This window comes from Durio zibethinus, chromosome 7 (assembly GCF_047325235.1).
Source record: "Durio zibethinus cultivar Kanyao isolate XHJ-2024 chromosome 7, ASM4732523v1, whole genome shotgun sequence".
In the NCBI taxonomy this organism is placed as follows: Eukaryota; Viridiplantae; Streptophyta; class Magnoliopsida; order Malvales; family Malvaceae; genus Durio; species Durio zibethinus.
This window is the reverse complement of record NC_143168.1, coordinates 22,938,474-23,064,514: the sequence shown is the minus strand read 5'-3', so window position 1 is coordinate 23,064,514 and position 126,041 is coordinate 22,938,474. Positions and strand designations below refer to the sequence as shown.

General features: G+C 32.7%; 9 protein-coding genes and 7 pseudogenes across 19 annotated transcripts; 7 read left to right on the top strand and 9 right to left on the bottom strand.

Annotated features, from left to right (window-relative positions):
• Nucleotides 1-1,207: 1,207 nt before the first annotated feature.
• LOC149518160 (putative disease resistance protein RGA1) lies at nt 1,208-8,614 on the bottom strand (annotated as a pseudogene). Its single transcript, XR_016343645.1, has 3 exons — nt 7,063-8,614; nt 1,386-2,000; nt 1,208-1,250 (listed from the first exon to the last, which is right to left on the bottom strand). The product of XR_016343645.1 is annotated as a putative disease resistance protein RGA1 (transcript).
• Nucleotides 8,615-16,517: 7,903 nt separating this feature from the next.
• LOC149518159 (putative disease resistance protein RGA1) lies at nt 16,518-27,458 on the bottom strand (annotated as a pseudogene). The gene is made up of 6 exons (XR_016343644.1): nt 24,911-27,458; nt 24,221-24,494; nt 23,601-23,603; nt 17,650-18,009; nt 17,178-17,222; nt 16,518-16,808 (listed from the first exon to the last, which is right to left on the bottom strand). The product of XR_016343644.1 is annotated as a putative disease resistance protein RGA1 (transcript).
• Nucleotides 27,459-29,026: 1,568 nt separating this feature from the next.
• Nucleotides 29,027-55,959, bottom strand: LOC149518157 (putative disease resistance protein RGA1; annotated as a pseudogene).
• Nucleotides 34,046-37,809, top strand: LOC111286833 (leucine--tRNA ligase, cytoplasmic pseudogene; annotated as a pseudogene). The gene is made up of 2 exons (XR_016343643.1): nt 34,046-34,241; nt 34,338-37,809. The product of XR_016343643.1 is annotated as a leucine--tRNA ligase, cytoplasmic pseudogene (transcript).
• LOC149518158 (uncharacterized) lies at nt 41,744-46,933 on the top strand. The gene is made up of 15 exons (XM_089764318.1): nt 41,744-41,785; nt 41,856-41,990; nt 42,588-42,653; nt 42,751-42,897; nt 43,088-43,246; nt 43,357-43,754; nt 44,306-44,384; nt 44,638-44,679; nt 45,028-45,090; nt 45,207-45,260; nt 45,346-45,369; nt 45,951-46,025; nt 46,143-46,253; nt 46,341-46,401; nt 46,655-46,933. Exons 1-15 carry the CDS (start codon nt 41,744-41,746, stop codon nt 46,843-46,845), a joined length of 1,647 nt encoding a protein of 548 aa, XP_089620444.1. The 3' UTR covers nt 46,846-46,933.
• A 476-nt stretch (nt 55,960-56,435) lies between the features above and the next one.
• Nucleotides 56,436-64,999, bottom strand: LOC111277509 (putative disease resistance protein RGA1; annotated as a pseudogene).
• A 7,703-nt stretch (nt 65,000-72,702) lies between these two features.
• Nucleotides 72,703-75,599, bottom strand: LOC111277068 (putative disease resistance protein RGA1). 3 transcript variants are annotated; one of them, XM_022863209.2, is made up of 4 exons: nt 74,831-75,586; nt 73,842-74,311; nt 73,371-73,415; nt 72,703-72,993 (listed from the first exon to the last, which is right to left on the bottom strand). In XM_022863209.2, the coding sequence occupies exons 1-2, from the start codon at nt 75,125-75,127 to the stop codon at nt 74,270-74,272; spliced, it is 339 nt and encodes a 112-aa protein (XP_022718944.1). In that variant the 5' UTR covers nt 75,128-75,586; the 3' UTR covers nt 72,703-72,993; nt 73,371-73,415; nt 73,842-74,269. The 3 variants fall into 3 exon arrangements, with proteins under 3 accessions (XP_022718944.1, XP_022718943.2, XP_089620057.1); XM_022863208.2 differs by having other exon boundaries at nt 73,842-75,599; XM_089763931.1 differs by lacking the exon at nt 73,842-74,311 and having other exon boundaries at nt 74,831-75,588.
• A 3,811-nt stretch (nt 75,600-79,410) lies between these two features.
• Nucleotides 79,411-82,419, bottom strand: LOC111277062 (protein CANDIDATE G PROTEIN-COUPLED RECEPTOR 2-like). The gene is made up of 6 exons (XM_022863203.2): nt 81,937-82,419; nt 80,828-81,019; nt 80,307-80,469; nt 80,113-80,215; nt 79,922-80,003; nt 79,411-79,818 (listed from the first exon to the last, which is right to left on the bottom strand). The coding sequence occupies exons 1-6, from the start codon at nt 82,216-82,218 to the stop codon at nt 79,741-79,743; spliced, it is 900 nt and encodes a 299-aa protein (XP_022718938.2). The 5' UTR covers nt 82,219-82,419; the 3' UTR covers nt 79,411-79,740.
• A 2,226-nt stretch (nt 82,420-84,645) lies between these two features.
• Nucleotides 84,646-86,893, bottom strand: LOC111277060 (beta-hexosaminidase 2-like). Its single transcript, XM_022863201.2, has 2 exons — nt 86,017-86,893; nt 84,646-85,760 (listed from the first exon to the last, which is right to left on the bottom strand). Exons 1-2 carry the CDS (start codon nt 86,834-86,836, stop codon nt 84,811-84,813), a joined length of 1,770 nt encoding a protein of 589 aa, XP_022718936.2. The 5' UTR covers nt 86,837-86,893; the 3' UTR covers nt 84,646-84,810.
• A 1,730-nt stretch (nt 86,894-88,623) lies between these two features.
• Nucleotides 88,624-92,339, top strand: LOC111277057 (leucine--tRNA ligase, cytoplasmic-like). Its single transcript, XM_022863197.2, has 2 exons — nt 88,624-88,789; nt 88,886-92,339. The coding sequence occupies exon 2, from the start codon at nt 88,905-88,907 to the stop codon at nt 92,166-92,168; it is 3,264 nt and encodes a 1,087-aa protein (XP_022718932.2). The 5' UTR covers nt 88,624-88,789; nt 88,886-88,904; the 3' UTR covers nt 92,169-92,339.
• A 1,041-nt stretch (nt 92,340-93,380) lies between these two features.
• LOC111277065 (fas-binding factor-like protein) lies at nt 93,381-102,875 on the top strand. 3 transcript variants are annotated; one of them, XM_089763930.1, is made up of 23 exons: nt 93,381-93,558; nt 93,660-93,985; nt 94,303-94,449; nt 94,719-94,853; nt 95,137-95,271; nt 96,032-96,178; nt 96,370-96,528; nt 96,639-97,036; nt 97,588-97,666; nt 97,919-97,960; nt 98,318-98,380; nt 98,497-98,546; nt 98,632-98,659; nt 99,241-99,315; nt 99,432-99,542; nt 99,630-99,690; nt 99,944-100,057; nt 100,289-100,410; nt 100,648-100,708; nt 100,911-100,952; nt 101,166-101,206; nt 102,062-102,188; nt 102,581-102,875. In XM_089763930.1, the coding sequence occupies exons 2-23, from the start codon at nt 93,665-93,667 to the stop codon at nt 102,697-102,699; spliced, it is 2,577 nt and encodes an 858-aa protein (XP_089620056.1). In that variant the 5' UTR covers nt 93,381-93,558; nt 93,660-93,664; the 3' UTR covers nt 102,700-102,875. The 3 variants fall into 3 exon arrangements, 1 of the variants encoding a protein (XP_089620056.1); XR_016343641.1 differs by having other exon boundaries at nt 93,390-93,558; nt 100,652-100,708; XR_016343642.1 differs by lacking the exon at nt 102,581-102,875 and having other exon boundaries at nt 93,390-93,558; nt 100,289-100,384; nt 102,062-102,116.
• Nucleotides 102,876-103,370: 495 nt separating this feature from the next.
• Nucleotides 103,371-106,049, top strand: LOC111277823 (superoxide dismutase [Cu-Zn] 2). Of its 2 annotated transcripts, none has more exons than XM_022864239.2 (8): nt 103,371-103,419; nt 104,217-104,305; nt 104,384-104,485; nt 104,653-104,748; nt 104,925-104,956; nt 105,076-105,151; nt 105,565-105,618; nt 105,828-106,049. In XM_022864239.2, exons 2-8 carry the CDS (start codon nt 104,230-104,232, stop codon nt 105,848-105,850), a joined length of 459 nt encoding a protein of 152 aa, XP_022719974.2. In that variant the 5' UTR covers nt 103,371-103,419; nt 104,217-104,229; the 3' UTR covers nt 105,851-106,049. The 2 variants fall into 2 exon arrangements, with proteins under 2 accessions (XP_022719974.2, XP_022719973.2); XM_022864238.2 differs by having other exon boundaries at nt 103,371-103,429.
• A 1,229-nt stretch (nt 106,050-107,278) lies between these two features.
• On the bottom strand, nt 107,279-108,797 carry LOC111277822 (limonoid 21-O-acetyltransferse pseudogene; annotated as a pseudogene).
• A 545-nt stretch (nt 108,798-109,342) lies between these two features.
• On the bottom strand, nt 109,343-111,172 carry LOC111277821 (epi-neemfruitin B synthase L1AT pseudogene; annotated as a pseudogene). The gene has a single exon (XR_016343824.1). The product of XR_016343824.1 is annotated as an epi-neemfruitin B synthase L1AT pseudogene (transcript).
• Nucleotides 111,173-114,142: 2,970 nt separating this feature from the next.
• LOC111277056 (Transport protein particle (TRAPP) component) lies at nt 114,143-116,686 on the top strand. The gene is made up of 4 exons (XM_022863195.2): nt 114,143-114,413; nt 115,318-115,435; nt 115,514-115,733; nt 116,430-116,686. Exons 1-4 carry the CDS (start codon nt 114,262-114,264, stop codon nt 116,456-116,458), a joined length of 519 nt encoding a protein of 172 aa, XP_022718930.1. The 5' UTR covers nt 114,143-114,261; the 3' UTR covers nt 116,459-116,686.
• A 1,942-nt stretch (nt 116,687-118,628) lies between these two features.
• LOC111277055 (uncharacterized) lies at nt 118,629-125,389 on the top strand. Of its 2 annotated transcripts, XR_002688647.2 has the most exons (5): nt 118,640-121,813; nt 122,150-122,325; nt 122,413-122,746; nt 123,792-124,147; nt 124,874-125,389. XR_002688647.2 is itself a non-coding variant. In XM_022863192.2 (4 exons), exons 1-4 carry the CDS (start codon nt 118,864-118,866, stop codon nt 125,236-125,238), a joined length of 3,825 nt encoding a protein of 1,274 aa, XP_022718927.2. In that variant the 5' UTR covers nt 118,629-118,863; the 3' UTR covers nt 125,239-125,389. The 2 variants fall into 2 exon arrangements, 1 of the variants encoding a protein (XP_022718927.2); XM_022863192.2 differs by lacking the exon at nt 123,792-124,147 and having other exon boundaries at nt 118,629-121,813.
• Nucleotides 125,390-126,041: the final 652 nt, after the last annotated feature.

Below are 126,041 nucleotides of genomic sequence, written 5' to 3'. Positions count from 1 at the left end.
CTTTTTGACAACCTATATCTGCTCGGTCAAAGTCTTGAAATTGCTTTATGGTTCGACCAGCCTATTATAAGGTAGGTAGGTCCAAGTGTTGGCTATTATGTGTCTCTATTCCGACTAGAAAGGTCATCCTTCCTTCTTCTAAAGTTCTTTTTCCAAGTGACATTGTTTTATACTTGGCTAATGAATGGAAAATCTCCTACATGGCGCACCAAATATTTATATCAAGCTCCGATATGAAAATGTTCCTAAAAGAATAAAAAGTAAGAAGAGAGGGGTCAAATACAAAGGTAGAGAGTGTTCTTCACGTTTGCAGTCTGACATACAAATTAAAAATCAAAATGAAGAAGGTTGAAAGGAGAGAAAGATAAATGATTTAAAACAAGATGAAACTTGTGATGACAATACTGGATGCTTATATTTAGAAATGAGTGGTATAGGGTCAATGAGGGATAATGATGATGTGATTGAATTGAATGTGTCATATCAGGTTAATGCAAATGTTCGAAATGTCCCTATCTATCCGCCAAGCCCCTGATGAAGAAAGTGGCCATTATGTCTTTTGAATCACTATATGCCCCCAACACCAACCATACATTTTATAGTATATTTTTAAGGGTTACAATTTTTTTTTGGCCAAATTAGAGTTACATGTTTTGACTATTACAAATATGACACATGCCTGTGCTTGGAAAGTGAGATTTTAAATTTGAATTAATTAAATATAATGGAATGCCTTTTCCGTGTATGACAAACAGAAGAAAATAATCACAAATATGTAGCAAGAGATATTTATATGTGAATGTGATGATGGTTTGATTTCAAATCAAGAGCAAATCTGACAGACTGGCAGTGCTAATTACATCAATTCTCATGCAAATTAAGATTACGTTAATTAAATTCTAAAAAAAATTACATTAACTAATTTCACCAATAATCTATAAAGTCCTTAATTGAAGCCAACAAAACATTGGCACAAAGACTCTAAATCAAACAAAGTAAAAACTAAAAAGCTTCCAGCTAGCGCTAGCCTCCATACCGACAGGCTTTGGTTCAATCATCCATCATGAGAGCTGCATGCAGTAGTTCAAAACTAAATGAAATGAGTTAAAAATACAACTCAAAGTAATTCCAAGCAATGTTCCAAAAAAAAAAAAAAAAGCTAAGTTCGAATGAATCTTGTGGAAATGGATGGATTGAAGTCTCACCTGCCGCTCCTGAATTCTCACTAAAGCATCCACTTCATAATTTACCTGTGACTAAAAATACGAATCATTAAAATTTGCAAATGTTGTATACATAATACATGCATAGAGAGGGACTTATATGGCCAATTTTAACTAGCAGAGGTAAAAGATAAAGAAATTAATAAGTACCACAAACCATACCTGCTAATCTTCTGATCTTCAATATGAACCTCTTGGATGTGTGCTATCTTGGACCAACCAGCACCCACTTCGGGTCGATATTTTTCACTCAATGTAGGACATTCTTGAATCTGTAGTTGTGTAAGCGAGGTGAGGCGATCCACGCCATCCGGAAGAGAGGATAATTTTGGGCAGTCAAGAATCTCAAGTCTTTGAAGTGATGACAGATTTTATAGCCATTCCGGTAGTACCTCAAACTTGGGACAATGGTGAATTTTTATGAGTTGCAAAGCGCTAGCAGATCTATCAAGAAGCAATCGCGGTAGGTCCTCCAACTGTGGTGCACCCCGTATTTCCAATTGCTTAAGGCACAAGTGAATGTCTCTGTCTTCTCTTTCTTCCAGTTCCATGCGTAAATTGATTATTGGGCATTCAATTATATCAATACACTCCAGCTTGGTTAGAAATTTCAGACTTCGTGGTAGTGAGACTAGCTTAGGGCAACATCTCATTGTCAATGTTCGAAGTGATGTCAGGTGTTGCATCCCTTCAAACAAATATTCCAGCGACTCGCATCTGTAGCAGTACAAGACCTGAAGAGAACTCCAACATCCTGGTCGAATCTCCCTTATATGCCTTCACTTATCATTTAAGTTATTGAGAAAAAATGAAAAACAATATACCTTTAAACCAACTTTTGTAAATTAAAAAAAAAATGATATAGCACATACTATTTATAAACTTAAAAGCATAAGATAATTCTTGGATGACAATTATGAAGAATAGATGATTTTTAAGTACTTAATTTTAAAGCTATTTGAATTTTAAATGTTATACATATTAGAAAAAGATGAGTTGAGAGATGAATTTTGTTTGATTTAAATAAAATAAAATAAAATATATATGGATTAAAAGATTTAGATAAAGTTAATCTTTGTAATTTTTAAAATTTAAAAAATGATTAGATAAGATTATTTGAAAAATAATGTAAATTTAAAAATTATTTATAAGATCCTATGTGTAAAAAATATAAATTATTCTCGTAAATGTTTACTTCATAAACATATGCATATATCCTATGATATAATATATATTAGATTAGATTAAAAATTTATTCATAAAATTTTGGATTAAACTCATCTCTATGTAAATTAATTAATATTAATTGGATTAAAATTAATAATTAATAATTAATAATTAATAAATTTTTAATATTGTTTTATTTTTTAACAAACTCCATATATCAATTTATAAATGTTGATTTGAAAATTAAATTATTATTTATTTGATCGTTTGAAAAAAAAAAAAAAAGAAGACTTTAACAACTTTACTTAAAGAATCATTACTTAAATCTTATCTACTCAAACTGGGACATCATTAGGGTTGTCCAAATTCAAGGAAGGAAACTTCTTTGTAACTTGCATATCTTGACAGCATAATAAATCTGTGCCCTTGTTCCTCGCTTTTTCCAACTTTGACTAATGCAATAGCCATGGAATTGGTAGTTCTCCCCTGTTTTCTCTGTACTTCAATACAAGCCCAAAAGTTCAATGCTATGTGATCCGATCATTATCTTTTACATCAAAAGTAATTGTTAATATTATTAGGGTCAATATGCAATTTAGTTTTTTAATTATATCGCTTTTAACTATATTGTACATATAAAAAAAATCACGATTAAGTAACTAAATTTTGATTTGTTAAGTATTTTGCAATAAACATTAACTTTATAAACAGTAAGTTAATTTGCTTAAAAAATAATTAATAATATTATGATATGTGATCAAAAAGTATCACATCATCTTTAATTTTTTTTTTATACTTTTTGAACTTAAAGAAAAAGAAAATAAGAAAATTTAAAAAAAAAAGAAAAAGAGAGAAAGGGATCACAGAGAAAGAGAAGGGTAGGAGGAGGGGGAAAGATGGTCCTTTTCTAAAAATTTATAATTTTATAATTTTTAATTTCTAAAAATGTTTTTATTCGTTTTCTTTAAAAAATTAGAAACTATTTTTTAAAATGACATATGAATCATTTTTTTTCTATATTTTAACTAACAATATTAATCAGTGGTGTAAAGTGTTTAACGAAAGCAAAATTGGGATACTTAATAGTAAATTTTTAAAATGTTAAATGATGAAAAGTGATATTATTCAAGATCAAATTGCATTTGAACTATTATTATTATTTTTAAATCTATATTGGTGCTTTTACTATTTGTCTTTTTCCTTTTTTTAAATTTTTAATGTTTTTGTTATATTAATTATTCTTTTGAAGCACAACATTTTGAAAATAACTAGGACCAATTATGGGTAAATTTTGTTTTGTTTTGTTATCACCATTTATCATATTTATTGGCAAAATTTATTTAATTTGAAAACTTCCAAAAAAACGAAAGATAAAAAAATAAAGGAGAATGACATATGGATTCCTTAATTGACCTTTTTTAAAAAAAAAAAAATTATCCAATTAAAAATAAATAGAAAAACAAAAAAGATTAAAAAAAGTAAAATATGAGAAAATAAAAAAATGGGAAAAATAAAAAAAGCTCATAGCTAATGTTACATTAACATCTCATATTGAGTTTAAAGTATTAATTTCTTAAATTAAAATTAAAAACAACTTTATTAATACAATAAATACATATATAAAATTAAATAAATAATAAATATATTTATATATCTTGAAATAGGTTAAGACAAAACAAATTAAATATGCTTCTGACCTAAATTTATTTTTATTTTTTTTAATTTTATCTGTTTCTTGTCAATCTTAATATAAAAAATTATCTTTCGTTAGATCAAGATTGATTGAAATTTATTGGATATAAATTATTTTATAATTTTTATTGACTGATATATTTTATTATAAAATTTATTTAATTAAAAAAATATTTAAAAAAGTGAAAAAAAAAAAGAGATGCCACGTCGACGCTTGTTGCATGTTGGCTAAAACAATAGACATCGATTTTGTTATTTCTTCATCAAGTCTAAGCTCTCTCCCACTCTACCCCTTTCTGTGTTGTACCTTCTATCAATTGGTTGTTTCTTTTACTTGAAGGTTATTGGCTGTAGTTCGTGTCATAATTGGAAGAATGCCCCTTCAGGTTGAGATTGTGATGGGACTTGAGGAAGAGTTTGGAATTACCATGGCAGAAGATAATGCCCAAAGCATCGCAACTGTTAAAGAAGAAGCAGATCTTATTGGGAAACTCTGCAACGTGAAAGGTGCCTAGAAACAAGGCCAAAGTTGGAGGTTCATATGCCATTGCCCATATTGATGTCACTTACCAGCCTGCTATATCTAAAATATTTTCCAATCTTCTTGTGAACTCTCGTCTATTTATTTGTTCATTCTAGAAAAACTCAAAATTGTTGGCTTTTTGGTTAAATTATGGATTTAACTTTTTGTGCTGTAAGTCAAGTTAAAACTATTTGATTTGATCGTGTGCTCTTTTAAATTGGTACTTGGTAGTGTTTAATTTTTTGTTTTGATAAGCCGTACATACAATTATAGGGAAATGGGCAATGTAGCTTTTAGTTTCGGGGGGCTTAGGCCCTGAAAAAGGTAACGCCCAAACAAAAGGCTCAACATCCAGTTGACACGACAGGACTGTTAAACCAAAAACTCAAATATCAGGTCAAGGTCTTGAATGACTTGGGGTGAATTTCATTGGGATGAGATAGTCTAAACTCTTACACTACACGACGGAGGTTGAAATCTCATTGGGTTGAATAAGAAATGGGTACTTCATGTTGAATGCCTGATGTTCCCTTTTCAAGCAAGAAGAGTTCTTTTGTCCCTAAGGAGTCACCCAACAGTTATGAGATGATGGTTTCATTCCAAAGGATCCAATCACAAACAGATAAAACACAAACAAATAGCTAAAACGTAAGTATTAGGGAAACAGATAAACAGGTCTGGTTCAAGACACATGATCGTCAAAGAAAGTAAAAGCTTTGAACAGACGGCGCCTTGCAGGGTTTGGCTGAATTTTCCCACACCATAAGAGCTACCCGCAGTGGTTTGATTTGAAGCCAAATGGTTCTGACCCTCCTGACCTCACGGTTTTGTCCTACAAAAGACGTTTCATAAGGCGGAGATGGTGTGAACCCTTTTATACCTCAGTGACCCTCCTATTATGTTCAATATGTGATTCATGACTCTTCCTTATGTAACATTCTCCCGCACCCAATCTCGTGATGCCCTTGTCACGGAGGCTGGCCACCCTGTCTACCTCCTTCGAGGTGCTTGGCGTGGATCGAACGGTTTAGGGCTGGCTTTGATACCACTTGTCACGGGTCGAGACTTAAGCTCCGAACCCGCACGGTTTCGAAACCCGAGCATTCACCCTTTCGGCGTCTCGAATCAGCCTGACCATCACGGTTCATATTTTTGTGAGGTATTGTTCGCTCTAGCCCCCTGGCCTCACGGTTTTATCTTGCAAAAGGCACCTCACAAGGCGAAAATGGTGTGAACCCTTTTATACCCCAGTGACCCTCCTATTATGTTCGATGTGAGATTCAAGACTCTTCCTTAGATCCGTGACACATGCACCTAAGTATCTCAATTTGACAGTAACTACAAAGAGAAACACAAGACAATATTGTAATTACATTCATCTTATAGAAAGCCCACAAGCTATGACTATTTCTATCACCTAGCTATAGTTAATTGTAACCTTTTAAAACGGATGATTATACTTTTATTTGCCTTTATCCATAAAAAAAAAAAGATAATTAGCAAAAAATCTCAATCAGACAGATCCTATAAGAGTAATAGTATATGAAAAAGTGTAGCAAAAATTGAAGGATTCTCATGAAATGTTTCTGATAACAAACAAGCTAAATAGATTGGATGAAATCGTCTCACCTGCTTGCACTTTTATTTTTTACCAAAGCATCCGGACTAATTTACCTATGATCATTTCAAAATCAATGCAAGTGTCAGATATTTCAGGAAGATGGATGAATTGACTAGCATATATCATTTAGAGCAATTTTCTTATAATTCTGTATTCTGGAAAATTTAATATGAAAAAAGAAATCTCATAAAGGAAGAAAAAAGAATGAGAGATTGGTAAACACCTTGAGCGGCGCTTGACGATCTACTAATCTTCAATATGAACCTCTTGAACGTGTGCAATCTTGGACCAATCAGCACCAACCCCAGGTTGTCAATTTTAGAGTAACGCAGGACATATTTGAATCTTTACTTGTCTAAGTGCAGTGAGGCGATTCAGTCCTTCGGGAACAGAGGATAATGCTGGACAACTTTCAAGCTCCATCCTGTTAAGTGATGTGAGCTTTTGCATCCATTCTGGTGGTACCTTGAAGTTGGGACATCTCCTTATTAGCATGGATTTAAAAAGGCTAGCTGATCCTTGAAGAAGCAATCGTGGCAAATCCTCCAACGCTTCTGCTTCCAATATTGTTAAAGTTTTGAAGGTCTTGGTCTTCTTCTCCTTGTTCCATTGACAAATTGATTTTTTGGCAGCCATTGATATTGATTTCCTCTAATTTGGTTAGAAATTTCAGACATCTTGGCAGTGAAATCAATCTAGAGCAGCTTTGGATATCCAATCTTCCAAGTGATGTGAGGTGTTGCATCCCATCAAATATAGATTCTATCATATCACAGTCGAACAAGAGCAACAACTGAAGCGAACTCTAACATCCTGGTTGAATATCCCTTAAAAACACAAAATCTGTGGCTATCTCTAGAAATCTGAGACTTAATCAAGCTTTGCAAACATTCAGGTACTTCAATCAGTGGAACGCCAGCTAACCGTAAAGTCAACAAGCTCTGAAGTTTATGGATAGAAGTAGGAAGTTTCCTCATTCTTCGACAGCTGGATAAGTCAAGATATCTTAAATGCTTCCAGGTGCCAACGGAATTGGGCAATACATCCAAAGATGAAGAGGAGAGATCAAGTAGCCGAAGGAACTCAAAATTCAAGATAGAAGCATTTACAAAATGTTCCTCAATTATCCTATTTCTTCCTGAAGAAGGTAGGATCACTAATGTCCGCACAACTTTTAAATTCTTCGAAAATGATTGTGGAGCTCCCAATGGATTATCATCCGAAAATAACAGATGTCGAGTATTTTTAGCAACATTTACTGTATGAGGATAAATTGTTAAGCAGTCATCTTGAGACTCATTTGACAAGAGATCATGCATTAGGCCATGGATTTTAAATGTGTAAAATGGATGTTTATCCTCGACATCTTGGACAGAACCCCTCAACCATAATTCTTTGAAATATCGTAACCCAACATCTTCTCACTCTTTATTTTGCTTAGGGCCTTCAATAAGTCCAATGGCCGTCCAGAATTGGACGATGTAATCAGTATCATAAATAGTGTCCTTTGGAAACAATGACAAATAAGTTAGACACCTTTGCAAATGAGATGGCGAATGACTATAACTCAATTTCAGCATAGGTAGGATGTCATTTTCATTTTGATTAAGTTTTCATATGTCATTATCTTTTATAAATTCCCATTCATGAAGCTCAGTTTTCATGTAGAGTAAGCTCCCTAAAGTTCTCACCGCCAATGGAACCCCTTTGAATTTTTTCACAATTTCGTCACCAATTCTCATAAGGTTTCGGTAAACTTTCTCATCCCCTTCCTGAAATGCCCGTTTTACAAAGACAGACAATCTTTATGGCTAAGACCATTCAAGTTGTACGGAGCAATAGTACCCACTGTCGAAGTAACTTTTGAACTTCGTGTAGTCACAATAATTTTACTTTGTTGAAAGTTACCCATTGTTATTAGTAAATCTCTCAGTTCCATCCATTTTACATGATCTTTGTTCCATACATCATCTAAAACAAGCAAAAAAGTTTTACCATTTAAAAGCATTCGCAAATGAGTTTGCAATGCATTAACTGGTAAGCCATTACATCTTTCCTCCGTAATGGAGTAAATAATATCACAAAGCAACCTAGCAAGATCAAACTCATCTGACACGTACACCCATATTTTCAAGGGAAAGACCTTAGTGATCGTTTCATCGTTGTACACAAGTTGAGCAAGTGTGGTTTTCCTTAAACCTCCGATTCCAACTATAGGGATGACGGGTATTTTTTAAAAAACGGTTGGCTTGACTAAAACATCTATGATGTTTTCTTTGGCTTGATTTCGACCCATCACATTAGAGGGTATAACGAAGGAGTGGGCATCTCTAAGACTAACATGTCGATTCTGAACTTTCTCTTCAAGTCCAAGATTAAATTTTTTGAAATCACTAGCAATCGTATCTAGCTTTTCATTGATTCTTTTGATTTTATGACTTATCCTTAAAGGGAATGCAAATGGAATAGAGAGGGCAGGGAATTGTACCAATTTGGTGGTGGTGCTTCGACGATTGATCAACTCTTTTTGCAGCGCTTCACACCTGAATTTATCAAGCACATCTTTAGCATCATATAAGACGTCTCTAAGCTTTCCCAAACTAAGGCGAAACGTCTTATTTGTTGGACCTAAAGCAACAAATACAACAACGCAGAAGTAATATATTATAATGTATCACAATAGATTTATAATAATAAACAATAATCAACATTCAACAACATAAGAAAAATAAAGCACATTAAAATTTATGTGAAAAACCTTTCAGTATAAAGGAAAAAATTCACGAACCATTAGAAAAATCTTTACTATTAAATAATGAATATACAAAATTCTCTTCTAGTTAAAATTAGAGCTAGTCAATAACTAGAAAGATAATTGAAGAAATCTCATCAAATCGGTGACTCAACAAATATTCTTTGAATTTGTTCCTAAAAAGCTTCAAACCTGATTTTCACTGTTTAGAATGTGAAACTCTAAATCGCAAACATGTTGACAAAGTTTTAACTCAATCAAACCATAGATTGATTATGTTTAACTAACTCTCCTTTCTCTCTTTTCTCTTTATTTTTTTGGCTTTTCTTTTTTGTATTTGACACTTAACCCTCTGTTTCTTACCAAAAAATACAACTTTTTTTTTCTTTTATTACCTAGAGCTCTCTTAGGGTAGCCTAAAACTTTGAATGGTTAAGACCAATATCATGGGGTTGGATCCCACATATTCCTAACAATATCTTTATTTAACCCCAATATAAGGAGATTCCTTACCATGGCAATTTCATTTGGAACTTACCTTACCCAAGACACCTATTCTGGCCAAGTTACTGCAGAGCTCAAGCTTTTTTCTAGGAAGTATCTTAGTCAACATATCTACCACATTCTCATAAATATGACTTTTCTCAATAGCATCTGCTGTTCTTCAATTATCAAAAGTAACCAATGACATCTAACAATCAATGTACTTCGATCTAGCATGGTACATAGCATTCTTACTTAAATTTGAAGCACCTGACTATCACAAAATATCACATACTCTTTTTTATTTAACCCCAATCCAAGAAAAAAAGTTTCATCCAAAGCATTTCTTTACTTGCTTCGGTTATTGTAATATACTTAGCCTTTGTAGTTGATAAGGTAACACACTTTTACAACTTAGAATATCAAGACATAGCTTTTTCTGTAAAAGTGAACAAATACCCTAAAGTAAATTTTCTACCATCAAGATCATCTGTTAAGTTAACATTAGTAAACCCTTCTAGAATTGATTGTGAAATTTCGTAACTCAAACATATTTTTGAGGTACCCTTTAAATATCTAAAAATTCATTTCACTACTTCTCAGTGAACCTTCCCTAAATTAGAAAGAAATCTACTCATTACACCAACTGCATAAGCAATGTTAGGTCATGTGCAAACTATAAGATACATCAAGAAATCGACTACAGAAGAATAAGAAATACTAGACATAGCTAGTTACTCTTCTTTAGTCATCAGATAAGATTTTTTACTCAAATTAAAATTTTTGACAAGTGGACTACTAACTGATTTAGCATGTTATATGTTGAATATACTAAACAATCGTTTGACATATTTTTTTGTGACAACTATAACTTTTTAGCTCTTCTATCTTGGATAATATTCATACCAAGAATTTGCCTTGTTGGACTTAAATCTTTCATGTTAAAAGACTTAGATAATTGTTCTTCCAACTTATGAACCATACTAACATTTTGTCCCATAATCAACATATCATCAATATATAATAAGATAATAATGAAGTTACCATCAAAATTTTTTTTGACATACTCATAAAAATTCGTTATTTTTTTTTTATAGCTTTGGCTCACCATAAAAGAATCAAATTTTTTATACCACTATCATGGAGCTTAGTTCAAGCTATACAATTTTTTTTTTCAATTTACAAACTAAGTACTTTTTCCCTTTCACTTCAAAATTCTGAGGCTAATCCATATAAATATTCTCTTGCAAGTCACTATGCAAGAATGCAGTCTTGACATCAAGTTGTTTAAGCTCAAGATTCAAACTAGCTACTAATCCTAGTACTACTTGAATAGAGCTCATCTTTTACAACTGGAGAGAAGATCTCATTAAAATCAATGTCAAATTTTTGATAAAAACCTTTTACCACCAATCGAGTTTTGTATCTCATTAGCTTATCACCTTCTTTTTTCAACTTAAACATCCATTTATTATTCAATGACTTCTTTCCTTTCTATAGTTTAACAAGATCATATGTATCATTTTTTTACAATGACTCTATCTTTTCTTTCATTGCTTTTAACCAGTACTATTTATCCGAAGTAATTTACGTATCTTGAAAGCTTTTGGGCTTTCTTTCATTGATAATTAAAATAAAATTTGAACTTGGATACCTAGTGAATGGTTTGTGCTATCTAGTAGATCTTCTAAGTTGAGACTCTGCACTACTTGATGTTGAAGGTAGCTCTTTCTACTTAACACTTTTTGATGGATAGGACTGTTCATCATGCTCAACACTCTCAGGTAAAGAAGATTACTCATTTTATTCAAAATTCATTGCATCTAACTCATCACTAACTGTGTCTAACTTATTCATATCCTCAAGTTTTTTTTATTGCTTATTTTCACTATCTATGACTCTTTTTGGTGAAACCTTTGTCGATGTTGAAACATCACATTCAACAGTAACTTGAGTAATCTTTTTTATTTTTTTCAAAGTCTACTATAATTTTTTTATGAGAGATCACATCTTTGCTTTTGGCCATCTTTATCTTCATTAGATCCATACTTTGTAGCTAAATTCTTTATCACCATATCTTACAAATACACACTGTGATTTTATTGTCAAACTTTGACCTCTATTTTTTTAGCACATGTATAAATGTTTTACACCTAAAAACTTTCAAGTAAGAGTATGAAGCATTTTTTCCTATCCACACTTTTTTTCTAAAATATCAAAACCCAAAGGAACTTATGGTGATCTATTAAGTAAATAATAAGTTGTATTGGTTGCTTCACCCCAAAACGGTTTTGATAATTTTGTTATTCTTAACATATATCTGACTTTTTCTATAATGGTGTGGTTTATCCTTTTAGCTATACCATTATGCTATGGTGTTTCAGGTTTTGTCATTTCATATTTGATCCCATACTTTGAACAATACTTTTCAAAGTTTTTGGATGTGTATTTTTCACCATTATCAGTTTAAATATACTTCAAGGGCATCTTTATCATCCTTTCACCATAGTATGAAATTTCTAAAAATACTACAATACCTAATTTTTGTTTTTTAACATATACATTTAAGTCTTACATGAAGTATCATAAATAAAAGTAACAAAATACCTACTATCATCCAATGAGTCAATCTCAATGGGACTATATATATCAGAATGAATCAATTCTAATATATTTTCTTTTCTTTGAGAACTCTTATGAAAGAAAAATTCTACAATACTTGTCAAACAAATAATGATCATATAAATCGAGAGACGTACTTTTGGTTAAGATAATAAAAGAATGCCTTGTTAACAGTTATAACCCCTTCTTGCTCATGTGTGCTAGCCTCTTATGCCACAAGTTTGTTGAAGCATCATTTTTAATGGCATTTATTTGGTTGCCTTTCAATTGCATCTATATCTTGTATATTATGTAGCATAATTTTTTTTTGCAACTACCATAGATCTTTTAAGAAGCTTCCACTGTCCATTCTTTTGTTAACTCTAATAACGTTCCTTATCAATGACATTAATAGCAAGCAAGTTTATTTTTATATCTAAAATGTGTCTGACATCCCTTAAAGTTAATATGTAGCTTGTACTAGTTTATATAATAATATCACTAATTATAATAATCTGTGATACACTCTTATTTTTCATCTTGGTGTAACCAAAGTTTTATACTTTGTAAGTTATAAATAATTTTTTCTTAGGAACACAATGATGTGTCATTCTTGTGTTAACTATTCACTTAATGTTAGGATTACCAACATGATTATAATTATTATGTGTACAAATTAAAGTAATTGAATGATTATTTGAATTCACTAATGCAATATTGTCATCATCTGAACTATTGTCTTTCTCATCTTTTCACTATTGCTTTAAGATTTTGTAGTATTACTTTATATGACCTATTTTATTATAATGAAAGCACTTCACTTTATTTCTGGACTTGAATTTATGTTTAGATTTACTATGACCTTTTAAGTTCTGACTTTTGTTAATATTTCTACCCTTGTTCTTTGTGACATGAGCTTGATTCCTAGGGTCTAAATCTTTTTACCTTACTTTTTCATTAAGCATACTGTCCCTTTACCATCTTTAATATTACATTGTAATCAAAAGCTAAATTAAGAACAGTCACAACTAGAGTATTTTAGCTATCTAGTAATAAACTTAAAAAAAATAACACATTCATTTCATTATTTATCTTAAGCTCCATATTAGTCATCCAATTAAATATATCTCGAAAATTACTCAAGTGTTTTGTAATTGATCATTCATCCATGTACTGTAAAGTTACTAGCTTTTTAATAAGTATAACTTTATTCATATTTATTTTTCTTTCATACAATGTCAATTTTTTTCAAATAGTGTAAGCATCTATTTCTTATGCTACATGATGGAACACGTTGATATCAATCCAATTTTTTATTGTAACCAGTATCTTTTTATCTGGCTTCTTTCAACTTTCATCTTTCATATCTGCTGGTTTAACCGAATCACCTAATATTGGCTCATATAAATCTTTGCAGTATAAATAATTTTTCATCATAGGCTTTCAAATTAAATAATTTAATGCTATTAATTTTATCATAGAATCTGTATCACCCTCTATGATCTCAAATAGAATTTACTTTTGTCCTGTGTTGCTTTTATATCGATGTTTCAAAATAATCTTTACTCTGATACCACTTGTTGGACCTAAAGCAACAAATACAATAATGCAAAAGCAATATATCATAATAAACTTATAGCAATAGACAACAATAAATAATTAACAATGTAAAAAAAATAAAGCATACCAAGATTTACGTGAAAAATCCTCCAATATAGAAAAAAAATCACGAACCACTAGAAAAGTTTTTACTATCAAATAATGGATATATAAAATTCTCTTATAGCTAGAAAGACAATTAGACAAATCTCACCAAATAGGTAACTCAACAAATACACTCTGAATTTATTTCTAGAGAGCTTTAAATTCGATCTTCACCATTCAAAATGTAAAACTCTGAATCATAAGTCTTCTGATAAAGTTTCAATTTAATCAGATCACAGATCAACTTTTATTCAACAACTCTCCTTTATCCCTTTTCTGTTTATTTTTTTGGCTTTTCTTCTTTCTATTTGGTGCCTCACCCTTTTTTTCTTACCAAAAAATGTAGCCCCTCTTTTCTTTATTACCTAGGGCTCTCTTTGAGTAGCCTAAAATACATAAAGCCCATGGCCTTTAAATGGTCAAAACTAATTACATAGGGCTGGTACCCCACATATTCCAAACATCATTATAGTGTTGTCATTTTTTAGCATCTAACAGCATAGCTTTGATGTAGGTCATGGTTTCTTTAAGCCTTCTCAAGTCACTACTGACATTCCAAAATGATAGAGTTTCTTTGGTAGCCAAGGAGACTATATTCTCTTAAAACTGTTCTTATTGATGGCCAAAACTAATTTTGCCATAATTAAATTCTAGAAAGGCAATCAAAGGTAAAGAAAAATTGAGTATAGCATTTATGATGAAATTTGTGTTAGGAAGATATGTCACACTTAGAGCTTATAGGAACATACTAGAAAGCTTGTACATATATATTAAACACCACTTGAGCCTAAAGCTTAAGCTATTAGGTTCTTGAGTTCTCATGTATCTATAAGATATTTCATTCAGATTTTTTAATGATGTAAGATTCTTTACTTACATGTGAATTTTATCCCAATAATATTTTTCGTTCACTTATGAGTTCTTATCAAGTCTCACTTCAACTCTTCTGTGCGAGTAATTTTATCAACACCTCATTTGGGCCAAGCAACCATACATCTTTAGTGCACTTTTTTAAGCTAGGCCATAGCACCTAACTTTACCACTTAGGTTATCTTAGTGCCCCATCAAACTTGCACTCCAGGTTGGCTTAATACATCGCTCACTTTGATGTTTGACTTCTGCATAATATCATATATTCCCTACATCTAAGTCTAACCATTTAACATTGGCATTCAAGTGCATGGAATTGATGGACGTGGCGAACCTCTGATCTGCCAACAATATCTCTTTAGCAACACTACTGAGACTCAAATCTGTGACTTTAGCTCTAATACCAATTGTTGGAGAGATAAGTCACATTTGAAGCCAATTAGAGTACACTAAAAAGTTCATATATATATTTTGGATATCACCTTAACTAAAAAACTTAATCTATTGAGTTATTAAGTACTATATATATATAAGACATTTAATTCAAAATTTTTTAGTGATATAAAATTTTTTACTAGTATATAAACCTTATCTCAACAGTTTATTTCAAAGAAATTAAACCAGTGAGTTTATAATAAATATTTTATTTTATCAGCCAGCAGTACTTTTATGCTTGTGGTTCGATTGAGATCAGCTACATCACCACCAAAAGAACAAAAAAGAAAAAAAAATGCATCCACAACCGAAAGAACAAAAAAAAAATGCATCCAATGTTTGCACGATGAATAATGGATGCTTTCCAGGAAGCACGGCATCCACCCCCCTCGTTACGCGAGGGACACCCACGGACACGCAAAAAAAGAAAAAAAAGCACACGGTCAAGATACGTTTTTGACACGCTTGGATACAGTGAGGATATCAATGGACGCTTTTTTAAAGCTGAACCGATAGAAAACTAAACAACTAATAGATTCCATATTTAGATTTAAGCAACACCTGGTGGAAATAATATGGGTAATGAACTTAATTTTATTGAAATTAATAATTTTTAAGCGTGGTCTTAAACTTAACTTAATTATTTAATATGGGTATAATGTAAATTTTTTTTTTGGGTCTTATTTACATTGAATATTTTTGTATAGGTAATATTTCTTCCATTTTTTTTTTCATTTTTAAGTCGTTTCAAAATATATTTTTTGTAAAATTTTTGAACACTTTTTATTCTATCTTTATACTTAAATTTTTTTTTTTACAATAAAAAATACGATACTTCAATATTATAAAAAATTAAAATTATAATATTAAATACATAAATTAGAATTTTTTAAAACAAATAAATAGAGAGAAGAAAGAATATATAAAAATATTTTTATTATCATTAGTATCATGTTGTGTGAATTCCTCATAAAGTTTCACTTTGATACAACAAATCATTCAATTTACTGATAATTGATAAATCTTTCAAGTAAATATTCATTTTGTTTCAGACGTTCCCCCGTTGTGTAAAACAAGTAAAAGTGACCTTTTATAAGATTTTTGGACATGAGTCAACGGTGCATTGATTGTTGTAGTTAAAACTGTTATGCAACAACCTCCAAGCAAAGTTCTGATTTTGCTTAGACCCAGTGCTTTGTAAATGAGAAAATATCATTCACCCCAAGGAAAAAATAGCTGAATATAGAACACTGAAATGAATAGCTGAAGTAGATTATGCAAACAAATAAATATTCTAGGTACATGGGATCAACCAATGTTACAAACATGAACTACAATCAATCCGCAACATCAAGGCAACAAATGTTACATCAAACCAAAGAGACTTGATATCTGAAGCAAACCAAGAAAAAAGCCCACAATGGGATACAGATAAATTAAGAGCAATTTAAAACAAACTAGTCATAACACAACAAACACATAATTAAGTATGTCTGGTACATAATATCACAACAAATCTTACAGAATAGCACTGTTAATCACATTACATCTGATGCAAATTAAAATCACATTCATTTATTACAACAATAATATTCAATAATGTCCTTAATATTCCATAAAGTCCTTAATTGAAGGCATCTTAACAACAGCAAATAGACTCTAAATCAAACAAAGTAAAAAGCTTACAGCCAGCCTTCCATACCCAACACGCCTTCCCTGAATTTTCCATAATGAGAGCTGCATGCAGTGGTTAAAACTAAATGAGTTAAAAATACAGCTGAAATGCAATTCCTATTAGGTTTAATATATAACGAAACATCTTGTGTAATTTAGCAGACTTAGTCTGCTCCAATGTACCAAAGACATACATACATACATTTTGTAACTTTTTCATTCAAATAAAATCTATTTAATTTTGCACAAAAAATACATACATGCATACATAAAGATTTATATATTTGATTTAGTATAAAAAATGTATATATATATATATAAATCTCAATTCGTAAAATTCTGATATATAATACATAAGAATTGAAATTTTCATAAAATATTGCTGATGAACTTTAATTATAGTAGAATGCTATGGATGGGTTGAAGTTTCACCTGCTACTCCTTTATTTTCATCAAAGCATCCAGTTCATAATTTACCTGTGACATCAAAAATACAAATTATTAAAATTTGCAAATGTTGTATACATTGAGCAAATTATATGATCATTTTTTTTTTTTAATTTTTGACTGGAAGTTAGAGGACGTTTAATCTGAATTCTAGAAATTAAAAGGAAATGCAAATGAAAATGTCATGCATAAGAACATATAGTAGTACTAAATAATAAGACCATCCTATAATTAATGCTCCATCTGAACTTGGGAATTTTTTTCAGCAGCAATTTTGGAGTGTTTAATTTCAAATCTAAAATATAAAAAATTCATAAAATAGAAATTTCCTCTTTTTTTTTTTTTTAAGTTTTTCCCTGAGAGATCAGAAAAGGAGAAAAGAAAAAGAAATAGTATTTCAGAATTATAAAGAAGTACATCGAACAGTGATAGATTAGATTGCTAAATAAATAAATACCTCTAAGGTGACTTGATAATCTTTTGGTCTTCAATATGAACCTCCCGGATGTGTGATATCTTGGACCAATCTGCGCCAGCTTCCGGTTTACAGTTTTCACACAATGTAGGACATTTTTGGATCTTCAGTTGTCTAAGTGCAGTGAGACGGTCTACTCCATCGGGAAGAGAGGATAATTTGGGACAATTAAGAATCTCCAGTCTTTGAAGTGAATTGAGGTTTTTTAGCCATTCTGGTAGCATCTCAAAGTTGCGGCAATGCTGGATTTCAATGAACTGCAAACAGCCAACAGATCCCTCAAGAAGCAATCGAGGCAGATCCTCCAAGTTTGGTGCATCGCGTAATATCAACATCTGAAGGCTCTGAACTCCGTGTGGTTACAAGGATCTTACTTTGATGCAAATCATCCAATTTCACCGACATGTCTTTCAATTCATACCATTTAACACGATTTTCGTTCCACACGTCATCTAAAACAAGTAAAAATTTTTTACCTTTATAAGACTTTGCAGATGAGTGAACAGTGCATTGACTGGTAAACCATCACACCTTTCACGACTTAAGTAGTAAATAATCTCACAAAGCAACCTGGAGACATCAAACAAGTCTGATACACACACCCATAATTGCAATGGAAAACACCGAGTGATTCTTTCATCATTGAACACCAACTGAGCAAGCGTAGTTTTCCCCAAACCTCCTATTCCAACTATAGGGATAACGGGAATATTATTTTGACCCTCGCTTGACTGGATTAAAAGATTTATGATATTTTCTTTATCTTGATTTCGACCAATCATGTTAGAAGGTATCACGAAGGAATGGGTATCCCTGAGACTAATGCGCCGGTTCTCAACTTGCTCTACAGCTCCAAGATTAAATCTTTTGAAATCACTAGCAATCATATCTAGCCTTTCATTGATCTTTTTGATTTTATGATCCATCCTTAAAGGGAATGCAAATGGAATAGAGATGGAAGGGAATCGTACCTTGGTGCTTCTACGATTTATCAACTCCTTTCGCAGTGCTTCACACCTGAATTCATCAAGCACATCCTCAGCATCATATAAGACGTTTCTAAGCTTCCCCAAACTAAGGCGCAACGTCTCATTCTGCTGCTGCCGTTTTTCAGCATCTAACAGCACAGCTTTGATGTAGGTCATGGTTTCCTGAAACCTTCTCAAATCACTACTGACATTCCATAGTGATAGAATTTCTTTGGCGGCCAGGGAGACTATCTTCTCCAAAAGCTGTTCTGCAACAAGGGCCAGAAATGATTCCGCCATAATTAAACTCTGAAGAGGCAATCAAAGGTAAAGGACGATTGAGTATAGTATTTATGATGAAGTTTGTTTCAGGGAAACTAAACAAGTGAGTTTACAGTAAATATTTTATTTTAGCAGCCAGCTGTAAAAAACCATCAAATGTTGGCACAAGGAATAATGATGCTTTCCAGGGGGCATCCACTCTCTCGTAACTAGTGGGACACCAATGGCACGGAAAAAAGTAAAATGCTCACGAAATGAAAAGCTTTTTACTTGAAAATCTTTTCTAAAGCCGAACCGGTAGAAAACTAATCTAACTCATGAATTCCATATTTAGATTTAAGCATCAGCTGTTGAAAATTAAGAGCGTAAGTTATACACTTATCATCTAAAGTTATTTGAATTTAACTAAATTAAAATTAAAATTTAATTTAATTATTATTGAATAGAATTTGAATTCAAATAATTTAATTTATTGAACGAATTAAATTTGAATATTTGAATATTTAATTTGAAAATTTTATGAATATCATCAAGTTTTTTAATTAAATATATATTTTTATTTTTTCAATTAAAAATTTATAATTTACCTTTCTATATATAAAAAAACCCTAAACATTTTAACTCTTTTTCTCAGTCTCATTTCTTCTTTCCCTCACTCTCCTTTTCAGCGGCACCTCTGCTCTCTCTTTTCCCATCTTATCTTAGCAACCACACCTTTCCTTTCTAGCACTCTTCCTTCATACCTTATTTCAACATAGCTGTCTGCATATGGAGTAAGTTATATCCACATGCTTATCCCTACCTTCGATCAACATCAATTTACATAGAAAAATCAAAGGCTAAACCTTTAGATATGGCCCTTGCCTAAAGATAGCTACTGAATATTGTTTATTTCTACTTTAACTACTTAAAGAAAAAAAGAAACTGTTTGAATAATATATGCTGGCAATACTGTTTGCTTTAGTGCTGTTTTTGTTTTCAATTTTAGTATAGTTTTAGTGAGAGCTATTGTTGTCTTGATTAGTTAAATTGGAACTTTTTAAGAAATTCTTGGATTTGGTTGTTTGGGTGTTTTTTTTTTTAGTGTTTAGAAAAATTTTTAATTTGATGGTGGGTATGTTATATTGTTACGAAATTATTTTTAAAATATCATTATTTATAAAAAAAAATATCGATTTAAGTTTAGTTTAAATTTTAAATCAAATAATTAAATTTTACTTTAAACATATGATCAAATTTATAAATTTTTATTAAGTAATAAATTTTATAGAGCGAGCTTTTAGTTTGAGCTTGATATATAAAATTCTATCAACTTGATTTAATTTTTGAACTAATTCGGGTATTGTAATATATTGACTTAACTTGTTTATATTCTTTTTAAAAATAATGAGTAATGAACTTTTATTGCAATTAAGAATTTTCAAGTTTGGACTTTAACTTAATTTAATTATTTAATATCGGTATAATATAAATTTTTATTTTGGATCTTATTTACATTGAATATTCTTACAATGAATAATATTTCTTCCATTTTTTATTTTCTCAATGTTTTAAAATAAAGAGTTATTTATTTATTTATTTTCCGAACAGCTTTTATTTCAGCGGCCACCACTTCCTTTATTTTAAAATAAAATAAAAATTTTATTTCAACAGCTAACAGTACTTTTATTTTAAAATTATTTTAACAACCGACGGTACTTTTATTTTAACAGCCAGACTACTTTTATACTTGTGGTTTGGTTTATGATCCGCCACATCACCACCAAAAGATTAAAAAAAGACAAAAAAAAAAAAAAAAAGAAGGGCATACAATGTTTGCAAAAGGGTGCTTTCCGAGAAAGCACGGCATCTACAATCGAGAAACGAGTGGTGCACCACAGACACGCCAAAAAAAAAAAATGTACACGGTCAAAAAATATTCTTGATTAGATCTATGAATTTAAAATATATATCATAATATGACAAAAAAAATATAAAAATAATATAATTTAAAATTTTATTAATAATTATATATATGCTTAATGAAATTAAAAAAATATATTTTTTATTTTTTATTGATATAAATTATAATATATAATTTTAAAATTCAATGTGTAAATGTAAAAATAATTATAATAATAATAAGAGTAAAATTAGTTGTGAGATATGTGTTTGAATAAAACAAAAATATTAAAGATAAATTAAGTTATAGTGAGAATAAAAAATCATATAAGATATTAAATTAAAAATTATATATAATAAAAAATTTTAAAAATTTAAAATTTATAAAATTAATAAATAATTATAAATTTATTCAAATAATTTATGTCAAATAATAATTTATTAATAAATAATTGATAATTAATAAAAATAATAATTTATCAAATAGTATTTTTATTATATTAAATAAAAAAAATAAAAGGTTAAATTATAAAAATATTTTTTTGTCTCTTCAATACAATTAAAATGGTAAAAAAAAAAAAAAAAATGCAATCGAGTGTTCATCCACTAAAACCAAAAAATTCAACGAGTAAAAATTGATTTCGTGATGGACATCCAATTGCGTGTTCAATGCGTTTGCACAATTTTTCATGCCAAGTATATTTACGCTAGGGATACTTTCGAATTCAAATCGCGATTTAACTTATAGTCACCTTTTATGGGCCTTCTCGATAGACAATAATATATGAGTTTATGCGAAATGGAGATACTTGAATGAGATAATCGTTTAATCAATGAATCAGAACACGACAAACAGCTGAAGCAGAGTGTATAAAAAGATATAAGCCTTATACTTTAACATCGAGAAATTTTATAAAATTATATTTAGGTGATAAAATAATTTATATCTTAGAGATTTTAATTAATTTTAAATAAAATAAAATTTTTAAAAAAAAAAAATCAGATCGAAAGTGGATTGGATTTCCTTTTTTTTTTTTCTTTAAATTGGGTTTGAGTTGAAGTTGGATTTTAAGTTGTTCCAACTCCACTAGATGCGTGTATATAAAAAAATATTTTTATTATTTATTTAATTTTATGTTTATATATATTACGTTAATAAAATAATTATTTAATATTTTAATTTAAGATATTGATTTAATAAAAATTTTATATTATATATAACTAAGATATAATTTATATTTAAAAATAATATTTTATGAATATTGTATTAAATTAAATTATTATATTAATTTTGAATCGAAACAAATTCGTCGTAATTTATAAATATATTAATCAAATTGAATAAAATAATATTTTGATGTCGAATAAAATTAAAATTGAATATTAAAATTAAAAAATTAAATTAAAATTAAATTAAATAAAAATTCACTTTGATTTAACCCGTTATCATCCTTCTTTATGCTAATTACAAAAATATGGGAACACTCATAATTAATGGGTCAATTCCAAGGATGATTACATCAAGTAATGCAGGTACATCATCTAATGAAAGGTACAATAACACAATGATGGTATTAGACTTAGATTTAGATGTACCGCAGAGTGATGATAGTGTAATAACTCTATCATTTTATTTAATGAAAGATGCAATAACACTATCATTTTATTTAATGAAAACGACATTTTTGGTTTGTCTGCCATGCCCATTTCAAAGGAAAGGAAACATGAAGGAAACAGCTAGCTATATATAAAACAGAACCTAACCATTCAAGAGAGGTACCAAGTGGGCATTGTAACTTTAAAACAACCTAAACAATTTTTTTTCTCAATTTTTTTTTCTGATGTTCTCTTTTTTTCCCCCTTTTTTTCTTTAAATGTGATTTGCTTGTTATAGGCGTTGGAAAAGGTTGTGATGTCTGCATGCGTGAATTTTTGGATCGATTTGAGTTTTAGTAAATTTTGATTGTTGTTTTCTTTGTTTTTCCACCGTTCATTCTTTTTCAGACTCAATCTTTCTGTTTTTTTTTTTCTCCTTCCAAGATTTTTTTTTTTTTTTTTGCAAAAAGTCAGTATTGACATAAGGTTGAATAAATGATGAATCTCCACCCATAGTGTCACCCAACTATGCATCTCTAGTTGAAGTTTCATTTTATGATAGATAATAGATAGATGACATATTCTTATTCTCAACTTGCTTTGCTAGTTGAAACATATAAAATGGTACGCATTTCAAGTAATCATTTTTCTGGTTATACGCAGCCATACATTTTATAGTATATTTCCATAAAGTCCATAATTGAAGCCAACAAATCATTGGCACAAAGACTCTAAATCAAAGAAAGTAAAAACTAAAAAGCTTCCAGCTAGCGCTAGCCTTTATACCGACAGGCTTTGGCTCAATCATCCATCATGAGAGCTGCATGCAGTAGTTCAAAACTAAATGAAATGAGTTAAAAATACAACTCAAAGTAATTCCAAGCAATGTTCCAAAAAAAAAAAAAAAAAGCTAAGTTCGAATGAATCTTATGGAAATGGGTGGATTGAAGTCTCACAGGCCGCTCCTTTATTCTCACCAAAGCATTGACTTCAAAATTTACCTGCGACCAAAGGCACAAATCATTAAAATTTGCAAATGTTGTATGCATAATACATGCGTAGAGAGGAACTTATATGGTCAATTTTAACTAGCAATGAAGGGATAAAAGATAAAGAAATTAATAAGTACCACGAACCATACCTGGTAAATCTTCTGATCTTAAATATGAACCTCTTGGATGTGTGCTATCTTGGACCAACCAGCACCCACTTCGGGTTGATATTTTTCACTCAACGTAGGACATTTTCGAATCTGTAGTTGGGTAAGCAAGGTGAGGCGATCCAAACCATCCGGAAGAGAGGATAATTTTGGGCAGTCAAGAATCTCAAGTTTTTGAAGTGATGACAGATTTTGTAGCCATTCCGGTAGTATCTCAAAGTTGGGACAGCGGTTAATTTTTATAAATTGCAAAGTGCTAGTGTCACGAGTTGAGACTTAAGCTCCGAACTCACGCGACTCCGGGACCCGGGCATTCACCCTTCCGGCATTAAATGTCACGGACCTAAGGAGAGTCCTGAATCCCACATCGAACATAATAAGAGGGTCGCTGGGGTATATAAGGGTTCACACCACCTCCGTCTTGTGAGGTGCCTTTTGTAGAACAAAATCGTGAGGCCAGGGGATCAGAGTGGACAATACCTCACAAGGGTGTGAACCGTGGCGGAAAGGCTGGTCCGGGAAGCCGAAAGGGTGAATGCCCGGGTCCCAAAACTGCGCGAATTCAAAGTTTAAGTCTTGACCTGTGACACTAGCAGATCTATCAAGAAGCAATCGCGGTAGATCCTCCAACTTTGGTGCACCTCGTATTTCCAATTGCTAAAGGCACAGGTGAAGGTCCCAGTCTTCTCTTTCTTCCAGTTCCATGCGTAAATTGATTATTGGGCATTCAACTATAGTAATACATTCCAGCTTGGTTAGAAATTTCAGACTTCGTGGTAGTGAGACTAGTTTAGAGCAACATTTTATAGTCAAACTTCGAAGTGATGTCAGGTGTTGCATCCCTTCAAACAAATATTCCTGCAACTCACATCCGTAGCAGTACAAGAACTGAAGAGAACTCCAACATCCTGGTCGAATCTCACTTATATGCGTAGTATCTCTTTGGATTTGCTTTGAATCTTATAATTACACATCAAAAATTTTAAGAGTTTTGAATTTATCTTATATCCCATATTGAGAGCTTAATAAAGTTATAAAAAATTTCATCCTTATAAATAAAATATTTTAGTTTTGGTTTGAGACTCTTAGAAGTTAGACACCAAAAGAATAATTAAGTAGGTTATTAAAATGGTATAATTAAATTTTGGGTTAAATTTCAAATAAAGAGTTTTTAAAGATTTTTTTCATTCTAAAAGTTTTATAGTTGTAAAAATTTATTGTTAGTTGATTGAGTTTTGAGTAAATCATTTTGATTTGGGTCGAACCAAATATATTTGTATGTTTTTATTTTTTATTTGAGCTTGTTATTTTGTGTATATGAATGCTGTGTGTGGGTGTTAATTTCCCATGAGAATCTCGATTAGATCTAGGAATCTGAGATTGACCAAACTTTGCAAATTGCGAGGCAGTTGCAATTGGCAATCAATATCCAACAATCTTAATGTCAACAAGCTTTGAAGCTTATAGATAGAACGAGGAAGCTTGCTCATTCTATAACACCTGGATAAGTCAAGATATCTTAAATGCTTCAAGGTGCCAACGGAATTGGGCAATACTTCCAAAAATGAATAGGAGAGATCAAGTAGCCGCAGGAACTTGAAATTCAAGATGGAAGCATTTACAAAATGTTCCTCAATTATCCTATTTCTTCCTGAAGAAGGTAGGATCACCAATGTCCGCACACCTTTTAAATTCTTCAAAAATGACTGTGGAGCTCTCAATGGATTATCACCCAAAAATGACAGATGTCAAATATGATCAGCCGCATTTATTGTATGAGGATAAATTTTTAAAAAGTCATCTTGTGACACATTTGACAAGAGATCATGTATTAGGTCACGGATTTTAAATGTGTAATATGTATATTCAACCTTGACATCTTGGACAAAACCCCTCGACCATAATTCTTTGAAATATCGTAACCCAACATCTTCCCACTCTTCGTTTTGCTTGGGGCTTTCAGTAAGTCGAATGGCCATCCAGAATTGGACGATATAATCAGTATCATAAATAGTATCCTTTGGAAACAATGACAAACGAGTTAGGCACCTTTGCAAATGAGATGGCAAATGATTATAACTCAATTTCAGCATAGGTAGAATGTCATTTTCATTTTGATCAAGTTTCCATATGTCGTTATCTTTTATAAATTCCCATTCATGTCGCTCAGTTTTCAGTAGAGCAAGCTCCCTAAAGTTCTCACCGCCAATGGAACCCCTTTGCATTTTTTCACAATTTCATCACCAATTCTCATAAGGTTTGGATATACTTTCTCATCTCCTTCCCTAAATGCCCATTTTACAAACAAAGATAAACAATCTTTGTGACTAAGACCTTTCAAGTTGTACGGAGCAATAGTACCCACTATCGAAGCAACTTTTGAACTCCGTGTAGTCACAATGATTTTACTTTGTTGAAAGTTACCCATTGTCATCAGTAAATCTCTCAGTTCCATCCATTTTACATGATCTTCGTTCCATACATCATCTAAAACGAGTAAAAAAGTTTTACCATTTAAAAGCATTCGCAAATGAGTTTGCAATGCATTAACTGGTAAACCATCACATCTTTCTCCCGTAATGGAGTAAATAACATCACAAAGCAACCTAGCAAGATCAAACTCATCTGACACACACAACCATATTTTCAAGGGAAAGACCCTAGTGATCCTTTCATCGTTGTACACAAGTTGAGCAAGCGTGGTCTTCCCTAAACCTCCGATTCCAACTATAGGGATGACGGGTATATTTTCAGTATCGATTGGCTTGACTAAAAGATCTATGATGTTTTCTTTGTCTCGATTGCGACCTATCACATTAGAAGGTATCACAAAGCAGTGGGTATCCCTGAGAATAACACGCCGGTTCTCAACTTTCTCTTCAAGTCCAAGATTAAATTTTTTGAAATCACTAGCCATCGCATCTAGCTTTTCATTGATCTTTTTGATTTTATGACTCATCCTCAAAGGGAATGCAAATGGAATAGAGAGAGCAGGTAATCGTACCAATTTGTTGGTGGCGCTTCCACGATTGATCAACTCCTTTCGCAGCGCTTCACACGTGAATTCATCAAGCACATCCTCAGCATCATATAAGACGTCTCTAAGCTTCCCCAAACTAAGGCGCAACGTCACGTTCTGGTGCTGCCGTTTTTCAGCATCTAACAGCACAGCATTATGTAGGTCATGGTTTCCTTAAGCCTTCTCAAATCACTACTGACATTCCAAAGCGAAATAGTTTCTCTGGCAGCTAGGGATACTATCTTTTCCTAAATCTGTTCTGCAACGATGGCCAGAAATGATTCCGCCATAATTAAACTCTGGAAAGGTAATCAAAGGTAAATGACAATTGAGTATAGTATTTATATTGAAGTTTGTTTCCGGGAAATTAAACAAGTGAGTTTAGAGTAAATATTTTATTTTAGCAGCCATCAGTACTTTTATACTTGTGGTTTGGTTGATGATCAGCTACATCACCACTAAAAGAACAAAAAAAAAAAAAGGCTTTCAATGTTTGCACAATGAAAAATGGATGCTTTCCAGGAATCACGGCATCCACCCTATCGTAACACGAGGGACACCCACGGACACGCAAAAAAAAAAAAAAATCAGTGAGTGTATCGACGAACACGAAACGAAATGCATTTTACTTGAAAATTTTTTTAAAGCCGAACTGATAGAAAACTAAACAACTGATGGATTCCATATTTAGATTTAAGCATCACATGGTGGAAATAATATGGGTAATGAACTTAATTTTATTGCAATTAAGAATTTTTAAGTGTGGTCTTAAACTTAATTCAATTATTTAATATGGGTATAATGTAAATTTTTATTTTGGGTCTTATTTACATTGAATATTTTTACATAGGTAATATTTCTTCCATTTTTTTTTCATTTTTGAGTCGTTTCAAAATATATATTTTTCAAAATTTCTGAATACCTTTTATTTTATCTTTATACTTAAAATTTATTTTTTGACAATAAAAAATATGATACTTCAATATTATAAAAAATTAAAATTATAATATTAAATACAAAAATTAGAATTTTTTAAAACAAATAAATTGAGAGAAGAAAGAATATATAAAAATGTTTTTATCATCATTAGTATCGTGTTGTATGAATACCTCATAGAGTTTCACTTTGATGCAACAAATTATTCAATTTACTGATAATTGATAAATTTTTCAAATAAATATCTATTTTATTTCACACGTTCCCCTGTCGTGTAAAACAAGTAAAAGTGACCTTTTATAAGACTTTGCACACGACTTAGGGGTGCATTGATTGTTATAGTTAAACTGTTATGCAGCACGGATGGTTAACTTTAAGTAAAATTTTAGTTTTTGAGTTTTGTAAATAAAAAAATAATTTCGAAAGAACTTACGAGATTTGATTCAATTTGATTCTGAATTAATCGAGATTCAAAATTATTATGGAACGGTCGAAAAATTTCAAAAAAAAAAAACTGTTATGCAACAACCTCCAAGTAAAGTTCTGATTTTGCTTAGAACCAGTGCTTTCTAAATGAGATAATATCATTCACCCCGATGAAACAATAACTGAATATAGAACACTGAAATGAATGGCTGAAGTAGATTACGCAAACAAATACATATTCTAGGTACATGGGGTCAAACAACGTTACAAGCATGAACTACAATCAATACGCAACATCAAGGCAACAAATGTTACATCAAACCAAGAGACTTGATATCTGAAGCAAACCAAGAAAAAGCCCACAGTGGGATACAGATAAACTAAGAGCAATTTAAAACAAACTAGTCATAACACAACAAACACATAATTAAGTATGTCTGGTACATAATATCACAACAAAATCTTACAGAATAGCACTGTTAATTACATTACATCTGATACAAATTAAAATCACATTCATTTATTACAACAATAATATTCCATAAAGTCCTTAATTGAAGGCATCTTAACAACAGCAAAAAGACTGTAAATCAAACAACGTAAAATGCTTACTGCCAGCCTTCCATACCCAATACGCCTTCCCTGAATTTTCCATCTTGAGAGCTGCATGCATTGGTTAAAACTAAATGAATTAAAAATACAGCTAAAATGCAATTCCTATAGGTTTAATATATAACGAAACATCTTGTGTAATTTTGCTGACTAACATCTTGTGTAATTTTTCCGACTTAGTCTGCTCCAATGTACCAAATACATATATACATACATATATACATACATACATTTTGTAAACTTTTCGTTCTAATAAAATCTATTTAATTTTGCATAAAAAATACATACGTGCATACATAAAGATGTGTATATTTGATTTAGTATAAGAAAGTATATATATATATATATATATATATATAAATCTCAATTCGTAGAAGCCTGACATATAATGTATAAGAATTGAAATTTTCATAAAATCTTGTTGATGAACTTTAATTATAGTAGAATGCTATGGATGGATTGAAGTCTCACCTGCTACTCCTTTATTTTCATCAAAGTATCCAGTTCATAATTTACCTGTGACTTCAAAAATACAGATTATTAAAATTTGCAAAGGTTGTATACATTGAGCAAATTATATGATCATTTTTTTTTATTTTTGACTGGAAATTAGAGGACAGTTAATCTGAATTCTAGAAATTAAAAGGAAATGCAAACGAAAATGTCATGCATAAGAACATATAGTAGTACTATATAATAAGACCATCCATAATTAATTCTCCATCTCAGTTTGGGAATTTTTTTCAGCAGCAATTTTGAAGTGTTTAATTTCAAATCTAAAATATAAAAAATTCATAAAACAGAAATTTCCTCTTTTTTTTTTTTTAAGTTTTTCCCTGAGAGATCAGAAAAGGAGAAAAGAAAAAGAAATAGTATTTCAGAATTATAAAGAAGTACATCGAACAGTGATAGATTAGATTGCTCAATAAATAAATACCCTCCAACGTGACTTGATAATCTTTTGGTCTTCAATATGAACATTGCGGATGTGTGATATCTTGGACCAATCTGCGCCAGCTTCCGGTTGGCAGTTTTCACACAATGTAGGACATTGTTGAAACTTCAGTTGTCTAAGTGCAGTGAGATGGTCTATTCCATCGGGAAGATAGGAAAATTTGGGACAATTAAGAATCTCCAGTCTTTGAAGTGAATTAAGATTTTTTAGCCATTCTGGTAGCATCTCAAAGTTGGGGCAATGCTGGATTTCAATGGATTGCAAACAGCCAACAGATCCCTCAAGAAGCAATCCAGGCAGATCCTCCAAGTTTGGTGCATCACGTAATATCAACTTCTGAAGGCTCAAGTGAAGGTCTTGGTCTTCTCTGCCTTCCGGTTCCGCGCGTAAATTGATCATTGGGCAGGAAACAATTGCAATTTCCTCTAATTTGACTAGGAACTTCAGACTTCGAGGTAGTAAGACAAGTCTATATCATTTCTTCATAGTCAAATTTCTAAGTGATGTGAGGCATTGCATCCCTTCAAACAAACATTCCAGTGTCTTACACTCGTAGAAGAATAAGAACTGAAGCGAACTCCAACTTTGCAATCTGAGACTGATCGATCTTTGCAAATTGTCACGCACTTGCAATTTTGGAACATCAAATAATCTCAATGTCAGCAAGCTCTGGAGCTTATAGATAGACTTAGGAAGCCTAGTCAATCTAATGCACCTAGTTAAGTTAAGATACAGTAAATGCTTCAAGGTGCAGATGGATTTTGGTAATACCTCCAACCAGGAATTTTCCAGATCAAGTAGCCGTTGGTACTTAAAATTGAAGATGCAAGCACTCAGAAATGATTTCTCAACCATCCTATAGTATCCTCGAGGAGGAGGATTACTAATGGGCGCACACCATTCAACTTCTTCAAAAAAAGTTGTGGAGTTCTCAATGGAATATTTTGATCAGAAAATGACAAATGCCGAATATTTTCAGAAGCATTTACCACATGTTGATATACTGTTAAGCACTCTTCTTGTGAAGCATTTAATGCGAGATCGTGTATAAGATCATGCATTTTGAAGATATAAAATTAGTTTCTATCTTGGACAAAACACCTTGACAATAAGTCCTTGAAATACTGTAACCCAACATCTTCCATGCATTCGCCTTCACTTTGCTTGGGAATTTCAAGAAGTCCATTGGCCATCAAGAAATGGATAATATAATCAATGTCATATTCAGTATCCTTTGAAAATGTTACACATCTAACTTAAAACTAATTGATTATAAGTAAAAGGACCCAACTTGAATATAACACTACAGGATATTTGATATTCATTAGACGTGGGATAATCCACTTTAATAAGGCTTCATCACGTGTAGGTGAAGATGGAAGAAGCCTTTCACATGACAAATTAGAAATGAACAACGAAAAGAAAATCTTGGCTTTGAAACAATGTTAAGCATCCAATCTACTACTAATTGGTAGTAAGTAAAAAAGCCCAACATGAATATAAGATTACAAGATATTAAAAATTTATTAAATGTGGAATAACTCACTTTAACATGCATTTTTTCACAATTTCATTACCAATCCTCTTAAAGTTCGAATATAGCTCTTCATCCCTTTCGTTGAATGCCCATTTTGCAAACAAAGAATTTCATTACCCATGGAACGCCAAAAGATAAAATACACTCTATTTGGTAAGCATGAAAATAATTTCTAAAGTCCATTTCTTCATTTTCCAATGTTTGGATAACTTAATAGATAGATGAGACTCTACTACCATGAATTCTATGACCAAGGTGACTATTTTTCGATTCCCTCCCTAAAGTGATTGGTAGTTTTATAGTCCTTTTTGTTGGTACTTGCTCATTCCCAAATCTTACTAGAGTTATGGTGATCAATTGCAACTAATCCTCTTTAATACCCATTTCTTTATGGTGGCATAGTACATGACGTCGGTGGAACTCTCATTATCGAACATGATCCTTTTAACCACATAATTATATACTACAACCGTGATTACTACAGCATCATTGTGGGAAAGTTGGATTCTTTCCAAATCTTTCAAGTTAAATGAGATCGGTTCATTTTTCCAATTTTTTTCTTTCTTTGTTGAAAAGCCAATAGCCATGATCATAGTTAGGTTGGACTTTCTTTTAGCCGAGGTTAAGCTTCATTTAGTAATCACATTAATCATTTCAGCAATAACTTGAGTAGTCTTTTTTTGTGGCTTTTTTTGTGGAACCCTTGTTGATGTTAAAACATCACATTCAACAATAACTTGAGTAGTCTTTTTATTTTTCTCAAGATCTACTATAATTTCTTTTATGAGAGATCACATCTTTACTTTTGACTATCTTTATCTTTATTGGATCCATACTTTGTAGCTAAATTTTTTATCACCATATCTTACAAACACACACTACGTGTTTTTATTGTCAAACTTTGACCTCTATATTTTTAGCACATGTATAAATGTTTTACACCTAAAAACTTTTAAGTAAGAGCATGAAGCATTTTTTCCTATCCATATATTTTTTTAAAATATCAAAGCCCAAAGGAACTGATGGTGATCTGTTAAGAAAATAATAAGTTGTATTGGTTGTTTCACCCCAAAATGACTTTGGTAATTTTGTTATTCTTAACATATATTTGACTTTTTCTATAATGATGTAGTTTATCCTTTTAGCTATACCATTATGCTATGGTGTTTCAGGTTCTGTCATTTCATATTTGATCCCATACTTTGAACAATACTTTTCAAAGTTTTTGGATGTGTATTTCTCACCATTATCAGTTTAAATATACTTTAAAGGCATCTTTATCATCCTTTTAACCATAGTATGAAATTTTTAAAAATACTACAATACCTAATTTTTATTTTTCAACACATACATTTAAGTCTTGCATTAAGCATCATAAATAAAAGTAACAAAATACCTACTATCACCCAATGACTCAACCTCGATGGGACTATATATGTCAGAATGAATCAATTCTAATATATTTTCTTTTCTTTGAGAACTCTTATGAAAAAAAATTCTACAATACTTGTCAAATAGATAATGATCATATAAATTGAGAGATATACTTTTGGTTAAGATAATAAATGACTGCCTTGCGAGCAGCTATAACCCCTTCTTGTTTATGTGTGCTAACCTCTTGTGCCACAAGTTTGTTGAAGTATCATTCTTAATGGCATTTATCTAGTTGCCTTTCAATTGCATCTATATCTTGTATATTGTGTAGCATAATTTTTTTCTTGCAACTACCATAGATCTTTTAAGAAGCTCCACTGTCCATTCTTTTGTTAACTCTAATAACGTTCCTTATCAATGACATTAATAACAAGCAAGTTCATTTTTATATCTAAAATGTGTCTGACATCCCTTAAAGTTAATATGTAGCTTGTACTAATTTATATAATAATATCACTAATTATAATAATCTGTGATACACTCTTATTTTTCATTTTAGTGTAACCAAAGTCTTATGCTTTGTAAGTTATAAATAACTTTTTCTTAGGAACACAATGATGTGTCACTCTTATGTTAACTATTCACTTAATGTTAGGATCACCAACATGATTATAATTATTATGTGTACAAATTAAAGTAACTGAATCATTATTTGAATTCGCTAATGTAACATTGTCATCATCTGAACTCATATCTTTCTGATCTTTTCACCTTGCATTAAGATTTTGTAGTATTACTTTATATGACCTGTTTTACTATAATGAAAGCACTTCACTTTATCTCTGAACTTGGATTTATGTTTAGATTTACTATGACCTTTTAAGTTTTGATTTTTGTTAATGTTTCTACCCTTGTTCTTTGTGACATGAGCTTGATTCTCAGGGTCTAAATCTTTTTACCTTACTTCTTCATTAAGCATACTGTCTTTTATCATCTTTAATATTACATTGTAATCAGGAGCGAAATTAAGAACAGTCACAACTAGAGTATTTTAGCTATCTAGCAATAAACCTAAAAAAAATAACACATTCATTTCATCATTTATCTTAAGCTCCATATTAGTCATCAAATTAAATATATATTGAAAATTACTCAAGTTCTCTGTAATCGATCATTCATCCATGTACTGTAAAGTCACTAGCTTTTTAATAAGTATAACTTTATTCATACTTATTTTTCTTTCATACAATGTCAATTTTTTTCAAATAGTGTAAACATCTATTTTTTATGCTACATGATGAAACACGTTTATATCAATCCATTTTTTGATTGTAGCTAGTGTCTTTTTATATGGCTTCTTTCAGCTTTCATTTTTCATATCTACTGTTTTAGTCGAATCACCTAATATTGACTCATATAAATCTTTACAATATAAATAATTTTTCATTATAGGCTTTCAAGTTAAATAATTTAATGCTATCAATTTTATCATAAAACCTGTATCAATCTTCATGATCTCAAATAAAATTTACTTTTATCATTTGTTGTTTCTGTATCAATGTTTCAAAATAATCCTTACTCTGATATCACTTTTTTGATCGGTTAAAAAGTTGGGCAGGCCTTTTTAATTTAAAATTAATAATCATTAAAACTCCAAAAACCTGTAAAAACAAACAATGAGAATCTAGCCCTGTAACTGGAACTGAAACTCAACGCAGTCTCTCTCTTTTCTCTTTATCCTCCTTCATCTCCACCCATTTGCTCTGTATCCGTCGCAACTCAGCAAAGATTCTTCGTAGGCACAACACCATCTTCCTCAATAAACTCAGGCACTTTCTTTTCCAAAGATTCTTCCATTTTTTTTTTTTTGTGGTTTTCTTTCTGTTTCATTTTCATGAATTTTATTTTGTTTTGGTTTTGAACAGTTTTCATCGGTTTCACGAGATGGCAACAGAGGGAGGCAAGAGCTATGCCAGGAGAGACAAACTCCTGGAAATCGAGTCAAAGGTTAGAGTTTGGTGGGAAGAAAAAGATGTGTTTAAAGCTGAACCCAATGAAAAACCACCTCAACCAGGTGAAAAATTCTTTGGGAACTTTCCTTTTCCTTATATGAATGGTCTTTTACATCTGGGCCATGCCTTTTCGCTTTCGAAACTCGAGTTTGCTGCTGCTTATCATAGATTAAGAGGTGCCAATGTGTTATTGCCTTTTGCTTTTCACTGTACCGGTATGCCAATCAAGGCTTCAGCTGATAAACTTGCTAGGGAAATCAAACAATTTGGTGATCCACCCATTTTTCCTCATGAGGTAGTAGATGAGGAACCTAACCCAACAGAAGAATCTGACCCAAATGAAGATGCCAATGTGGCGCCTGATAAGTTTAAAGGTAAAAAGTCTAAGGCGGCATCTAAATCTAGCGGACAGATGTTTCAGTGGGAAATTATGAGGAGTTTTGGACTTTCAGATAGTGAGATATCAAAGTTTCAGAACCCGTATGAATGGTTGAAGTTCTTTCCGCCATTGGCTGTTCAAGACCTCAAGGCTTTTGGATTAGGTTGTGATTGGAGAAGGTCATTTGTGACCACAGATATGAATCCGTTTTTTGATTCGTTTGTTAAGTGGCAGATGAGGAAGTTGAAATCGATGGGTAAGATTGTTAAAGATATGAGGTATACTGTATATTCTCCATTGGATGGTCAGCCATGTGCTGATCATGATAGGGCAACTGGTGAAGGAGTTCAGCCTCAAGAGTATACTATTATTAAAATGGAAGTGGTGCCACCTTTTCCAGCTAAAATGCGTGTTTTGGAAGGGAAAAAAGTGTTTTTGGCTGCTGCAACATTGAGGCCTGAGACCATGTATGGGCAAACAAACTGCTGGGTTTTGCCTAATGGGAAATACGGAGCCTTTGAAATCAATGAAACTGAGATATTTATTCTGACTGAGAGAGCAGCACTCAACCTTGCTTATCAGAAGCTCTCCCGCGTCCCTGAAAAACCTACTTGCTTGGTTGAACTGACTGGTTATGATCTGATTGGTCTTCCTGTAAAATCTCCTCTCTCATTTAATGAGATCATATATGCTCTTCCAATGATGACAATTCTAACGGACAAAGGTACAGGGATCGTGACCAGTGTTCCCAGCGATGCTCCTGATGATTATATGGCCTTACATGATTTGAAAGCAAAACCCGCTTTTCGGGAAAAGTTTGGGGTGAAGGATGAATGGGTATTGCCATTTGAGATTATACCCATCATTGACATTCCAGAATTTGGAGACAGGGCAGCTGAAAAAGTTTGTGTGGATCTGAAAATCAAAAGTCAGAATGAGAAAGAAAAGCTTGCTGAGGCGAAGAGGTTGGTGTACTTGAGAGGTTTTACAGAGGGAACCATGACTGTTGGAGAGTATGCAGGAAGAAGAGTCCATGAAGCTAAGGCACTGATAAGGACCAAACTGATTGAGACGGGCCAGGCAATAATTTATAGTGAGCCTGAGAAGAAGGTTATGTCAAGGTCTGGTGATGAGTGTGTTGTGGCTCTTACAGATCAATGGTACATCACATATGGTGAACCGGAATGGAAACAACTAGCTGAGGAGTGCTTATCCAACATGAATCTATACTCTGATGAGACACGACATGGCTTTGAACATACTTTAGGATGGTTGAACCAATGGGCTTGCTCACGATCCTTTGGGCTTGGGACTCGCATTCCTTGGGATGCAGAATTCCTTGTTGAGTCATTATCCGACTCAACCATTTACATGGCTTATTACACAGTTGCTCATCTTTTACAAAATGGGGACATGTACGGAAAAAGTGCTGATCTGGTTAAACCTGCCCAGATGACTGATGAGGTCTGGGAATTTCTCTTCTGTGGTGGTCAGTATCCCAAATCTTCTGATATCCCATCCTCTGTTCTTAACAAGATGAAGCAGGAGTTTGAGTACTGGTATCCATTTGATCTTAGGGTTTCTGGAAAAGACCTTATCCAGAACCATTTAACATTTTGCATCTACAATCACACAGCAATCATGTCCAAGGATCACTGGCCTTGTGGATTCAGGTGCAATGGACATATTATGCTTAATTCAGAGAAGATGTCCAAGTCTACTGGAAATTTCAGGACACTGCATCAGGCAATTGAGGAATTCTCTGCTGATGCTACAAGATTCTCTCTGGCTGATGCTGGGGATGGTGTAGATGATGCAAACTTTGTGTTTGAGACTGCCAATGCTGCAATCTTACGGCTTACAAAAGAGATTGCATGGATGGAAGAGATTCTGGCTGCAGAATCGTCTTTGAGGACAGGTCCCCCATCTACCTATGCTGATCGGGTGTTTGAAAATGAGATAAACATTGCTGTCAAAATGACTGAGCAGAATTATAGGGATTACATGTTTCGGGAGGCTCTCAAGACTGGCTTTTATGATCTTCAAGCTGCCAGGGATGAGTATAGGTTCTCTTGTGGCAGTGGGGGCATGAACCGTGACCTTGTATGGCGGTTTATGGATGTGCAGACTAGGCTTATCACTCCAATCTGCCCTCACTATGCGGAGTTTGTTTGGAGAGAGCTTTTGAAGAAGGATGGCTTTGTGGTGAAAGCAGGCTGGCCCACAGCAGATTCTCCAGATCTGCAACTCAAGAGTGCCGATAAGTATTTGCAAGATTCCATTGTGTTGATGAGAAAGCTGCTCCAGAAGCAGATTTTGGGATCAAAGAAAGCTAATAAGAAAGGTGCTCCTGTTACATCGCTAACTGAGGACAAGTTAAAAGGCCTAATCTTTGTGAATGAGCAATTTGAAGGATGGCAAGCAGAGTGTTTGCAGATTCTCCAAAGCAAGTTCGACAATAAGACCCATACTTTTGCATCAGACGGGGAGATAATGAACGCATTGCAGGAGAGCACTGTTGGTCAGGCAGCAGACTTTAAACAGATCCAGAAACGTTGTATGCCATTCTTGACGTTCAAGAAGGATGAGGCTATTAAAATTGGTGCCCAAGTCCTGGATTTGAAGCTGCCCTTTGGAGAGATTCAGGTCCTTAAGGAGAACTTGGACTTGATCAAAAGACAACTTGGTCTTGAAGAGGTAGAAGTCTTGTCGGCCACTGATCCTGATGCTTATGTTCAAGCTGGTCCTCATGCATCCCTGCTAAAGCAGAATCCTCCATCCCCTGGAAATCCGACTGCCATCTTCCTGTCAAGGTGAAGGAACTTTGTTATTTTAGCATGCTATGTTACATCGAGGAAATGTTTTTTTGTTGGACTATTTGGTATCAGGCGTTCTAAATTGGTGTTTTCTCTCTGCATCTGTGTTTAATTGGGTGTTGAATAGCGAATGGTCACTTATGCTTAAATAAAAATTGAGTTTATTACTGTATGCAGGTAAAACATTTTATTGCTGTCTTCCAGAAATATTGCATCAAAATGCTGTTGTGACATGTCTTTGCTAGCCTATGTGTTTTTCCTATTTTGTTTTGCATTTAAAGTCAAAGATTTTTTTTTTCTTTTGATATTTTCTTCTATCAGTTTTGCTTATTCATTCCTATTTGTTTTTTTAAATTCCAACATTATTGACCTGGTTCTTACTGTTAATCGCTCGCAATTGTACGAAAAAACACCAATGGTGTTTCAAAAGCAAGAAAAAGAACAGGTTTCCAGTTCAGTTTACTGAGTGATCAGTGCTTGCATTGTCGCAATCCGGTTTCTAATGATGATGTGGTAGGAATCGTTTTCTATTGGTCATCCAAATAAAACATTAATAAAAAAAATTTAGTAAAAAAATTCTTGTTTTGTTACCATTTGAATTTAACATGGTAGGTAGTGCATGGAAAACATAGCTTAAGACAAATGATTTTTACTTAAAACATTTCTACCACTACAAAAGGTTTTATAAGAATTTCATTTTTTTTATAGAAGAATTAAAAGAATTCTATTGTATTGTCATTACTCTTTCAATCTCATTTTTTTTTCAAAATTATATATTTTTTTAAAAATCTAAAATTCTTAATTTTTTTATATTCCAAACTTTTTTTTTCATAATTTTTTATTTTTTGATATTAAAAACTAGGAATTATATATTTTACAAAAAATTAAAGTTAATAATGCATGTTAAATCTCTCTTTTTTTTAATTCCAAAAAACAAATAAGAACATAAAATATGAAACAGAAGGAGTATCAAATATGAAAAAATAAAGTTGTTAAATGAAAAAAAAAAATGCACTTTCAATTGTTATATTGTTTAAAAAAGTGTTTATTGAACGAGTAAGTACAAGCGTATAACCCTACTACTTTAGGTAATTGCAAAAATATTTCTCAATATAATGAAATTAGACATTCACCCCACAGGGACGTATTTGACATGTAAAAGAAAATCTTTCAGTTCTAGAAAAAGAAAAAATAATGGACCGTTAAAACTTCCTCTTTTCTTGCCTTAATTATCGATCCTTTGGTTTACCATTTTTCACTTCAAATGCGTCCCCGTAAACCTCCAATTTCCCACATTTTCGTGGAAAACTAATCACCATATTCTCATCCTTTTTCATTTTGTGTCACGGAACAATGCTTGTTTTTTTTACCTTTTATCAGGGATTTAAATTGTGATAACGGTCACGTTTTTTATTGCATCGCGTTTGTCACAATTGTGGATATAACGAAGATTTTCACGATCATTGCGACTATTGCGATCATGAATTTTTTAAAATTTTGCTCAACTTGCTATAAAATATAATAATTTTAATTATTAATCATAAAACTTTTTATTTTATGATTTTTAAAGTAATTTATATCAAATCATGTGTTTTATTTATTTAAAAAAATATATTTATAGTAAAATATTCATATTTAAAAAATTATTTATATGATAATTAAAAAATAAAAAGAGATACATAAATATGTGAAAAATAAATAATCATAACGAATAATATATTTAATTATTTAATTATCGTATTCATCAAATTATTATTGAACTATATTATGCATAAATCAAATAATAAATGATTAGGTATTCATAAATTAAGTAAGAGCATTATTATTTATGAGTCAAAAGAATTGTTTTTTATGAACTTATAGTAAATCAAACTTGACAGTCTCCATGTTATAGTCGATTTTCAAGAATAATAACCTCAAGTCTACTTTTCTTGTCTCTTGACTAAATTGCACAGACCCACACAACTTTTTATCTCTTCACCTTGCATTCAATAATTTTTTTTCTCTAAACCTTCATCCTCATTCCCATCTCTCAGTTTTCTTTTTATTTGGTGTGTGCTATCTGTTTGTTTTTATAAACCTCAAGTTTCACTCTCATCTCTTATATCTTATTTTAAGTCCCAGCAACTCTTGTCTCCTTCTATCAATGTAACATAACCCAATCTAATCTCAAACACACAAAATCATGACAAATTTGAAAATTAAAAAAAAAAAATAATTTGAGTGTTGAATTAATTGTTTACTTTAAATTGCATATACTTGATTTTGATTGAAGTTGAACTTGAGAGAATTGATTTTTTTGAAAGTTTAAGTTTTGAGGGTTTTTTTTTTTTGAATTTGTAAATTGATGTTTATTTTTTTTCTTGTTGTTTTTATTTTAAATTTTAAACAAAATCAAATGAATTTTTTTTTTTGAATTTTTGAATGAAAATAGGAATAGCGGTAATAGTAGGCAATAGCGGATCGTTATTGTCGCTATCACCGTTATACCGTAATTTATGGCCGCGATTCATCCGTTATAGACGAGATTCAAATTCTCTTTCATTTTTTCTCCAATAGCGGTGGCGGATAATGGCGCAACCGCGAAATAGCGGCCGCAACATCCGACCGCTATTTGAATCCTTGCCTTTTACTAAAAAACAGAGTCTTCTCTTTGATCAACCTGGTAAGTTTTAAGTTCAACTCTTAAGTTTTTTGTATTTGTTTCTTTTAATATGGATTGATTTATCTTTCTTTTTCTTTTTGCTTTCAATTTGTTTATAGCAGTCAATATGAATAGGAGGAAGTTAGCATACGAGAGACATCAGACCACGGTGGACTCGGAGACGCCAGGGACGCCGGCATCACCACTGACATCATCGTCGCCGATACACAGCCACGGACGGTCGGGATCAAGCTACGCAAGCGTGGGGAACATGAAGAAAGCGCAAACGAAAGCGGCGGCGCAAAGGCTGGCGGCCGTTATGGCACACCAGCAAAACGTGGAGGGTGATGATGATGACCAGCTTGATTATAATAACATTAATGGCACGGGAGGCATTGGACTCGCTGGTGGAAGAGCAACTCGTGCTCGTTCTCCTATGGTAATTTAATGTTACGTGATCTCAGGGGTAGGGTGTCGGATACAAGTATGTGTTCGAAACATGATGGTTTTGACAATTTTTACATTAATTTTGAGATTAAAGTTTCATATCAGTATGAATAATGAACTGTTTAAGAAGTGAAACAATGGATTAAAATATCTTTATATGTTTTTTTTAAACTTACCCCATTATCAGTTCTGTCATAGGCACTTTTCTTTAATGGGCATTTTCAACACTATTTTGCTATGCAAGAGCTTGGCATTGGAAATAAATAATTCTTACTTCTTACCAGCTGGGTTTAACTTTGTAAAATCCAGAACAAAAACATGGCTCAAAGTGAGTTCCACAGGCAATGACACAACAACTAGCTGATGAGGACAATGATGAGGATGACATTTTAGTGACTGGCACGCCAAGTATAGGGCTTGGTGGTGGAAGAGCAATGCAGTCACGCTCTCCTATGGTAATTATATCGAATTATCTAATACTAGGAATTTGGTTTAGGTTGACCTATGCTATGTTAGTTAAGTGAGAGGTAAGAGAAAAAAGAGCGAGTTGAATTAGGCAAGTTAAAAGACACTTTCCTTAGCTATGATCATGACTCAATTAAGTATTAAATTCTCTTATGCTGCTCTAAACTCTAAATTTGTTCATGGTTGCATGTGGTAGAGTTATGACTTATGACATTGCAAGTCAATTTATTCTTACTTGGACTTGCATTGTAAAATCCAGCACAAAAACATGCCTCAAAGGCGAGCTCCAGTAGTGATGACACAACAACCAGCTGATGAGGATGGACTTTTAGTCAGTGGCACAGCTAGCATAGGTCTCGCTGGTGGAAGGGCAATGCGGTCACAGTCTCCTGCAGTAATTATCTAACACAAATTTGGTTTTAGCTATACCAGCTGCATGTGTGTCAAAGTGAGACGCACAAACTTGTTGTAGTTCAATAAATTCCATTTGACAAGTTAAAATAACACTTCTCTATAAAAGATTTTTTTGACCACTATTAACTGTATTATCAATTTGTCATGCATTGTAATGTATTTCAAACTCTCTTATGCTGCTCTAAAGCTTGTTCATGTTAGCATGCTAGCTGGTTTTACATTGCAAATAAATATGTTCTTACTGCAAGTTATCTTGTAAAACCCAGAACAAAAACATAGCTCAAAGGCTAGCACCACAACAACCATCTGATGAGGACAATGATGATGATGACCTTTTAGTGAGTGGTACCTCAAGCATAGGGCTCGCAGGTGGAAGGGCTATGCAGTCCCGCTCTCCTGCGGTAATTATATGACTATCTGATTTAGATAGACATGTTTGTCTAGTGAGCCTCAGGGAAAGAAAATGAATGCAATTAGACAAGTTAAATTCTTAGTTTGAGCTACATTTATAACAAATTTTAAATTCTCTGGACATATAATAGGTTTTATCTAAAATTGCTCAAGTTGTTTAAGTTTCAGACTTAAAATTTTAAATTTATCTTTTTGTCATTTTAACTTTTGGAGCTATGAAAGTACTGTGTTTTTATAAGCTTTGCTTGAGCTGTCTCTGATAAATGTAACATTTTGTCAACACGGTATGAAATGGAACGTGAGAGTGTGAACAAGATAAGTCGTAAGCTAATAATTGAGTGACCTGTTCATGCATGCTTGAGCACTGGAAATCAGTAATTGACTGATTTAGTCTTTAAGGACTCCGAATATTCCTTAATGCATTATTACTTATTACAAAGAGAAGTGTATTATTCAGTTGACTAGTTGTTTGGTAACCATATGGGTCTTGCGTGCAAAATTACTTATTTGATTTTCTTATCAGTACAAATTTGGTGATTTGAACATATTGTTGTTTATAATTGGGTTGCTGCTTGAAATGTGTTTAGGGAAGAAAGTTTAATATTAAGTTGCAAAGGAATTTGTTGAATAAGATAATTCATAGATGTCTAATCGTTAGTTTGTAACTTCTGTGACTTACACATTACATGCAAAAGCCTGATGCTACCAACAAATATGTTCTCAGTGGACTAGCACTGTATAATTTTGCAGACTAAAAACATAACTCAGAAGCGGCTGCCACAAGTTACTACACGGAAAGCATCTGATAAGGGCGATCATGAGGATGACCTTTTAGTTAGTGGCAGAGCAAGCATTGGTATTGCTCGTGGTAGGGCAATGCAGTCACGCCCTTCTATGGTAATTATGTGATTTCCTATTATGAATTTGTTTTAGCTATTTCTTGCTTGTCATGCTAATGTGAGAGAAGAAGCATGAGCTTGAGCAGACAAGTTATGATGTGAGTTTAAGGAAAAGATTTACGGTTAATGCTGGAGTTTTATGCTACTGAGAAATGCATTCTTATATGGACTTCCATTCGTAAACACAGGCCAAAACTATGGCTCAAAGGCCTGTGCAACAAGTAGCACAGCAACCAGGTGATGAGGACAATGATGTGGATGACCTTGCAAATAATAATAGTTCAGCGAGTGGCACAGCAACCATTGGACTTGCTTGTGGAAAAGCAATACGTTCATCTTCTCCCTCGGTAATTTGTCTGTTAACTGAGTATGCTCAGTTATCTAAATTTTTTGTTTGTTTAATGCTTATATTACTTATGAATGTAATTCTTACTTGTAACTTTAAATTTGCTATTAGTCAGTTCATATCAATCAGGATCAACCACCATCTACACGTTCCACACCAGGCAGTCAAACCTCTCTATCTGTCAACAATATGGAGCAACCATTATCATCTTATTCAAGTGGCCAACCATCTCACTCTATCAGCTCTGTGGAGCAACCCATGTCTCCTTATTCCATTTCAGGCGGACAACCATCTCTGCAGGGTTCTGCAGAACAGCCAACTGCTGGCCGGTTATGTCCATTAACCAGATCCATAGAGCAACCTTTATCTGCTCGTTCCACAGCATCAGGTCGCCAACATTTAGGAGTCAAGGCAGTTCCTGTGATACCTCATACAGTGCCTATGCCACTGAAGCCAACCTCATCTGTTAGTTCAACAGAGGCTTCAACTGATAATCGGAGAGATAAACGGTATATTATAGCTCTAAGCTGGTGTGATTTCAGTTTGAAGGATGAAGTTATCATCCATATCGTAATCCCCTCCAACTTTTTTCTTTCGTCACCCTTATTTTTTTTTGTTAGTTTTATACATATAATGTGAATTTTCCCTTTTAACTTGGTCTTTGAAGTTTTAGATATATTAGAAAGAGAATGAGGAAATCTGCCATCAAATGGAGCAACTTCTCTGATTCGTGATTTAGAAGCGATTGAGTGTCATAAATTTAAACAACATTAAGAACATTCTTATATAACATAGTCACAAGATAATAGATATATATGAGTAATTCAGGTCCTTATGTTTTCATCTCTACAGTAAGAAAGGCTTTGTTGCTGCTCTTCCAGTATTCAAGAATGCATAATGCCCTCCCCTGGAAGTATTTAAGCCCATCACCGTCATGCGTTTTTCTCAATTAATAATGTTAGGGTCTCAAGATCCTGGGATCATGTAAAATGCCCATTGCACTGGTTTAGGTTCTTTCTTTGTTTCATCTATAGTGCTCTAAAATTTATAGTGTAAGCAGATTGTCTTCAGATTTTGGGAGTATGAGCAGTTTGAAAGATAGGGGAAGAAAGCAGTCTACTTCTGCTTTACAAGATGAGGTACAGTCACGTTAAGCTAAATATGTGTTTCCTTCTAGCATATATTAGTTGCAATTTTATTTTTTTCTTTTTTGTTTCTAAGGAATTATTTGAAAGCAGGTGTATAGGTCATCATATCTTCTTTTTCAAAAACCTAATTAATTTGTTCAAGTCTGAACACTTCAATTTTCAGTCTATGTGATCAAACACATGAAGAAGCTTAGGAAAATGTTTATTTTTATCTTCCAGTAATGTGGTGTGAATTTCATGGCAGCTTGATATGCTACAGGATGAAAATGAAAGTTTAATTGAAAAGGTGATTCCAGCAACTTTTTTCTTCTTCGTTATGTAACTTGTTCTATTGTTGTATCTAGTAAAGTTGTATGAAAAGTTTTATTTGGAAAATGATATTGTATTCATGCACATCAATTTGGCTCTCCATCATCTTCAAGCACTGAGCCAATATCCTAAATTGTTGCAACAGTTATCTTCAAATGAACGGGCATAATCTATCTGAATACTGGCATTTGGATATAACTTTTGCAACACCATTTTCTCCCAAAAACTCTGATGTAATTAGGTTAGCCAACTAAGTGCTTTGGCCTACGGAAAATGTTAATAATAGTCTTATACTGTTATTTTTGCATGATATTTGCCTTCCCAGCTTCAACTTGCAGAGGAGAGGTGTGAGGAAGCAGAAGCAAGAGCTCAGCAGCTTGAGAAACAGGTGAACTTTTCTCAGTTTAAAGAAAACTAAACAAGAGAAATGTAAATGAACTTTATACCGCTCCAGCAAGCAAAATTATGTATTTGTTTACTTGATTCATAACATGTTCAATATAGATTGCTAATCTTGGAGAAGGTGTAACTTTAGAAGCACGTCTTTTAAGCAGGCAAGTTTCATGGCTTACAAGAATTTAATGTTATATTGTGATTTATTTTTCCTTTTTCTTATGCGCTATTTGTCTTCCTCTTCAGAAAGGAGGCAGCCCTGCAGGAAAGGGAGGTTTGTACTTCTAAAGAGTGCCACTCTTTTCTTGTCTCAAACTAATCTGCATGTGTTATCAGTCTCATTATGCATGGAAAATTACATAATACTCGATAACTATGAGCCTTAAAAGACATTCTTTTGTCTTGTAAGTGTGTGTTTACTGAGTTTATTTATGCTTCTTTCTGCATCTTTTTATGCATCTCTCTTTGTGAGATGGTACTGATTTCATGCATAGAGAGGTTTATTATATACACCTGAAGCAGGCATGTGCATGAAATTTTTAGCATAAATTTTAAAATGAGAATCTGATATGTAAAAATAAATGCCGTCTCAACAGTCAATAGACACTAAGCACAGAAGTTGGTGTTTGCTTTAGATCTGTAGGAAGGATTGCCAGAGGTCATGCTTTATTCATTCTTAACACCTTCAATAGTTTCATTGCTTTTGTAGATCTAGCTAGTCCTGCTTTGTTGCTTATAACTGACTTCTTTTTGCAAAAATCATTGTGCTACTTTAATTCTTTTACTTTTACATTTTAGTCTGGACATGGTTTATGAACTGCAGCTGAGTAGCATATGACATTGTTCTTCTTGCAGGCTGCTTTAAGAACTGCAACGCAAACTCATGGTGGTATACCCGAACAGATTGCTTCTCTTCGGACAGAGGCTGAGGTATTTTGAAATTTTATGTCGTATGCTCTGGCTTTTTCTTTTGAATGTTACCATTCTTAAAAAGGGGGAAATGTTCTTGCTTAACTTAATTTTCTCTGTTCTTAAATTGTGAGCTAGATCGCCAGAGATGAAGCAACATCTGCCTTAGATAAGCTCCATGAAGCGGAGTGTGAAATGAAATCTCTGCAAACAGTAACTCAAAGGATGATGCTGACTGAGGAAGAGATGGTTGACTTTATTTCTAATCTTGCAGAAATCATTTTGTCAGTTTACTCCTTAATGTCATAGTTACGTAATCTGCAGTTTTCATCTTAGGAAGAGGTTGTTTTAAAGAGATGCTGGCTTGCTCGTTATTGGATTTTATGTGTGGAACATGGTAAAGTGTTGATATTTAAATACGTGAAATTCCTGATTGTTTTTGAGTTGATGCTGCTGTATTGGATAAACAGTTGCCTCTATAATCACCACAAAAGTTAAAGCACTGCGTTCCAATATAAATGGTTAGGTGATCCTGCGAGTAATTAAAGTTGCAACTGCAGTCAGTTTCTTTAATGTGCAAACCCATAATTCTGTCTTTGTACATTTTGTATGAAGCTGCTTAGATTTCTCAAGGACATGACCTTTTGCAGGTATTCAGGCAGAGATAGCTGGGGCAAAACATGAATATTGGTCATCATTTGCTCCTCTTCCCGTTGAGATAGTATTAGCTGCTGGGCAAAGAGCCAAAGAGGAGGAATCTTCATGTAAGATTTCATTTGATATGCATGCTTTAATTCATCCACTTCCCCATATATTCCATCTGACCTTTGATAGGATTTAAATAATAAAGAAGGGGAGCTGTTTAGGTGTAAAAGTGGAGTGACGCTGAAACCGAGAAAAAAAAAGAAAAAAAAATAAAAAAAATAAAAAAAAAAGAGAGTTGTCTGATTTAATTTAATTAAAATTTTATGAGTAAGTTATGATTTTGTATTTTATATTTTAAACAGTAAAAATCAAATTTAAAATTTTTTACAAATAAATTTAAAATATATTTATTGAGTCATTTATTTAGTGAAATTTTTTAAATTATTTTTTTAGTTGCTGATTAATTTTAGTTTAACTAAAAAATAATTTTATATATTTATTATTTAATAATAAAAGTTTTTTTATATTAGAAGAGTTTTTAAATAAATTTTGATGTATTTTATTTTCCTATATCATTAATTATTAATTATTATTTTATTGTTGTAAATTTATTATGATATATTGTTTTGTTTGTCACTTCATATTTAACAAAATTTAAAAAAAAATACAAAGAAACAACAATAAAACAAAACCTAACCAATCAAGAGAGATATTAAGTGATTATAAACATTTAATTTTGTTCGAAATAATAGATTATAAGTGGCAACAATATTCTTAATGTTTTGATGAGTGGCAGTAACCGGAAAAGTCCTATGACTAAGTTCACAGTGTTCGATATGATGGATATAGTGGCTTTCATTCATGCATGGAAATAACCGGAAGCTACATTTACCTTTCCAAAATTATGCATGTTCACGTTGAGTATGGGGACAAATTTTGTGTGCTTGTGCTAATGTGGAGCAACAACGGTTACACCATGTGATGGAAAAGTTCATAGCCGAAAGTCATGGGTGGCAAATGGAACACATCTGCTCACTTTTCAGCTATCAATGTCAAAGCTGGAACTATTGAACTGAAAAAAAAACCTACCACAAGGCATGAAAAAAAGGAAATTCCTTGACAAAAGCTAGCCGGCTGCACATGCACGTGTATATTGTCTTTTCCATTGACAAGGTCAAGGTCTCCCGAAGCTTTTCCTGATGGCTTTCGACAAACCATGCCAAGCGAACTTCCTCAATAGCAAGGGAAGTTATCTTCTCCAAAACACTTTCTGCAATCTCGAATAAGAATTATTCATCCATATCTGAACTCTGAAATCAAAGAAAAGACGAAGGTTATTAAGTTAAAAGACAGGTCAACGCTCTCTTTTTCTCTGAGCAGTTCATTGACTTTGCCCTTGAGCCAGCCAATTGATCTTCATATATAGCTTTCCAAGATGTATATATTTTCGAATAATTTATTCATTTGGCGAAAACTGTACACAAACGACTAGACGTTGACGGTCCATCCACTCCCCAACAAGTTAATAAGATTTCTCTCTATCAAATTTCTTAATATTGTGGAACTAATCAATTTAAAAAAAAAAAAAAATTTCGACGAAGTCTTCCTCCTTCACGCTAAGTTAATAAGAGGATTTTGATTACTATTCTACTTCTTCGTGTTAAGTTAATTTGAATGAATGATAAGGATGATTTTGATTAAATTAAAAATATTAATAAAAGTAAAAATAATTATAATACTAATAAGAGTAAAAATAGTTGTGAGATATGTGTTTGAATAAAACAAAAATATTAAATATAAATTAAGTTATAGTGAGAATAAAAAATCATATAGGATATTAAATTAAAAATTATATTTAATAAAAAATTTTAAAATTTTAAAATTTATAAAATTAATAAATAATTATAAATTTATTCAAATAATTTATGTCAAATAATAATTTATTAATAAATAATTGATAATTAATAAAAATAATAATTTATCAAATAATATTTTTATTATATTAAATAAAAAATTAAAATAAAAAGGTTAAATTATAAAAATATTTTTTTGTCTCTTCAATACAATTAAAAAGGTAAAAAAAAAAAAAGCAATCGAGCGTTCATCCACTAAAACCAAAAAATTCAATGAGTAAAAGTTGATTTCGTGATGGACATTCAATTGCGTGTTCAATGCATTTACACAATTTTTCATGCCAAGTGTATTTACGCTAGGGATACTTTTGAATCCAAATCGCGATTTAACTTATAGTCACCTTTTATGGGCCTCCTCAATAGACAATAATGGATGAATTTATGCGAAATGGAGATATTTGAATCAGATAATCGTTTAATCAATGAATCAGAACACGACAAACAGCTGAAGCAGAGTGTATAAAAAGATATAAGTCTTATACTTTAACATCGAGAAATTTTATAAAATTATATTTAGGTGATAAAATAATTTATATCTTAGAGATTTTAATTAATTTTAAACAAAATAAATTTTTTTAAATAAAAAATCAGATCGAAAGTGGATTGGATTTCCTTTTTCTGTTTTTTTTCTTTAAATTGGGTTTGAGTTGAAGTTGGATTTTAAGTTGTTCCAACTCCATTAGATGCATGTATATAAAAAATATTTTTATTATTTATTTAATTTTATGTTATATATATTATATTAATAAAATAATTATTTAATATTTTAATTTAAGGTATTGATTTAATAAAAATTTTATATTATATATAACTAAGATATAATTTATATTTAGAAATAATATTTTATGAATATTATAATAAATTAAATTATTATATTAATTTTGAATCGAAACAAATTGGTTGCAATTTATAAATATATTAATCGAATTGAATAAAATAATATTTTGATGTCAAATAAAATTAAAATTAAGTGTAAAAATTAAAAAAATTGAATTGAAATTAAATTAAATAAAAATTAACCTTGATTTAACCAGTTATCATCCTCTCTTATGCTAATTACAAAAATATGGGAACACTCACAATTAATGGGTCAATTCCAAGGATGATTACATCAAGTAATGCAGGTACATCATCTAATGAAAGGTGCAATAACACAATGATGATATTAGACTTAGATTTAGATGGACCACAGAGTGATGATAGTGTAATAACTCTATCATTTTATTTAATGAAAACGACATTTTTGGTTTGTCTGCCATGCCCATTTCAAAGGAAAGGAAACATGAAGGAAACAGCTAGCTATATATAAAACAGAACCTAACCATTCAAGAGAGGTACCGAGTGGGCATTGTAACTTTAAAACAACCTAAACAATTTTTTTTCTCAATTTGTTTTTCTGATGTTCTCTTTTTTTTCCCCCTTTTTTTCTTTAAATGTGATTTGCTTGTTATAGGTGTTGGAAAAGGTTGTGATGTCTGCATGCGTGAATTTTTGGATTGATTTGAGTTATAGTAAATTTTGATTGTTGTTTTCTTTGTTTTTCCACCGTTCATTCTTTTTCAGACTCAATCTTTCTGTTTTTTTTTTTTTTCTCCTTCCAAGATTTTTTTTTTTTTTTTTGCAAAAAGTCAGTATTGACATAAGGTTGAATAAATGATGAATCTCCACCCATGGTGTCACCCAACTATGCATCTCTAGTTGAGTTTCATTTTATGATAGATAATAGATAGATGACATATTCCTATTCTCAACTTGCTTTGCTAGTTGGAACATATAAAATGGTACACATTTCAAGTAATCATTTTTCTGGTTATACGCAGCCATACATTTTATAGTATATCTCCATAAAGTCCATAATCCATAAAGTCCTTAATTGAAGCTAACAAAACATTGGCACAAAGACTCTAAATCAAACAAAGTAAAAACTAAAAAGCTTCCAGCTAGCGCTAGCCTCCATACCGACAGGCTTTGGTTCAATCATCCATCATGAGAGCTGCATGCAGTAGTTCAAAACTAAATGAAATGAGTTAAAAATACAACTCAAAGTAATTCCAAGCAATGTTCCAAAAAAAAAAAAAAAGCTAAGTTCGAATGAATCTTGTGGAAATGGGTGGATTGAAGTCTCACATGCCGCTCCTTTATTCTCACCAAAGCATCGACTTCAAAATTTACCTGCGACCAAAGGTACAAATCATTAAAATTTGCAAATGTTGTATGCATAATACATGCGTATAGAGGAAGTTATATGGTCAATTTTAACTAGCAATGAAGAGATAAAAGATAAAGAAATTAATAAGTACCACAAACCATACCTGGTAAATCTTCTGATCTTAAATATGAACCTCTTGGATGTGTGCTATCTTGGACCAACCAGCACCCACTTCGGGTTGATATTTTTCACTCAACGTAGGAAATTTTCGAATCTGTAGTTGGGTAAGCAAGGTGAGGCGATCCAAACCATCCGGAAGAGAGGATAATTTTGGGCAGTCAAGAATCTCAAGTTTTTGAAGTGATGACAGATTTTGTAGCCATTCCGGTAGTATCTCAAAGTTGGGACAGCGGTTAATTTTTATAAGTTGCAAAGTGCTAGCAGATCTATCAAGAAGCAATCGCGGTAGATCCTCCAACTTTGGTGCACCTCGTTTTTCCAATTGCTAAAGGCACAGGTGAAGGTCCCAGTCTTCTCTTTCTTTCAGTTCCATGCGTAAATTGATTATTGGTCATTCAACTATAGTAATACACTCCAGCTTGGTTAGAAATTTCAAACTTCGTGGTAGTGAGACTAGTTTGGAGCAACATTTTATAGTCAAACTTCGAAGTGATGTCAGGTGTTGCATCCCTGTTGCATCCCTTCAAACAAATATTCCTGCAACTCACATCCGTAGCAGTACAAGAACTGAAGAGAACTCCAACATCTTGGTCGAATCTCACTTATATGCGTAGTATCTCTTTGGATTTGCTTTGAATCTTATAATTACACATCGAAAGTTTTAAGAGTTTTGAGTTTATCTTATATCCCATATTGAGAGCTTAATAAAGTTATAAAAAATTTCATCCTTATAAATAAAATGTTTTAGTTTTGGTTTGAGAGTCTTAGAGAGTTAGACACCAAAAGAATAATTAAGTAGGTTATTAAAATGGTATAATTAAGTTTTGAGTTAAATTTCAAATAAAGAGTTTTTGGAGATTTTTCTCATTCTAAAAGTTTTATAGTTGTAAAAATTTATTGTTAGTTGATTGTGTTTTGAGTAAATCATTTTGATTTGGGTCGAACCAAATATGTTTGTATGTTTTTATTTTTTATTTGAGCTTGTTATTTTGTGTATATGGATGCTGAGTGTCGGTGTTAATTTCCCATGAGTATCCCCGGTTAGATCTAGGAATCTGAGATTGACCAAACTTCGCAAATTGCAAGGCAGTTGCAATTGGCAATCAATATCCAACAATCTTAATGTCAACAAGCTTTGAAGCTTATAGATAGAACGAGGAAGCTTGCTCATTCTATAACACTTGGATAAGTCAAGATATCTTAAATGCTTCAAGGTGCCAACGGAATTGGGCAATACTTCCAAAAATGAATAGGAGAGATCAAGTAGCCACAGGAACTTGAAATTCAAGATGGAAGCATTTACAAAATGTTCCTCAATTATCCTATTTCTTCCTGAAGAAGGTAGGATCACTAATGTCCGCACACCTTTTATATTCTTCAAAAATGACTGTGGAGCTCTCAATGGATTATCACCCGAAAATGACAAATGTCGAATATGATCAATAGCATTTTATTGTATGAGGATAAATTGTTAAACAGTCATCTTGAGACACATTTGACAAGAGATCATGTATTAGGTCATGGATTTTAAATGTGTAATATGTATATTCAACCTCGACATCTTGGACAAAACCCCTCGACCATAATTCTTTGAAATATCGTAATCCAACATCTTCCCACTCTTCATTTTGCTTGGGGCTTTCAGTAAGTCCAATGGCCATCCAGAATTGGACGATATAATCAATATCATAAATAGTATCCTTTGGAAACAATGACAAACGAGTTAGGCACCTTTGCAAATGAGATGGCAAATGATTATAACTCAATTTTAGCATAGGTAGAATGTCATTTTCATTTTGATCAAGTTTCCATATGTCGTTATCTTTTATAAATTCCCATTCATGTCGCTCAGTTTTCAGTAGAGCAAGCTCCCTAAAGTTCTCACCACCAATGGAACCCCTTTGCATTTTTTCACAATTTCATCACCAATTCTCATAAGGTTTGGATATACTTTCTCATCTCCTTCCCTAAATGCCCATTTTACAAACAAAGATAGACAATCTTTGTGACTAAGACCTTTCAAGTTGTACGGAGCAATAGTACCCACTATCGAAGCAACTTTTGAACTCTGTGTAGTCACAATGATTTTACTTTGTTGAAAGTTACCCATTGTCATCAGTAAATCTCTCAGTTCCATCCATTTTACATGATCTTCGTTTCATACATCATCTAAAACGAGTAAAAAAGTTTTACCATTTAAAAGCATTCGCAAATGAGTTTGCAATGCATTAACTGGTAAACCATTACATCTTTCCCCCGTGATGGAGTAAATAACATCACAAAGCAACCTAGCAAGATGAAACTCATCTGACACACACAACCATATTTTCAAGGGAAAGACCCTAGTGATCCTTTCATCGTTGTACACAAGTTGAGCAAGCATGGTCTTCCCTAAACCTCTGATTCCAACTATAGGGATGACGGGGATATTTTCAGTATCGATTGGCTTGACTAAAAGATCTATGATGTTTTCTTTGTCTCGATTATGACCTATCACATTAGAAGGTATCACAAAGCAGTGGGTATCCCTGAGAATAACACGCCGGTTCTCAACTTTCTCTTCAAGTCCAAGATTAAATTTTTTGAAATCACTAGCCATCGCATCTAGTTTTCATTGATCTTTTTGATTTTATGACTCATCCTCAAAGGGAATGCAAATGGAATAGAGAGAGCAGGTAATCGTACCAATTTGTTGGTGGCGCTTCCATGATTGATTAACTCCTTTCAATAAAAGAATTTTTTATTGAAATAATTCTTAAAATATTTCAGTACGTTGGTAACATTAGAAGAACTTTTTCTCATCTAAAGATTTCTTAGGCATCGCTTCTCGGAATACCTTAGAATCTCATCTTCGGAGGCTCGAATTTATTTTTCGTAAGAAAATATCATGCATGTAATGCAAAATGTTACCATGTTTATGCACACATTTTATTCTCCTTTGTTAGAAATTTTATTAATTTTTTAATTTTAATTAAAATTTTGAAGAAAAAGGAATTTAATTATATTGGAGATTTTCTATAAATATTCCAATACGCTGATAATATTTTACAAAAAATCTTCTCACCTAGAGATTTCTTAAAGCATCTCTACTCTGAATACTTTTAGAATCCCATCATTGGATTAAATTTCTTTTCTTCATATTTTTATTACTTATATTTTTAATTTATTAATCAATTTTTATTTATTATTTTTAAAAAAATATCTTTATTGTATTGAAAATTTTTTTTATAAATACTCCAATACGCTGGTAGTATTTTAAAAAAAATCTTCTCACCTAGAGATTCCGTAGGCATCACTACTCGAAATACCTTTGAATCTCATCGTCGGATAAAAATTTTCTTTTCTTTTATTTTTTATTACTTTAGTATTATTATTGAACTTATCTTTATATTATTTGTTTTAAAGTTTATTAACATAATTACATAAAAAAAATTTAATCACAATTTCATCATTTAATCTAACAAATATAAATATTTTAACATACATAAATATTAAAAAAATAATATATAAAAAAAAAAAAAATTTTACCTGAACCGGACCGGTCAACTGTCCGGTCAACGCGCGGTTCGGTCGGACGGTTCGGTCCGACGGTTCAGTACCCGTTCGGTTCGGTCTAAGCGGTTCGATTTCGGTTCGGTTCGATCTAAGCGGTTCGGTTCCGATCCCGTTAGTCCGATCAGAGGTCGATGAAGGAAGCGGATCGCGGGTCGGGTGCACGGACCCCGGGTCGAGTCACGGTTGACGGGCATATCCTCCTTGGCTGAAATGGTGTCGTTTTGGGTCTTTCTCAAAACGACATCGTTTTGAGTTTTTGCTTTACTATATATAGCTGAAGATTTTTTTTTGGTTCATTTGGCTTCTATTTCAGAAAAAAAAAAAGGAGAGAGGGAGAGAGAGAGAGGGCTGGAGGAGAGGTCCGCCGGTCGGTCGTCGGACCACCGTGCCGACCGTCGTCTGGGTCACCGTTGGCAGTCGCTGTCGGTGGTTTTCAATCACCGAAAAAGGTGAAAATACTTCTGAAAATTCTCTTTGACGCGATCTTTTCAGATTCGGTGTCTTTTTTATCGAAAACAGCCTCAATCGACGTAGATCGAGGCTCAAAGTTTCGATCTTCTTTTTTTTTTTGGACAGAATCGACTGATCTCTCTCCTTTTTTTTAGGTGGCTTTCTGGCGCTGGGTTCCCCGTTCCAGGGGACTGTTTTTTTTTGTGTTTTTGCAAAAAAAATTTTTTTTTTTACAGAAGCTGCCTTTCTTTTTTTTTAGCCATTTTTTTTTCGTTCTGCCCTCTTGCCCCATTTGCAAATATCAAGCTCTATTTATAGAGCTTGTTAGGATTCAAATTCCAGATCTTCTGGGATTCGAATCTCATTTTTCAACTGAAAAATCACGCCTGCTATTCGTGATTGGCGACTTGTCGGTCGATCGTTGACGACTAACGACAGTGATTTTGAACTTTAGGGATTGTGCATTTAATGCACTAGATTTGAATCGGATAAGGATGAAGAAAAAGGAAAAAGAAAAGAAGAAGAAGACAAACGCAGAAACGGGAAGAAAAGAAAGAGAAGAAGAAAAAGAAAAAAAAAAGAAAAGAAAGAAAAAAAATTAAATAAATAATAATAATAATAATAATAATCAAAATGGTGTTTACACGTGACATAGTTTTTCAAGGATTCATTATGGCCTTGGTGGATTGACCTTAAGCTTAATGTTATCTTTTTTATTTTTTGGCTGCATACAAATTGATATAGGAAGTAATGGCTGAGCTTTTTAAATGTTGTGATTAACCTTGGTTTTAAAACTATTAAACCAAGATCAAGCTGCGACCTTAAAGGTAATAGCATGACCTTTACACATTAAAACTTTATTCGCATCCTGCATCATCATGTTAGTTCTATAAACTTTCAAATGAACGAAAAAATTAAAAGCACCATCGTAAGTTTCTAAAGTTGACATTGTGAACCCTTTTGAAGTCATAGTTATGTCGATTTCTTCGATGAAGGACGAGGTCTTAAATAATTTGAGCTTGTCTTTGAAAGCCACCTCTTTCGCCTTTAACTCTTTCTCCATAGTTTGCATTTGGGCTTCTAGGTTTTTGTTTGGCTAAGGCTCTGGGTTAGTTTGTTTTGATTTTTTGGTAATGACATGTATTGTGTTGTGACTAGGTAGTAGTGAGCAGAAGTATCGTGCTCTTCTTTTTTGGAGGTTGATGAGGCTTTCACCTCCTCATAGCTCGGTTGCCTTTTCACAACTTCTTAGCTAGGAATAACTAGGCCTAGAACCTTCGAAGCTTAGGGTAGAGTTATAGTCTGTAACATCTTTTTGACAACCTATATCTGCTCGGTCAAAGTCTTGAAATTGCTTTATGGTTCGACCAGCCTATTATAAGGTAGGTAGGTCCAAGTGTTGGCTATTATGTGTCTCTATTCCGACTAGAAAGGTCATCCTTCCTTCTTCTAAAGTTCTTTTTCCAAGTGACATTGTTTTATACTTGGCTAATGAATGGAAAACCTCCTACATGGCGCACCAAATATTTATATCAAGCTCCGATATGAAAATGTTCCTAAAAGAATAAAAAGTAAGAAGAGAGGGGTCAAATACAAAGGTAGAGAGTGTTCTTCACGTTTGCAGTCTGACATACAAATTAAAAATCAAAATGAAGAAGGTTGAAAGGAGAGAAAGATAAATGATTTAAAACAAGATGAAACTTGTGATGACAATACTGGATGCTTATATTTAGAAATGAGTGGTATAGGGTCAATGAGGGATAATGATGATGTGATTGAATTGAATGTGTCATATCAGGTTAATGCAAATGTTCGAAATGTCCCTATCTATCCGCCAAGCCCCTGATGAAGAAAGTGGCCATTATGTCTTTTGAATCACTATATGCCCCCAACACCAACCATACATTTTATAGTATATTTTTAAGGGTTACAATTTTTTTTTGGCCAAATTAGAGTTACATGTTTTGACTATTACAAATATGACACATGCCTGTGCTTGGAAAGTGAGATTTTAAATTTGAATTAATTAAATATAATGGAATGCCTTTTCCGTGTATGACAAACAGAAGAAAATAATCACAAATATGTAGCAAGAGATATTTATATGTGAATGTGATGATGGTTTGATTTCAAATCAAGAGCAAATCTGACAGACTGGCAGTGCTAATTACATCAATTCTCATGCAAATTAAGATTACGTTAATTAAATTCTAAAAAAAATTACATTAACTAATTTCACCAATAATCTATAAAGTCCTTAATTGAAGCCAACAAAACATTGGCACAAAGACTCTAAATCAAACAAAGTAAAAACTAAAAAGCTTCCAGCTAGCGCTAGCCTCCATACCGACAGGCTTTGGTTCAATCATCCATCATGAGAGCTGCATGCAGTAGTTCAAAACTAAATGAAATGAGTTAAAAATACAACTCAAAGTAATTCCAAGCAATGTTCCAAAAAAAAAAAAAAAAGCTAAGTTCGAATGAATCTTGTGGAAATGGATGGATTGAAGTCTCACCTGCCGCTCCTGAATTCTCACTAAAGCATCCACTTCATAATTTACCTGTGACTAAAAATACGAATCATTAAAATTTGCAAATGTTGTATACATAATACATGCATAGAGAGGGACTTATATGGCCAATTTTAACTAGCAGAGGTAAAAGATAAAGAAATTAATAAGTACCACAAACCATACCTGCTAATCTTCTGATCTTCAATATGAACCTCTTGGATGTGTGCTATCTTGGACCAACCAGCACCCACTTCGGGTCGATATTTTTCACTCAATGTAGGACATTCTTGAATCTGTAGTTGTGTAAGCGAGGTGAGGCGATCCACGCCATCCGGAAGAGAGGATAATTTTGGGCAGTCAAGAATCTCAAGTCTTTGAAGTGATGACAGATTTTATAGCCATTCCGGTAGTACCTCAAACTTGGGACAATGGTGAATTTTTATGAGTTGCAAAGCGCTAGCAGATCTATCAAGAAGCAATCGCGGTAGGTCCTCCAACTGTGGTGCACCCCGTATTTCCAATTGCTTAAGGCACAAGTGAATGTCTCTGTCTTCTCTTTCTTCCAGTTCCATGCATAAATTGATTATTGGGCATTCAATTATATCAATACACTCCAGCTTGGTTAGAAATTTCAGACTTCGTGGTAGTGAGACTAGCTTAGGGCAACATCTCATTGTCAATGTTCGAAGTGATGTCAGGTGTTGCATCCCTTCAAACAAATATTCCAGCGACTCGCATCTGTAGCAGTACAAGACCTGAAGAGAACTCCAACATCCTGGTCGAATCTCCCTTATATGCCTTCACTTATCATTTAAGTTATTGAGAAAAAATGAAAAACAATATACCTTTAAACCAACTTTTGTAAATTAAAAAAAAAAATGATATAGCACATACTATTTATAAACTTAAAAGCATAAGATAATTCTTGGATGACAATTATGAAGAATAGATGATTTTTAAGTACTTAATTTTAAAGCTATTTGAATTTTAAATGTTATACATATTAGAAAAAGATGAGTTGAGAGATGAATTTTGTTTGATTTAAATAAAATAAAATAAAATATATATGGATTAAAAGATTTAGATAAAGTTAATCTTTGTAATTTTTAAAATTTAAAAAATGATTAGATAAGATTATTTGAAAAATAATGTAAATTTAAAAATTATTTATAAGATCCTATGTGTAAAAAATATAAATTATTCTCGTAAATGTTTACTTCATAAACATATGCATATATCCTATGATATAATATATATTAGATTAGATTAAAAATTTATTCATAAAATTTTGGATTAAACTCATCTCTATGTAAATTAATTAATATTAATTGGATTAAAATTAATAATTAATAATTAATAAATTTTTAATATTGTTTTATTTTTTAACAAACTCCATATATCAATTTATAAATGTTGATTTGAAAATTAAATTATTATTTATTTGATCGTTTGAAAAAAAAAAAAAAAGAAGACTTTAACAACTTTACTTAAAGAATCATTACTTAAATCTTATCTACTCAAACTGGGACATCATTAGGGTTGTCCAAATTCAAGGAAGGAAACTTCTTTGTAACTTGCGTATCTTGACAGCATAATAAATCTGTGCCCTTGTTCCTCGCTTTTTCCAACTTTGACTAATGCAATAGCCATGGAATTGGTAGTTCTCCCCTGTTTTCTCTGTACTTCAATACAAGCCCAAAAGTTCAATGCTATGTGATCCGATCATTATCTTTTACATCAAAAGTAATTGTTAATATTATTAGGGTCAATATGCAATTTAGTTTTTTAATTATATCGCTTTTAACTATATTGTACATATAAAAAAAATCACGATTAAGTAACTAAATTTTGATTTGTTAAGTATTTTGCAATAAACATTAACTTTATAAACAGTAAGTTAATTTGCTTAAAAAATAATTAATAATATTATGATATGTGATAAAAAAGTATCACATCATCTTTAATTTTTTTTTATACTTTTTGAACTTAAAGAAAAAGAAAATAAGAAAATTTAAAAAAAAAAGAAAAAGAGAGAAAGGGATCACAGAGAAAGAGAAGGGTAGGAGGAGGGGGAAAGATGGTCCTTTTCTAAAAATTTATAATTTTATAATTTTTAATTTCTAAAAATGTTTTTATTCGTTTTCTTTAAAAAATTAGAAACTATTTTTTAAAATGACATATGAATCATTTTTTTTCTATATTTTAACTAACAATATTAATCAGTGGTGTAAAGTGTTTAACGAAAGCAAAATTGGGATACTTAATAGTAAATTTTTAAAATGTTAAATGATGAAAAGTGATATTATTCAAGATCAAATTGCATTTGAACTATTATTATTATTTTTAAATCTATATTGGTGCTTTTACTATTTGTCTTTTCCCTTTTTTTAAATTTTTAATGTTTTTGTTATATTAATTATTCTTTTGAAGCACAACATTTTGAAAATAACTAGGACCAATTATGGGTAAATTTTGTTTTGTTTTGTTATCACCATTTATCATATTTATTGGCAAAATTTATTTAATTTGAAAACTTCCAAAAAAACGAAAGATAAAAAAATAAAGGAGAATGACATATGGATTCCTTAATTGACCTTTTTTAAAAAAAAAAAAATTATCCAATTAAAAATAAATAGAAAAACAAAAAAGATTAAAAAAAGTAAAATATGAGAAAATAAAAAAATGGGAAAAATAAAAAAAGCTCATAGCTAATGTTACATTAACATCTCATATTGAGTTTAAAGTATTAATTTCTTAAATTAAAATTAAAAACAACTTTATTAATACAATAAATACATATATAAAATTAAATAAATAATAAATATATTTATATATCTTGAAATAGGTTAAGACAAAACAAATTAAATATGCTTCTGACCTAAATTTATTTTTATTTTTTTTAATTTTATCTGTTTCTTGTCAATCTTAATATAAAAAATTATCTTTCGTTAGATCAAGATTGATTGAAATTTATTGGATATAAATTATTTTATAATTTTTATTGACTGATATATTTTATTATAAAATTTATTTAATTAAAAAAATATTTAAAAAAGTGAAAAAAAAAAAGAGATGCCACGTCGACGCTTGTTGCATGTTGGCTAAAACAATAGACATCGATTTTGTTATTTCTTCATCAAGTCTAAGCTCTCTCCCACTCTACCCCTTTCTGTGTTGTACCTTCTATCAATTGGTTGTTTCTTTTACTCGAAGGTTATTGGCTGTAGTTCGTGTCATAATTGGAAGAATGCCCCTTCAGGTTGAGATTGTGATGGGACTTGAGGAAGAGTTTGGAATTACCATGGCAGAAGATAATGCCCAAAGCATCGCAACTGTTAAAGAAGAAGCAGATCTTATTGGGAAACTCTGCAACGTGAAAGGTGCCTAGAAACAAGGCCAAAGTTGGAGGTTCATATGCCATTGCCCATATTGATGTCACTTACCAGCCTGCTATATCTAAAATATTTTCCAATCTTCTTGTGAACTCTCGTCTATTTATTTGTTCATTCTAGAAAAACTCAAAATTGTTGGCTTTTTGGTTAAATTATGGATTTAACTTTTTGTGCTGTAAGTCAAGTTAAAACTATTTGATTTGATCGTGTGCTCTTTTAAATTGGTACTTGGTAGTGTTTAATTTTTTGTTTTGATAAGCCGTACATACAATTATAGGGAAATGGGCAATGTAGCTTTTAGTTTCGGGGGGCTTAGGCCCTGAAAAAGGTAACGCCCAAACAAAAGGCTCAACATCCAGTTGACACGACAGGACTGTTAAACCAAAAACTCAAATATCAGGTCAAGGTCTTGAATGACTTGGGGTGAATTTCATTGGGATGAGATAGTCTAAACTCTTACACTACACGACGGAGGTCGAAATCTCATTGGGTTGAATAAGAAATGGGTACTTCATGTTGAATGCCTGATGTTCCCTTTTCAAGCAAGAAGAGTTCTTTTGTCCCTAAGGAGTCACCCAACAGTTATGAGATGATGGTTTCATTCCAAAGGATCCAATCACAAACAGATAAAACACAAACAAATAGCTAAAACGTAAGTATTAGGGAAACAGATAAACAGGTCTGGTTCAAGACACATGATCGTCAAAGAAAGTAAAAGCTTTGAACAGACGGCGCCTTGCAGGGTTTGGCTGAATTTTCCCATACCATAAGAGCTACCCGCAGTGGTTTGATTTGAAGCCAAATAGTTCTGACCCTCCTGACCTCACGGTTTTGTCCTACAAAAGACGTTTCATAAGGCGGAGATGGTGTGAACCCTTTTATACCTCAGTGACCCTCCTATTATGTTCAATATGTGATTCATGACTCTTCCTTATGTAACATTCTCCCGCACCCAATCTCGTGATGCCCTTGTCACGGAGGCTGGCCACCCTGTCTACCTCTTTCGAGGTGCTTGGCGTGGATCGAACGGTTTAGGGCTGGCTTTGATACCACTTGTCACGGGTCGAGACTTAAGCTCCGAACCCGCACGGTTTCGAAACCCGAGCATTCACCCTTTCGGCGTCTCGAATCAGCCTGACCATCACGGTTCATATTTTTGTGAGGTATTGTTCGCTCTAGCCCCCTGGCCTCACGGTTTTATCTTGCAAAAGGCACCTCACAAGGCGAAAATGGTGTGAACCCTTTTATACCCCAGTGACCCTCCTATTATGTTCGATGTGAGATTCAAGACTCTTCCTTAGATCCGTGACACATGCACCTAAGTATCTCAGTTTGACAGTAACTACAAAGAGAAACACAAGACAATATTGTAATTACATTCATCTTATAGAAAGCCCACAAGCTATGACTATTTCTATCACCTAGCTATAGTTAATTGTAACCTTTTAAAACGGATGATTATACTTTTATTTGCCTTTATCCATAAAAAAAAAAAGATAATTAGCAAAAAATCTCAATCAGACAGATCCTATAAGAGTAATAGTATATGAAAAAGTGTAGCCAAAATTGAAGGATTCTCATGAAATGTTTCTGATAACAAACAAGCTAAATAGATTGGATGAAATCGTCTCACCTGCTTGCACTTTTATTTTTTACCAAAGCATCCGGACTAATTTACCTATGATCATTTCAAAATCAATGCAAGTGTCAGATATTTCAGGAAGATGGATGAATTGACTAGCATATATCATTTAGAGCAATTTTCTTATAATTCTGTATTCTGGAAAATTTAATATGAAAAAAGAAATCTCATAAAGGAAGAAAAAAGAATGAGAGATTGGTAAACACCTTGAGCGGCGCTTGACGATCTACTAATCTTCAATATGAACCTCTTGAACGTGTGCAATCTTGGACCAATCAGCACCAACCCCAGGTTGTCAATTTTGGCGTAACGCAGGACATATTTGAATCTTTACTTGTCTAAGTGCAGTGAGGCGATTCAGTCCTTCGGGAACAGAGAATAATGCTGGACAACTTTCAAGCTCCATCCTGTTAAGTGATGTGAGCTTTTGCATCCATTCTGGTGGTACCTTGAAGTTGGGACATCTCCTTATTAGCATGGATTTAAAAAGGCTAGCTGATCCTTGAAGAAGCAATCGTGGCAAATCCTCCAACGCTTCTGCTTCCAATATTGTTAAAGTTTTGAAGGTCTTGGTCTTCTTCTCCTTGTTCCATTGACAAATTGATTTTTTGGCAGCCATTGATATTGATTTCCTCTAATTTGGTTAGAAATTTCAGACATCTTGGCAGTGAAATCAATCTAGAGCAGCTTTGGATATCCAATCTTCCAAGTGATGTGAGGTGTTGCATCCCATCAAATATAGATTCTATCATATCACAGTCGAACAAGAGCAACAACTGAAGCGAACTCTAACATCCTGGTTGAATATCCCTTAAAAACACAAAATCTGTGGCTATCTCTAGAAATCTGAGACTTAATCAAGCTTTGCAAACATTCAGGTACTTCAATCAGTGGAACGCCAGCTAACCGTAAAGTCAACAAGCTCTGAAGTTTATGGATAGAAGTAGGAAGTTTCCTCATTCTTCGATAGCTGGATAAGTCAAGATATCTTAAATGCTTCCAGGTGCCAACGGAATTGGGCAATACATCCAAAGATGAAGAGGAGAGATCAAGTAGCCGAAGGAACTCAAAATTCAAGATAGAAGCATTTACAAAATGTTCCTCAATTATCCTATTTCTTCCTGAAGAAGGTAGGATCACTAATGTCCGCACAACTTTTAAATTCTTCGAAAATGATTGTGGAGCTCCCAATGGATTATCATCCGAAAATAACAGATGTCGAGTATTTTTAGCAACATTTACTGTATGAGGATAAATTGTTAAGCAGTCATCTTGAGACTCATTTGACAAGAGATCATGCATTAGGCCATGGATTTTAAATGTGTAAAATGGATGTTTATCCTCGACATCTTGGACAGAACCCCTCAACCATAATTCTTTGAAATATCGTAACCCAACATCTTCTCACTCTTTATTTTGCTTAGGGCCTTCAATAAGTCCAATGGCCGTCCAGAATTGGACGATGTAATCAGTATCATAAATAGTGTCCTTTGGAAACAATGACAAATAAGTTAGACACCTTTGCAAATGAGATGGCAAATGACTATAACTCAATTTCAGCATAGGTAGGATGTCATTTTCATTTTGATTAAGTTTCCATATGTCATTATCTTTTATAAATTCCCATTCATGAAGCTCAGTTTTCATGTAGAGTAAGCTCCCTAAAGTTCTCACCGCCAATGGAACCCCTTTGAATTTTTTCACAATTTCGTCACCAATTCTCATAAGGTTTCGGTAAACTTTCTCATCCCCTTCCTGAAATGCCCGTTTTACAAAGACAGACAATCTTTATGGCTAAGACCATTCAAGTTGTACGGAGCAATAGTACCCACTGTCGAAGTAACTTTTGAACTTCGTGTAGTCACAATAATTTTACTTTGTTGAAAGTTACCCATTGTTATTAGTAAATCTCTCAGTTCCATCCATTTTACATGATCTTTGTTCCATACATCATCTAAAACAAGCAAAAAAGTTTTACCATTTAAAAGCATTCGCAAATGAGTTTGCAATGCATTAACTGGTAAGCCATTACATCTTTCCTCCGTAATGGAGTAAATAATATCACAAAGCAACCTAGCAAGATCAAACTCATCTGACACGTACACCCATATTTTCAAGGGAAAGACCTTAGTGATCGTTTCATCGTTGTACACAAGTTGAGCAAGTGTGGTTTTCCTTAAACCTCCGATTCCAACTATAGGGATGACGGGTATTTTTTAAAAAATGGTTGGCTTGACTAAAACATCTATGATGTTTTCTTTGGCTTGATTTCGACCCATCACATTAGAGGGTATAACGAAGGAGTGGGCATCTCTAAGACTAACATGTCGGTTCTGAACTTTCTCTTCAAGTCCAAGATTAAATTTTTTGAAATCACTAGCAATCGTATCTAGCTTTTCATTGATTCTTTTGATTTTATGACTTATCCTTAAAGGGAATGCAAATGGAATAGAGAGGGCAGGGAATTGTACCAATTTGGTGGTGGTGCTTCGACGATTGATCAACTCTTTTTGCAGCGCTTCACACCTGAATTTATCAAGCACATCTTTAGCATCATATAAGACGTCTCTAAGCTTTCCCAAACTAAGGCGAAACGTCTTATTTGTTGGACCTAAAGCAACAAATACAACAACGCAGAAGTAATATATTATAATGTATCACAATAGATTTATAATAATAAACAATAATCAACATTCAACAACATAAGAAAAATAAAGCACATTAAAATTTATGTGAAAAACCCTTCAGTATAAAGGAAAAAATTCACGAACCATTAGAAAAATCTTTACTATTAAATAATGAATATACAAAGTTCTCTTCTAGTTAAAATTAGAGCTAGTCAATAACTAGAAAGATAATTGAAGAAATCTCATCAAATCGGTGACTCAACAAATATTCTTTGAATTTGTTCCTAAAAAGCTTCAAACCTGATTTTCACTATTTAGAATGTGAAACTCTGAATCGCAAACATGTTGACAAAGTTTTAACTCAATCAAACCATAGATTGATTATGTTTAACTAACTCTCCTTTCTCTCTTTTCTCTTTATTTTTTTGGCTTTTCTTTTTTGTATTTGACACTTAACCCTCTGTTTCTTACCAAAAAATACAACTTTTTTTTTCTTTTATTACCTAGAGCTCTCTTAGGGTAGCCTAAAACTTTGAATGGTTAAGACCAATATCATGGGGTTGGATCCCACATATTCCTAACAATATCTTTATTTAACCCCAATATAAGGAGATTCCTTACCATGGCAATTTCATTTGGAACTTACCTTACCCAAGAAACCTATTCTGGCCAAGTTACTGCAGAGCTCAAGCTTTTTTCTAGGAAGTATCTTAGTCAACATATCTACCACATTCTCATAAATATGACTTTTCTCAATAGCATCTGCTGTTCTTCAATTATCAAAAGTAACCAATGACATCTAACAATCAATGTACTTCGATCTAGCATGGTACATAGCATTCTTACTTAAATTTGAAGCACCTGACTATCACAAAATATCACATACTCTTTTTTATTTAACCCCAATCCAAGAAAAAAAGTTTCATCCAAAGCATTTCTTTACTTGCTTCGGTTATTGTAATATACTTAGCCTTTGTAGTTGATAAGGTAACACACTTTTACAACTTAGAATATCAAGACATAGCTTTTTCTGTAAAAGTGAACAAATACCCTAAAGTAAATTTTCTACCATCAAGATCATCTGTTAAGTTAACATTAGTAAACCCTTCTAGAATTGATTGTGAAATTTCGTAACTCAAACATATTTTTGAGGTACCCTTTAAATATCTAAAAATTCATTTCACTACTTCTCAGTGAACCTTCCCTAAATTAGAAAGAAATCTACTCATTACACCAACTGCATAAGCAATGTTAGGTCATGTGCAAACTATAAGATACATCAAGAAATCGACTACAGAAGAATAAGAAATACTAGACATAGCTAGTTACTCTTCTTTAGTCATCAGATAAGATTTTTTACTCAAATTAAAATTTTTGACAAGTGGACTACTAACTGATTTAGCATGTTATATGTTGAATATACTAAACAATCGTTTGACATATTTTTTTGTGACAACTATAACTTTTTAGCTCTTCTATCTTGGATAATATTCATACCAAGAATTTGCCTTATTGGACTTAAATCTTTCATGTTAAAAGACTTAGATAATTGTTCTTCCAACTTATGAACCATACTAACATTTTGTCCCATAATCAACATATCATCAACATATAATAAGATAATAATGAAGTTACCATCAAAAATTTTTTTGACATACTCATAAAAATTCGTTATTTTTTTTTATAGCTTTGGCTCACCATAAAAGAATCATATTTTTTATACCACTATCATGGAGCTTAGTTCAAGCTATACAATTTTTTTTTTCAATTTACAAACTAAGTACTTTTTCCCTTTCACTTCAAAATTCTGAGGCTAATCCATATAAATATTCTCTTGCAAGTCACTATGCAAGAATGCAGTCTTGACATCAAGTTGTTTAAGCTCAAGATTCAAACTAGCTACTAATCCTAGTACTACTTGAATAGAACTCATCTTTTACAACTGGAGAAAAGATCTCATTAAAATCAATGTCAAATTTTTGATAAAAACCTTTTACCACCAATCGAGTTTTGTATCTCATTAGCTTATCACCTTCTTTTTTCAACTTAAACATCCATTTATTATTCAATGACTTCTTTCCTTTCTATAGTTTAACAAGATCATATGTATCATTTTTTTACAATGACTCTATCTTTTCTTTCATTGCTTTTAACCAGTACTATTTATCCGAAGTAATTTACGTATCTTGAAAGCTTTTGGGCTTTCTTTCATTGATAATTAAAATAAAATTTGAACTTGGATACCTAGTGAATGGTTTATGCTATCTAGTAGATCTTCTAAGTTGAGACTCTGCACTACTTGATGTTGAAGGTAGCTATTTCTACTTAACACTTTTTGATGGATAGGACTGTTCATCATGCTCAACACTCTCAGGTAAAGAAGATTACTCCTTTTATTCAAAATTCATTGCATCTAACTCATCACTAACTGTGTCTAACTTATTCATATCCTCAAGTTTTTTTTATTGCTTATTTTCACTATCTATGACTCTTTTTGGTGAAACCTTTGTCGATGTTGAAACATCACATTCAACAGTAACTTGAGTAATCTTTTTTATTTTTTTCAAAGTCTACTATGATTTTTTTATGAGAGATCACATCTTTGCTTTTGGCCATCTTTATCTTCATTAGATCCATACTTTGTAGCTAAATTCTTTATCACCATATCTTACAAATACACACTGTGATTTTATTGTCAAACTTTGACCTCTATTTTTTTAGCACATGTATAAATGTTTTACACCTAAAAACTTTCAAGTAAGAGTATGAAGCATTTTTTCCTATCCACACTTTTTTTCTAAAATATCAAAACCCAAAGGAACTTATGGTGATCTATTAAGTAAATAATAAGTTGTATTGGTTGCTTCACCCCAAAACGGTTTTGATAATTTTGTTATTCTTAACATATATCTGACTTTTTCTATAATGGTGTGGTTTATCCTTTTAGCTATACCATTATGCTATGGTGTTTCAGGTTTTGTCATTTCATATTTGATCCCATACTTTGAACAATACTTTTCAAAGTTTTTGGATGTGTATTTTTCACCATTATCAGTTTAAATATACTTCAAGGGCATCTTTATCATCCTTTCACCATAGTATGAAATTTCTAAAAATACTACAATACCTAATTTTTGTTTTTTAACATATACATTTAAGTCTTACATGAAGTATCATAAATAAAAGTAACAAAATACCTACTATCATCCAATGAGTCAATCTCAATGGGACTATATATATCAGAATGAATCAATTCTAATATATTTTCTTTTCTTTGAGAACTCTTATGAAAGAAAAATTCTACAATACTTGTCAAACAAATAATGATCATATAAATCGAGAGACGTACTTTTGGTTAAGATAATAAAAGAATGCCTTGTTAACAGTTATAACCCCTTCTTGCTCATGTGTGCTAGCCTCTTATGCCACAAGTTTGTTGAAGCATCATTTTTAATGGCATTTATTTGGTTGCCTTTCAATTGCATCTATATCTTGTATATTATGTAGCATAATTTTTTTTTGCAACTACCATAGATCTTTTAAGAAGCTTCCACTGTCCATTCTTTTGTTAACTCTAATAACGTTCCTTATCAATGACATTAATAGCAAGCAAGTTTATTTTTATATCTAAAATGTGTCTGACATCCCTTAAAGTTAATATGTAGCTTGTACTAGTTTATATAATAATATCACTAATTATAATAATCTGTGATACACTCTTATTTTTCATCTTGGTGTAACCAAAGTTTTATACTTTGTAAGTTATAAATAATTTTTTCTTAGGAACACAATGATGTGTCATTCTTGTGTTAACTATTCACTTAATGTTAGGATTACCAACATGATTATAATTATTATGTGTACAAATTAAAGTAATTGAATGATTATTTGAATTCACTAATGCAATATTGTCATCATCTGAACTATTGTCTTTCTCATCTTTTCACTATTGCTTTAAGATTTTGTAGTATTACTTTATATGACCTATTTTATTATAATGAAAGCACTTCACTTTATTTCTGGACTTGAATTTATGTTTAGATTTACTATGACCTTTTAAGTTCTGACTTTTGTTAATATTTCTACCCTTGTTCTTTGTGACATGAGCTTGATTCCTAGGGTCTAAATCTTTTTACCTTACTTTTTCATTAAGCATACTGTCCTTTTATCATCTTTAATATTACATTGTAATCAAAAGCTAAATTAAGAACAGTCACAACTAGAGTATTTTAGCTATCTAGTAATAAACTTAAAAAAAATAACACATTCATTTCATTATTTATCTTAAGCTCCATATTAGTCATCCAATTAAATATATCTCGAAAATTACTCAAGTGTTTTGTAATTGATCATTCATCCATGTACTGTAAAGTTACTAGCTTTTTAATAAGTATAACTTTATTCATATTTATTTTTCTTTCATACAATGTCAATTTTTTTCAAATAGTGTAAGCATCTATTTCTTATGCTACATGATGGAACACGTTGATATCAATCCAATTTTTTATTGTAACCAGTATCTTTTTATCTGGCTTCTTTCAACTTTCATCTTTCATATCTGCTGGTTTAACCGAATCACCTAATATTGGCTCATATAAATCTTTGCAGTATAAATAATTTTTCATCATAGGCTTTCAAATTAAATAATTTAATGCTATTAATTTTATCATAGAATCTGTATCACCCTCTATGATCTCAAATAGAATTTACTTTTGTCCTGTGTTGCTTTTATATCGATGTTTCAAAATAATCTTTACTCTGATACCACTTGTTGGACCTAAAGCAACAAATACAATAATGCAAAAGCAATATATCATAATAAACTTATAGCAATAGACAACAATAAATAATTAACAATGTAAAAAAAATAAAGCATACCAAGATTTACGTGAAAAATCCTCCAATATAGAAAAAAAATCACGAACCACTAGAAAAGTTTTTACTATCAAATAATGGATATATAAAATTCTCTTATAGCTAGAAAGACAATTAGACAAATCTCACCAAATAGGTAACTCAACAAATACACTCTGAATTTATTTCTAGAGAGCTTTAAATTCGATCTTCACCATTCAAAATGTAAAACTCTGAATCATAAGTCTTCTGATAAAGTTTCAATTTAATCAGATCACGGATCAACTTTTATTCAACAACTCTCCTTTATCCCTTTTCTGTTTATTTTTTTGGCTTTTCTTCTTTCTATTTGGTGCCTCACCCTTTTTTTCTTACCAAAAAATGTAGCCCCTCTTTTCTTTATTACCTAGGGCTCTCTTTGAGTAGCCTAAAATACATAAAGCCCATGGCCTTTAAATGGTCAAAACTAATTACATAGGGCTGGTACCCCACATATTCCTAACATCATTATAGTGTTGTCATTTTTTAGCATCTAACAGCATAGCTTTGATGTAGGTCATGGTTTCTTTAAGCCTTCTCAAGTCACTACTGACATTCCAAAATGATAGAGTTTCTTTGGTAGCCAAGGAGACTATATTCTCTTAAAACTGTTCTTATTGATGGCCAAAACTAATTTTGCCATAATTAAATTCTAGAAAGGCAATCAAAGGTAAAGAAAAATTGAGTATAGCATTTATGATGAAATTTGTGTTAGGAAGATATGTCACACTTAGAGCTTATAGGAACATACTAGAAAGCTTGTACATATATATTAACACCACTTGAGCCTAAAGCTTAAGCTATTAGGTTCTTGAGTTCTCATGTATCTATAAGATATTTCATTCAGATTTTTTAATGATGTAAGATTCTTTACTTACATGTGAATTTTATCCCAATAATATTTTTCGTTCACTTATGAGTTCTTATCAAGTCTCACTTCAACTCTTCTGTGCGAGTAAATTTTATCAACACCTCATTTGGGCCAAGCAACCATACATCTTTAGTGCACTTTTTTAAGCTAGGCCATAGCACCTAACTTTACCACTTAGGTTATCTTAGTGCCCCATCAAACTTGCACTCCAGGTTGGCTTAATACATCGCTCACTTTGATGTTTGACTTCTGCATAATATCATATATTCCCTACATCTAAGTCTAACCATTTAACATTGGCATTCAAGTGCATGGAATTGATGGACGTGGCGAACCTCTGATCTGCCAACAATATCTCTTTAGCAACACTACTGAGACTCAAATCTGTGACTTTAGCTCTAATACCAATTGTTGGAGAGATAAGTCACATTTGAAGCCAATTAGAGTACACTAAAAAGTTCATATATATATTTTGGATATCACCTTAACTAAAAAACTTAATCTATTGAGTTATTAAGTACTATATATATATATATAAGACATTTAATTCAAAATTTTTTAGTGATATAAAATTTTTTACTAGTATATAAACCTTATCTCAACAGTTCATTTCAAAGAAATTAAACCAGTGAGTTTATAATAAATATTTTATTTTATCAGCCAGCAGTACTTTTATGCTTGTGGTTCGATTGAGATCAGCTACATCACCACCAAAAGAACAAAAAAGAAAAAAAAATGCATCCAAAAAATGCATCCAATGTTTGCACGATGAATAATGGATGCTTTCCAGGAAGCACGGCATCCACCCCCCTCGTTACGTGAGGGACACCCACGGACACGCAAAAAAAGAAAAAAAAGCACACGGTCAAGATACGTTTTTGACACGCTTGGATACAGTGAGGATATCAATGGACGCTTTTTTAAAGCTGAACCGATAGAAAACTAAACAACTAATAGATTCCATATTTAGATTTAAGCAACACCTGGTGGAAATAATATGGGTAATGAACTTAATTTTATTGAAATTAATAATTTTTAAGCGTGGTCTTAAACTTAACTTAATTATTTAATATGGGTATAATGTAAATTTTTTTTTTGGGTCTTATTTACATTGAATATTTTTGTATAGGTAATATTTCTTCCTTTTTTTTTTTCATTTTTAAGTCGTTTCAAAATATATTTTTTGTAAAATTTTTGAACACTTTTTATTCTATCTTTATACTTAAATTTTTTTTTTTACAATAAAAAATACGATACTTCAATATTATAAAAAATTAAAATTATAATATTAAATACATAAATTAGAATTTTTTAAAACAAATAAATAGAGAGAAGAAAGAATATATAAAAATATTTTTATTATCATTAGTATCATGTTGTGTGAATTCCTCATAAAGTTTCACTTTGATACAACAAATCATTCAATTTACTGATAATTGATAAATCTTTCAAGTAAATATTCATTTTGTTTCAGACGTTCCCCCGTTGTGTAAAACAAGTAAAAGTGACCTTTTATAAGATTTTTGGACATGAGTCAACGGTGCATTGATTGTTGTAGTTAAAACTGTTATGCAACAACCTCCAAGCAAAGTTCTGATTTTGCTTAGACCCAGTGCTTTGTAAATGAGAAAATATCATTCACCCCAAGGAAAAAATAGCTGAATATAGAACACTGAAATGAATAGCTGAAGTAGATTATGCAAACAAATAAATATTCTAGGTACATGGGATCAACCAATGTTACAAACATGAACTACAATCAATCCGCAACATCAAGGCAACAAATGTTACATCAAACCAAAGAGACTTGATATCTGAAGCAAACCAAGAAAAAAGCCCACAATGGGATACAGATAAATTAAGAGCAATTTAAAACAAACTAGTCATAACACAACAAACACATAATTAAGTATGTCTGGTACATAATATCACAACAAATCTTACAGAATAGCACTGTTAATCACATTACATCTGATGCAAATTAAAATCACATTCATTTATTACAACAATAATATTCAATAATGTCCTTAATATTCCATAAAGTCCTTAATTGAAGGCATCTTAACAACAGCAAATAGACTCTAAATCAAACAAAGTAAAAAGCTTACAGCCAGCCTTCCATACCCAACACGCCTTCCCTGAATTTTCCATAATGAGAGCTGCATGCAGTGGTTAAAACTAAATGAGTTAAAAATACAGCTGAAATGCAATTCCTATTAGGTTTAATATATAACGAAACATCTTGTGTAATTTAGCAGACTTAGTCTGCTCCAATGTACCAAAGACATACATACATACATTTTGTAACTTTTTCATTCAAATAAAATCTATTTAATTTTGCACAAAAAATACATACATGCATACATAAAGATTTATATATTTGATTTAGTATAAAAAATGTATATATATATATATATATATATAAATCTCAATTCGTAAAATTCTGATATATAATACATAAGAATTGAAATTTTCATAAAATATTGCTGATGAACTTTAATTATAGTAGAATGCTATGGATGGGTTGAAGTCTCACCTGCTACTCCTTTATTTTCATCAAAGCATCCAGTTCATAATTTACCTGTGACATCAAAAATACAAATTATTAAAATTTGCAAATGTTGTATACATTGAGCAAATTATATGATCATTTTTTTTTTTAATTTTTGACTGGAAGTTAGAGGACGTTTAATCTGAATTCTAGAAATTAAAAGGAAATGCAAATGAAAATGTCATGCATAAGAACATATAGTAGTACTAAATAATAAGACCATCCTATAATTAATGCTCCATCTGAACTTGGGAATTTTTTTCAGCAGCAATTTTGGAGTGTTTAATTTCAAATCTAAAATATAAAAAATTCATAAAATAGAAATTTCCTCTTTTTTTTTTTTTTAAGTTTTTCCCTGAGAGATCAGAAAAGGAGAAAAGAAAAAGAAATAGTATTTCAGAATTATAAAGAAGTACATCGAACAGTGATAGATTAGATTGCTAAATAAATAAATACCTCTAAGGTGACTTGATAATCTTTTGGTCTTCAATATGAACCTCCCGGATGTGTGATATCTTGGACCAATCTGCGCCAGCTTCCGGTTTACAGTTTTCACACAATGTAGGACATTTTTGGATCTTCAGTTGTCTAAGTGCAGTGAGACGGTCTACTCCATCGGGAAGAGAGGATAATTTGGGACAATTAAGAATCTCCAGTCTTTGAAGTGAATTGAGGTTTTTTAGCCATTCTGGTAGCATCTCAAAGTTGCGGCAATGCTGGATTTCAATGAACTGCAAACAGCCAACAGATCCCTCAAGAAGCAATCGAGGCAGATCCTCCAAGTTTGGTGCATCGCGTAATATCAACATCTGAAGGCTCTGAACTCCGTGTGGTTACAAGGATCTTACTTTGATGCAAATCATCCAATTTCACCGACATGTCTTTCAATTCATACCATTTAACACGATTTTCGTTCCACACGTCATCTAAAACAAGTAAAAAATTTTTACCTTTATAAGACTTTGCAGATGAGTGAACAGTGCATTGACTGGTAAACCATCACACCTTTCACGACTTAAGTAGTAAATAATCTCACAAAGCAACCTGGAAACATCAAACAAGTCTGATACACACACCCATAATTGCAATGGAAAACACCGAGTGATTCTTTCATCATTGAACACCAACTGAGCAAGCGTAGTTTTCCCCAAACCTCCTATTCCAACTATAGGGATAACGGGAATATTATTTTGACCCTCGCTTGACTGGATTAAAAGATTTATGATATTTTCTTTATCTTGATTTCGACCAATCATGTTAGAAGGTATCACGAAGGAATGGGTATCCCTGAGACTAATGCGCCGGTTCTCAACTTGCTCTACAGCTCCAAGATTAAATCTTTTGAAATCACTAGCAATCATATCTAGCCTTTCATTGATCTTTTTGATTTTATGATCCATCCTTAAAGGGAATGCAAATGGAATAGAGATGGAAGGGAATCGTACCTTGGTGCTTCTACGATTTATCAACTCCTTTCGCAGTGCTTCACACCTGAATTCATCAAGCACATCCTCAGCATCATATAAGACGTTTCTAAGCTTCCCCAAACTAAGGCGCAACGTCTCATTCTGCTGCTGCCGTTTTTCAGCATCTAACAGCACAGCTTTGATGTAGGTCATGGTTTCCTGAAACCTTCTCAAATCACTACTGACATTCCATAGTGATAGAATTTCTTTGGCGGCCAGGGAGACTATCTTCTCCAAAAGCTGTTCTGCAACAAGGGCCAGAAATGATTCCGCCATAATTAAACTCTGAAGAGGCAATCAAAGGTAAAGGACGATTGAGTATAGTATTTATGATGAAGTTTGTTTCAGGGAAACTAAACAAGTGAGTTTACAGTAAATATTTTATTTTAGCAGCCAGCTGTAAAAAACCATCAAATGTTGGCACAAGGAATAATGATGCTTTCCAGGGGGCATCCACTCTCTCGTAACTAGTGGGACACCAATGGCACGGAAAAAAGTAAAATGCTCACGAAATGAAAAGCTTTTTACTTGAAAATCTTTTCTAAAGCCGAACCGGTAGAAAACTAATCTAACTCATGAATTCCATATTTAGATTTAAGCATCAGCTGTTGAAAATTAAGAGCGTAAGTTATACACTTATCATCTAAAGTTATTTGAATTTAACTAAATTAAAATTAAAATTTAATTTAATTATTATTGAATAGAATTTGAATTCAAATAATTTAATTTATTGAACGAATTAAATTTGAATATTTGAATATTTAATTTGAAAATTTTATGAATATCATCAAGTTTTTTAATTAAATATATATTTTTATTTTTTCAATTAAAAATTTATAATTTACCTTTCTATATATAAAAAAACCCTAAACATTTTAACTCTTTTTCTCAGTCTCATTTCTTCTTTCCCTCACTCTCCTTTTCAGCGGCACCTCTGCTCTCTCTTTTCCCATCTTATCTTAGCAACCACACCTTTCCTTTCTAGCACTCTTCCTTCATACCTTATTTCAACATAGCTGTCTGCATATGGAGTAAGTTATATCCACATGCTTATCCCTACCTTCGATCAACATCAATTTACATAGAAAAATCAAAGGCTAAACCTTTGAAGGTTTAGCAAGTAATTTTGCTAAACCTTTAGTTATGGCCCTTGCCTAAAGATAGCTACTGAATATTGTTTATTTCTACTTTAACTACTTAAAGAAAAAAAGAAACTGTTTGAATAATATATGCTGGCAATACTGTTTGTTTTAGTGCTGTTTTTGTTTTCAATTTTAGTATAGTTTTAGTGAGAGCTATTGTTGTCTTGATTAGTTAAATTGAAACTTTTTAAGAAATTCTTGGATTTGGTTGCTTGGGTGTTTTTTTTTTAGTGTTTAGAAAAATTTTTAATTTGATGGTGGGTATGTTATATTGTTACGAAATTATTTTTAAAATATCATTATTTATAAAAAAAATATCGATTTAAGTTTAGTTTAAATTTTAAATCAAATAATTAAATTTTACTTTAAACATATGATCAAATTTATAAATTTTTATTAAGTAATAAATTTTATAGAGCAAGCTTTTAGTTTGAGTTTGATATATAAAATTCGATCAATTTGATTTAATTTTTGAATTAATTCGGGTATTGTAATATATTGATTTAACTTGATTATATTCTTTTTAAAAATAATGAGTAATGAACTTTTATTGCAATTAAGAATTTTTAAGTTTGGATTTTAACTTAATTTAATTATTTAATATCGGTATAATGTAAATTTTTATTTTGGATCTTATTTACATTGAATATTCTTACAATAAATAATATTTTTTCCATTTTTTATTTTCTCAATGTTTTAAAATAAAGAGTTATTTATTTATTTATTTTCCGAACAGCTTTTATTTCAGCGGCCACCACTTCCTTTATTTTAAAATAAAATAAAAATTTTATTTCAACAGCTAACAGTACTTTTATTTTAAAATTATTTTAACAACCGACGGTACTTTTATTTTAACAGCCAGACTACTTTTATGCTTGTGGTTTGGTTTATGAACAGCCACATCGCCACTAAAAGATTAAAAAAAGACAAAAAAAAAAAAAAAAAAAGAAGGGCATACAATGTTTGCAAAAGGATGCTTTCCGAGGAAGCACGGCATCTACTATCGAGAAACGAGTGGAGCGCCCCAGACACGCCAAAAAAATAAAAGGTACACGGTCAAAAAATATTCTTGATTAGATCTATGAATTTAAAATATATATCATAATATGACAAAAAAAATATAAAAATAATATAATTTAAAATTTTATTAATAATTATATATATGTTTTATGAAATTCAAAAAAAAATATTTTTTATTTTTATTGATATAAATTATAATATATAATTTTAAAATTCAATGTGTAAATGTAAAAAAATCTTAATAAAATGATAGAATTTAATTTCACTCTAAAAAATTGCACTAATTTTTTTCCTTTTATTAGTACATAATAGGTATAAGCATTATCATTTGTTTATACTATTAGACGCATCAACTGTGTGATGATATTGTAAGTCACTATCATTTATTTATCGAAAATAACACATTTTTGGTTTGCCTATAAATATCAATCTTTCCATTGATGAAACACACTGATGTTAATACTCTGCAAAATTCTTGATGGAAAAGGAGTTGACTTTTGGACATTCCTACTTTATTCCAAGAAGTTCTTTTTTTTTTTTGTTTTTTTTTTAAATTTAGGTTGTGGAAATCGAATAAATTTTGTATACCTGATTTTGTATTAGACTGATAAATCAAGTTCAAAATTTCAACTTTAAACTTCTAAGCGTCATGCCTGATTGTCGGGTCCATTGCAAAAGATGTTAAGAACGTGGGGTCCTGCCTCGTTCTTTTGGTTTTGACCATTCATGGGCAAGGCCTTTTAACTTAACGTGAAATAAAATATTTAAATAATAAAGAAGTGGGAGCTGTTTAGGTGTAAAAGTGGAGTGACGCTGAAACCGGGAAAAAAAAGAAAAAAATTAAAAAATAGAAAAAAAAAAAAGAGAGTTGTCTGATTTAATTTAATTAAAATTTTATGAGTAAGTTATGATTTTATATTTTATATTTAAACCCACAATTAATCCAACAAGCTCTATAATGTAAAGCTTTTTCATGTTAATTTAAGGTTCATTTATATAGACAGTGAAATTGATTCTAATAAAATTAAAATTTATGATGATAGTAAGATTAGTTAATATAATAGTAAGATTAGTTAATATAATAGTGAGATTGAGTATTATAACGGTGAGATTAATATCAATAGTAAAATATGTATTTAAATATAAAATTAACAGTAACGGTAAAATAAAATATAGTGAAAATAAAAAATTATTATTAAAAATATTACATTAACATTAAATTAAAATTTATATATAATAAATTTATAATATATATTTAATATTTTTAAATTAATAAATAATTACAAAATTTTAAATTTTTTAATATCAAATAATATTTTTATCTAATGTCCTTAACATGGAACAAGTGACAATAGCAAGGGGAAATGGAACAAGTGACAGTAGCAAGGGGCGATAATACGAAGGAGGAGGCAATTTAGGGTTAAAAATTTAGGATGGTGACAGAAACAGAAAGAGAGAAAAATAAGTTAAAAAAATCATATTTTAGATTTTTTTAAAATAAAAACTCATTTAAGGGCACGATAAGAATGTAAAAAAAGTAATGTGAATAAAAAAGATTTGTTGGGATATCAGTTATCCATTGAACCCCCAAAAGTCCTGTCTTCAACTGATGCTTTAGTGCGATTCGCGCTGGGAAACTCGCCATCACTGATGTTATCCAAATATGAGTCACGGTGAGATTGAAGGAAAAAAGTGAAGAAAACGCAACACACTGAAGCTTCAGTTAAATCCAACTGAGGCCTTAGAAAAAGATATCCCATAGCTTCAGAGATAAAATTATAAGTGTAATCGATTAAATTTGAACAAATATAATATTAAATTTAAAATCAATCTTAATTTAAAATTTAAAATTTAAAATTCGATCAAATTTTATTTTTTTAATTTGAATTTGATTCAAAATAAAAATTTAACTATTAAAATTTATTTGATTAGTCTTAATTAACATATAAAAATAAATTTAATTTTTATATTCAATAAAAACTCAATTATTTATATTTGAGTTTAAAATATTTTATTAATTAAAATAATTAAAATATATTAAAATATAAATATTCAATTAAACTCGCGAACTATTCGAATCGAGTATAAAAATATTTAAAATCAACTCGATCGATAAGTCGAACTACTCGAACTCAAGTTCGAATTCAACTTGATAATAATCGAACCAAATTAAAATTTTATTTATATTAAATCTGAATAATTTATAAATACTAATATATTAAGAGAACGACGCAATGAAGCCCGGAGAAAGCAAGATACGGCTAATGTTTCGGATATTTGATGCCTCAGCCCCATTAAGCTGAGGCAAAGAGTAAATATCAACAAACCTGCGGTAATAATGCAAAGGGAAACCGTGAAGGATAACCAATCTATTAGTATGCATAAACACCATCAACATGAAGCTGTTAATTGGAATTTTATTACAATAACACAAAAACTAAAAGAGAAATTCTACAAGAACGTACACAATGCTTCTAGTTTTTTTGCTACAAGAAGATTGGACAAGTTTTATTTGCAATCAACTTAAATTTATAAAACAGGAGATTATTGCAAATATACGAGCTATAGGATTACTGTCGCCATTACCAGAGCAGTATCTATAAATAATACATGCATGGATTGATCAACCATCCCTTTGATCAGACATTTTACAATCTGAATTGCATTTAATTTCATTTACAGATCCTAACGAAAAGGGAATCTAGTAATTCAAAGTTGATACAGTGCTCACTCCCAGTCAGCATCAAAGAAACCAGCATCTTTCATCTCTGAATAGTACACATTCTCTAAGTGCAAGTCTTCCTCCTGCAGGCATTGGAGATACTTTTACCGTACTAACATATTATAAGGTGCTAAAGAATCAATAACAAGATAAAATTTTTGCTATGAATCCGAAATAAATGATTACCTGGAAAAAATCTGCCAGAAAAGTTATATACAGAAGAGGAAGGTACAAGGCGTGGTAGCAAACAATTGTGGCACTGTACAACCTGTCAATCCTATTCTTTTAAAAAAAAACCTTGGAAAAGAACATAATATACTAATATAAATAACAAACAGAATTCTTCAATTAAAAAAGGGCATCAAGCTTGTATTTACCAAAACCCAAAACTAGCACCATTTCCAGTTAGTCCACAAGCAATCAGTGCTAGTGCATTCAAGATGAACATGATTGCAACATATTTGTAGAATGCAGGTCTTGCTGCAGAACAAGAGAGAAGATTCCAGGTGACACAACTATGCAACTACTGTTAAATAACCTGCACAAATGTATGTAACTTAGATTAACATACCAGGTAACCTTTCTCTCCACTTAGAGTGGTACATAAACAGTATGAAGCCATAAATAGCAGTCAGCACTAGCCTGTGAACAACCCACAAGCCCCATTTCACTTGATGTGTATGTTCGGTGTTGTCAGTGAACATAGGGACACCAAATCCAAATAGGTAAATAGCCTAAACGAGGGAAAAGACCATTGAAATATTAATATTACAACATATTAAGCATTGATGCAAAAATATTATAAAGAATTCAAAAGGGGAAAAACACAAAAAGGAATAACATTGTGTGTCTTTCCATATTAGAAAATAAAACAACTTAAACACGTATAAACAATCATACTTAGCATTCTAGATTGCTTAAGAAGTTAAAGTAGGTCAACAATCTAAATATAGGCCACAGGAATGGTGACTCTGCTATTTAGTAAAGTACAGTAAGGAAGAAACTGTTTTGTTTTTCCACCACCGTCTGATTCACCAGCAACAGATATGGAACTTCAAAGAAGGTTAAAATATTCAAGAATAAAAGAAGTACCTTCAGAAGTAAGTCCAAACCAACAATAAGCCCCGAAACAACAAATGTTCGAGTCAAAGCCTCCAACCCACTAGCATAATTTCCTTGAAGTAAAAATGCCACCAAGCTAACTTCCAGGAACAGCATCCCAGAAGTTGTAAACAACGATAAGATATTCCATGTCATTTCCTTTCCAGGACTGCATTCCCAGGCCTGCATCAATCAGTAAATAGTGTAAACCTAGCCATCCAGCTATGAAGTAGAAAAAGTTAACTTACTCGCAACTAGAATAAGAATCTTCAAGGGTCAATGCAGGTCATGTTTCATAAATCCTAGTGGATATGAGTTCTCTCAAAGCATATAGTTTAGTACCCTAACTCTTCAAACTATCAAAGGATAAGCAGCCAAGCTGCTTAACACAACTCATTTTTAAAGATGCCAGATTAAGAAGAAAACAGTATCTGTTAAGGATCAACAATACACAATTCATATGGAAAAAAAAAGTAAAAAAAAAAAAAAATTTACTCATGCTTACGAAACGGAAACATACACTATGAAAAAGGAACAATCATGATATTATACACCATTCATGATAATGAATGAGTTAGTCGCAAACTCATGCCATACCAAAAGCTTAGTGCCTAGAAGCATCTATTGAACATCTAAGCTCGACAAAGAAGGCTTTTGCTATACATATTTTCATTTCACTGATCTATATATTATCATTATTGGCTTCTGAGCATTGTTCTTACATACGACATCAAAGAAGCCTAACCTAAAAACTAAAACTTGAAAACTGTCCAATAATCCAATTTGTAATTTACCATAACGCGAAAAATCATCAAGTATAGTAACTTTCAAGCCATTTCTAATGAACCCAAGACACCCAAATTACATTCCACTAATTTAGGTACCATTTAGTTGTTGCGTATGCCATAGATGCAAAGAAAAAAAAGAGTATTTTGGATATAAACTAAACAAACTTGTGAAGAATTAAAAATAAAAAGTGCATTCATTTCCTAGAAACAACAAAAAGCAATTTAATTTCATCCTTTAAGAAATCAACAAGCTAATTCAAGAACAACCCAAATGTTTAAAATCGACTTAGAGAAAAAAGAAAACCCTCAAACCTGAAGAGAACACCAAGCAAGATTGAGCGAGCTAACAAGCCAAAGGCAACCGTAATAAGAAATCATGATATAAGACCTGCCATGAGAGAGCTTTTGGAAGCTTCTTTTGGCTTGAAAACCTAAGAAAAGAACAAATAGAAGAGAAGGAATAACAAGAGCTAAGTTATGCCAAATTCCATGACATTCAAAGAGCCATCGATACAACCCATTAACAGAAGAAGAAGAAGAATTGTTAGGGTTTTGAGGAAATGAGGAATCTGTGATGCTTTCAAGAGACTGCATCTTTTAGTAGTTTAATTTCATAAAGAAAATAGGGAAGAAAACAAGTTAGAAAAAAAAATAATCAGAGATGGGAAATTGAGATTCTCAGGATTTGGTTCTGTAATTTCGAAACGTTTGGGTTTGTTGATCGAATCACGGAATCAGGTGGCTGACTTGCTGGTAAAAGAAATTAAAAAAATATTATTTGAAAAGTAGTTTGGAAAAATGAAAAAGTTAACAGATTTTCGTGGACTAAGTTTGGGTTCTTAGGCTACTTAAACTATGGATCCAAGAACCTGAATTTTGGATCATATTGGGTTTTAGCCCACCGTGAATTCTGGAAAAAAAAAATCTAAAGGCTTACATAGCCCACAGAATCCTGTGTCAAATGTTTTACTTTCATCTAATTTTTGAGTTCGTTTTTTGTATTATTTGTGTAATTTTTTAATTTCACCCACGAAATTAAAAGATTAATATATTTTGATTTCTAATTATATTTTTTATTTTCAATACATTTGTGTTATCTTATTAATTTGTCCTAAGAAGTTTAAAAAATTATAATAAGGGTATCATTAGATGTTATTTTTAATATTATCATGAAAATATAATCATCTAAATGATTTTATTATTAAGGTAATTTTGTTAAAGTTATTAATATCATATTGGATAACATTTCAGTTTTTTTTTAAATAATATATATCGGTACCAATTATTTCGACATATTATTTTAGATTTTTTTATTTTAGTACAAATATATTTATAAACATACATAAACTTGTACATTATAATACTATTAATAATTTACAAATTAAGTATGCAATATTTTCAAAAATCAAATAAATAAGTTTAAAAGTATTAGAAACAATATCATGAATTTTTCATAATATTTTCAAACACTTAATCCGATCATATGTTATTTAAATAAATATTTTTTATGTAAATATTAAGATAAAAACAAAGAGAATAAAAAAGTTAACCAAGGCTTTATGATTGTTAAACTTTATAAAATGAGCATAATTACTTTCTTAAAAAAATTGAAATATTAATAAATTTTAATTTGAAAAAATAAATTATAAAATTATAAACTTTGATTTGAAAAGATAAAGTATAAAAAAATAAATTAAAATAAAAAATAAAGAAACTAAACTTTTAAAGATTATTTTGTCAATTAATTTTATTTTTATTAGATTAAAATAATTAAACTATAAAGGTTAAATTAAAAATTATAAAATATATTTCACATTACGTATTAATCAAAATAAATTATTCCACCAAAATTCATTAAAACTTACTGAAAACTACCAAAAACAATTAGTTTTATCTTGTAACAAATTTAGTACAAAAAATCATCTCTAAGTGTATTGTATTTTGATATAGCTGTCGCATATTGATCTATATCAAAATGAAATTAATAACTACAAGTTTTATTACTCGTGATTTGAAATCATTTTTTTGTTAACAATAATTAATTCATACGAATAAAAAATCATTATATTTGAATTATTAAAAATAAAATATTATTTATTTAAAAATACAAAAATAACCATTTTATTGTAATAATTACAAATTAATGATTTAAATATTATTTAAAGATAATAATTCATAAAAAATGGCAATATTTTATTTATTTTATACTATAATTTAATTATTAAATATATTTATTTATTAAATAAACTAATTTTTATAATATAAATTATGTAAAAAAATTGAATTAAAAAATAAAATTAATCTATTAAAATTATAATAAAAAAGATATTTTATTATATATAAAACAACAAAAAAGTAAAAAATACTCAAACTATTTTTTAATTTGTTATAATGAATATTAGTTTAAAATATAAAAATTTATAATATAAAATAATTATAATTTTAAGATAAATCAAAATTTTAATTCACATATTAAATAAGTAATATTGATTATTACTAATTTTATATATTAAAATGATAAAAGCTTTTCATCATTTCAAATGGCAATTAGATTATCCTTCAAAATCACAATCACATAGGATCATTAAATATTTATCAAAAATGATGATCTAATCATTGTATATAAATTATCATAATTTTTGAAGTGACCACTTAATATCAAATACTACTAATTGTTAATGAAAGAATTTCTCTTAATTTTTTTTAATCTCTTTTATATAATATACTATTGGCGGATTTTAGTCTCTTTCAACAGTATTTTTTTAATATTTTCGTTTTTTTTTTTTATTATTTCCCCTGTAACTTTTCATTTCATTGGTGTGGGTCTCAATTTTATTATCCTTTCAAATTTCATGGGTATTTATCCCTTTGAATGCATTTTTTTCAAGTAACTCATGCCCTCATCTATCTTCCACTTGCATAATTTCTCTCAAAAGTTCCTGCCTTTGGGTTTCACTCTCTTGCATGATTTCTTCCTAAAAAACAGATGTTTGTTTTTATCCTTTTCTTTTACTACTTATTGCTAGAACTAACAAGAAATTTAGCACATATGCAATTTATAGGACAATTCTTTTGCTAATCAATTGAAACATCAAATACAAATTGAAAATGAAGGAGAATTACAGAATCAATTTCTTTTTTCACTGGTCTCTGAATCTGTGTTAAAACAATTAAACATCTATGAAATCAAAAGGGATTGACCGTGTTGCACATTCCCGGATTCTTAACACACCACAGTGGCTGAATTGGCTCAGCCTTGATCCCTCTACTTACCATTCTATACCTCCATTCATTCAACCTATCAGTTGCCTCAGCATACCTCTTTTTCCCTGTCTCATCCCGGTTTCCTGACCATAATGTCTCTGCCATTGCTGAAGTTCTTGGCCAAATCCTTGCATCCACAACTGTAGGATCAGCTTGTTCTGACCACAATGCCACCTCTCCACCTAGCACTAATTTGGCGTCGTCTTCACTCAAACCATAAGTTATGTCATAGTTATAAATAGTTTGCCATGTTTTGAATGGTCCACACCAAGACCCTCCATTTCCAGAGTTACCCGTTGTTTGCTGATCATATTGGCTATCATTGCCAAGAAAATTCCCATGGCCACAATCCAGATAATAGAATTCTGAAGATGATACAATTGCCCGATATCCCGCTTCAACGATCTTTTTGGTGTTGTTTGAGCCATTGTTCCATGTTTGTAAAATGGTATGTTCCCTTGGAAGAAATGAGGGGTCTACTTTAATATTTTCATCTAATAAAACATCCTCCCAATAGACCACAGTACGATTAAGGGATAGAATGTAAGGCAAAGTGGAGTTCACAAAGGTTTCCAGGAGCTGGCTAAGAGTTCCACCGTCGGAAAGGAAAGTTTGAATGGTTGGATCAGCTTTCCAACATCCAGGAACTATCTCATCAGCTCCTCCATGGTAGAATGGTTCAGGGAATAGAATGGCTACATCACGAAGTACGTTCTTGAGAACTTGGTAGGTTTTGGGGTTCAAGGGGTTTAGATGGCCAGTTCCTGGTTCAGATGCAAGCCTGTCATCCAATTGACTTCCAGCTGGCCACCAGAACATGTTTGCACATGCCACTATCTCCGGGTAGGCTTCTGCCCATGATCCCGTATGGCCTGCAATTGCAATCGAAAAATATTTTGATAATCTCATTTCATGTTGTGTCCAGTGTGCAAAGAGAGTGCTTTGTTTCGTAGAATTGGACTTCACTCAACTCTAAAATCATAAAATACAACAAAAAGTTTAGATAAAGATATGTCAATTTATAAACTGATATATAAAAGCATGAAACTATTATTATCAGTTAATATAAAAATGAACAGTCATACCATGCTTTTTGAGAGGAAAAAGTTACTGTTATAACAAGCTCACCCGGTGAATCGATTTCTGGTAGGACCCTGACCCCATGTTCCAAGCCAAACTGAACAATCCTGGCCACATCTGAGGGAAAGTATATCATGTCAGGTCCATAAGATCCCTTGGCAGCAAGCTCAGGCTCCGAAGGCACCATTAGAGGAAAAGAATGTGAATCAGTAATATGCCAGTGGAACACATTAAGCTTGTTAGCAGTCATTGCTTCAATAGTCCTCAATATGTCATCCACCCCATAATAATTCCTTGATGTATCCAACATGACTCCCTTGTGAGCAAACAAGGGAGCATCCCAGACGTACAAGCCTACCGAAACAGCTGAGGGATCACCCCACACCAGCTGGGAAAATGTCTCTAGGCCCCTCATTGCACCCCATGTAGTTGCAGCTGTCAAATAGACGGTGGCACCTACTTCAGAAATGGAGAGGGCGTAGGTTTCATTGACCCCATGTTGGAGGGGGGCGGTGAGATCAATTATATTGATGGTAAGAGTTTGCAAAGGAGGGGATGATGTGGAAATGTTGACAGAAGGGGTGACAAGGGGATTGTGGTGCTCTGTCTGGATAAGGCGGAGGTAGCGGTTAACGGCCGGGATGAGGTATTGGTGGTTGGGGGAACTGATGGTGAAGTTTGGAGAGAGGAATGTGGCAAGTGGTTTTGGCCATAAAAGTAGTCTTGGTTTAGGCCAAACATTGATTGCAGATTGCAAGGATAAGGTTAGAGGTGGAAAAATTAATGTTAGGCAGGCTATGATGACAAATTTTAAGATGGAAGGAAAGAAGACTTGGAACGTTGAACTTTTTCCTTCACAATTTCTCATTTCGGTTGCCTTCTTCTTTATGCTTTGTGGTTGAGACTTTGGACCATTGAAAAAAAGGGACAGAAGTGCTTTAAATGATTCAATGCACTAATTGCTGTCCCAAACAACTTTTATAGTACTATTGCTTCGTTTTCTTCCCATTTGGAATTTTGCATTTGAAATGTCTATCCAAAGACTTTAATTTCCCCATTGTCTTTGTCACTAAGGAATTAAAAAATGTACATTAGAGAGAATTCTATAAACCAACCTTACTCATTGTTCATCCAAGGTTAATTGTGAGCCAGCCTACTACTTTTGAAATCAACGAAAACCAGTTGTAATACTTCAATTTTTTTCTATTCCAGTGAAAAGGGGTAATGGAAGAACATGATTTTTGTCTAATTTTCCTCTGCAAGTGCAAGAAATGAGCCCTTACTTGGCTTTGCTATTACAAAGTGATTTGCTATCAGTTTCGCTTTCCCTATTGACACATTTTTTTTTTTAACTCTTTTGGCACAAAAACAACAATCAAATATATTGTTAAATATTCTTCCTTTAAATCTCTTTTATTCAGTTACTATTTTTAGCTTTCAAAGTAGTATTGATTTACCTTCACATCAAATGTGCAGTAGGTTTCCATAGCTAAAGTCCCCATCACATATACATGCCGGCTTTGCCAATTGTCCATGATTATTGGAATCTCATTGCAGGCTTTGCCATTTTCTTTTATAAACTGAAGTAAATTTTCCCAGGAAAATTTCCAGGAGTCAACTCTATCCTTACCACCAAAGAATCTGCCGTCCTGCAATCAAGGGATATCAGCTTCCTTCTTGAGAACAGATACTGAAATTACTTAGTATTTGTTTCTAGCTTTGCCAATTGGCTACACTTAATATTATGGTACAATGACCTTGTTTTCCGAAGGACAAATAATAATAGTTATATTTAGTATTCACCAAAACAAGAAAATAAAAATGACAGACAAGAATTAATTGTCTGTCCATGACTACAAAAACAAACCTATAAATTCATCTGCGGCCAAAGTTGGGAGCTGAATCAAGGAGAATCTTTGTGCATTAGTTTTTTCCTATGTAATCTTGTTTTGTCTGGTTGTAATACCAGATTTGTACTTTTGCATAGCAGATTCCTGCTTAGTTTTGAACGAATGAAATTGCTCAAAAGTGCAGACTGACCAGGATAACAAATGGAAGCCAACAAAGTGATCCCTTAGTCGGCAACTATCTATTTCAATGAGATGAGAAACAAATTTTGGGGCCATAGCATTTGGCCTTATTTTGGTTAATTATGGCAACGAGAATTTCAGATGATCCAAAGCAATAGGCATAAATCTAAGGTTGGGAAACTATCTTTATACAACAACTAGATTTTTTGGTTTAGACAGCAGACTAAATCTAGACATAATAATTTGTATATTTATATTATATTTATTTCATGTCAAGTAAAATATGAAAATTATTATTACAATCAGTGTGGACATATCAAATATAAAATTTATTTTACAATTTGATCATACTTATATAAAAATTTTGTCAATTTAACACCTAAAAAGTTTCTCATTTTTAAAATTGCCCCTCCTGCATTTTAATATAGAAAAATGGCACGAATTTGGGTTTGGGCTTAAGCAAAAGATTGGGATTGGTCCAGTTCAGTTAGTTGCCCCCGTAGTTGGGCTTCTCTTTCTCAGCCTGAATAAAAGTTGTTGAAATTGGGTTACTTCTTGATCTGTTAAAAAGTTGGGGCAGGCCTTTTTAATTTAAAATTAATAATCATTAAAACCCTAAAAACCTGTAAAAACAAACAATGAGAATCTAGCCCTGTAACTGGAACTGAAACTCAACGCAGTCTCCCTCTTTTCTCTTTATCCTCCTTTGTCTCCACTCATTTGCTCTGTATCCGTCGCAACTCAGCAAAGATTCTTCGTAGGCACAACACCATCTTCCTCAATAAACTCAGGCACTTTCCTTTCCAAAGATTCTTCCATTTTTTTTTTTTTTTGGTTTTCTTTCTGTTTCATTTTCATGAATTTTATTTTGTTTTGGTTTTGAACAGTTTCCATTGGTTTCACGAGATGGCAACAGAGGGAGGCAAGAGCTATGCCAGGAGAGACAAACTCCTGGAAATCGAGTCAAAGGTTAGAGTTTGGTGGGAAGAAAAAGATGTGTTTAAAGCTGAACCTAATGAAAAACCACCTCAACCAGGTGAAAAATTCTTTGGGAACTTTCCTTTTCCTTATATGAATGGTTTTTTACATCTGGGCCATGCCTTTTCGCTTTCGAAACTCGAGTTTGCTGCTGCTTATCATAGATTAAGAGGTGCCAATGTGTTATTGCCTTTTGCTTTTCACTGTACCGGTATGCCAATCAAGGCTTCAGCTGATAAACTTGCTAGGGAAATCAAACAATTTGGTGATCCACCCATTTTTCCTCATGAGGTAGTAGATGAGGAACCTAACCCAACAGAAGAATCTGACCCAAATGAAGATGCCAATGTGGCGCCTGATAAGTTTAAAGGTAAAAAGTCTAAGGCGGCATCTAAATCTAGTGGACAGATGTTTCAGTGGGAAATTATGAGGAGTTTTGGACTTTCAGATGGTGAGATATCAAAGTTTCAGAACCCGTATGAATGGTTGAAGTTCTTTCCGCCATTGGCTGTTCAAGACCTCAAGGCTTTTGGATTAGGTTGTGATTGGAGAAGGTCATTTGTGACCACAGATACGAATCCGTTTTTTGATTCGTTTGTTAAGTGGCAGATGAGGAAGTTGAAATCGATGGGTAAGATTGTTAAAGATATGAGGTATAGTATATATTCTCCATTGGATGGTCAGCCATGTGCTGATCATGATAGGGCAACTGGTGAAGGAGTTCAGCCTCAAGAGTATACTATTATTAAAATGGAAGTGGTGCCACCTTTTCCAGCTAAAATGCGTGTTTTGGAAGGGAAAAAAGTGTTTTTGGCTGCTGCAACATTGAGGCCTGAGACCATGTATGGGCAAACAAACTGCTGGGTTTTGCCTAATGGGAAATACGGAGCCTTTGAAATCAATGAAACTGAGATATTTATTCTGACTGAGAGAGCAGCACTCAACCTTGCTTATCAGAAGCTCTCCCGCGTCCCTGAAAAACCTACTTGCTTGGTTGAACTGACTGGTTATGATCTGATTGGTCTTCCTGTAAAATCTCCTCTCTCATTTAATGAGATCATATATGCTCTTCCAATGATGACAATTCTAACGGACAAAGGTACAGGGATCGTGACCAGTGTTCCTAGCGATGCTCCTGATGACTATATGGCCTTACATGATTTGAAAGCAAAACCCGCTTTTCGGGAAAAGTTTGGGGTGAAGGATGAATGGGTATTGCCATTTGAGATTATACCCATCATTGACATTCCAGAATTTGGAGACAGGGCAGCTGAAAAAGTTTGTGTGGATCTGAAAATCAAAAGTCAGAATGATAAAGAAAAGCTTGCTGAGGCGAAGAGGTTGGTGTACTTGAGAGGTTTTACAGAGGGAACCATGACTGTTGGAGAGTATGCGGGAAGAAGAGTCCAGGAAGCTAAGGCACTGATAAGGACCAAACTGATTGAGACGGGCCAGGCAATAATTTATAGTGAGCCTGAGAAGAAGGTTATGTCAAGGTCTGGTGATGAGTGTGTTGTGGCTCTTACAGATCAATGGTACATCACATATGGGGAACCAGAATGGAAACAACTAGCTGAGGAGTGCTTATCCAACATGAATCTATACTCTGACGAGACACGACATGGCTTTGAACATACTTTAGGATGGCTGAACCAATGGGCTTGCTCACGATCCTTTGGGCTTGGGACTCGCATTCCTTGGGATGCAGAATTCCTTGTTGAGTCATTATCCGACTCAACCATTTACATGGCTTATTACACAGTTGCTCATCTTTTACAAAATGGGGACATGTACGGAAAAAGTGCTGATCTGGTTAAACCTGCCCAGATGACTGATGAGGTCTGGGAATTTCTCTTCTGTGGTGGTCAGTATCCCAAATCTTCTGATATCCCATCCTCTGTTCTTAACAAGATGAAGCAGGAGTTTGAGTACTGGTATCCATTTGATCTTAGAGTTTCTGGAAAAGACCTTATCCAGAACCATTTAACATTTTGCATCTACAATCACACAGCAATCATGTCCAAGGATCACTGGCCTCGTGGATTCAGGTGCAATGGACATATTATGCTTAATTCAGAGAAGATGTCCAAGTCTACTGGAAATTTCAGGACACTGCATCAGGCAATTGAGGAATTCTCTGCTGATGCTACAAGATTCTCTCTGGCTGATGCTGGGGATGGTGTAGATGATGCAAACTTTGTGTTTGAGACTGCCAATGCTGCAATCTTACGGCTTACAAAAGAGATTGCATGGATGGAAGAGATTCTGGCTGCAGAATCGTCTTTGAGGACAGGTCCCCCATCTACCTATGCTGATCGGGTGTTTGAAAATGAGATAAACATTGCTGTCAAAATGACTGAGCAGAATTATAGGGATTACATGTTTCGGGAGGCTCTCAAGACTGGCTTTTATGATCTTCAAGCTGCCAGGGATGAGTATAGGTTCTCTTGTGGCAGTGGGGGCATGAACCATGATCTCGTATGGCGGTTTATGGATGTGCAGACTAGGCTTATCACTCCAATCTGCCCTCACTATGCGGAGTTTGTTTGGAGAGAGCTTTTGAAGAAGGATGGCTTTGTGGTGAAAGTAGGCTGGCCCACAGCAGATTCTCCAGATCTGCAACTCAAGAGTGCCAATAAGTATTTGCAAGATTCCATTGTGTTGATGAGAAAGCTGCTCCAGAAGCAGATTTTGGGATCAAAGAAAGCTAATAAGAAAGGTGCTCCAGTTACATCACTAACTGAGGACAAGTTAAAAGGCCTAATCTTTGTGAATGAGCAATTTGAAGGATGGCAAGCAGAGTGTTTGCAGATTCTCCAAAGCAAGTTCGACAACAAGACCCATACGTTTGCATCAGACGGGGAGCTAATGAACGCATTGCAGGAGAGCACTGTTGGTCAGGCAGCAGACTTTAAACAGATCCAGAAACGTTGTATGCCATTTTTGAGGTTCAAGAAGGATGAGGCTATTAAAATTGGTGCCCAAGTCCTGGATTTGAAGCTGCCCTTTGGAGAGATTCAGGTCCTTAAGGAGAACTTGGACTTGATCAAAAGACAACTTGGTCTTGAAGAGGTAGAAGTCTTGTCGGCCACTGATCCTGATGCTTATGTTCAAGCTGGTCCTCATGCATCCCTGCTAAAGCAGAATCCTCCATCCCCTGGAAATCCGACTGCCATCTTCCTGTCAAGGTGAAGGAACTTTGTCATTTTAGCATGCTATGTTACATCGAGGAAATGTTTTTATGTTGGACTATTTGGTATTAGGCGTTCTAAATTGGTGTTTTCTCTCTGCATCTGTGTTTAATTGGGTGTTGAACAGCGAATGGTCACTTATGCTTAAATGAAAATTGAGTTTATTACTGTATGCAGGTAAAACATTTTATTGCTGTCTTCCAGAAATATTGCATCAAAATGCTGTTGTGACATATGTCTTTGCTAACCTATGTGTTTTTCCTATTTTGTTTTGCTTTTAAAGTCAAAGATTTTTTTTTCTATCAGTTTTGCTTATTCATTCCTATTTGTTTTTTTAAATTCCAACATTATTGACCTGGTTCTTACTGTTAATCGCTCGCAATTGTACGAAAAAACACCAATGGTGTTTCAAAAGCAAGAAAAAGAACAGGTTTCCAGTTCAGTTTACTGAGTGATCAGTGCTTGCATTGTCGCAATCCGGTTTCTAATGATGATGTTTTAGGAATCGTTTTCTATTGGTCATCCAAATAAAACATTAATAAAAAAAATTGAGTAAAAAAATTCTTGTTTTGTTACCATTTGAATTTAACATGGTAGTGCATGGAAAACATAGCTTAAGACAAATGATTTTTACTTAAACATTCCTACCACTACAAAAGGTTTTATAAGAATTTCATTTTTTTTTATAGAAGAATTAAAAGAATTCTATTGTATTGTCATTACTCTTTCAATCTCATTTTTTTTTCAAAATCATATATTTTTTAAAAACCTAAAATTCTTAATTTTTTTATATTCCAAAACTTTTTTTTTCATAAATTTTTATTTTTTGGTATTAAAAACTAGGAATTATATATTTTACAAAAAATTAAAGTTAAGAATGCATGTTAAATCTCTCTTTTTTTTAATTCCAAAAAACAAATAAGAACATAAAATATGAAACGGAAGGAGTATCAAATATGAAAAAATAAGGTTGTTAAATGAAAAAAAAATGCACTTTCAATTGTTATATTGATTAAAAAAGTGTTTATTGAACGAGTAAGTACAAGCGTATAACCCTACTACTTTAGGTAATTGCAAAAATATTCTTCAATATAATGAAATTAGACATTCACCCCACAGGAACGTATTTGACATGTAAAAGAAAATCTTTCAGTTCTAGAAAAAGAAAAAATAATGGACCGTTAAAACTTCCTCTTTTCTTGCCTTAATTATCGGATCCTTTGGTTTACCATTTTTCACTTCAAATGCGTCCCCGTAAACTATTCCAATTTCCCACATTTTCGTGGAAAACTAATCACCATTTTCTCATCCTTTTCCATTTTGTGTCACGGAACAATGCTTGTTTTTCTTACCTTTTACTGAAAAACAGAGTCTTCTCTTTGATCAACCTGGTAAGTTTTAAGTTCAACTCTTAAGTTTTTTGTATTTGTTTCTTTTAATATGGATTGATTTATCTTTCTTTTTCTTTTTGCTTTCAATTTGTTTATTGCAGTCAATATGAATAGGAGGAAGTTAGCATACGAGAGACATCAGACCACGGCGGACTCGGAGACGCCAGGGACGCCGGCATCACCACTGACATCATCGTCGCCGATACACCGCCACGGACGGTCGGGATCAAGCTACGCAAGCATGGGGAACATGAAGAAAGCGCAAACGAAAGCGGCGGCGCAAAGGCTGGCGGCCGTTATGGCACACCAGCAAAGCGTGGAGGGTGATGATGATGATGATGATGACCAGCTTGATTATAATAACATTAATGGCACGGGAGGCATTGGACTCGCTGGTGGAAGAGCAACTCGTGCTCGTTCTCCTATGGTAATTTAATGTTACGTGATCTCAGGAGTAGGGTGTCGGATACAATTATGTGTTCGAAACATGATGGTTTTGACAATTTTTACATTAATTTTGAGATTAAAGTTTCATATCAGTATGAATAATGAACTGTTTAAGAAGTGAAACAATGGATTAAAATATCTTTATATGTTTTCTTTAAACTTACCCCATTATCAGTTCTGTCATAGGCACTTTTCTTTAATGGGCATTTTCAACACTATTTTGCTATGCAAGAGCTTGGCATTGGAAATAAATAATTCTTACTTCTTACCAGCTGGGTTTAACTTTGTAAAATCCAGAACAAAAACATGGCTCAAAGGCGAGTTCCGCAGGCAATGACACAGCAACTAGCTGATGAGGACAATGATGAGGATGACATTTTAGTGACTGGCACGCCAAGTATAGGGCTTGGTGGTGGAAGAGCAATGCAGTCACGCTCTCCTATGGTAATTATATCGAATTATCTAATACTAGGAATTTGGTTTAGGTTGACCTATGCTATGTTAGTTAAGTGAGAGGTAAGAGAAAAAAGAGTGAGTTGAATTAGGCAAGTTAAAAGACACTTTCCTTAGCTATGATCATGACTCAATCAAGTATTAAATTCTCTTATGCTGCTCTAAACTCTAAATTTGTTCATGGTTGCATGTGGTAGAGTTATGACTTATGACATTGCAAGTCAATTTATTCTTACTTGGACTTGCATTGTAAAATCCAGCACAAAAACATGCCTCAAAGGCGAGCTCCAGTAGTGATGACACAACAACCAGCTGATGAGGATGGACTTTTAGTCAGTGGCACAGCTAGCATAGGTCTCGCTGGTGGAAGGGGAATGCGGTCACAGTCTCCTGCAGTAATTATCTAACACAAATTTGGTTTTAGCTATACCAGCTGCATGTGTGTCAAAGTGAGACGCACAAACTTGTAGTTCAATAAATTCCATTTGACAAGTTAAAATAACACTTCTCTATAAAAGATTTTTTTGACCACTATTAACTGTATTATGAATTTGTCATGCATTGTAATGTATTTCAAACTCTCTTATGCTGCTCTAAAGCTTGTTCATGTTAGCATGCTAGCTGGTTTTACATTGCAAATAAATATGTTCTTACTGCAACTTATCTTGTAAAACCCAGAACAAAAACATAGCTCAAAGGCGAGCACCACAACAACCATCTGATGAGGACAATGATGATGATGACCTTTTAGTGACTGGTACCTCAAGCATAGGGCTCGCAGGTGGAAGGGCTATGCAGTCACGCTCTCCTGCGGTAATTATATGATTATCTGATTTAGATAGACATGTTTGTCTAGTGAGCCTCAGGGAAAGAAAATGAATGCAATTAGACAAGTTAAATTCTTAGTTTGAGCTACATTTATAACAAATTTTAAATTCTCTGGACATATGATAGGTTTTGTCTAAAATTGCTCAAGTTGTTTAAGTTTCAGACTTAAAATTTTAAATTTATCTTTTTGTCATTTTAACTTTTGGAGCTATGAAAGTACTGTGTTTTTATAAGCTTGGCTTGAGCTGTCTCTGATAAATGTAACATTTTGTCAACACGGTATGAAATGGAACGTGAGAGTGTGAACAAGGTAAGTCATAAGCTAATAATTGAGTGACCTGTTCATGCATGCTTGAGCACTGGAAATCAGTAATTGACTGATTTAGTCTTTAAGGACTCGGAATATTCCTTAATGCATTATTACTTATTAAAAAGAGAAGTGTATTATTCAGTTGACTAGTTGTTTGGTAACCATATGGGTCTTGCGTGCAAAATTACTTATTTGATTTTCTTATCAGTACAAATTTGGTGATTTGAACATATTGTTGTTTATAATTGGGTTGCTGCTTGAAATGTGTTTAGGGAAGAAAGTTTAATATTAAGTTGCAAAGGAATTTGTTGAATAAGATAATTCATAGATGTCTAATCGTTAGTTTGTAACTTCTGTGACTTACACATTACATGCAAAAGCCTGATGCTACCAACAAATATGTTCTCGGTGGCCTTGCACTGTATAATTTTGCAGACTAAAAACATAACTCAGAAGCGGCTGCCACAAGTTACTACACGGAAAGCATCTGATAAGGGCGATGATGAGGATGATCTTTTAGTTAGTGGCAGAGCAAGCATTGGTATTGCTCGTGGTAGGGCAATGCAGTCACGCCCTTCTATGGTAATTATGTGATTTCCTATTATGAATTTGTTTTAGCTAATTTCTTGCTTGTCATGCTAATGTGAGAGAAGAAGCATGAGCTTGAGCAGACAAGTTATGATGTGAGTTTAAGGAAAAGATTTACGGTTAATGCTGGAGTTTTATGCTACTGAGAAATGCATTCTTATATGGACTTCCATTTGTAAACACAGGCCAAAACTATGGCTCAAAGGCCTGTGCAACAAGTAGCACAGCAACCAGGTGATGAGGACAATGATGTGGATGACCTTGCAAATAATAATAGTTCAGCGAGTGGCACGGCAACCATTGGACTTGCTTGTGGAAAAGCAATACGTTCATCTTCTCCCTCGGTAATTTGTCTGTTAACTGAGTATGCTCAGTTATCTAAATTTTTTGTTTGTTTAATGCTTATATTACTTACGAATGTAATTCTTACTTGTAACTTTAAATTTGCTATTAGTCAGTTCATATCAATCAGGATCAACCACCATCTACACATTCCACACCAGGCAGTCAAACCTCTCTATCTGTCAACAATATGGAGCAACCATTATCATCTTATTCAAGTGGCCAACCATCTCACTCTATCAGCTCTGTGGAGCAACCCATGTCTCCTTATTCTATTTCAGGCGGACAACCATCTCTGCAGAGTTCTGCAGAACAGCCAACTGCTGGCCGGTTATCTCCATTAACCAGATCCATAGAGCAACCTTTATCTGCTCGTTCCACAGCATCAGGTCGCCAACATTTAGGAGTCAAGGCGGTTCCTGTGATACCTCATACAGTGCCTATGCCACTGAAGCCAACCTCATCTGTTAGTTCAACAGAGGCTTCAACTGATAATCGGAGAGATAAACGGTATATTATAGCTCTAAGCTGGTGTGATTTCAGTTTGAAGGATGAAGTTATCATCCATATCGTAATCCCCTCCAACTTTTTTCTTTCGTCACCCTTATTTTTTTTTGTTAGTTTTATACATATAATGTGAATTTTCCCTTTTAACTTGGTCTTTGAAGTTTTAGATATATTAGAAAGAGAATGAGGAAATCTGCCATCAAATGGAGCAACTTCTCTGATTCGTGATTTAGAAGCGATTGAGTGTCATAATTTTAAACAACATTAAGAACATTCTTATATAACATAGTCACAAGATAATAGATATATATGAGTAATTCCGGTCCTTATGTTTTCATCTCTACAGTAAGAAAGGCTTTGTTGCTGCTCTTCCAGTATTCAAGAATGCATAATGCCCTCCCCTGGAAGTATTTAAGCCCATCACCATCATGCGTTTTTCTCAATTAATAATGTTAAGGTCTCAAGATCCTGGGATCATGTAAAATGCCCATTGCACTGGTTTAGGTTCTTTCTTTGTTTCATCTATAGTGCTCTAAAATTTATAGTGTAAGCAGATTGTCTTCAGATTTTGGGAGTATGAGCAGCTTGAAAGATAGGGAAAGACAGCAGTCTACTTCTGCTTTACAAGATGAGGTACAGTCACGTTAAGCTAAATATGTGTTTCCTTCTAGCATATATTAGTTGCAATTTTATTTTTTTCTTTTTTGTTCTAAGGAATTATTTGAAAGCAGGTGTATAGGTCATCATATCTTCTTTTTCAAAAACCTAATTAATTTGTTCAAGTCTGAACACTTCAAATTTCAGTCTATGTGATCAAACACATGAAGAAGCTTAGGAAAATGTTTATTTTTATCTTCCAGTAATGTGGTGTGAATTTCATGGCAGCTTGATATGCTACAGGATGAAAATGAAAGTTTAATTGAAAAGGTGATTCCAGCAACTTTTTTCTTCTTTGTTATGTAACTTGTTCTATTGTTGTATCTAGTAAAGTTGTATGAAAAGTTTTATTTGGAAAATGATATTGTATTCATGCATATCAATTTGGCTCTCCATCATCTTCAAGCACTGAGCCAATATCCTAAATTGTTGCAACAGTTATCTTCAAATGAATGGGCATAATCTATCTGAATACTGGCATTTGGATATAACTTTTGCAACACCATTTTCTCCCAAAAACTCTGATGTAATTAGGTTAGCCAACTAAGTGCTTTGGCCTACGGAAAATGTTAATAATAGTCATATACTGTTATTTTTGGTGCTCCATCATGATATTTGCCTTCCCAGCTTCAACTTGCAGAGGAGAGGTGTGAGGAAGCAGAAGCAAGAGCTCAGCAGCTTGAGAAACAGGTGAACTTTTCTCAGTTTAAAGAAAACTAAACAAGAGAAATGTAAATGAACTTTATACCGCTCCAGCAAGCAAAATTATGTATTTGTTTACTTGATTCATAACATGTTCAATATAGATTGCTAATCTTGGAGAAGGTGTAACTTTAGAAGCACGTCTTTTAAGCAGGCAAGTTTTATGGCTTACAAGAATTTAATGTTATATTGTGATTTATTTTTCCTTTTTCTTATGCGCTATTTGTCTTCCTCTTCAGAAAGGAGGCAGCCCTGCAGGAAAGGGAGGTTTGTACTTCTAAAGAGTGCCACTCTTTTCTTGTCTCAAACTAATCTGCATGTGTTATCAGTCTCATTATGCATGGAAAATTACATAATACTCGATAACTATGAGCCTTAAAAGACATTCTTTTGTCTTGTAAGTGTGTGTTTACTGAGTTTATTTATGCTTATTTCTGCATCTTTTTATGCATCTCTCTTTGTGAGATGGTACTGCTTTCATGCATAGATAGGTTTATTATATACACCTGAAGCAGGCATGTGCATGAAATTTTTAGCATAAATTTTAAAATGAGAATCTGATATGTAAAAATAAATGCCGACTCAACAGTCAATAGACACTAAGCACAGAAGTTGGTGTTTGCTTTAGATCTGTAGGAAGGATTGCCAGAGGTCATGCTTTATTCATTCTTAACACCTTCAACAGTTTCATTGCTTTTGTAGATCTATCTAGTCCTGCTTTGTTGCTTATAACTGACTTCTTTTTGCAAAAATCATTGTGCTACTTTAATTCTTTTACTTTTACATTTTAGTCTGGACATGGTTTATGAACTGCAGCTGAGTAGCATATGACATTGTTCTTCTTGCAGGCTGCTTTAAGAGCTGCAACGCAAACTCATGGTGGTATACCCGAACAGATTGCTTCTCTTCGGACAGAGGCTGAGGTATTTTGAAATTTTATGTTGTATGCTCTGGCTTTTTTTTTAAATTTTACCATTCTTAAAAAGGGGGAAATGTTCTTGCTTAACTTAATTTTCTCTGTTCTATAATTACGAGCTAGATTGCCAGAGATGAAGCAACATCTGCCTTAGATAAGCTCCATGAAGCGGAGTGTGAAATCAAATCTCTGCAAACAGTAACTCAAAGGATGATGCTGACTGAGGAAGAGATGGTTGACTTTATTTCTAATCTTGCAGAAATCATTTTGTCAGTTTACTCCTTTATGTCATAGTTACGTAATCTGCAGTTTTCATCTTAGGAAGAGGTTGTTTTAAAGAGATGCTGGCTTGCTCGTTATTGGAGTTTATGTGTGGAACATGGTAAAGTGTTGATATTTAAATACGTGAAATTCCTGATTGTTTTTGAGTTGATGCTGCTGTATTGGATAAACAGTTGCCTCTATAATCACCATAAAAGTTAAAGCACTGCGTTCCAATATAAATGGTTAGGTGATCCTGAGAGTAATTAAAGTTGCAACTGCAGTCAGTTTCTTTAATGTGCAAACCCATAATTCTGTCTTTGTACATTTTGTATGAAGCTGCTTAGATTTCTCAAGGACATGACCTTTTGCAGGTATTCAGGCAGAGATAGCTGGGGCAAAACATGAATATTGGTCATCATTTGCTCCTCTTCCCGTTGAAATAGTATTAGCTGCTGGGCAAAGAGCCAAAGAGGAGGAATCTTCATGTAAGATTTCATTTGATATGCATGCTTTAATTCATCCACTTCCCCATATATTCCATCTGACCTTTGATAGGATTGGAAAATGAATATTTCGATGATCTTTTCCATTTGTTTTTATGCTTCTTAGAGTCTCAAATTCTCTCTCTCTCTCTCTCTCTCTCTCTCTTAGTGGAGAGAAAACTAAATGTCTCAGTTTTGCTTAATCCTTTGTTGTCTTATCTCCATATTGAACAGCGAACAATGATTTAGAAGAAAGAGAAAAGGTCCTGCAAGACTTTGGTGCACTATCTGGAGAGAGAAATGTTGAAAGCATGCTTTTAGTTGAGAAAGGTCTAAGGGAACTGGCTTTATTTAAGGTTTCTGCCGTATCCTTGTGTTTGCAGTTGTGATATCATCTTTCTTCTCACTTATCATCATTATCATAGAGTTATGATGTAATAGCACATGCTATCTTCCTTCTTATGCACTTTCTTATTATTATTTTTTATCAATTTAATGATAATATCACATGACATGGTCAGTTTGCTTGCAGTCTTAAAGAATATTTTCCCCTGTATTTGGTGGTTCTTTTAAATAATTTATCTTTTCTGAAGGTAGAGGATGCAGTTGCATTTGCAATGGCTAAAAATCGACGCCAGAATTTGCTAAAAACTGGTATTATTTTTCTTTCCTTTTCGAACAACATGACATCTATTAATAAAGGGAGAATCTGCCATTCTATTGGCATGTAATAACATCTTTAGAATTGATATTTCATTGTCAATGCAAAGTTGTGCATGAGTGGCATGCTTTAAAATGCAGAAGATGTGTCGGTTGCTTGACAATTTTTTCCTTTTTACTGTTATCATGTTTGCAGATGAGGTGAAACTACCAACTGAGGGTCAATTTGAGGCATTTGGTAAGTTAATCTCAATTCCTAGTACTGATTAATATAAACCTTTTTTCGTCTTAAGCTCAGTAATGTGCTTGCTTAAGTGAATGGAAGTGTTTGTTATGCATCTATCCCTGTATTCTGTTTACTCCCGTTTATGGTAATTGGGTTTTGGATCTAATAACTATTCCTAAACCAAGCAAAAACAAAAGCACTGAAATAAAGGAAATTTTCTTTCAGAATTGAGCCAAGAGGAGTCTGAAGATGTTCGTTTTAAGCAGGTATGATGTTTCCTTTATACTAACTTCTTTTGCTAAGAAAAATTATAATGTTGTTAAGGCTCGAAGCTAATTATTTTTTTCTCTTGGCTCTCATGTTCAAGTTTATCTTCATTGCAAGCATTTTAAAAGCGATTAGTCACAAGAAATCTTCAGCTAGTCTTCTCCCTAGGAGTATGGTCTTGGATAAAGTACTTCACACTCTTATGATTTAGGGAAAGTAATAACATTGTGAGAAAACAAGTCTCTTTTTATATTTTAAAAATGTAGAATAACTTTGGTGTTGATGGATCTTGTACATATAGCATGAGGCAGACTTGAAGGTTGTGAAATTTCAAAGGCATGGTGAGGCACTTGAAGTTCTACATCTACCAGTAGTCTGCTTGATCAAGTTTTGTGTTTTGACTAGACCTTTGCGTTAGATTACTGGTGATAGAGCATTTTGGCCGTTGATTTATCCAATGGGGAAGTTTGTTCTGCAACTGGCAGTATTTTTTTCTCATGCCCACTTTCAGGCTTGAAAAGGTTTGGCATCGAAAAACGGCATTGATAAAAGATTAGTACAGATTGGGCAGCTTGAATCTGTTGCTATCTATAAGTTGAATTGTTTCAATTTTACTGTTCAAAGAAAGAAAACATGTGTTATATAGGTTATATACATCTAGATACCTACTTATATGGTTCTGAAAAAAGAAAACAAAATCAAGTGGATTTTTAACTTGTGGGAAATGCATTAAGAGCCGACAAATTTCATGAAATCGTTGGTGTGGTGAAAACTAATTTGAATGTGACATTTTTTTTCCTAGCAAGCATCAAGAATCTTCATTGAGCTATTTCTTATTGCTTATGCTTGTGCAGTCTTGGCTAATTTATTTCTGGAGGAGGGCAATGAACCATGGAGTGGAACCTGACATTGCAGAAGAACGTTTACAGTCATGGATCAACCGCAGCTCACGTCTCTCCACTTCACAGGATGCAGTTGATGGTACTTGCTCTCTGTTCATCTTCCTTTCTTCCTATGCATAGCATGTTATGGAAACTTTGACAAGTGGGAATATTTCTCCCTTCATCATGGTGGCTCTTAGTGAAGCTCATTTGGTGAAAAAACACAGAAACCTTTCAGATCTCGCATAAAAATATGCCCTAATAGAATCATCCTTTTTTTTTTTTTAATCCTATCAACTTCCCCTGGAGGGACCGGTAGCGAGGACCTACATCTTGCTCTTTGCTGATGATATTCACCATGTTTTGCTTGCTGAGTTTCTGTTTTCATGGAAACTAGACAAAAACATAAGAAATAAACACCTTATCTGCTAACTTTAGATCAATTCCAATTGACAATGCTTAAAATCTATTGTTCTTTCTGCTGTGTGACAGTTGAGCGTGGCCTTATGGAGCTGAGGAAGTTAGGCCTTGAGTCCCAATTATGGAGGACATCAAGGCAAGGATTGGAGCTTGGTTCCACCACCAGGCTGCATATTGAGACAAATTTCTGACACAAAAGTTTCGTAACTATTGCTGGAAATTTTTCTTTCATTCATTACATGGCCAGAACCTTTCTTTGAGGAGGCATCGTCTATAGTGATATATTGAGAGTTACTGCAAAAAATTTTGTAATATTTGCACTCTTGAAAATGTAAGACTCAGAAAGAAGATTCTTCATTTGTCTTTATTTATTGTTTTTTTTCTCTGGCTATAAATTTCATTGGGAGATAATTACGTTATTGGGAGAAAGTTTCGAAAGTTATAAAAATATTTTTTAAAAAATAATGAAATTATTGGAAGAAATTTTATATATTTTAAAAATAGAGATGTTTGAAAACAATTGTTAAGATTTTTTTAAAGTTTTTCTTAAAAATATTAACCATTTATTATTTGAAAAAGAAAATAAAAAAACCATTGAAATTATACTAACCATTTTGTAATAAATGGCCGTTCAAAAGATTAAAAAATTTAATATAAAAATATAAAACTTTTAGGTTAAATAGAAAAGCAAATGGAGGAATTTGATTTGATAGTTGAACAAGTCATCAGTAAAAGATTTTTTATTTTCATAGCGCAATTACCATTATACCCTCAAATGGGTAGGTGGACGTAAAATCTAGAAGTCTGCCTCGCCGATTCCTACCGTTTTCGATATTAAATTCCCAAACAACACTCATTTCTCACTCTCGTCTTTTGTTGTTTTCCTTTTATGTACTGTGAACTGTAAAGGGGTGCGCTGAGGTTATCTTCATTTTACTTTACAATTCCCATTCAATTTTTAAGGGCTTTAAAAGTTCTGATCTGATTCATTTCTCTGTATCTATAGCTTGATTTTGCTTGTTCTTCGGCTTTTATTTAAGATCTGCGCCAGAATTCTTTTTTTTTTTTAACTAGATTTTGCTGGCTTGCTGGATTCTTTTCATTATTTTTATTGTGTAAGATAAGCTTGATTTTGATGGCTATGAATCCTTTTTTATGATTGAAGAAAGTTAAAAAAAAAATGGTAATTTAAAAAAAGAGTATATATTGAAGACGATTCTGTGCTGAATAAGGTCGCTGAATTTTCTTTTTTTTTTTTCCTAAAATTATAGATTTTCTTTTCAATTTTGTTTGCTGTTATATGATTTAAAGATAGTGCATGAACATAATCCCTTTTTAGTTGGGAGAAATTATCATATTTGGTGAAGATTTAGCTTTTGTAATTTTATTTTAGATAACTCCTTGAATTTCTCTAGTGGTTGGTTGAGTGTAGGGCACTGTTAGTGAGATTTTTAGATGTATGTTTTATATATATTTGACAATTTTAACGAGTTTATATTTGGTGCGCAATTAATCTCTAATTTGTAGCATTTATTAGTAAGGGTTTAAATTTATTGATGATGTGGTGAAATGGGAACTAACTTTTGAATTTATATAACCTATCAGAATTATTTTTTGAGCCTTTTTTCTTCGTCATTAATGTGCTATCAAAGATGTTTTTCATATAGGGAAAATTATTTTCTGGCATATCTAACATTGTGTAGTATAGATCACATCGAAAAATGGTGAAGGCCGTTGCCGTCCTTAGCAGCAGTGAAGGTGTCAGTGGAACCGTATTCTTCACCCAAGAGGGAGATGGTAAATTACAACTCTGATAAGACCTCTTAGTTTCTGTGTTTCTTGTCAAAGTTATCTAATCTTATCTGCCCATTTTAGGTCCAACTACTGTGACTGGGAACCTTTCTGGTCTTAAGCCTGGACTCCATGGCTTCCATGTTCATGCCCTGGGGGACACGACAAATGGTTGCATGTCAACAGGTTAAAAGCTTGAAAGTTGGATTCTTTTTTTCCTTTTTGTTTTGAGTGGAAGGAAAAAAGAAAATTAATGACAGGAAGTTGGCTTATTTTATATCTTTCATCTTCTGAATTTTTTTTTTTTTTGGGGGGCGGGGGGGTGTTTGACCTTGTGATTAATCTGTTTGCAGGACCCCACTTTAATCCTGTTGGCAAAGAGCATGGTGCCCCAGATGATGAGAATCGCCATGCTGGTGATCTAGGAAATGTCACTGTCGGTGATGATGGTATGGATATTTTCTTTCTGTCAATGACCATAAGCTTTTAGAACATTACTAGCAGTTTGAAAATTCTTTATATTTGTTTTCTTTTCTTTGTCTTGTTTCAACTTTTTCGGTTATATGTTCTTGGTGTTCATATTTCTTGTAATGTTGACACTGTTAATTTTATTTGAGTGCTTCAGGCTGTGTGAGTTTCTCTATCATTGACAAACAGGTTTTTGTTCAACTCCTTTTTCCTCTTTGCTTAGATTTGATTTCTTCTCTTATGCTAGTGGTCTTACCTGTGATCAACTTAAGCTCATTTCTGAAAGCTGTTGTTCTATACTTTGGTAGATTCCTCTCACTGGGCCACACTCAATTATTGGAAGAGCTGTTGTTGTCCATGCGGATCCTGATGATCTTGGCAAGGGTAATATAATAGTTCAAAATTTTGAGTCTGTTTTAGTTGTTTACTTCTTTTATAGTCTTGCATATGCTAGGGATGCTAGTTAATAAGTGGTGAACTTTCTGAAATAGTCTCCCTCCCCATGATCTTTTCTTCCTGGCTAGAAGGAAAATTAAATTAGAAATACTAATATACCCTTATGCTGATACTTGTCTTTGGAGATTAGCCTAGTCATTGATGTTAGTGAGTTAATTAGATGCTTGTCCTAAAGCTTACATAAGTATCCACCGAGAACCATGAAATGGATTTGGATATTAGGGGCATTGTCAAGTTTATTCTCTATTCAAATTGATCTTTTACTGGTTACTCCATTTTAGTTGCTAATTTATGTATCCAGCAGTATAGACATTTTATGCCACTGCTATTGATTTTTGCAGGGGGGCATGAGCTTAGCAAGACCACTGGAAATGCTGGTGGCAGAGTAGCTTGTGGTAAGTTACATATCTTGATCACATTTGAAGAAACTTTCTTTATTATTTGACATCCATCATTGTGTTGAGATTGTGCATGTCAAATCGTGATTATTTTCTATGTTTTATAGAGACAGTTCTATGAATTATCTCATCAATAATTTTCTTTTTCTCCTCTTAATTGCCTGATCTATTATTGTTTATTATTATTATTGTTGTTACTTTTGTAGGTATTATTGGTCTGCAAGGCTGAAATCTCAATGACCAGAATAATTCATGCGTTTGGAGATGCAATGGCCTTGAGAGTAAACTCTTTATGTGAACTACAAACTTTTTGAATAAAAGTAAAAAAGAATCTTGTGTACTTTTGTTGTTGTGTTTGTTTTGAGACTTAAAAGAGTGCTCTCTTAATGGCGGGTTTTGAAATTTAACGTAGTAGCTTCTTTTGCTGAGATCCCATACTTTGTTTTTTGTCCTTCTGGAAAATTGCCTCAAAGCCATTTTTACGTAATAGGTTGATTTTGCATGAAGCTATCTTTATAATCTAAAGCCTGACCTGACACTGAAGAAAAAGCATGCGTGTTTACGCCTCTACTGTGGTGATGTTCTTGAGATTAGTTCAACTTTTCAAGTTTTTCTTTGGTACGTAATTGTGAATATATGTCTGGTCAACGACTTTATATCACCCTGGGGCGATGATTTTGAACTTTGAAATTATTTAAGGCTGTTTCATTACCAATGGAATTTCCATAAATCAGACAGGACCATGGCAATATTCCATGAAAGGGAGAGTTTGGAGTGTCTAAGGATGAACTGCAGTTATTGTTATATTGTTATATATCTTCTAATAAACGTAATAAGCATTTTATTTTTAAGAGTTATGTTTCTTGCTATAAGCACAAGTTCAAAGACGTTGGAACCCACCTCTAATAGATTTTACTATCAATTAAAAGTTAGCGTGGATGGAAATTGGAAGGAGAATACTTGTTGGTCTTGAACGGCTAGCTTTGTTCGGTACTCAATATCTGCTTGTCTAGGAGGGTCTGTGCATGGAGTCGGATGGAATGATATTCTCATAATAACTTGAAACTTGAACTTTAGGGAATACTTATATATACACGTTGTCTTAAGTTATACAGCGATATTCTGTACTTTTAGAATCTGATTCGGGAGTGGTAGTGCTGAAACTTTAATTCATTCTTCTCATTTTTATTTGTATTCTAATCCAATCAAGCCTGCAGAGATTATATGCATAAATATTGGATCTATCAAATTCATTATTTTCGTCATGATCCAAACTTTTGTATCGATTGGAATGCTTTTTATGTGGTCGATAATCATAATCATTAGAATGTTGTGAAATTATGGATCTAAATGATGAGGTGAAGTCTTTTTTGTTCAAAGATATTATGAAGTTTGATTTTCAACATTAGTATACAGGTGAATTAGCCCCTTTATACCGAAAAAATTTAAAATATGTCCATTATAAAAGTTTACGGTATATCAAATAAAAAACCTTCTTGGAAATTTATTCCTTTTAATATCATATAACAAATTATATTTTGGTATGAGCAAATTACACACAACTAATTCTTTCCTTTTCTTTAATTCCACTGAGTTAAACATAGCGCCCCTTTCAAACTCTGTTGGCCTGATTGCTATTCATCAGAATGGATTGTCATTTGTAAAGGCTAAACTTGTATTGCAAGATGTTTATCAAACCATATTCCTTTGATCTGACAGGAACATATTTTGAATGCAACTTATTGAAGAGAAAAGTACACATAATTGTAGTAATATTTATTCCCTATAATCATGAGAAGTTAATAATTTTTCATATGCTTGGCTAGAAAGTAGCATAAGCAAGGATTCCAGGTTGTTGTTCAAGTTTGGCCATTTCTTCTTTCGTCAATGATATCCATGCTTCTATACCTTCACCATCACTTGTATCCAGGAAACAGGCAATCCTGTTAACCCTCAAACCACCTACAACCCACATGGGTTTTCCGAATCCAAAATCAGTTTCATAAAATGGAAATCTGCACCAACTGGTGAAATAGAACACCCCTATTTTTGGATTCTTTTCATATTCTTCATATGATTTCTCCATAAATTTATTAAAGCATTCACTACTTGTGTATATCTTTCTTATATACTCATCATCTATCTCGTTTATTGACTCGTGGATTTTCCTGGATAGACTACTGCGGTTTTCGATCTTCTCGTTCTGTGATCTTGCATTTGTGACGAAACAAATACTACCAATACATTGTTCTGGGAGTGGGGGATTCATTCTCTTCCTCATATTCACAGCAATGGATGCCTCAAGTATCTGAGAAGTTCGATCGTTTTCAGCCGTTGCAGTTATCAAGGCTTCCCAAATAAGGGCGGTCACAGCCTCAACACGCGTTGGACGAAACAAGTTCAGTCCATCTGATCCCATTTCATTTCTTAGATCAGCAATCTTAGAGCCATCAAACAAAAGCCTCTTTGTAACAACTTCATCTTCAGATGATTCCACATTATTGTATTCCTCTAAAAGGCTCATAACCCTGTAATAGAATGATAAATCTTGCGGTGGGAAGTGAGAGCTACAATCATAAATCACGCCCTCAATGTTGTCAGCTCCAAAAGCAACTGCAGCCCAGGCTTTTAGAAAGTGGGCTGCAGCTGATGTATCAGCTATAACATGACTAATACAAACACCAATTGCCATGCCACCACAAGCAAAATAGTTGACTTGAGCAGCAAGTATAACCTGATCAGTAATTGATTGAGATTGATGAGGTAAATGTTCGAGCGGATTACACGGTAACAGCAGTTGTAGAACTTCAATCTCTGGATCTTCAAGCACAAACGACAAGTCACAGGCCACCTGAGCTTCAATAAAAGTGGCACCATCGTCATTACAATCGATGGTCAAGTGATCATCCTTGATCCTACCAGCAAGAGGGTAAAACTGGGTTAAGGATTTGGATAGGGACTTTTTGAGGTGATCAGAATTCATTTCAGGATTTCCATCTCTAGCCGAGTAAAAGAGAGTAATGGGGACGTAAATAGGAGAGGCTAACTGATCAAAAAGACCAAGCTTATAGGTTCTTAAGTGCTCTGGAGTTGGAGAAGAAGGTTTGATGGTTTCTCTACTCATAATTTGGACTTCCATCTCTATGATTAATCCTTAGCTTAAGGCTTAAGGCTTAAGGCTTAAGGCTTGTAGTTTATACAAGGCAACCCAAAATGAAGTTCAATTATATATATAGGCTCACTACATGAAAAGTCCTTTTAACTGGCATTTTATTAAGTGGCAGTAAAAACCCAAAAAACTTTCGTTATTAGCAAATGTATTGGCTCCAAGAGATTTTATTAATTAAAGATAAAGTAGATGGCAATTGTTAGTGGAATCCTGGTTGGTATTGGATGTGTGGCTTTATTCGGGTTCAACCTGCGCTTGGCTAGGAGGGTTTGTGCATGAGTTGGATAGACCGATATTCTCAAATCGATCTCACCTTTGGGTTGGGAACCGTTCTTTAGTTTTGGAATCTGATTCGATAGGTATATGTTATAGAAACTTTACGTGAACCTACTCATTTTGGTTAGGATTCTAATCCAATCAAAGCATGTAAGTGTTAAATGCACTTAGATGGATTTATCATATTTATCATTTTATCTGTGAAGTTTTGTGCTGATTGGATCTTTTTTATGCAAATCAACTATCATTAGATTACAATAACATCATGAATCTGAATGATGGCTGATCGAATTTGAACCTCAATCTAGATGGTTCATGCAGCAATATTTAAAAAATAACATTTAACGTGATTAAAATTCAAATCTTAACATTTTCAATTTTTTTCCATCCTCAAACAGCTTTGTAAGAGAAAAAAAAAATCACTTCCATATGGAAACATTATTGCTGTCTAAATCTTACTAAATGAGTCCCAAAGAATGGGCCACCTTAGTTTAGTCTCAATTGACACCATGGTTCTAATAATCTTTTATTCCCTGTAAACATGAGAAGTGCAGAAGCTTGACTTGAAACTAGAATAAGTAATGATTCCAGACTGTTGTTCAAGTTTAGTCATTTCTTCTTTGCTCAATGTCATCCATGCTTCTATTCCTTCACCATCACATGTATCCAGAAACATCGCATTCCTGTTAACCCTCAAACCACCTTCAAACCATATGGGTTTTCCAAACCCAAAATCAGTTTCATAAAATGGAAATCTGCACCAACTAGTGAAATAGAAAACCCCAAATTTTGGATTCTTTTCAAATTCTTCACATACTTTCTCCATTAAATTATCAAGCCATTCACCAGTACCCATGTATGTCTTTCTTATACAGTCATGATCTATCTCTTTTATAGTCTCACGAATTTTCTTTGCCAGACTGCTACGGTGTTTGATCTCCTCGTCCAATGAACTTACCATAGCAGAGAAACTAACATTACCGATATATCGTTGTGGGAGTGGGGGATTTATTCTGTTTCTCAAACTCACAGGTATAGCTACCACAAGTATCGGAGAAGTTCCATCAATTTCAGTAGTTGCAGCTATCAGGGCTTCCCAAATAAGCGCACTCACTGCCTCAACTCGCGTTGGTCGATACATGTTCAGTTCATCTACCATTTCATTTCTTAGAGCAGAAATCTTAGAGCCATCAAATACAAACCTCTTTGTAACAAGTTTATCATCAGGTAATTCCATATGAATTTTTTCATCTATAGGGCTTAAAACCCTGTAAAAGTTTGATAAATCTTGTGGAGGGAAGATAGTGCTACAATCAGAAATCACACCCTCAATAATGTTGCTGTTATCAGATCCGCAACCAACTGCAGCCCAGGCTTTTAGAAAGTTGGTTGCAGCTGATGCATCAGCTATAACATGACTGATACAAACACCAATCGCGATGCCATCACAAGCAAAATAGTTGAGTTGAACAGCAAGCATTACCTGATCAGTGCTTGATTGAGTTTGATGAAGTAAATTTTGACGTGGATTACAAGGTAATAGCTGTTGCAGAACTTCAATCTTTGGATCTTCAAGCACAATCGAGAGGTCACAACCCAGCTGAGCTTCAATAAAAGTGGCACCAGCATCATTACAATCAATGGTTAAGTCATCTTTGACCCTACCAGCAAATGGGTAAAAGAGGGTCAACGCTTTGGACAGGGAGTTTTTGAGGTGATCAGATTTGATTCCAGGATTTTCATGATCTGTAGCAGAATAGAAGAGAATAATGGGGATGTAAAAAGGAGAGGCTAACTGATCAAAAAGACAAAGCTTATAGGTTCTTAAGTGGTGTGGAGTTGGGGAAGAAGGTTTGATGGTTTCTCTACTCATAATTTGGACTTCCATATCTCTATTAAATTATCCTTACCTTCAGGCTTGTGGTTTATATACAAGAAATGTGGTTTAAGGCCCCATTTGGATATGCATTTAGCAATGGTGCGGTGACAAATTTATTACTTTTTTGCTTTCATTCGCGTTGCAGTAATACTGAAGCAAAAACTTCAACTGGAGGTGGAAGGCTCCAGTGAAAAATCTCATCTCCCCGCCGCAATTTCTTTCCATTTATGTCCTCTGTTTTTTTTTTTTTTTCCCTTAAAATTATATTTGAGAAATACAAATGTCTTGTTATTTAGTCTTATTATTTATTTTTTATTTTAAAAGTTTTAATAAATTTATTAATTTAATATAACAAATACATTTTTATAATTATATAATAAAATAATTAATAAATAAATAACTAAGAATTAAATTAATACATAAATAAATAATATATTCTATTTTTATTAATTTTTAACTATTTATTTGATATATTATTAAATATTAAATAATTTAAAATTTTATTATATTTAAATTTTAATTTAATATTCTTAATTATTTTTTTAGTATACTCTACCCCATTATCACTGTTATTTTTCAACTATATATATATATATATATTTTATCATTAATTTTAATTTTATTTTAATAATAATTAATTTTATTTTTTTATTATTTTTAATCTCACCATAATTATTATAAAGTTCCATTTGGAAGTCATCGCAGTTTCGTTTCAACGTAATTGGTTCCTCTTTTTGGTGCAAATTGCACTGTCCAGGTGTTTGGATAAAACAAATGAGGTACAGCCTCCGTTCATTCACTGGAGGTAAGAGTCCCTTTTCATTCACTGCAGCTTCAATTGAGATTCAATTGCGGCTTTTATTCCTATTTAGGCCATCATTTTTTTTTCTTTTTGCCCTTAATGTTTTAAGGATTTTCATGTCATTTGACCTTTATTTTTTTAATTTGATTTTTTATTTATAAATTATAAAATAATTTTATTAATTTAATATAAATAAAATTTATTATTATATGATAAAAAATTTATTATTATATAATAAATAATATGTATTATTGTTTTGATTGAATTAAAATTTTAAAATATTTTAATATTATAAATAATATTAAAATATATAAAAATAATATATCATTAAAATTTTAAAATAAAATTTTTAATAATAATTTTTTATTCTCATTTTATTATCACTATTATTTTATTATTTAAATATATATTTCATCATTAATTTTAATTTTATTATTATAATATTTAATTTAATTTTTATTATAATTAATCTTATTTTTATTATTGTTTTTAATATTATGGGAATCAATATTGGTGCATCCAAATAGCCCTAAATCCGCTGTGGAACAATTTCTCTGTACACTTTTCTTGGAGAAAACATCTTGGAATATAAAATTTTTTTATGGTAAAATAATAATAATAATAATAAAATATTGTGCAAATTGTTACAACATGCTTCAAACAGTGGGCGAGACCAATGTTTTTCAAATACCGGTTGCTGGTTTCGCCAATAGGTCCAAATTTTGGTTCAGAGGTCTTTTTGTCATTTTCATTTTCTTGAAATTGAACCAATTCCACTTATAATTATAACACTTCGACGAATCTCAAAGTTCGACGGCCCTCTCCTTTTTAACTAAGACAAGTCCTCGTTGGCAGCAAGGTTCGAACTTTCAATAGCAAAAAATTACATCAATATTTTTTGCAGTATTTATGGAGATAAAATATTGCCTCTTAGCCCATTGAGTTACAACATTCCGTGAAAGGCACTCCTACAGCACACAGCAAAATATTGAAGTGTGTACTTATAATACGAGGTATGAATCAACATAATTTAAATTCGAGTTTAAATTTAATTTAAAATTTAAAATTTAAAATTTGATTAGAATTAGGTAGAATTTAATTTTTTTAATTCGAAATAAAAATTAAATTATTTGAATTCATTCAATTAAGTTTAATTAATATATAAAAATAAATTTAAGTTTTATATTTGATAAAATTTTAATTATTTATATTTGAAATCTACTTCGAATTTGAGATATTTTATTAATTAAAATATATTAAAATTTAAAATTTCGATTAAAAAAATAAATTATTCGAGTAAAAAATAAAAATGTTATAACTCGACTTTATCGATAATCATCGAACAAAATTCAAATTTTATACGAGTTGAATTCGAATAATTTACAAGTATTAATATATCATTTATATATCTACTTATAGCTAAATATGTTCAAAGGCCATATTATTTATCTAGGCTCAAAATTTATTTAAATTTTGAAAAGATTTTGATAAAAAATTGAAGTCTGTTAAATATTTTTGTACATAATTTTAAAATTTATTTAAATTTTAAATCAAATTTTGAACGAAAATATTAAAACTCAAGCCCAATATGATTTAATATGAATAAAATATATAATTAAAATATTATAATTATAAATATTTATAAGTACATTTTTATTTAAATATTTTATTTTTTAAAAAACTTTTAATTTATTATATAAATTAAATTTAATGATTATGATTGTAATTTATTTTTTCAATTTGAATCAAGTTAAAAAAAAATAAAAAATCTAAAATAGCATATCAAATTAAATCAAAGCAACTATAAAAAATATTAATAAAAAATATGAATCCAACTCAAATCTACTTGCCCATAAACACCTAGTGATAATCTATTGAATTGACCTCAAAATGTGGCTTAATTGATTTAATCCAAGAGTTCACTCAAAAGGAGTGGCGTTTAGGTAGGGATGGCGAACTAATTCGTCGTCGATGGATTTCAATTCGACTCGATTTTATGGGGTTGATTTTTTTTTTAATTTCGAGTTTAAGGTCGGGTCGGATCGGGTCGGGTTCGAATTTGTTTAAAACCTAATTCGATCCGATATTATATAAAAAATTATTTTTAAATTATTTATTTAATTATTTATATATATTTATATAATGATATTTTTAAATATTTATATTTAAAAAATAATATTTTATATTTTAAAAATAATATTTTATTAATTTCAGGTCGGATTTAATTTATATAATATCGAGATCGGATCGAATTCGAATATAAAAAAATTTTTAAATAAAATCAAATTCAAATTTAATAAAAAATAAAATCAAATCAAATTCAAAACGCATAAAATCGATTTCGAACGTGAGCCGATGTCAACCATACGTTTAGGATCCGAAGCCATTAAGAATTAGCCCAAACGATAAACACGAAAAATAAAAGAGAAAAAGGAGTAAAATAAAATAAAATATTGAGAGAGGAAGAAGAAGCAAAACAAATCGAAAACCAATTTCCTAAGGAAAAAGGAAGAAATGGGGAGAGAGGTATCAGAAAGCTGCATCGATAGCCTACTAACCGAAATGGTTTCGACATATTGCAACCGTTTCTACGCCAATAAGCCTGAGCTCGCCGCCCGTCGGATCGAAGCCATTGGATATCAGGTCGGCCACCAGCTCTCTGAACGGTAAACCCCTTCCACATCTTTTCAAAACCCATATTCCCCTTTTTTGGTTAATATTAGTGGATTTGTGAATCTGAAGAGCTCTTTGGAATTCTATTTTGATAATGAAATTTTTTTTAGCGTGAATTTTAGGTTGAAGTTACTATGTTTCTTAATGTCTGTTTTTTGGATCTCGGGGAGTGAAAAAAATGCCTATTAGTTGAAATTGAGTTAAATTGAGTCGAATTCAAAAACCCAAGTCTAGATTTTGGATCTTTATTCTATTATAGATAATGGCAAATTGGGTGTAGTTTATGATGTGGGAAAAAGAATGATAATAATCTTCTTTTTCTACTAGTAAAACTTTTATGATCAAGTAATGTTCTAAACATGCGTGAATTTGAAGTTTTGATTGTTCGATGCTAATTGATGCAATGGCTTGGCTTTTGTAATTATTGGTGTTGCTTGGAATTGTTGTTATGGTTCTATTAGTACTTCCATTTTCACCTTGAGTAATGCAAGGTAATACTATGGAGAACAAAAGCTGAAATCATTTGATTTGGAGTCTTGATGAACGTTTGAAATTCTATGCATTTGTTTCTATTAAACTCAAAAATATCGTCATCTTAAGTTAGTTAGAATAAGAATATTGGTCGATGTCTTCGATTGGGATTTTTTTCAACTTTTGTCTTACGTAATGAGGTCTTTACATTTGGTGCCATACGTTGCACTGGACACCAAATTTTGATATAGAATAGGGCCTTTGAAAATTTTAACAGTACTTAATTATTTGGTAAAATTTTTTATTTCTTGGGGCTTGATTAATTACATAAGTTATGGCTTGTAAATAATGGATTGTTCCTGATATTTACTCTTTAGCAAGGTGAAGATGCTACTTGTTGTAATAACAAAGTTTAGTCATTGCCAGGTACACAATGGAGAGGCCACGCTTTAGTGATCATTTGGAGGCAATAAAGTTCATCTGCAAGGATTTTTGGTCTGAACTCTTTAAGAAGCAGATAGACAACTTGAAGACAAATCATAGAGTATGTGTAGGAACTGAAAGTGACCGAAAATGGTTGTGACGATGAAATTTTATGAAACGGTTTATACTTGTCTTGTAGGGTACCTTTGTATTGCAAGACAATCATTTTCGCTGGCTTACACGCATGTCAATTGATCAATCACCTGAAAATGGAGCATCCGAGGAGCCTTCTATCATGGCTGACAACAAGGCTGTGCAAAGCATGCATCTCTATTTTCCATGTGGAATCATCAGGGGAGCCCTTTCAAACTTGGGGATACCTTGTGCCGTTTCTGCTGACATATCCAACCTTCCTGCATGTGAGTGACCTGCTTAATGATTGCTATATAAATTTTTTTATCCTTTTCTAAACATTTATTAACCATTTTCTAGACACTCAAATTATAAGTGATTTTGTGTCAGTTAAGGTTAACCTGCTAATTTAGGAACTATAGCCAGTATTAATACATGAAGCAAATTAGTTTTTGGTTCCTGTATTTATAAACTTAAGTAACCATACGTGGCTTTCTACTGCAGAAATTAGAAAAAGGTTGAGGTAATGATGTTAGAAACCTCATGTTAATAGCATTCACATTCACTTCGTTTGACGACTCTTTGTGTTTGGATACAACATTGGTTTTTTGCTTCTGTTTGTTGATACTTGATCAATGATGATAACATGTTTCCCGAAAAAGTTTAAACATAATGTCAGATATTTGAACAGATATAACCGTTCCTAGTTATTTGTTAGAAAAAGGTTGAGGTAATGATGTTAGATACCTCATGTTAATAGCATTCACATTTACTTCGTTTGACGACTCTTTGGGTTTGAATACAACATTGGTTTTTTGCTTCTGTTTGTTGATACTTGATCAATGATGATAACATGTTTCCCGAAAAAGTTTAAACATAATGTCAGATATTTGAACAGATATAACCGTTCCTAGTTATTTGTTTAGTTTTAATTCATGAAACATATAAACTTGTTGAGACTTCTATTTGTGCTTTTACTCCAGGTTCATTTGTGGTCCGAATAAAGGCTTGATGAGCATATTACCAGAAATGGGGCACCAATTATTGGGGCTAGTTTAAAAGAAAATATCTTCTACTTCTGCATGATAACAACTCAGTTTGAGAACTACCATAGTCCCATTCAGAATATCAGAAGTGGTACAAGAAATAGTTTTGAAGAAACTTATGTGACAAATCGACTTGGAACTTTTGTGTGTGGATATTGTTAAACCTTCGTCGTTGATAAGATTGCTTTGTTGAATTCTTTTCTGCGCATTTAACTTTGACATTGAACAATGCCCTTCACGTGTTGAACTGACATTTTATTGAACAATGGTTTTGAAGAACAATGCCCTTTTTTAATCTGCAGCTGCTTTTGTTAAAAAAATAAATAAATATTCATCATGTTAATTTGGATAATTTTTAAACTCGTAAAATTTTAAACATAAGATTGCTGTGTTGAATGCCCAGCTTGCCACGAAGAAGGAAGAAACGCTACTTACCCAAAGATTTGGTGAAAATATCAGCAATTTGGTGTTGGATAGGGATGGGAAGAGGTTGGAGTGTTGAAGCTTCTCTAGACCAATGTGACGATCAATATTTTGTTCTCTCGTGGAAGAAGGGTTAGCAGCAATATGAAGCGCAGTATGATTATGACAATACAGTGGAGAAGTGGAGTAGGCGAAGAAAAAGTAACACCAAGATCTGCTAATAAGGAACGCAACCAAATAATTTCACATTGGTGATGGCGCGATATTCGGCTTCAGCAGATGATCCAGAAATTGTAAACAGCTTCTCACTCTTCCAAAAATCAAACTAGATCCAAGGAACACACAAAAACCTGTTGTTGTGTGGTTGAACGCCGAGGACAACTAACAGGGGTGGACACAGGGCAAAGCATGGGCCACGGCTTCCTAAAAAATTTTCATCCCCCTTGTTGAACAGTGACCGAGCCCACCATTTTAGAATTGATAAATGCATCCCAATTTTCTCTTCACATTCAGTTTTTTTTTTTTTTTAGTAAGTAAAATTATTGAATTACATTTTTTTCACACAAAATTTTAAAAATGAATTTTCAAAAAATTTTAAACTTTTCTGAATATAAATTTTTAAAAAGTTATATAACTTTTCATAAGTATATTTTCAAAAACTTTCAAAAATTTTTGAACATTTATTTATGAAAGTTTTTGAAGATTTTTGGATATTTATTTTTAAAAATCTTAGATTTTTTAAAGTTTTTAAAGATTTCCGACATTCATTTTTTTTAATTTTTAAGATTTTTTAAAAATTTATTTTCGAAAAATTTTAAAACTTTTTAAAATTTTATTTTTAAAAATTTTGAATTACATCAAAATATTTTAACATAAAATCTTGAGAAATTAAATATAAAATGAAACGAAAAAGTAAAAACACAAATGATTTATCTTTAATTTTATTTTTTTTACTTTAAATGAGTGAAATTTATTATGAATTTAGTTTGATGGGGCTTAAAATCTTTTAAAATTTTTTGTTAGAAAGAGAAATAAGAGATAAAGTCTAAGAGAAAGGGAGATGAAATGTTTGAATTTTTTTATAAATTTATATTTTAAATATGACGTGTATTAAGTAAAAAGTAATTAAATAGCTTTACTTACAAAAAATAAAAAATAAGAAAGTGCGGTATGAACAGAAAAAGCTTAAATGCATTTAGCAGCACTCAGCATTTTGTTACCTTAGCCCTTTTCTCTAATGAAATTATTCTTCTACCCCTTTACTAAATTCCTAACTTCATCCTTGACATCTAATCCAATCAAAATTACAATAGACACAAAAGAAAAAAAAAAAAAAAAGGGCGAAAATTTTTGTTATTGTGTCTAAAGATGATAAATATATTTTTAATTAAATTTATAATTAATATATATTTAATTTAGTTATATTTTTAATTACTTTTTATGATAATTTAAAATCATTAAATTTCAATTGTTGAATTAATTATAATTGCATTATTAACATTTGAATAAAATAATAAAAACCTTTAAATAGTGGGTAAATTTTTTTCAAAATAATAATAATAAAAAAAATGTCTTCTACTTAAGGAAAAAAAAAAGCCATTGATGGGCTTAGATGGCCTAAACTTTCGTAAGAGCCCAGCCCACTCTATCTCTTTGTTCCTTTTTTTTTTTTTTTTGGATAATTAGAACTCGTATATTGGATAATTACTTTTTGCAAACAGTTTCTTCATCGCCGACACTCTCAAGTTTACCCTATTGATTTTGACTCAAGTTTGATCATCTCCTCCAAAAATTTTAAATCTATTTCTCTCTCTAAAAAAAAAAAAAAAAACAAGGAAAGAATTTTCATTTTTCTCTCTCTCTTTTTTTTTTATATTTATTTTCTCTTTGTAAGGTTAGGGTTGTGTATATAGGGTTTAAGGTGTGGGAGTTTGGTTTGAGTTGCGTGATGAGGAAGTCAACTGATTTGGAACTCATGGAATTAAGCAAAATCAATTTGCGAAGAACTTTGGATGAGATTCAAGAGCGCGCTTCTTCGGTTCTTTTACTGAATCTTCAATGGAAAGATATGGAAAACGTTTTAGATTCCGCTCAGAATTCAGTTGAAGAACGATTCAAAGAAGTAAACTTGAGAGAAGAAGAGTTGAAAGAACGTGCTATCAAGCTCGAAAAGGAGATTGAAAGAAGAGAGAAATTGGTTAAAGATCAGTTTGAAGAGCTTAGGATTAAAGAGGAGGAATTAGGGAGGCAATTTAGGGATTTGGAGTTGGGAAAGAAGTGTTACGAAGAAAAGTTAAGAGAAATTGAGTTAAAGAAGAAGCAAGTCGAAGTGCTTAAATTGAAAGAAGAGGAATTTGGGTTGAAGGAGAAGAGTTTTGAGAAGCGTTGTAGAGATTTAGAACTGGAGAAGATGCAGCTTGAACGGCGCCGTAATGATCTTGAATTTAATGTAAAACAATGTGAGCAGCAGTTTAGGCAATGTGAGCAGCAATGTAAGGAGGTTAAGTTGATGGAGAAATTGGTAAAAGATAAGTTGGAGGAAGTTGGGTTGAAAGAGAAGGATTTGGAGAAGTGTTTGAGGGAACATGAGTTGAAAGAGAAGAGTTTTGAGTTGGAAGGAAAGGGTCTTGAAGAACGTTGTAAAGAACTTGAATTCAATGAAAAGCAGTGTGTGCAGAAGTATAAAGAGCTTGAAGTCATGGAGAAATTGGTGAAAGAGCAGTTGGAAGTTACTAAAAGGAAAGAGGAGGAAGTTGGTCTGAAAGAGAAGGATTTGGAGAAATGTTTGAGAGAGCATGAGTTGAAAGAGGAGCAGTTTAGGTTGATAGAGAAGAGTTTTGAGTTGGAAGGAAAGGGTCTTGAAGAACGTTGTAAAGAACTTGAATTCAATGAAAAGCAGTGTCTGCAGAAGTATCAAGAGGTTGAAGTCATGGAGAAATTGGTGAAAGATCAGTTGGAAGTTGCTAAAAGGAATGAGGAGGAATTTGGATGGAAAAAGAGGCATTTTGAGAAGTGTTGTAGAGAGTTTGAGTTGAAACAGGAGCAATTTGGGTTAAAAGAGAAGAGTTTTGGGAAGCGTTGTATGGAGTTTGAGTTGGAAGAAAAGGCTTTTGAAGAACGACGTAAAGAGCATGAATCTAATGTAAAACAATACGAGGAGGAATACAAGAAGGCTAAAGTGACAGAGAAGTGGTTGCAAAAGCAGTTGGAGGAGGTTAAAAGGAAAGAGGAGGAATTTGGGCTGAAAGAGAAGGATTTTGGACAACGTTGTAGAGATGTTGAGTTGTCAGAGAGTTGTCTTCAGAATGGTCTTCAAGATCTTGAATCAAAATCTAAGCAATGTGAGGGGACATTTAGAGAGCTTAAGTTAAAGGAGAAATTGATAAAAAATCAGTTTGACGAGCTTAAGGAGAAAGAAGAGCAATTTGAATTAAAAAAGAATCATTTTGAGCAGTGTTCTAGAGATTTTAAGATGAAAGAGAGGTCTCTTGAAAAGAGTCAACAAGATCTTCAAGCAAAACAGAAGCATTATGAAGAATGCTTGAGAGAAATCAGATTGAAAGAGAAGCAAATAGAAGAATCAACTGAGCAACTGAGGAGAAAATATGAATTACAGTTCAAAGATCTTGAATTCAAAATTAAGCAATACGATCAGAGATTCACGGAGCTGAAGCTTAAGGAGAAATTGGCTAAAGACCAGTTTGAAGAGCTTGAAACCAAAGGGGAGCGGCTTGGGTTGAAAGAGAGGCATTTTGAGTTGAAAGAAAAATGTATTGAGCAACGTTATCAAGAGCTTGAAGCAAAAGAGAAGCATTATGATAAATGCTTGAGAGAAATCAAATTGAAAGAGAAGCAAATAGAAGAATCATCTGAGCAACTCAGGAGAACATATAAATTACAGTGCAAAGATCTTGAATTCAAAGTTAAGCAATATGATCAGAGATTCACGGAGCTGAAGCTTAAGGAGAAATCGGTTAAAGATCAATTTGAAGAGCTTGAAACCAAAGGGCAGCGGCTTGAGTTGAAAGAGAGGCATTTTGAGCAGTGTTCGAAAGATTTTAAGTTGAAAGAAAAATGTCTTGATCAACGTTATCAAGAGCTTGAAGCAAAAGAGAAGAACTATGATGAATGTTTGAGAAAAGTCAAACTAAGAGAAAGGGAGATTGAAGAATTATCTGCAGAACATAGGAGAAAGTATGAGCAACAGTCCAAAGATCTTGAGTTCAATGTTAAAAAGTGTGAGCAGCGGTTCATAGATCTTGAATTGAAGGAGAAGAAACTTGAAGAATGGTCTAAAGAACTTGAAACGAGGAGGAGGCTTACTTCTGCTCTGCATCCTCAAGTGGAAACCGAACCAGCAGATAGTTTCCCGGTTAAATTTTCCATAGATCATTCTTCACCAGCGCATCTTCAGTTTTGCGTAAATATGGATGGAAAGGATTTGCAGATGTTCCTAAATGAGCGCTGGAAAGAGCATGGTTCAATAGGTACTGAAGTTGCTATGGCTCTTAAACTTTCGTCAGACCCTGCAAAGCTTGTCTTGGATGCAATGGAGGGGTTTTACCCTCCACATTTTAGTAAGGGAGACAGAGAGTTTGAAGGGGATGCTGTCAAAAGAAGTTGCATTCTCCTGTTACAGCAATTGATGAAACTTTCACCTGAAGTTAAACCTCACGTTAGAAAAGAAGCTATGAAGCTTGCCTTTGATTGGATAACAAAAATGAGGGTAGAACCTGGCCATACATTGGAGGTTTTGGGATTCCTGCAGCTTTTAGCCTCTTTCAGATTGGCAGAAGCTTTTGATGCTGATGAGCTTGTCAATTTTTTGGTGTTTGTTGCTCAACATATTCAAACTCCTGAATTATTCAAGGTTCTTGGTTTGGGAGATAAGGTCACTGGTAAAGTCTATAAAACCCTTTGGCTTCTCTTATCTACAAGTATATCTAATAGTACATGTTCTCTTCTTTTATAATCAGCATGTATTTGCTTGACCTCCATTTGAGTATTACAACTTTATTATGGTGGTCCATTGCTGATGTTATGCTTGAAATCAGAACAAAAGATACATAGAAGAGTTTAATCGGTAGAATAAAATGAAAAATAATGATCAGTCTTTTGGTACATTCTCAATAAATCTGAGGCCTTGATCCTGAAGTGAACTTTAGCTGTAGTTATATTGCTTGTTTATATGGGGAGGTCTGATGGATTTGTAACTTCAATTACTTTTATGACAGGTTTCATAAGAAAACTTGTTGAAAGGAAACAGCATATGGAGGCAATTAGATTTATTTATGCATTGGAACAGGTTAACGAGTTCCCACCTGTACCTGTATTGAAAGATTACTTGAATCATTCTAAGGCTGAAGCTAGAAGAATTTTCAAAAAGGGAAAAAGAACCCCTGAAGCACAGGTGTGTCTGCCTTGTTATCTTTCTATTTAAATGCCTACTAGCTCATTTAACATTAAGCCATCTGACATGTGTAAAATTAACCAACAGAAGGAGGCAAACACCAAAAGAATAGCTGATCTGAGGGCTGTTGTCAAATGCATTGAAGATCATAAGCTTCAATCCGTATACCTACCTCAGAACCTTAAGAACCTTAATAATTTAATTGCCTCTCTTGAAAAAGTAAATGCAAGCAGAAGTCTTACCTCCTCAAATGCTAATTCTGCCCTTTGCACTGCTCGTGAGATCCCATCACAAAAACAGGTCAGTATTAAGCGATCACGAGAATCCATAGGCAAAGAAATTGCTGGAGATGCCTCTCTTGGTGCAACCACTGTTTCCTCAATGAAAATACCTTCTAAGCATCTGAAAGGGTCAAAACAAGGTAAGCATTCTTGAGAATGTTAGACGCTCACTCTGTTTTTTCATAGGTTCCTACCTAGTCCTTGTCATTTGTTGATTTAAGGACTAGATAACTACATTCATGTGTAAGTATTTCTATTTGTGGTGCTATTAGTGGTTGTAGTTTATGCCAACAAATGACTATACTTACACTATGTTTATGGTATTTGTTGATTATTGTTCACGAAGTCCTTAATTTCATCCATTTTTTCGCCTTCACTCTTGAGGAACAGATACTAATCCCAAGTTTAGTGATAGTGGTTAGATTTTTTTTTTTTTTTGGGCAAATAGTGGTTAGATTCATTAGCAAACATACTGATTTCAGCAAAACAAGGGCACATTTTGACATCAAGGCTTATTTATTTCAGCGAACTATGTTAGTCTTGTGTCCTTGATGATTGTTCCTAATCCTTACACTTCGTTCTATTTTCAACTTTCTTGTTTGAAGTCTTGTTAGTTGCTATTGAGTGGAGGAAGGTGTGCTCTTTCTTAAATGAGCTTCATGATATAGTTACTTCTGTACTAGTAATTAAAGAATTTTTTGAAGTAGTATCACTTGTGTTTTTGTTCGTTGTTTAGTTACTTAAAACAGTTAATGACAAATTATGTTGCCATCAGTTTTCTCTTGCCTTTTCTTTTTCTTTAAATATGAATCTCTCTTACCTATTGAGATCTCTTATTTTCGTTTTCATAGCCATTACTTCCTTTAGATCATAACTACCCCAAAGTTACATTAGTTAAGGCATGCTCCTAGGCTCTAAGGTACAGTACAATTCAGCAAAAGTGCGTTACACCCATCTAGTGAGCACATTTACTAAGGTGCATGTGTCACGGTCCTTGAGAGCAACCATGAATCTCATATCGGCTGTATGCTAGTGTTGGTCATGGAATATAAGGGTTCACATCACCTTTTCCTTGTGAGGCGTCTTTTGTGAAACAAAATTGTGAGCCTAAGGGTAGGGGAGCCAAAGTAAACAATATCTCTCAAGGGTGTGAATCGTAATAATTAAACTGATTTGAAATGCCAGATGAGTTCATGCTTGGGTCTTGGAGCCACACGAGCCTGGAGGTTGAGTCTTAGCCTGTGACAAAGTGGTATTAGAGCCAGCTCTGAGGGTACTAATGATGTCGCACCGAGAACGGTGGGCCTTGGCTGTGTGCTAGAGTTGGTTATGGGATATAAGGGTTCACACTATTTTCTCCTTGTGAGACACTTTTTGTGGGACAAAACCGTGATGCCAAGGAGGGTCAAAGTGGACAATACCTCACAAGGGTATGAACTGTGATAATTAGATTGATCTGAGACGTTGGATGAGTCCATGCCTAGATTTTGGAGCCGCATGAGCTTGGAGGTCGAGTCTTGGCCCGTGACACATGTAACTAGGTGAGTGCCTTAAAGGTAAAAGTTTAGGAAACGAGGTTCACCTGACTTGACAGGTTTCTTCATTTTTATGAGTTGTATTTTCAATTGACAAAAGAAGTGAATATACATCCAGCTTTTACATGAATAAAAAAGGTAATAGTTTTCATTTGATTACTTCTTTCTGGATATGTAAGTTAAGGAAACTCAGAGATTGAGATAATGATGACTTTTTAGTTTGTTATGATAATTCTGGATGGTTGTACTAAATCAGGCAAAGAGTTTTAGAGTTTATAAATTTTTATTTTCAAGGTGTAGGAAGGACATTTGCTTTTTCTAGACTGAAAGTGAACCTGCCACGAAGCTTTTTGGTTATAATTTACTATTTTGAGTTGCAAAGTCTCCTTTTATTTCCTTATTATTTTTTTTCGGAAAGTAATGAAAGATCATGGCTATTCCCAGTGGGGAGAGTGGGGGGGAATAAAATTGAGGTTTATCTTTTTAAAGTGTTTAGTGAAAAAACTGTCCCTGGAATCCTTGTTGCTTCCATGGCAAGCAGGTTTTCTCTGGTAATAACAACTTATGATATTACATAGTTGCATCTTTATATTGTTAAATGTTTGTTACAGTTGTATAAAACTAGTTCTTCCTACCCTACACTGTTAATCTGAGTTGGTATCGAGGTTTTTCCCTCATTAACCTCCTTTGCAGCAATTTGCTGGAACTTAAATTTTGTGTTATACGTTGCAGAGTACAAGATTAATTCTAAATTGCCATCCAATTCCCTTGGAGTGCAGACGGATGAATCAAATGCCAAACAGTCGCAACAGCAAGACAGTGAGAAAAAATGTGATGCCACCACCAGTGCCTCCGCTGTTTCTTCCCCACTTTTCCCTGCCCCAGCAGCCCCTGCCATAACATCCCCTGCTACCATACGCACACCTGAACCACAGGAGGAGAATGGAAGTAAGCGCCCTCGGACGCCTACATCTCAAATGAATCATAATTTGGCCGGCTTTCCACTTACACATTCCCGTACAAACCCCAATCGGAAGAGTGTTGCAGATTATTTTTCTTGGGATGCTCTTGCTAGACCTGGTGATCACAGTAGGTAGTTAGCCCAGAGAATGCAGTAGACCAACCTAGCCAAAGCCTTTTAGTGGCTCTAATTGACGACCTTAATTCAATTTGTTTACCAAGTAATTGAAAGAAAAGATATTTGAGTAGTATTGCTTTTCAATTAAATTGAATTCAGCTTTTTCAGCATTTGTGAATATCTACACTTTTTGGAGTAAAACATAGTAGCAGGTGTCCCATGGAAACAAGAATCACCTACGAAGAATGGTGGCATCTAGAATTATCTTTCATTGTAAGGTAGATCAGACAAAAGTAGCCAGATCTTCAAGCATTGCCATGATTCAATGCTTGAACTTTTACATTTGCAAACGGCAAAATGATATGTTGGAACATTCTTTTTGGTGAGACAAATTACATGTTACTTTGGGTCCCTAAAACACATGGTATCCCTGCCAAGCTTTCATCAATTTTTACGATCATTGCCTTCCTCAGCTGTTACCTACTGCTAGACTTTTCATTTTTCTCATTTAAGCTGATCATGAGTAATTGTTTTGCCATGCCTCAAAATTAGTTCACAGTTCACATGCCTAAAAGCTTTGGGGCTGGCCATGAACTTCTCCATCTCATACAAGAAGCTTTGAGGCTGGGCCAGGCAATAGTCCCTTAGATTTTCTGATTTCCTAACGTGTCATTCATGAAATACTCCGAAGATAAGGTTGATGGAAATTATTGTCCTTGAAGATAAGTTTTGATTCCAATTGACTTTAACTTTACGAAAGCATTTGGGAGCTTTTTGAAAAGCAATCCATTATTAACCTGCTCACATAATTGTGTTCCCCAG

Coding starts and splice junctions, on each gene's coding strand:
- LOC111277057 (XM_022863197.2), top strand. CDS start 88,905: ATGGCAACAGAGGGAGGCAAGAGCTATGCCAGGAGAGACAAACTCCTG.
- LOC111277060 (XM_022863201.2), bottom strand. CDS start 86,836: ATGAGAAATTGTGAAGGAAAAAGTTCAACGTTCCAAGTCTTCTTTCCT. Junction 85,761..86,016: donor ACCAGAAATCGATTCACCGG/GTGAGCTTGTTA, acceptor TTGCAATTGCAG/GCCATACGGGATCATGGGCA.
- LOC111277055 (XM_022863192.2), top strand. CDS start 118,864: ATGAGGAAGTCAACTGATTTGGAACTCATGGAATTAAGCAAAATCAAT. Junction 121,814..122,149: donor TTTGGGAGATAAGGTCACTG/GTAAAGTCTATA, acceptor CTTTTATGACAG/GTTTCATAAGAAAACTTGTT. Junction 122,747..124,873: donor TCTGAAAGGGTCAAAACAAG/GTAAGCATTCTT, acceptor TATACGTTGCAG/AGTACAAGATTAATTCTAAA.
- LOC111277068 (XM_022863208.2), bottom strand. CDS start 75,127: ATGGCGGAATCATTTCTGGCCCTTGTTGCAGAACAGCTTTTGGAGAAG.
- LOC111277823 (XM_022864239.2), top strand. CDS start 104,230: ATGGTGAAGGCCGTTGCCGTCCTTAGCAGCAGTGAAGGTGTCAGTGGA. Junction 104,957..105,075: donor TCTCTATCATTGACAAACAG/GTTTTTGTTCAA, acceptor ATACTTTGGTAG/ATTCCTCTCACTGGGCCACA. Junction 105,619..105,827: donor TGGTGGCAGAGTAGCTTGTG/GTAAGTTACATA, acceptor TTACTTTTGTAG/GTATTATTGGTCTGCAAGGC.
- LOC149518158 (XM_089764318.1), top strand. CDS start 41,744: ATGTATTTCAAACTCTCTTATGCTGCTCTAAAGCTTGTTCAT. Junction 41,991..42,587: donor TGCAGTCCCGCTCTCCTGCG/GTAATTATATGA, acceptor AAATGTGTTTAG/GGAAGAAAGTTTAATATTAA. Junction 44,385..44,637: donor CTTCTGCTTTACAAGATGAG/GTACAGTCACGT, acceptor ATTTCATGGCAG/CTTGATATGCTACAGGATGA.
- LOC111277056 (XM_022863195.2), top strand. CDS start 114,262: ATGGGGAGAGAGGTATCAGAAAGCTGCATCGATAGCCTACTAACCGAA. Junction 115,436..115,513: donor ACTTGAAGACAAATCATAGA/GTATGTGTAGGA, acceptor CTTGTCTTGTAG/GGTACCTTTGTATTGCAAGA. Junction 115,734..116,429: donor CATATCCAACCTTCCTGCAT/GTGAGTGACCTG, acceptor CTTTTACTCCAG/GTTCATTTGTGGTCCGAATA.
- LOC111277062 (XM_022863203.2), bottom strand. CDS start 82,218: ATGCAGTCTCTTGAAAGCATCACAGATTCCTCATTTCCTCAAAACCCT. Junction 80,216..80,306: donor GTGGAGAGAAAGGTTACCTG/GTATGTTAATCT, acceptor CTTGTTCTGCAG/CAAGACCTGCATTCTACAAA. Junction 79,819..79,921: donor TTCTGGCAGATTTTTTCCAG/GTAATCATTTAT, acceptor CAATGCCTGCAG/GAGGAAGACTTGCACTTAGA.
- LOC111277065 (XM_089763930.1), top strand. CDS start 93,665: ATGAATAGGAGGAAGTTAGCATACGAGAGACATCAGACCACGGCGGAC. Junction 94,450..94,718: donor TGCAGTCACGCTCTCCTATG/GTAATTATATCG, acceptor TGTAAAATCCAG/CACAAAAACATGCCTCAAAG. Junction 99,691..99,943: donor GAGTTTATGTGTGGAACATG/GTAAAGTGTTGA, acceptor GACCTTTTGCAG/GTATTCAGGCAGAGATAGCT.